Below are 115,911 nucleotides of genomic sequence, written 5' to 3'. Positions count from 1 at the left end.
AGAGAGTAGAGGAGAGCAGAGAAAGGCCACGTGGAGGAGACCAGGAGAAGCAGCCAAGCTGGCGGAGTGCTGAGTGAGATGCCAGTTTGTGTAGAGTTTGTATCTGGGATAAGGAAGGAGATGGGGAACTGAGGAGAATAAGGCTGGTGAGCTAGAAACCTTTGATTCTAGGAAACTCGGATAAGTTAGTAGCTTTGTGAGCACTGAATGTGATTGGGTTTTGGAGCCCAGTGTGTATTTTTACTTGCCCGCCGGGTGCAAGCTAGAATGAAAGAAAATGGCTGTTGGGCGGATAAAATGTATTATGCTCACTTTGTTAAAGATAACACGAGGAGGCAGTCGCCCAGGTGATATTAATGTGTGTTGGAGATCGTTGTAACCTGGGGCTTGGTTTTGGGATTAAGCCTTTCCCACCCTTTTTGCTGTAGGGCAGTACAATCCTATCATGCCTCAGAGAAGTGACTTTGTATTAGAGACTTCCCTATTATGTATATTGGATTAAGGGTTTGGATTTCTACACTATAAAAGGGAGGCAGAATGGGACTCGGCCCTTGGTTCCTGAGGTTAGCATGAGAGAGCGGAGAGAGTAGAGCCAGCAGCTAAAGGAGGCCACGTGGAGGAGGCCAGGAAAAGCAGCCAAGATGGCGGAGTGCTGAGTGAGATGCCAGTCTGTGTAGAGTTTGTATCTGGGATAAGGAAGGAGATGGGGAACTGAGGAGAATAAGGTTGGTGAGCTAGAAACCTTTGATTCTAGGAAACTCGGATAAGTTAGTGGCTTTGTGAGCACTGAGTGTGACTGGGTTTTGGAGCCCAGTGTGTATTTTTACTTGCCCGCCGGGTGCAAGGTAGGATTAAAGGCTATGGCCCATCAGTTTTTGGCTCCACTGTTTCTTTACCGACTGTCCGAATCCAATGTGAACCTGCATGGGCCGGGCTGCTGTGATGGTGGTCCTGGCCGTGGCCGCTGGCTTTACAATGGCCTATCAGTTTTTGGCTCCATTGTTTCTTTACCGACTGTCCGAATCCAATGCGAACCTGCATGGGCCAGGAGGCTGCTGTGATAGTGGCCCTGGCCTTGAATACTGGCTTTACAAAAACCAAAAAACCTTTTGGCAACAAGGGTTGTAGTAAAGTTACTAACATTTTCTAAAAATCCTACTGGTTTTATGACTACCTTATTGGTAGTATCATCAGCTGCTTGGTTTTTCTTGAGTTTCTAGGGCAAGGGTTGGGAACCTATGGCTCATGTAAGGTCGGTGGATAATGGGGGATGGTCACGTGGGGAACTGTTGGGCAGATAAAATGTATTATGCTCACTTTGTTAAAAATAGGCGCTGCCCACGTGAGGCCATTGCCCAGGTGATATTAATGTGTGTTGAGAATTGTTGTAGCCTGAGGCTTGGTTTTGGGATTAAGCCTGTCCCACCCTTTTTGGTGTGAGGTGGTACAATCCTATCATGCCTCAGAAGTGACTTTGTATTAGAGACTTCCCTATTATGTATATTGGATTAAGTGTTTGGATTTCTACACTATAAAAGGGAGGCAGAACGGGACTCGGGCGCTTGGTTCCTGAGGTTAGCATGAGAGAGCGGAGAGAGTAGAGCCAGCAGCTAAAGGAGGCCACGTGGAGGAGGCCAGGAGAAGCAGCCAAGATGGCGGAGTGCTGAGTGAGATGCCAGTTTGTGTAGAGTTTGTATCTGGGATAAGGAAGGAAATGGGGAACTGAGGAGAATAAGGTTGGTGAGCTAGAAACTTTTGATTCTAGGAAACTCGGATAAGTCAGTGGCTTTGTGAGCACTGAGTGTGACTGGGTTTTGGAGCCCAGTGTGTATTTTTACTTGCCCGCCGGGTGCAAGGTAGGATTAAAGGCTATGGCCCACCAGTTTTTGGCTCCATGGTTTCTTTACCGACTGTCTGAATCCAATGCGAACCTGCATGGGCCGGGCTGCTGTAATAGTAGCCCTGGCTACTGGCTTTACAGGAACCCAGGCCCGGGAACTTTGGCTAGGACCGCCCACAATCAAGCCCGCCAAAGGAAGCTTCCCAGGAACCATTTGGAAAAAAGAGATCGTCTGCCAGCCAGTGAAATTTCACCACGTCATAGTAGCTCCACTTCCCTAGAGGGACCCTTTAAATATCTCCCACGTGGTTTAATCCCTGCAACTTCCCTGACCTCCATCTTTCTTTCCTCGAGGCCAGGGAACCTTGCTGGGTGGGATGTGCGCTATGTACTCAATAAAGCCGTTTATTATTCCACACTTTGTGGCTCTGGCCCATTCCTTCCTTCTCGGCGGGGAAAAATACCTTACAGCTCACGAGCCAGATATGGCTCTTTTGATGGCTGCATCTGGCTTGCAGACAAATATTTAATAAAAATAATAATAATGTTAAAAATATAAAACATTCTGCCTGACCAGGCAGTGGCACAGTGGATGGAGCGTCGGACTGGCATGTGGAGAACCCAGGTTTGAGACCCTGAGGTCGCCAGCTTGAGCACGGGCTCATCTAGCTTGAGCAAAAAGCTCACCAGCTTGGACCCAAGGTTGCTGGTTCGAGCAGGGGGTTACTCGGTCTGCTGAAGGCCCATGGTCAAGGCACATATGAGAAAGCAATCAATGAACAACTAAGGTGTCGCAATGAAAAACTGATAATTGATGCTTCTCATCTCTCTCCATTCCTGTCTGTCTGTCCCTATCTATCCCTCTCTCTGACTCTCTGTCCCTGTAAAAAAAAATGGCGCTGGGCAGTCCTGTGTGTGTGCTTGCCCTCAGAGCAGGGCCATTGATTGCTAATTGCAGATTACTTTCCTGCTTGGGAGGGGCCATTGTTTTGCTAATGTTTGCTGGAGGAGGGATCTTTGTGGGTCTAGCCAGTTTTGCAGGGAGAGAGAGAGAACGCAGAGTGCTGAAGTCAGTTTTGCAGAGGAGAAGGAGTGCAGATATGGAACCTGAGTGTCAGGGCTTTGGGAGCCCTGAATGAAAAGGGAAGTGTTTTCCCTGCCTGTTTGCTCATTGGCCGGTTCGAGACTTTAATAAAGGAATGGCCCACCAATTTTTGGTTTCATTGTTTCTTTACCATCTGCCCAAATCCAGTGAGAACCTGCATGGCCACAACAGCAGTGGCCACTGGCCTTACATCACCACAAAACATTTCCTCATACCGCCTATACCCATGCCCACGTAATCCTAATCTAAAGCCCCTTCCACCAGCTGGAGACCTTTCCTTCTCTGCCCAACATAATGAAGGTTTTCATCATGAAATTAGACTAAATGTCCTCAAAAGCTTTCCTGACATTAACAGCTTTTATCCTTCATACTGTTAATACAGTGAATAACACTAATTAACTTATAAATATAGATCCAATTTTTAATTCCTGAGATCAATCTCACTTGGTCTTCCAACTTTATCACCTGTAAATTTTGCTGAATTTAATATATTATTGTTTTGTTAAGAACTTTTATTTATTCATTTTATTTAGACAATTAATTTTAATGGGGTGACATTGGTCAACTAGAGTATGTAGATTTAGAGAAAACATCTCCAGATCATTTTTTTCTTTCTTTTTTTTTTTTAAATTTTATTTATTTATTTATTTTTCTGAAGTTGGAAACGGGGAGGCAGCCAGACAGACTCCTGCATGTGCCCGACCGGGATCCACCTGGCATGCCCACCAGGGGGCGATGCTCTGCCCACCAGGGGGCGTTGCTCTGTTTCTATCAGAGCCATTCCAGCGCCTGAGTCAGAGGCCATGGAGCCATCCTCAGCACCCGGGCCAACTTTGCTCCAATAGAGCCTCGGCTGTCCAGATCATTTTGACATTCAATTATGTTGTATGCCCATCATCCAAAGTCAAATTGTCCTCTGTCACCTTTTATTTGGTTTTCTTTATGCCCTTCCCCTCCCACCACCCCCTCCCTTTTTTTTCTTCCCTTCCCCCTGGTAACCACTGCCCTCTTATTTATGTCCATGAGTCTCAATTTTGTGCCCCACCTATGTATGGAATCATACAGTTCTTAGTTTTTTCTGACTTACCTATTTCACTCATTATAGTGTTATCAAAGTCCATCCACATTGTCGTAAATGATCCTGTCATCATTTCTTATGGCTGAGTAGTATTCCATAGTATATATGTACCACATCTTCTTTATTCAATCTTCAATTGAAGGACTTTTTGGTTGTTTCCATGTCTTGGCCACTGTGAACAATGCTGCAATGAACATGGGGCTGCATGTGTCTTTATGTACCAATGATTTTGAGTTTTGGGGGTATATACCCAGTAGAGGAATTGCTGGGTCATATGGTAGTTCTATTTTTAATTTTTTGAGGAACCACCATACTTTCTTCCATAATGGTTATACTACTTTACAGTCCCACCAACAGTGAATGAGGGTTCCTTTTTCTCCACAGCCTCTCCAACACTTGTTATTACCTGTCTTGTTGATAATAGCTAATATAACAGGCATGAGGTGGTATCTCATTGTAGTTTTGATTTGCATTTCTCTAATATCTAATGAAGATGAGCATCTTTTCATATATCTGTTGGCCATTTGTATTTCTTCCTGGGAGAAGTGTCTGTTCATGTCCTCTTCCCATTTTTTTTATTGAATTGTTTGCTTGTTTGTTGTTGAGTTTTGTGAGGTCTTTGTATATTTTGCATATTAGGCCCTTATCTGAGCTATTGTTTGAAAATATCATCTCTCATTTAGTTGGCTGTCTGTCTGTTTCATTTTCAGTTTTTTTTGCTATGCAAAGCTTCTTAGTCTGATGTAGTCCCATTCGTTTATCATTGCCTTCACTTCCCTTGCCTTTGGAGTCAAATTCATAAAATGATCTTTATGGCCAAGGTCCATGAGTTTAGTACCTATGTTTTCTTCTATGTAATTTATTGTTTCAGGTCTTATATTTAGGTCTTTGATCCATTTTGAATTAATTTTGGTACAAGGAGACAAACTGTAGTTGAGTTTTATTCTTTTGCACCTGTAAATATTGCTGAATTCAATATATTACTGTTTTGTTAAGAATTGTTGCAGCAATCTTTAGGGGGAATATTGATCAGTATTTTTCTTTTTTTGTAATGTTTTTGTCTGGTCTTGATATCAGGGTAATACTGACTGACTAAACCATCAAAACTGTTCCTTCTTCCTTAATTTTCTAAAAGAATTTGTGTAAGATTGGTTTTGTTCATTCTATGATTATTTGTAGAATTCACCAATGAAACCTTTTGGTCTGCAGTTCTTTGTGATAAGGTTTTATATAATGAATTTCAATTCACAAGTAAGAATAGGGTAACTCAGATTATCTACGTTGGAATCCATGGGAGTCTGAAAGACCAGAGTAACAGGCTTTATTGAAAGGAAGAAAGGAACCCTGCCGGGCACTTCTCTGGGGGAGAAGAGCACCAGTTACAGGCTAGGGGCGGGTTATATAGTATTTGGGAGAGCCTGAGGGGATACTGAGGCAAAAGTCCTGGTGTGTCCGGAGCCCCTCCTGGGGCAATTGTCAGCTTTTTGGAATTCCTGTGTCTCAGGGCCATAGTTCAGCAAGGGTGAGGTCTGACAGATAAGCAGACCATCAAGAGGGCAGTTTGGAATACACATATCTATCATTTCTCAACTCTGTGATTACATATAAAAGACAGGCAGTTATTAATTTTATAAAATACGGTGAGGGGTGATGAGGAGAAACAGGAGAAAAAATTGAAAAAAATTTTTTTGCTTCTTCTGGAGAGAACTCAAGAAGGGAACCTTGCCAAGCCAAGTCCCTCATCCAGTTAAGGAGGTCGTCAATTTCTGTGCTGTGAGGTCTGAACCAGGCGATGTTCTTGGAAAACCTGAGAGAGGAAGTAAAAAAAAAAATTTGCGAGGTAATAATTGTTAGTTGCTTGCTGCAAGTGCCAAGTGGACAGAGTGACATGGTGATACATGGTCTTCTGGATGAGCCTCATGAGATGTGCTGGTCTGGTTCCTCTCAAATGGGAGGACATGTGGAGATTTGTAGAGATGGGGAACATGTTGGTGTAAGTTTTAGAAGGACTGAGTATATGTGGTTTAAAAGGAAGGGGGTTTGGAGAACATTCAGGAGGAACTTCTCAGGCTGAGGGGCAGCTTCTTCCTGCTGTCATCCCTACCTATTTGATATTTCCCTCGTGAAGTTCTCCTTGGGGTATTGGGGAATAGGAGTGTAGGAGCATTTGATTGTAGGTAATCCTAGAGATTTCTCTCATCCGGGCCTGTAGAAACTTGATAAAGAAAGAGGCAAGTATTTGGAGATCAGGAATGCAGAGATAAGGAGGGTTGTATAGTGGGGGTGAAAGTTCTTCCATGGTAAAGTTAGAGATATTCTTTCCTGGCAGCCCTGGAGAGAGCAGTTAGCTTGAGTTAAAAGAAATGTTCATGTCCATTTGTAGGCTGTTCTTCAGCCAAGAAGACCCAGCGATCTTGTCCCCTTACTATGTGAAGGGTAAAAAGATTGAGAAGCATTAAGAGGTGAATGTTATTCATTCTTCTAGTCTTCAAGGATATGGGAGAGCTTTAGGGTTAGGGGACCTGTAGGGGTTGAAAGATAGGATTTAGGAGGTTTGCTGATATAAGGTTTCAGATTTTTCTGTTTTGTGAGGGCAAGTTTCAGGGTTGGTGTGTAGAGTTAGGTAGATTTTTCCAATTTTCTGATTGGTGAAGGTCTGCATGCGGTTCTGTAAGAAACTAGTGAACAAACATAAGAGGCAGGGTCCAAAAGTTAGAAAAATAAATAGGAGAGTGAGTGGACTAATGAAAGGCAATAGTCAAGACACCCAGTTCATGTGAAACCAGATCTCATGTTTACGAATTTGCTGGGCTTCAAAGAGAGAGAGAGAATAGGAATAAGACAGGGAAGTGGCCAGTCTCCCTGCCCCTAGACCTACTTTTGTAGAGATTCCTAAAGCAACAAGAAGAGAAATTACCTGTATAGCTCGTTTGGTCCTTAGATTGACAGGTAGTGTACTAGGAATTGAAAAAGGCTCATGAGGTGGAATTAGGTTGATATTTGGGGTGAGAAAGATTAGGGTACAGGTTTTTGTCCAATTAGTAGGGAGACACATATAGGTATTGGTCCCACACGAGTAGAAAGCCCCTGATTGGGTGAGGCAGGCTGAGAGGTGAATAGAGAATAGAAGGACAAGGGGTCGGTTTTGTTTCTCTGTTTCTGAGCTCCAGATGGTCAGGGTAGAGGAAAGAGCTGCCCTTAGCAGCAGTGGGAGTTGTCAGGATCATGGTGTGTGGACCTGTCCCTGTGAAAGTCAGTCCTTGGGTGGTGTACTGCTGGAAGTGCCTCCTGGACAGTCTTTGGACAGCCTGCTGAGTAACCTGTAAATTTTGCAAGTACTTAGGGAAAGGGTGGTTACATTTCTATACTTTGCAGTTAGAGTTTAAGTCCTAGTGACCACTGCTGCTAGCTGGAATTAGCAGCAGGTCCCAGCCTACAATAGGCATGGGCATTGAGATAAGAGGAATAAAGGAGATACTATACATTAAATAAAGTAACAAACTCAGACTGTCAATACCCACAGTAGAGATCTCTGAGGGAAAAATAAAATTCAGATATTCAGGCAAGGCATAGTAGATGGCCCTTGTGTTTACAAGAAATGAGATCAATTTATCTGCTACTTGAAAGAAATACTTTAGGCTCGTGAACGATGTCCTTGGGCCTTCAGTGGCAATTCCCAGCATGCTGGGCAAGGTCAAGTCACAGGTAGCTGGAGCAGGGCTAGAAGAGACTGAACCCTTCCTCCATGGAGCAAGGGAGCAGCTTACCTTCTTGTGTCCCTCTTTCCACAGCACAGACGTGCAAACCAGTGGGGCCGGGAAGCCTGGCAGGCTTCAGTTCAATGACCGTTCTTTCCACTCTTGAGCAGGACCCTGATGGAATTCTATGAAGCCCTTTAGGGCGCTGGAGCCAAAAGCTGGTATTTCCTGACTTCTTTTGAGCCTTATTTGTCCAAAAGGGCAAAATGTTACTTCCTTGGCCATCATAGACCTTAAAAGCCATGCTCAGATCTCACTGAGGGGCTTGACTAAGCAAAATTTGGAATCCAGTGTCTAAAAAAGCCTATTAGACCGAGGAAAGAAAAGATTTGATCTGTGGTGGTAGGTGGTTGGAGACTGTGGAGCGTCTGAGTTAGATTTAGGGTGAGATTTCAGGTGGTGGGGGTTAAGGCGATGCCTAGATAGACTATGGACTGAGAATGAAGTTGAGCCTTAGCAGAGAAGACATGATATCCCTTTACAGCAAGGAAGTTAAGAAGGGTGGTGGTGAGTCTCCTTGAGGCAGGCAGGGAGGGGCTGCAGATGAGTAGATCATCTACATCAGGCGTCCCCAAACTACGGCCCGCGGGCCACATGCGGCCCCCTGAGGCCATTTATCCAGCCCCTGCTGCACTTCCAGAAGGGGCACCTCTTTCACTGGTGGTCAGTGAGAGGAGCACTGTATGTGGCGGCCCTCCAATGGTCTGAGGGACAGTGAATTGGCCCCCTGTGTAAAAAGTTTGGGGACCCCTGATCTACATATTGTAAGAGAGTACTAGTTTTGAGATTGCATGCTGCTAAATCCTGAGCTAGTGCTTACCCAAACAGGTGTGGGCTGGTTTTGATCCCCTGGGGTAAGACAGTCCACGTAAATTGCTGGGCTGCATTAGTGTCTGGATAAAGGTAAACAGAAAGTAAAAGTCAGGGTGTAAAAGAATGGTAAAGAAGGCATTCTTGAGGTTTAGGACCTGTAGAGATTAGGGACTACAGGATAGAGGGGAATTACTGCCTCATTGATTAGGTGTAAGGCTTGTACGAGGAGGTGATAAGCCCCTGAAGGTTTTTGAACAGGAAGGATGGGGGTATTGCAGGAAGAGTCTGTAGGGATGTGTAAGCCTGGTGGTTTAAGAGGCAGGTAATTATTGGTTTAAAGCCTTAGAAACAGACACAGTTACACATTAAACAAAGACTTTACTTAGAAGTTATGAATTAGGCCCTGGCCGGTTAGCTCAGTGGTAGAGCGTTGGCCTGGCGTGCATGAGTCCCAGGTTCGATTCCTGGCCAGGGCACACAGGAGAAGTGCCCATCTGCTTCTCCACCCCTCCCTCTCTCCTTCCTCTCTGTCTCTTCCCTTCCTGCAGCCAAGGCTCCATTGGAGCAAAGTTGGCCCGGGCGCTGAGGATGGCTCCATGGCCTCTGCCTCAGGCGCTAGAATGGCTCTGGATGCAACAGAGTGACACCCAGATGGGCAGAGCATCGCCCCCTGGTGGGCATGCTGGGTGGATCCCGGTTGGGCATATGTGGGAGTCTGTCTGACTGCCTCCCCATTTCCAACTTCAGAAAAATACAAAAAAAAAAAAAAAAGTTATGAACTAAGGAATTTAAATGAGCACACTTTACTTGTTTCAATTCAAATTATACTAGAGATATTTTCTGACAAAGAGACAAGATGGATTACTTACATAGCTTAATATACAATTCTGGTTTTTTTAGTTTTTCAAGATGGCAGGGAGTTGCCAGCATAGAGGGGAGGAAGAGAGAAAGCAGACAGATGGACAGTGTGAGCAGCTGGATGGAAAGAAGGAGGGTCAGAATCTGCAAGAGGTGGAGGAGATTCAAGTGCCACATGGTCAGAGGAGTCAAAAATGATTTAGAGCTCTGAGGAGAGGGGAGGGGGCGAGGAGGAAAGAGGCACAATCACAGTTTGTAAGGAGGGAGGAGGGGTCGGAGAAGAGACTGGCATTGCAGCCGGAGCCACAGCTTCTAAGTAGGGGGGAGGGGATGAAGAACACAGTGGAGAAGGGAGGGGGCTCTTGGAGGGAAGAGACTCGATTTGCAGAGGGACCAGAGAGGGGTCCCAAGAGAGGGGTGCCCTCGGGGGTCAGGCAGGAGGGGGAGAGAGTTAGGAGTCCGCGGAGAAGGAAAGATTAGGAGCAGAGGTTTTAGGTGAGGTTTCTCTGGCCAAAAACGGCCTGCGTGTAGAACGGAAGACACAGAAATTAAGGACAGGAAAGAAAGGAGAAGAAAAGCCGGCACATAAGGAATTTCTTTTCTTTTCTTTTCTTTTCTTTTTTTTTGTATTTTTCTGAAGTTGGAAATGGGGAGGCAGTCAGACAGACTTCCACATGCACCCGACTGGGATCTACCCGGCACACCCACCAGGGGGCGATGCTCTGCCCATCTGGGGTGTCACTCTGTTGCAACCAGAGCCATTCTAGCGCCTGAGGCAGAGGCCACAGAGCCATCCTCAGCGCCCGGGCCAACTTTGCTCCAATGGAGCCTTGGCTGCAGGAGGGGAAGAGAGAGAGAGGAAGTGTCGGGAGCCGATCAACAACTGCTGGCTGACAAGGTCACAGCAGGATAAGACCCACAACTGCTGGCTGACAAGGTCACAGCAGGAGAAGATCAAAAACTGCTGATTGACAGAGTCACAGCAGAGAAGACCAACGGCTGCTGGTTGACAAAGTCACCGCAGTGAAGACCTATGGCTACAGGTTGACAAAGTCACCGCAAAGGAAAGGCACAACGATACTTCCCCCTTTGACTTTTTGAATTAATCTGGCCTTATATCCACCCTTTTCTGGGTGTGTGCTATTATTTATGGCACAGGGATAATAGTACCGTGCTTTCCCTGTAGATTCGTAGTAATTTCTTTGGAAATGAGACAGAGGGTGTGAGTTCCACAGAGAAGCCTGTAAGCCCCTTGAACTGGGCTCATAAACATAAGAGGCTGGCTATGATATCCCTCGTAAAGGGTTAAGTTTGTAGGAGAATTTCTTTTTAATCATGTTAGAAAGAATAGATTGTGACTTGTGTATGGGTAGAAGGCAGTGGCTGTGCACAGAGCACCTTTCGGCCTTCACTTAATTCATCATTTTTCCTCCCTAGCCTTTTCATGTGATAGAGTAGAGAAACTTTCCTTTCTTCTTGCTTACCTGACCTGCAGATGGTGGAACACTCTGAGAAGAATATAGTTAGAACTTAACTAGTGTGTGAATATAGTAAATAAATAAAATTTGACTAGACAATAGAATCTTAGGAAAGGAGTAATGGAATGGCCCGTTGCATGGCCTGGAATGGGAATGCAGTCAGCAAGAAAAGAATGTTTTGCTAAGAGACTTGTTTTATGACTGAAGGCAGTTGCTGGGCTTTCTCAGTGAGACACTCTCATGAGGTTTGTATACTTCCCAAAATTCTTTCTTCAGATAATGAGAGGGAGGTGGGGGAATCCACAGAAGCAATAGCAATAAATGTCTTCTGAAATTATGTTGCTACTAAGCTATCTTGCCAGTGCACTCTATATATCTTTAAGTAAAAGTTACTCTTAATGTTATGTCAATTTCTTAATGGGCAAGCCTTTTGTTATCTTGTGAGAAAAGTCAGGACACTGCATAAACTCAAGGCCATTTGCCTGAGCAAGCGGTGGTCCTTTGCTAATCCCTAATGATTTTGTCTGTTAATCTCTCTCTGCCCCTTGACTCACAACAACAGTAAAGTTGAGTTATTAGTTAGTACTAATCCTTTAAAAGCTTTTACCGATGTTGTTATTGCTATTCAAGTTATTTTTTAGTTGTACTTTGAGTGAATTGCCACCTGATTTGTAGTTTATAGATGTAAATTAACTGTTATCTGGAAACATGTAAACCTAGTGAAACAGAAGCAATGATTAATACCATGTAATTGTAACTTGGTGTGTGTGTATAAAAAAGGAGCTGTACTAGCATTTGGGAGAGATGCCTGGCAGTAAATGCTAACTAGAGAATAAAGAGAAAGAAAAGAATTCGGCTCTCTCACTCAATTTCGCCGACGCCGTTTCCTCCTGTGGGACCCCTGGATCCCCCCCGGGGCTGGACCCCGGCAAGGAAGGAGAGGGAAAGGGGTGGAGAAGCAGATGGGCGCTTCTCCTGTGTGCCCTGGCCGGGAATCGAACCTGGGACTCCTGCACACCAGGACAACGCTCTACCACTGAGCCAACCGGCCAGGGCTGTAAGGAATTTCTGATGCCCTCCCCGTCCGGTGGCAAAAGTTGTCAAGATCTCTTAGGATATTGTAATGGTAGTAGAAAGCAACCTGGCTAGGTGCCTAGACTTTTAAGGAAATCCGTAGAAACTAGCCGCTCGGAGTAGAAATCTCCCAAACTGTGAACCTCAGAGAGTAGGGTGAGTCCCGAAGGAGTAGAGGAATAGTCTCTGAGGCCTGAGATTGGGAGGAGCCCATGTTCCGAGGGGAGCCTGGCTGGACGGTTTGGACTGAGAGGAGCCCACAGTAGAGGAGACTGATGAGAGAAGGGGGTGTCCCTGCCTTCAGTCACAGTTCTGAGAGGAGAAAATCTCCGTAGAAAGAGAGTCTCAGACAAGAGGTTGTCACCCCAAGGCTGAGATCCCGGGATGTAGGAGAGTGGCCTGGCTAGGTGCACCTAGACTTTCATCGAAGTCCATAAAGGAGTAGAGGCAGACCACCCATAGATATGGGGTCCGAAGTCAAAACCGTCCGACCGGCCCTGGCTGGTTGGCTCAGTGGTAGAGCGTCGGCCTGGCGTGCAGGAGTCCCGGGTTCGATTCCCGGCCAGGGCACACAGGAGAGGCACCCATCTGCTTCTCCACCCCTCCCTCTCTCCTTCCTCTCTGTCTCTCTCTTCCCCTCCCGCAGCCAAGGCTCCATTGGAGCAAATTTGGCCCGGGCGCTGAGGATAGCTCCATGGCCTCTGCCTCAGGCGCTAGAATGGCCCTGGTTGCAATAGAGCAATGCCCAGATGGGCAGAGCCTTGCCCCCTGGTGGGCATGCCGGGTGGATCCCGGTTGGGCGCATGCAGGAGTCTATCTGACTGCCTCCCCATTTCCAACTTCAGAAAAATACAAAAACAAAAACAAAAAACAAAAAAAACCCTGTCTGACCAGGTAGGGGTGTTTTTAGAGAGAAATTTGAAGGCCAACTGGGGAAGAGGGAGGGAGAAACTCCTTACCTTTCTGGTCCAGCAGGGGTTCAGGACAGGGTTAAAGTGCCAGCCAATCAACCTACAATTACAGGTCCAAACAGAATCAGGGAGTAAGACCGGGATGAGCTGCCGCTGCCCATTGCTTCCCTGGTTGTAAGTTTGGACGGCAAAGAGGGATCGTCCAGGCAGTTAGTACCCTGTCCCGGGTTTTGGCACCAAATGTTGGAATCCATGGGAGTCCGAAAGACCAGAGTAACAGGCTTTATTAAAAGGAAGAAAGGAACCCTGCCGGGCACTTCTCTGGGGGAAAAGAGCACTGGTTACAGGCTAGGGGCGAGTTATATAATGTTTGGGAGAGCCTTAGGGGATACTGAGGCAAAAGTCCTGGTATGTCCGGAGCCCCTCCTTGGGGCAGCTTGTCAGCTTCTTGGAATTTTTCTGTCTCAGGGGCGATAGTCCAATAAGGGTGAGGTCTGACAGATAAGCAGAACATCAAGAGGGCAGTTTGGAATACACATATCTATCAATCTGTTCCTCCTGTATCCATTTTTCTAATTAGTATTTTTTTAGCATTTGTCCATTTCATCCACATTATCATTTTCTTTGGCACAAAGTGTTTCATAAGATTTCATTCATGTCCTTTTTATGGTTGCAGAGTTTGCAATGATATATCACAGCATTAATGCCTGATACTCGTATTTTGTGTTCTCTTTCTCTCTCTGTCTCTTGTAGGTCTGCCTGGGGATTTATAAATTCAGCTGATCCCTTCAGAGATCATAAACTTTTATTTAGCTCAGCTATTTTTATTATATTTTATTGGTTTCTATTTCTCTTTGTTACTTTATTTGCTTTAAATTTACAGTTATTTTTAAATAAATGTAATGGGCTGATTGATGTGGATCTTTGGGTCATGGATTTTATATCTCCATTTTTTTAAATACTTAACAGCATTGGTAAGATATAATTTACATATTTGATAAATAATTATTTATATATCACCCATTTAAGGTGTATATGTCAATTCTTTTTAACATATTCATTGTTATAACACCATCTTTAAACATTTAGAACATTTTTATCATCCCAACATATAACTACACACCATTAGCAGTAGCTCTTCATTTTCTTCATCTCTTCTGTTCTTTATTTTTTTGAAACCATTTTCTATTTTTTTCTTTTATTTTAAAGAGAGAATGAGAGAGAATGAAAGAGAGAGAGAAAGAGAGAGAGAGAGAGAGAGAGAGAGAGAGAAAGAAAGGGGGGAGGAGCAGGAAGCATCAACTTTCATATGTGCCTTGACCAGACAAATGCAGGGTTTCAAACCACTGACCTCAGTGTTACAGGTCGACACTTTATCCACTGCGCCACCACAGGTCAGGCCCATTTTCTATTTTTTAATTAAAGTTATCATACAATACTATATTAGTTTCAGGTGTACACCTCAGTGATTAGACATTGTATGACTAACAAAGTAATCATCCTGATAAATCTCATACTTATCTGATATCATATATAGTTATTAGAATATTATTGACTATATTCCCTAAGCTGTACTGTACATCCCTGTAAAGCTAGTAGCCAGGGCCACCATCACAGCAGCCTGACCCATGCAGGTTTGCATTGGATTCGCACAGTTGGTAAAGAAACAGCAGAGCCAAAAGCTGATGGGCCATCATCTTTAATCCTAGCTTGCACTCAGCGGGCAAGTAAAAACACACACTGGGCTCCAAAACCCACTCATTCAGTGCTCACAAAGCCACTGACTTATCCGAGTTTCCTAGAATCAAAGGATTCTAGCTCACCAGACTTATTCACCTCTGTTCCCCATCTCCTTCTTTCTCTGCACAAACTGGCTTTTCCTTCAGCACTTGGCCATCTTGGCTGCTTCTCCTGGCCTCCTCCACGTACGTGGCTTTTCTCTGCTCTCCTCTCTAATGTTAATCTCAGGAACCGAGAGAGCAAGCTTCCAGTCTGCTCCCATTTTATAGTGCAGAAATCAAAACCTTTAATCCAATATACAAAATAGAGAAGTCTCTGATACAAAGTCCATCCCACATCAAAGAGGGTGGGAAAGGCTTAGTCCTAAAACCAAGCCCCAGGCGATCCTGCCTGCCCACAGCCCGCCCTCAACACACATTAATACAATCACGCCCATCCCAAGCAATCACCTGGGTGACAGGCTTCTATGTGGGCAGTGCCATCTTTAACAAAGTGAGCATAATATATTTTATCTGCCCAACAATCCCCATGTCTATTCTGTTACTACCAATTTGTACTTCTTAATACCTTCACTTTTTTCACCCAAATCCCCAACCCCCTCCCATCTGGCAATCATCAAAATGTTCTCTGTCTCTATGAGTCTTTTTCTGTTCTGCTTGTTCATTTATTTTATTTTATAGATTCATTGTTGATAGAGATGTATTTATTGCCACTTTATTTTTCATATTTTTTATCTTCTTCTTCTCCTCTTTCTTCTTCTTTTTCAAGAAGACCTTTCAACTTTTCATATAGTACTGGTTTGGTAGTGGTGAACTCCTTTAGCTTTTTCTTGTCTGGTAAGCTCTTTATCTCACATTCAAATCTAAATGATAGCTTTTCTGGGTAGAGTAATCTTGTTTGTAGGTCCTTGCTTTTCATCACTTTGAATATTTCTTGCTAATCCCCTCTGGACTGTAAAGTTTCTGTTCAGAAATCAGTTGAAAGTCTAATGGGAGCTCCCTTGTAGGTAACTAACTGCTTTTCTCTTGTTGCTTTTAAGAATATGTCTTTGTCTTTAACATCTTGGTGTGGGCTTCTTTGGGTTCATCTTGTGCTTACTGAACTTGTATGTCATTTTCCTCTACCAAGTTAGGAAAGTTTTCTGTATTTATTTATTTATTTATTTATTTATTTATTTATTTATTTAATTTTTTTGTGACAGAGACAGAGTCAGAGGGACAGACAGGCAGGAAGGGAGAGAGATGAGAAGCATCAATTCTTTGTTGCGGCATCTTACTTATTCATTGATTGCTTTCTCATATATGCCTTGACCCGGGGGCTACAGCAGGCTGGGTGACCCCTTGCTTGAGCCAGTGACCTTGGGCTCAAGCTGGTGAGCCTTGCTCAAACCAGATGAGCTGGCGACCTTGGGGTCTTGAACCTGGGTCTCTGCGTTCCACTCAGATGCTCTATTCACTGTGCCACATCCCAGTCAGGCCTGTCTTTATTTTTTCACATATACTTTCAATTCCTTGATTTCTCTCTTCTTCCTGCATCTCTATGATGAAAATGTTGGTATGTTTGAAGTTGTCCCAGACTCCTTACATTATCCTTATTTTGGGGGGATTCCTTTCTCTTTTTGCTGTTCTGATTGGGTGTTTTTTGCTTTCTTATATGACAAATTGCCATTTTGATTCTCAGTTTCTTCTACTCAACTGTTGATTCTCTGTAAATATTTCTTCATTTCAGTTAGTGTATCTTTCATTTCTGACTGTTTTTTTTGTTTGTTTGTTTCCATGTCCCTTTTTATGGGGAGGACAGTCTACAGTTCTGTCCTATTTTTTCATCTACGAGCATCATTTTTTTATATTTATGGTACAAGCGTGAGGCCTCTGAGTGTCCAAGAATTATGCTTTTTAGGAAAATGTGTTGGTACTTGCGTACTAGGCTTTCTTGCACTTTGCCCCCCTGAAAAACGGGCATCTGTGATTGGGCGATGGCAGTCAGGCCAACTGCAGGTGTGCAGGTGCAGCTTCGCCGGGCACCGTGGTGCAGGTACGTGAAACTAGCCTTTGAGGACGGCAGTTCCTTGCAGTCTGGATGCCCCCTGAGCCTAGTGTGTGGGTACTAAGACCCATTTTCTTACAAATTGGTGTTGGTTTGCTTTAAAGATGAAATCCAGTAAAAAAATGACTGGATTTCCCATTAGTCCACAGCAGGGGGCATTCCAAATTGGGATGCCCCCATGTACACTGGTCCTCTGTACCACTGGAAACGGGGCTGCTGATACTTACCACTTTGCTATTTGTGCCCTATATGCCCGCAAGCAGTATATTGTGCTCACTGTATAGCTGTGCATGTTACTGCACACCGTGCAAGCCTGATGGGCTGCTCTGTGGCTGCTATAGACCACTTCTAAAAGAAGTACTGTAAGTATCAGCAGTTCCTGGTAGTACGGAGGACCAATGCCACAGGGGGCGACTTAAAGTGGACCAAAATACGGGGTTTTGGTCCATTTCCTTGGAGCATCCCGATTTGGGATGCCCGCCATATGAAACCCCCTGAATTGCTCATAAAACGTACCTTTGCCATGTTCCGAGGGCACATTTGCAGGCTCTGGTCCAATCAGCACTTTATGCCATGGCATAAGGCCCTGTATCAGACAGAGCTCCAGTATTTGGAGGGAACCGCTGCATCCCCGCTACCACTGCAGTCTGTGGCATGCTCAGGCATCCAGCCTATCTGAATGGCTGGGCTCCGGAGCATGATTTAACTGTTAAGATGCAGCGTGAAACCCCTGGAAAAGATGAGTTTATGGGCAATCTAAGGAATAGTAAATCTGCGGGACTTAGAGTCTTTTAGACTCCAGGATTTGTCATTCAGGTTGTTGTTCTTTAATTCAGGATACCCCTCTGCTGCTGCACTAGGCAAAGCCTAGTTATTTTTTACTCTAATGCCACTACATAGGTAAACTACCTGGATTACGGCAGGAATAAACTGGTGGATATGAGCAGCACAGACTGCTCTGTCTGCCACTGCTTTGCCTGTACTCGCACTGGCTTCCCAGCTCACTGCACGTGCCTCGCATCCTTGGCCCCTCTCCTATCTGCAGGCCAGCCAATGAGATGCTATTAGGCTGGCAACGAGTGACTTCAGCACTTCACACAGAGCTCCGCAGCTGCAGCACAACCCTCCACCGCTGCAGCGTGCCTCTCACGTCTGCCCTGGATGAATGCACCCAAACAACGTCACTCGCCTTCCCTCGGCTGCATGCAACTGTGGAAACTGGAACCAGGAGATCACTCGGCAGATGTGGGGGTGGGGTGGGGGATATGATTACGCTCCCACTGGTGCTCATTCTACATATGTTTACCAGTGCAGCACCCCGCAACAGCTAAAAAAAAAAATGAACATTCACTCCATAAGATGCATGGGCATTTCCCCCTTCACTTTTGGGGGGGAAAAAGTGCATCTTATGGAGTGAAAAATACAGTATCTTCACCCTGATTGGATAGCTCAGTTGGTTAGAACATTGTCCTAAAGCACAGAGGTTGCAGGTTCAATTCCCTGTCTGGGCACATACAAGAACAGACTGATGTTTCTCTCTCTCTCTCTCTCTCTCTCTCTCCCTCTCCCTTATTCTCTCTCTCTCTCTCTCTCTCTCCCTCTCCCTTATTCTCTCTCTCTCTCTAATCAGTAAAATAAACATTTGAAAAAATGAAATTTAGCCTGACCAGGCGGTGGCGCAGTGGATAGAGCGTTGGACTGGGATACCGAGGACCCAGGTTCGAGACCCCGAGGTCGCCAGCTTGAGTGCGGGCTCATCTGGCTTGAGAAAAAAAAAATGCTCACCAGCTTAGACCCAAGGTCACTGGCTCAAGCAAGGGGTCACTAGGTCTGCTGAAGGCCCGTGGTCAAGGCACATATGAGAAAGCAATCAATGAACAACTAGTGTCGCATCGAAAAACTGATGATTGATGCTTCTCATCTCTCTCCGTTCCTGTCTATCTGTCCCTATCTCTTTCTCTCTCTCTTTCTCTCTGTCCCTGTAAAGAAAAAATAAAAAATAATTTAAAAAAAACTTTAAAAAATGAAATTTAATTTAAAAAATCATCTTAATCTACTGTTAAGATAGTCACAGTAGATTGTTTACTTTTACTATTTTAATGTTGTATATTTTATTATTACTATTTATTTTAGAGAGAGAGAGAAAAAAAAAGAGGGCAGGAGAGCAGGAGGCACCAACTTGTAGTAGTTGCTTCTCATATGTGCCTTGCCCGGGGTTTCAAACCAGCGACCTCAGAATTCTAGGCCAATATTTTACCCACTGTGCCACCACAGGTCAGGCATGTTACATATTTTTCTATTCATTTACTTTCAATATATCTCTGTCTTGCTTTTTTTTTTTAAGGTTTTTTTGTTGTTTTTTTATTACAGAGACAGAGAGAGAGTCAGAGAGAGGGATAGATAGGGACAGACAGACAGGAACAAAGAGAGATGAGAAGCATCAATCATCAGTTTTTCGTTGCGACACCTTAGTTGTTCATTGATTGCTTTCCTCATATATGCCTTGACCGCGGGACTTCAACAGACCGAGTAACCCCTTGCTCAAGCCAGTGACCTTGGGTCCAAGCTGGTGAGTTTTGCTTAAACCAGATGAGCCCGTGCTCAAGTTGGCAACCTTGGGGTCTCGAACCTGGGTCCTCCGCATCCCAGTCAGACGCTGTATCCACTGCACCACCGCCTGGTCAGGCTCTCTGTCTTGCTTTTAAATTGCATCTGAAATAGATAGTGTATACTTGTGTTTTTTGTTCTCATTCTTCTAACCTATTCTGATTGTGAACTATAATGCTTAGTGGATTTACAGATAATGTAATAACTGATATGGTTAAAATTTATTTTATTTTATGTTCATCCAGTCTATTATTTTACCAGTTCCTCTTTCCCCCCACACTTTAATATTAATTAAGTACTTTCTAGAATTTCAGTTTCATTCTTATTTTATTTTATTTTTTACAGAGACAGAGAGAGAGTCAGAGAGAGGGATAGATAGGGACAGACAGAAACAGAGATGAGAAGCATCAATCATTAGTTTTTCTTTGCGACACCTTAGTTGTTCATTGATTGCTTTCTCATATGCGCCTTGACCACGGGCCTTCAGCAGACTGAGTAACCCCTTGCTCTAGCCAAAGACCTTGGGTTGAAGCTGGTGAGCTTTTGCTCAAGCCAGATGAGCCCGCGCTCAAGCTGGTGACCTTGGGGTCTCGAACCTGGGTCCTCCGCATCCCAGACGCTCTATCCACTGCGCCACTGCCTGGTCAGGCTCCAGTTTCATTCTTTACTGGCTTTTTATCTATAAACAGTTCAACTATTTATGCAGTTTCTATAGGGTTTACAATATATACTCAGTATAGTTACAGTGTATTTAAAGTTTTTTTAAAAATAGATTTATTGATATATAATAAAGTGCAAATCAAGCATACAGTTTGATATGGCATATGTATACATCTGTAAAATCACCATCATAATCAAGAAAATGACCTTGCCTGCCCTGCAATGCTGAGGTCACTGGTTCAAAACCCCTGGTTTGCCCAGTCAAGGCACATACGAGAAGCAGCTATGAGTTGATGCTTCCCACCCCTCCCTTGCTTCCTTTTTTTTTTCTCTCTCTCTCTCCTCTCTATAAAATCAATAAATAAAATCTTTAAAGAAAAAGCAAAGATAATGAACAGGTCATCATCCCACAAAGACTCCTCACAGGCAGCTGTTGAAGTCTAAGTATTGAGGAGGGTGTAAAACCAGTTGGGGTACAGAACGGGCTCTGTAGTTGATATTCCTCTCTGCTGGAGGGTAGCTGAGGATGAGCCAGAGACAAAGGGAGAGAAGGGAAATGAGAAAGGAGGAGATGGTGGTGTGTCTGGTTCCTGTCCTCCATAGACTCCGTGGACCCTGCCTCCTCCCAAAGATGAGTCATTAGCTGAGATTGCCAGTGACAGTGGGAGTGATTTCTGTCTTGTCCTTCTTTACCAGGGATGCAAGAGGTAGACACTTCCACAGACAAGTTCGACCCTCACATTCTCAGAGGTCTATGACCTAAGCATCACCCTAGTTCTTAGGTTTCCTGTGGCCAGAGACCTGCTTCTGAGGTCTATGTGTTGGTGTTGGTGTTTAACTGTAGTAAAAAAAATGAATTGAGCTTTGGCCAGACAGCTCAGGTGGTTAGAACATTAACCCAAAGCAAAGAGGCTGCTGGTTAGATCACTGGTCAAGGCACATACAGGAGCAGATTGATATTCCTGTCTCTCTCTCCTTCTCTCCCTTCCTCTCTCTCTCCCTCTAAAATCAATATAATAAACATTGGGGGAAAAAAAACTGAATTGTAAGTCAGGTCATCTGCTTCCAGTCCAGGGCCAACCACTAAATAACTGGTCCTGGGGAAGTAACTTCCCTTCCTATCTAAATTTCATGTTAACTCTCTTGAAATAAGGGTTTGCACTAAGGGACCTCTCAACCACCCTCAAACAGTGGCCCTGAGGCCTGACTGCAGGCCTTGTGGATGATCACCCAATGCTCACCTGGGGAGTGGTCAGCAGGGGACCCAGTGATCCATTCCTTGGGCTGCTGCCCCTGAGACTGCTCCTCAGCCCCTCCACTGAATACTTAGGTAACCTTCAGCAAATCACCACATTTATTTGTGTTTCATATTGCTCAGCAGAGAACAAGGATTATCACAGTTCCTACATATTAGGGTTGTTGTGACAATTAAATGAATTACTATTTATAGACAGTGTTGAGAACAGAGCCTGGTACAAGGTAGGTGTGGTATTTCAGCACAGCTGAGGTTAGTTTAATCATTACTCACAAATATGATTTAATCAAAACTGCATCCTCCAGGCCAACAATAATGTAACTTGAGGTCTTGCAACTCCGTGGCCTCACCTTTGCCAGACAAGATATGCATGAACATTTACAGCTGCCCTCACAGTGTCTCTGGAGGTGGGGTGAGGTGAGGGTGTTGAGATCTCACAGTGCTTTCTTTTAATTATTTGGATCCCTGGTTTCACATCCTCCACCAGACGGTGAGCTCCCAGGAGCAGAATAAACACAGGGTCATTTGTTTCCCTGTCCCAGGGCCCAGACTTTCCCTAGTGAAGGGCTCATCCACTACTGCCTGGTTGAATAACAGCTCCCTCCTGCAGGATGGAAAGAAGGGAAGCCTAGGGTGGACTCCGTGCACTGACCGAGGACAGCTTTCAGGCCACATCTCAGAGAGAGGCCCCAAAGGGGGCCCTGTGGCCTGTGTTGAGGAGACAGGAGTTACCAGAGGCTTGAATGCAGGAAAGAGACCTGGATCTAGAGATGTGCCCTGGGCCCATATAGTTCTGGGTGAGTGGTGACCTGTGAATACATGAGAGGGACTAGCCCAGGCTAAAAAGAGCACATGGGAAACCAGCAGGCTAGACATGGACAGAGGCCCATCCAGGGCATGTTCCTCTTCACCAGAGCAGACAGACCCCATCAAAGGTGCTGGCTAGTTATCAGAAGTTAGTTATTACATACTTAGTCATTAATGAATTTAGCCCTCAAGACACATGTAAATAAGACACAAAATGAAAAGTTAGCTTCAGAAGAACAAACTGATTTATTTCCTTAAATATGAGCAGAAGAATACTTAATGCATTTTTAAAAAACCATAACAAAAACCACGACTAGTGAAAGTACAGTGTGGATGTATATCATCCAATTATAAATGACTTGTCATAAAAAAGAATCCTCATAACCAGGAGGAAATCCAACCAAAAGAAGCAGGTCTGGAAGTGACTAATAAAGGAATTAATAAACAAAGACCTTAAACAACTGCTACAAATCTTATAAAAATTCTCAAACACGTAAAAAGAAAACATGAACATGATGAGTAGCAAGATGAGATACTAGAGACCCCAAAGAGCTTCTAGAAATTAAAAACAAAACAAAACAGTACAACAGCTGAAATGAAAACTACTCTGAACAGGATTAACAGCAGGTTAGATACCACAGAAGAATAGGGACTGAGGCCTTCTTAGCAGGGGCTGGGGTGACCAGCCATCTACAGCCACATGATCGACTTCCTGCTCGCTCTCCGAAAGCAGCTGTGTGAGGTGCTCTCCAGAGTGACGACTGAAAGCATTTGGCCAGGCCAGGCCTGTGGCCCTGCCATGCCACCACTTGGTGCGTGGGCTCCTCAGCACTCCTCCACGACCCCTGCAGCCCAGCTCCCCACTCTGCTTCATAAACTCCTGCCTATTCTAGAAAAAAACAAACACAAAGAACAGGAAACATAATTATTATTATCAATTTAAAACATGTATAGGTCACTGTTTATTTTTTTAATTTAATTTAATTTTAAGACTTTTATTTATTGCCTGACCAGGCGGTGGCGCAGTGGGTAAAGCGTCGAACTGGGATGCGGAAGACCCAGGTTCGAGACCCCGAAGTCGCCAGCTTGAGCGCAGGCTCATCTGGTTTGAGCAAAAGCTCACCAGCGTGAACCCAAGGTTTCTGGCTCCAGCAAGGGTTACTCAGTCTGCTGAAGGCTCGCAGTCAAGGCACATATGAGAAAGCAATCAATGAACAACTAAGGTGTTGCAACGCGCAACGAAAAACTAATGATTGATGCTTCTCATCTCTTCGTTCCTGTCTGTCCCTGTCTATCCCTCTCTCTGACTCTCTCTCTCTGTAAAAGAAAAAAAAAAGATTTTTATTTATTAATTTTAGAGAGAGGAGAGAAAGAGAGACAGGAGGTGGGGTGAGCGGGAAGCAACAACTCATAGTAGTTGCTTTCCATATGTGCCTTGACCTGGCAAGCCTAAATTTCTAACCGGTCACCTCAGCGTTCCAGGTCGACACTTTATCCACTGTGCCACCACAGGTCAGGCATAAAGTGAAGGAGTAAGAGTAAAAACCATCAAATTGGAATTCATTGTACAGTTGAGGAAATTGATTTGGTATTTGAAAGATTTCTTATTTATAGTGGTAGTTAGAATACTTTTTCTTTTGTTTCATTTAAGAAAGTTAGTTTCCTGACATTTAATTTTTTTGTATTTGTTTTTTGTTTTGTTTATTCTCATTGATTTTAGTGAGAGAGGGAGAGAGAGAGGAACATCAATCTGTTCCTGTATGTGCCATGCCCGGGGATAGAACTGGCAACCTCTGCACTTCGGGATAATGCTCAAACCGACTGAGTTATCCGGCCAGGGCCTGACCTTTAGTTTTCTTGATTAACCAAACTCTACATCAGGATAGAAAAAGAATTTTTGTAAAAAAAAGAAAAAGATATTAAAACTTACTAAATTTTATCTGGCATGCAGATAGGTTTATATTCAAAGTATATTTATTGTATAGTAAAGTAGAATCACTAAATTGTTTTCACTAAGTTTCCAATATGAGTACAGCTGAGTATCAAACAAGATGAATGCTGTTTAAGGAAAAAAGCAGTTGACAAGCTTAAGGTTAAATAAAAATAAAATTACAGGCAGTCCTCACATTACAAATGGGAGTGGTTTGGTAGGTTTATTCTTAAGTTGAATCTGTATGTAAGCTAGAACAGGTACGTTTACCTATTAAATGCACCTTAGACAGATGTTTGTCTTAACATAGCACGTATTTATTTTTACCTTTCTCTGCATATAAATACTTAAACATTTTCAAATCTATAAAACCTATCTCGTTTGTACCTGGGGACTTCCTGTCCTTTTTATGTGTCCTCCTCACCTTTTCTTCCTAGCCCTCTATCATATCTTTATTTATTTTTTTGACAGAGAGAGAGAGAGTCAGAGAGAGGGACAGCCGCAGGGACAGACAGACAGGAAGGAAGAAATGAGAGGCATCAATTCTTCATTGCAGCTCCTTAGTTGTTCAGTGATAGGTTTCTCATATGTGCCTTGACAAGGGGGGTGGGGGCTACAGCTGAGCAAGTGACCCCTTGCTCAAGCCAGCAACCTTGGGCTTCAAGCCAGCGACCTTTGGGTGCAAGCCAGTGACCATGGGGGTCATGTCTATGATCCCACGCTCAAGCCAGTGACCTCACACTCAAGCTGGTGAGCCTCTGCTCAAGCTGGATGAGCCTGCACTCAAGCCAGTGATCTTGGATTTTCAAACCTGGGTCCTTCGCGTCCCAGTCCAATGTCCTATCCACTGCGCCATCACCTGGTCAGGCCCTCTATCATATCTTTCTTTCATTTTTTTATTCATTGATTTTGGGAGGGGTTAAGGGAGAGAGAGATAAAAAATAAAATCCCTTTGCTGTTCTGCTTGTTTATGCATTCATTGAGGATCAAACCTACAACAACTTTAGCCTATCAGGATGACACGCTAAACAACTGAGCTACCCAGCGACGGCACCCCCTATCATTTCTAAAAGCTCTGTTAAATGTGGTATTTAAGGAAACATTTTTTAAAGATTTCATTTATTGACTTTTATTTCTATTTATTTATTTATTTTTAGCAAGAGGAAACAGAGAGAAGGACGTGGAAGAGGAATGGGAAGAATCAACTTGCAGAAGTCGCTTCTTGTACGTGCCTTGACTGAGCAAGCTCAAGGTTTCAAACCTATGACCTCAGCATTCTAGATCAATGCTCTATCCACTGTGCCACCACAGGTTGGGCTAAATTTGGCATTTCTTATCTTCATAGATAGTACTTTTGGTGTGTGTGTGTGTTCATGTAAGTGTGTATTTTGCTATCTCTTCTGAGAGAAAAATTGTATTTTTTCAATGTTTCTCCTTTTACATAGCTGCAAATTAAATGCTAAATTAGTATATTAAAAGGGGGAAAAGCCATGAAGTTGTCTTTTGTTAATAAATTTTAGAAAGCTCCTGTGTCACCCAAGGATGGGGAACTGTTTGCCAGTGGAACCAATTTTGTTATTAGAGGGTTGGAAATTTTCATTGCCTCTCTCCACTCCACTCTCCAAAACACAAACAAATAAATGAACAAAAAATGAAAGGAGACTGACCAGGCGGTGGCACAGTGGACAGAGTGTCAGACTGGGATGTGGAAGACTCAGGTTTGAGACCCCGGGGTCACCAGCTTGAGTGTGGGCTCATCTGGTTTGAGCAAGTCTCACCAGCTTGAGCCCAAGGTCTCTGGCTTGAGCAAAGGGTCACTCGGTTGCCCCTGGTCAAGGCACATATAAGAAATCAATCAATGAACAACTAAGGAAGCACAATGAAGAAATGATGTTTCTCATCTCTCTCCCTTCCTGTCTGTCTGTCCCTATCTGTCCCTCTCTCTGACTCTCTCTGTCTCTGACAAAAAACCCCAAAAAAAAACAAAAACGAAAGGAGAGGTCTCAGAGAGCTTCTGGGATGGCGGTGCTGGGAGCGTGGTGCATAAAAAGGGCATGGGAAGCCTTTTCTCCATACCTTGCCCTCTGCATCTTTTTCATCTGGCTATTCTATCTTTTTATGATAAATCAGTGAAATAGTAAGAAACATGTTTCTCTAAGTTCTGTGAGCTGCTCTAGCAAATTAATAGAACCCAAGGAAGAGGTCATGGGAACCTCCCATTTATAGCTGGTGGGTCAGAAGCACCTGGACTTGTAATTAGCATCTGAATCAGAGGCAACCTTGTGGGCTGAGCCCTTCACCCGGGGGATCTGATACTCTCTCCCAATAGGTAGGATTATCATTGAGTTGAATTGGTAGAATACCCAACTAATGTCACAGAATCGGTTGCTGATGTGGGGGAAAACCTCCCCCTTGACATTGTAATTGGGTTCCAGACCCCTTTAGAGAGGATGTCATGTGCCCACAGAGATGGAGAATAAAGAGTTGGGTATGATGCAGGCATTTCAGGAGTCTAGGGACTCAAAAGTCTGACCCACTGTGCGTTCTTGGCTTCACACAGGAAAGAATTCAAAGGCAAGCCAGCATAGAGTTTGAAGTGAAAGTGAGTTCATTAGTGAAGCAGTGAGACAGAGTGGCTACCCGACGCGCAGAGCAGTCCCTCCCAAGTGGCACTGAGTTCTTTTTATTGAGGTTGATTTAATCAATGAGTAGGGCATTCAATAATGGGGAGGAATATTCAAGATTTTTCCAAGAAAAGGGTGGAGACTTCTTGTTCTTGGAAGAGCTCTAGTGGCCTTTTTTTTTTTTTTTTTTTTTTTTTAAGAGAAGCAGGAATGGAGAGACAGGAAAATGGAGCTGCTCCTGTATGTGCCCTGACCAGGAAATTGAACTGTCAACCTCTGCACTCTGGAATGATGCTCCAACCAAACAAGCTACCTGGCCAGGGCTTAATTTTTTTTATTTATTGATAAAGACAGAGAGAGGAAGGGAGAAAGAGGAGGGGAGAAGGGAGGCATTCATTGGTTGTTCCACTCAGTTGCCCTTTCACTGTCTGCTTCCTATGTGTGCCCTGACTGGGGATCTAACCTGCAACCTTGTCATATCGAGACAATGCTCTTAGCCAACTGAGCTAACCAGCCAGGGCCCATTCTGTGTCTTTATATGGGATTTCTGTTTCAGATCATGTAAGCTCCAAGCCGTGTCATTTAGTTTCTTAATGGATTACAATTAGCAAATAAGGCTAGGTAAGGCAAAATTAGTTGACATGTTGGATCGAGCTGGTCTCTACCAGTTTTAGGCCATTAATCTGTGTGTGGGTGGCATCTTCCTTATTCTTGACAGCTCCTGTAGCTTTTCTCAACTTGCAGCTGTCCTGCCAAATACCCTATCTCAAAAGGACCAAAAGCACACCAGAGTGGCATAAAAGTTACCTTAAACTGAAAACAAGTTGCTGCAGAAAGATCTTTTTTTTTTTTTCTGAAGCTAGAAACGGGGAGAGACAGACTCCCGCATGCGCCTGACCGGGATCCACCCGGCACGCCCACCAGGGGGCGACGCTCTGCCCACCAGGGGGCGATGCTGTGTCGTGACCAGAGCCACTCTAGCGCCTGGGGCAGAGGCCAAGTAGCCATCCCCAGCACCCGGGCCATCTTTGCTCCAATGGAGCCTCGCTGCGGGAGGGGGAGAAAGAGACAGAGAGGAAGGAGAGGGGGAGGGGTGGAGAAGCAGATGGGCGCTTCTCCTGTGTGCCCTGGCCGGGAATCGAACCTGGGACCTCCGCACGCCAGGCCGATGCTCTACCGCTGAGCCAACCGGCCAGGGCCGAAAGATCTTTATCTGAACTTTCTTATCTAACTAAAGCAGAGCTCCCAGGTGCGACAGTACAGGAACTTGGGCCCAGAATTCCAAGAACAATGGAGAATAAACAGAGCTGTCAACATCCTGCTGCCCCTGGCTGGGATCCTAAGGATGCCAGATAGCCAGCATAACACAGGACAAGCCCATCATAAGAATGCAATCACCCCCCACTTCCTACAGACAATGTCTTATCTCTCTTCTGAACCTTTGTTTCTCATACCCTGATATGAAAAATTCCCCAAGCCCAATTTTTCCCCCCAAAAGCTTGCCTATTCCATAAGCCCACTCTGTTCCCTACTTATAAAAAACAGCCAAGCAGAGCCAGCCCTGAAGCCAGTTCAAAGGACCTTCCTTTCTTCTGTGCTGACTCCCTTGTGCTACAGTGTAAGCTTAATAAAGTCTATCTGGAAATTTCTCCAGAGTTTCCTCTTGATTTCTTTCTGTCTTGGGGAACCCAAGAACCCTAATGCTGGTAACACAAGTGTGTTCTGTTTAGGAGAAGACCATTAGGCTTAGTATTTGTTACATATATTAAGCCACATGCCATAAAGAGAACCTGCACCATGTTAAAAACAAAATTTAACAGGGTAAAACTGACGATCTAACTAGCTTTATTAGGTGAATTGGGCAGCATCCCATTGAAAGGAACCACATTTCTGCCACCCTGAAGCTGCCCCTTTGGATATTGATTGCAAGCTGTTTATTAAGAAACAAGAGCCAGAGGAAGCACCCTTTTCCAGCCCAAGAGATTCAGACAGAAACACCTGCTTTGGCAAGGGAGCCTTAGCTTAATTACCTTAAGAATTGTTATTCTAGGAGGCGGAGTTCCGCTACGGAGCTGAGCTTGGGCACGCAGCCCTGCTCGGCGGTAGAGCCAAGGCTAGCAGCTGTTCCTTGAGTGGGATCCTCCTGCAAGGGCAGGGCGAAAGCTCGGAAACAGGTAGAGACTCACAGCTGAGCAAAGGTGCTCGCCAGTGCCCTCAGGTCCGAGCATAACATCACACACAGGGGCGGGACAAAGGCCAAGGCCACCAACCCTTGTGCACCCGAGCACGTGATCACAGCCACTCCCGTGAAGAGAAAATGTGGAGGCAGAGAAATACAACACAAATAAACCAAGAGAAATCCCCAGAAAAGGACCTAAGTGAATCAGATATAACCAAATTACCAGATGCAGAGTTTAAAATAACGATTGTTAGGATGCTCAAAGATATTAGAACAACCATAGATGGCCATTACGAAAACCTAAATAAAGAGATAACAAATATAAAAAAGGACATTGAAATAATAAAAAAGAATCAGTCAGAAATGACAAATACAATATCTGAAATAAAGAATACAATGGAAGGAATTAAAAGCAGGATGGATGAAGCAGAGAATCAAATCAGTGAGTTAGAGGACACAATAAATAAAGGCACGGAAGCAGAGCAGAAAAAAGAAAAGAGACTCAAAAAGTCTGAGGAAACTCTAAGAGAGCTCTGTGACAACATGAAGAGAAATAACATCCGTATCATAGGGGTTCCTGAAGAAGAAAAGAAAGAACAAGGGATAGAGACTTTGTTCAAACATATTATAGCGGAAAACTTCCCCCAATTAAGGCAGGAAAACATTTCACATGTTCAGGAAGCACAGAGAACTCCATTAAGGAGAAACCCAAAGAAACCAACACCAAGACACATCATAATTAAAATACCAAAGCTAAATGATAAAGAGAAAATATTAAAAGCTGCTAGAGAAAAAAAGACTATCACCTACAAAGGAGCCCCCATAAGGATGACTTCTGACTTCTCAACAGAAACACTTGAGGGGAATGGCAAGAAATATTCAAAGTAATGCAGAACAAGCACCTACAACCAAGACTACTTTATCCAGCAAGGCTATCATTTAAAATTGAATGAGAAATAAAAAGCTTTACAGACAAAAAAAACCCCTCAAGGATTTCACTGCAACCAAACCAAGGCTGCAAGAAATGCTAAGGGACCTGTTGTAAACAGAGCAAAGGAAAAAAAGAATATAGCAAAAGAGAAATACAGTTTTAAAGAAAAAAAATGGCAATAAACAATTACATATCAGTAATAACCTTAAATGTTAATGGATTAAATGATCCGATTAAGAGACATAGGGTAGCTGCGTGGATAAGAAAACAGGACCCATACATATGCTGTCTATAAGAGACACACCTTAAATCAAAAGATGCACACAGACTGAAGATAAAAGGATGGAAAAAAATATTTCACGCAAATGGAAATGAAAAAAAAGCTGGGGTAGCAATACTTATATCAGACAAAATGGACTTTAAAACAAAGACCATAGTTAGAGATAAAGAAGGTCACTACATAATGATAAAGGGAGCAATCTAAAAGGAAGATATAACCATTATAAATATCTACGCACCTAATATAGGAGCACCTAAATATATAAAGCAGACTTTGATGGATATAAAGGGTGAGATCAACAGCAATACTATAATATTAGGGGATTTCAATACCCCATTAACATCATTAGATAGATCCTCAAGAAAGAAAATTAACAAAGAAACAGCAGACTTAAAGGACATATTAGATCAACTCGATTTAATAGATATCTTCAGAACCTTTCACCCTAAAACAGCAGAATATACATTCTTTTCAAGCGCTCATGGTACATTCTCTAGAATAGACCACATGTTAGGGCACAAAAACGGGCTCAACAAATTTAAGAAGATTGAAATCATATCGAGTACTTTCTCTGATCACAATGGCATTAAACTAGAAATCAACCATAATAGAAAAATTGAAAAACATTCAAACACTTGGAAACTAAATAGCACGTTATTAAACAATGAATGGCTTAACATTGAGATCAAAGAAGAAATTAAAAAATTCCTAGAAACAAATGATAATGAGCATACATCAACTTAAAATTTATGGGACACAGCAAAAGCAGTCTTGAGAGGGAAGTTTATAGCATTACAGGCATACCTCAAGAAGCTAGAAAACGCTCAAATAAACAACTTAACCCTGCATCTAAAAGAACTAGAAAAAGAACAGCAAGTAAAGCCCAGAGGTAGTAGAAGGAAGGAAATAATAAAGATCAGAGCAGAAATAAATGACATAGAGCCTAAAGAAACAATACAGAGGATCAATGAAACCAGGAGCTGGTTCTTTGAAAAGGTAAACAAGATCGATGAACCTTTAACGAGACTCACCAAGAAAAAAAGAGAGAGGACTCAAATAAAGAAAATTAGAAACAAGAGTGGAGAAATAACAACTGACACAACAGAAATACAAAATATTGTAAGAAAATACTATGAAGAACTGTACGCCAAAAGACTAGACAACCTAGATGAAATGGACAAATTCCTTGAATCATATAATCTTCCAAAAATCAATCTGGAAGAATCAGAAAACCTAAACAGACCAATTACAACAAATGAGATTGAAACAGCTATAAAAAAACTCCCAAAAAAGAAAAGTCCTGGGCCTGATGGCTTCACAAGTGAATTCTACCAAATATTCAAAGAAGAACTAACTCCTATCCTTCTCAAGCTATTTCAAAAAATTCAAGAGGAAGGAAGACGTCCAAACTCTTTTTATGAGGTGAGCATAATTCTGATTCCAAAACCAGGCAAAGACAACAACAAAAAAAGAAAATTATAGGCCAATATCCCTGATGAACTTAGATGCAAAAATCCTCAACAAAATATTAGCAAACCGGATCCAGCAATATATGGAAAAAATCATACACCACGATCAAGTAGGATTTATTCTTGGGAGGCAAGGCTGGTACAATATTCGCAAATCAATCAATGTGATTCATCACATAAATAAAAGAAAGGAGAAAAACCACATGATAATTTCAATAGATGCAGAAAAAGCATTTGATAAAGTCCAGCACCTATTCATGATCAAAACTCTAAGCAAAGTGGGAATACAGGGAACATACCTCAACATGATAAAGGCCATCTATGACAAACCCACAGCCAACATCATACTCAATGGGCAAAAATTAAAAGCAATCCCCTTAAGATCAGGAACAAGGCAGGGGTGCCCCCTTTCACCATTCTTATTCAACATAGTTCTGGAAGTCCTAGCCACAGCAGTCAGACAAGAAGAAGAAATAAAAGGCATCCAAATTGGAAAAGAAGAAGTAAAACTATCATTATTTGCAGATGACATGATATTGTATATAGAAAACCCTAAAGTCTCAGTCAAAAAACTACTAGACCTGATAAATGAATTTGGCAAGGTGGCAGGATATAAAATCAATACTCAGAAATCAGAGGCATTTTTATACACTAATAATGAACTGTCAGAAAGAGAAATCAAGGAATCAATCCCCTTCACCATTGCAACCAAAAAATAAAGTACCTAGGAATAAATCTAACCAAAGAGATTAAAGACTTGTACTCGGAAAATTATAAAACATTGATAAAAGAAATCAGGGAAGATACGAATAAGTGGAGGCATATACCGTGCTCATGGGTAGGAAGAATAAACATCATTAAAATGTCTATATTACCCAAAGCAATTTATAAATTCAATGCAATACCGATAAAAATACCAATGACTTACTTCAAAGACATAGAACACATATTCCAAAAATTTATATGGAACCAAAAAAGAACACAAATAGCCTCAGCAATCTTGAAAAGGAAGAAAAAAGCGGGAGGTATCGCACTTCCAGATATCAAGTTATATTATAAGGCCATTGTACTCAAAACAGCATGGTACTGGCATAAGAACAGGCACATAGATCAATGGAACAGAACAGAGAACTCAGAAATAAACCCACAGCTCTATGGACAACTGATATTTGACAAAGGAGGTAAGACAATACAATGGAGTAAAGACAGCCTCTTCAACAAATGGTGTTGGGAAAACTGGACAGCTACCTGCAAAAAAATGAAACTTAGACCACCAACTTACACCACTCACAAAAATAAACTCAAAATGGATAAAAGACTTGAATGTAAGCCGTGAAACCATAAGCATCTTAGAAGAAAACATAGGCAGTAAGCTCTCTGACATCTCTCGCAGCAATATATTTGCTGATTTGTCTCCACAGGCAAGTGAAATAAAAGACAGGATAAACAAATGGGACTTTATCAAACTAAAAAGCTTCTGCACAGCTAAAGACAATAAGAACAGAATAAAAAGACAAACTACACAATGGGAGAATATATTTGACATTGCGTCTGATAAGGGGTTAATAACCAAAATTTATAAAGAACTTGTAAAACTTAATACCAGGAAGACAATTCAATCCAAAAATGGGCAAAAGAAATGAATAGACACTTCTCCAAAGAGGACACACAGATGGCCAACAGGCATATAAAAAAATGTTCAATATCACTAATGATTAGAGAAATGCAAATTAAAACCACAATGAGATATCACCTCACACCAGTCAGAATGGCGCTCATCAATAAAACAACACAGAATAAGTACTGGCAAGGATGTGGAGAAAAGGGAACCCTCCTGCACTGCTGGTGGGAATGCAGACTGCTGCAGCCACTGTGGAAAACAGTATAGAGATTCCTCAAGAAATTAAAAATAGAACTGCCTTTTGACCCAGCTATACCACTGTTAGGAATTTACCCCAAGAACACCATAGCACTGTTTGAAAAGAAGAAATGCACCCCCATGTTTATGGCAGCATTGTTCACAATAGCAAAGATTTGGAAACAGCCCAAGTGTCCATCAGAGGACGAGTGGATTAAAAAGCTTTGGTATATATATACTATGGAATACTACTCAGCCATAAGAAATGATGACATAGGATCTTTTACAACAACATGGATGGGCCTTGATAACATTATACTGAGTGAAAGAAGTAAATCAGAAAAAACTAAGAACTATATGATTCCATACATAGGTGGGACATAAAGATGAGACTCAGAGACATGAACAACAGTGTTGGGGTTACAGGGTGGGGGGAGGAGAGGGAGGGGGTTGGGGGAGGGGAGGGACACAAAGATCATGGCTTTTCAGCATTTGCCATATTCCCCCCTTAATCTATAGACAGACAGCAAATATTTACGTATGGTGTTCCCACTATAAAGACTGCTGTCTTAGGGACAAATGCTGATAAACTATTTCAGCAGTTCCTCCTTCTTCAAAGACTTATATGTCAACATAGAGCTCCATTTTTCATAGGACATTCTCAAGCTCACTCCATGCTCCCTGGAGCTTTAGCACAAGGGAATGCCCCCCCCCCCCTTTTTTTGTAGTATTTTTTCTTTGATTTATTTATTTTTTGTGTTTTTCTGAGGATGGAGATGGGGAGGCAGTCAGACAGACTCCTGTATGCACCTGACTGGGATCCACCTGGCATGCCTACCAGGGGGGAATGCTCTGCCCATCTGGGGTGTTGCTCTGTTACAACCAGAGCCATTCTAGCGACTGGGGCGGAGGCCATGGGGCCATCCTTAGTGCCCGGGGTGGTTTTGCTCCAGTGGAGCCTTGGCTGCAGGCGGGAGGAGAGAGACGAAGAGGAAGGAGAGGGGGAGGGGTGGAGAGGTAGATGGGCGCTTCTCCTGTATGCTCTGGCCAGGAATCGAACCCTGGAATCCTGCACACCAGGCCAGTGACTCCGACGGGTCTACCATATCGTGCTTTTTACTTAAAAAAAAATTTACATTTCTTTTGAATGCTGATGAACAGGAGACACCAAATCTTTTTCGCCTGCAAACTACTACCTTCTTTTATTAGATCTAGCTAATAACACTGTTTTGTCTTTTTCCAAATAGCTCCAGATATATGGAAAAGATTTATATAGGCGGATGGGGATCCTCAAACCCCTCAGCGAGATCTTCTGAGAATGGCTTTTAAGATACCTAGAGGCAGAAAAAGCCCAATGGAGATCAGGGGAACTGCCAGCTTTTAGGATACACCCTTAAAGGCTCCAATGCCCCAAAGAGGTCTCATAGGATGCCATCTGGGTCCTGCTTCAATAGTGGAAAGGAAGGTCATTGAGCTAAAGCCTGCCAGGCTTACACGCCTCTGCTGTGAGGAAACAGGGACACTGGAAGGTGGGCTTCTCCCTCGCTCCTCTAAGGGAGGGTTCAGTCTCTTCCAGCCCTGCTCCAGCCACCTATGACCTAACCTTGCCCAGAAAGCTGGGGTTTGCCACTGAAGGCTGAAGGTGCCCAGGGCCGTCGGCCCCATCTACGACACTGTGGACGAGCCTAGGGTATTTCTTCCAAGAAGCAGGTAAACTGATCTCCTTGGCACAATGGCCACTTAACTATGTCTTGCCTGAATAGTCAGGTTTTTTATTCTTCCCTCGAAGATCTCTGTTGTGGGTGTTGATAGTCCTATTTTCTGCTGCTTTGCTTAATATATAGTGTTTCCTTTATCCCTCCTACCTCAATGCCCCACTCATATTTCAGGCTGGGTCCTACTCCTAATTTAGAGCTCTCTTTCCTCCTTTTGCCAACTTGTATTATGAATTTACCTTTGCCACCCAGCTTAGTGTATCCCAAGGTTCTCTTTACCATGCCACAGTCACAGAGCTCCAGGGAAAAGCAACCTGGTCTCAACTCTCCAGGCAGAGGAGAACAGAAGCTCCATATCCACGCATGCTGCAAATGGCTTTTTCCAGTCTACCTGAATCATTACCAGCTAGAAGCAGCGGTCATTGGGACTTGGACATGAGCTACAAAGTATAGAATGGTGACAACAATTCCAGTGCCATGCGGACTTTTCCTGTGGGGAACTTTCCTGGACTCCTGCTCCCTGTGACAGCTCCTAACAGACTGAACTGTGGTTGGGTTGCATTTTTCAGGGATTTGGCATGGTGATGGGGCCAACTTGGACTTGGTGAACATGTTAAGGACACTACTCTTTTATGGATTCTTGCTGTATTGGCCAAGAGTTTGCTTAAAGGCTTTTAATCACTGTAAAAAAAAATAGAGGACTGGATGAAGAAGATGGGGCACATATACACCATGGTATACTATTCAGCTAGGAGAAATGATGACATCGGATCACTTACCGCGGAATGGTGGAGTCTTGGTAGCACTGTGCGGGGTGAAATAAGCGAATCAGAAAAAAACCGGAACTGCAGGATCCCATACATTGGTGGGACATAAAAGCGAGACTAAGAGGCATGGACAGGAGTGTGGTGGTTACGGGGGGTGGGGGGAGGGAAGGAGGGAGAGGGGGAGGGGGAGGGGTACAGAGAGAACTGGAGGGAGGGTGGCGGAGGACGATCTCTCTTCAGGTGATGGGTATGCAACAGAACTAAATGACAAGATAACCTGGAAATGTTTTCTTTGAATGTATGTACCCTGATTTATTGATGTCACCCCATAAAAAAAAAAGAATTGTTATTCTAGCATTAGTTAGGGAGACTCCAAGCCTGTCGTCTCCACTCTATCCCATTGTTTCTGAGTTGCCTAGCAAAGTTTTCCTGTCACATATGTCCTGCTCTTCCTCAACCACCTATAATTTGCTCATTCTCACTTCTGAAATCTAATACCCCATTGTCCCCTCCCTGACCTTTCTCCTTTGACCAAAAATATTTTATATACCCAGTGTTGCCTCACTGTCTTTGGAATTTTTATGTTTATGTGAATTTCCCATGTGTATATATTAAAACTTTAAGTTTTCTCCTATTAATCTGTCTCTGTTAGTTTGATGATTAGCCCAGCCAGAAGAACTTAGAAGGCAAGAGAAAAAGTATTAATTTTTTAGCCCCCGCAATGTGGCAAGCCAACCAGGAGAGTTCCCTGACTGGGCAATATTGCTCAGTCCCTGGACTGCTGCAGCTGAGCAATCCTGAATGTCTGACCACAGCTAGCAAAGAGGCTAACTAAGCATTTTACACCATCAATCTCACTGACCTCGTGTCCATGGGTTTCAGTGGAAGTTGGAAATAGTGCATTGTTTTCTCTCTTCTAAATTTAGATTGGCAAAAAAGTATATATTTTTGTGAAACTAGTTTTTTCAGCAAAAGCAACTCTGGTGAAAATTTGTTTTGAGTACTCTTGTTTTCTATTGATCCTGTTTCTTCCAGAGAAGGTCTGTTAAATCTGCCGGCTGGATGATGTGTATGTGGCTGGGGGAAGGGGGAAAGACTGTGGATCCAAGCTTAGGGAGTCTCAGATCTCATTCTGTTAAAGCGGGAAGCACATGATTGCCTGTGTTTTGGAATAGCTATTGAAAGACAGGGCTCCCCACCTTTCTTAGGCTGTCTCTGGGAATGAACTGTTGGTTCTGTGAAGGTTGCATTCTCTGCACTCTTTACGGAAGCCTTTTGCTTCCCTAATTAGGCCATAAAAGGCTTATTAGGATAAGTCTCTAAAGAAATCCTACAGTCGCTGGCCAGACAATGAATGTTTTAAATTGGAAAATCTTTCAAATGTTAGAGAGGTCTTATATTGTTATAATAAGTAGCCATTAAGATTCTCTTAATAAAATGAAAGAACGATAATCAGAACCAAAACCAAAGTCCACTCAGACCCCTTTTATTTACTTTCAGATATTTACAGATTTTTGTAAAAAGCAAAACGAAACACAAGTGTTCTCCCTCCTGGGAGCATGCCTATGCCTTTCTTTTCAGTTTCCTCCTCTTCTTCCCTCGCAGGCATGTATCTCCTCATCTTTAAGAGACCCACAAAGCTTGCAACGAGGGGAGCAGTGGTCAGCAGCAGCTCATCCCATGATAACCCCTTGAACCTGTCCCCAAGGCCCCCTTTCCTCTGACTTCCCAGTGAGCCAGAGCAGCCGCACCTTGGCTCATTTCTTTCCTATAACATTTCTAAAGAGTCAAAGCAGCCCCACCTGGGTTCCCTCTCTCTCTCAATAACTAACTAACTAACTAAATAAATAAATACATAAATAAATACATACATACATAAATAAGACATTGGAAGTACAATTGCCCAGCATGAAGGAAAAAATAGAACCCTGGCCAGATAGCTCAGTTGGGTAGACTCTAAGAGCATTGTCTTGAAGCATGGAGGTTGCTGGTTCAATCCCCAGTCTGGGCACCTACAGGAACAGATTGATGTTCCCATCTCTCTCTCCCTTCCTCTCTCTAAAATCAATAAAATAAACATTTAAATAAAGAAGAAAAAAATAGATACACAGAAATATAACTTGTCTTAAGTTTGATTTTGCTCTTTTAGCTTGTTGAGTCTTACAGATGCTAATTCAAACATTACATTAATTAACAGGAGACTTAAGAAAAAAGAAGGGTAAGTTAGATAGTTCCCAAAAAGGTGGAAATGTTTAAAGCGTTATTGCAATAGAAGGTTATGAGAATTGATATATTTGAACAGGTTTTAAAGTATTTAATAAGTGATCGGAAATTTGACAAAATTAGAAGATGATTTTTCAAAGCCTGATAGTAATTTTTAAGAAATAAATTGAAACAGTGGCACCTTTAAAACAAGCAGCTGAGGCCCTGGCTGTGTGGCTCAGTGAATAAAGTGTTGTCCTGGCGTGCCAAGATCCGTTCCCTGGTCAATCAGTGAGTGCACAGCTGAATGAAACAACTAAGTGGAAGAACCAGTTGATGCTTCTGTCTCTCTCTTTCACTCTCCCTTTCTCTCCCTCTCCTTCTCAAATCAACGAGGAAAACACCAGGCAGCTGAGACCTTGTGAGTCTAGCACACTTGCCCAGGGCAAATGCAAAGTCTTGGATCTTCTCTCCAATTATTAGTAATTCTGTTATGGTATGATCTGTTTGTGATATCTGTGTGTGTTTATATCTAATATGATGTTTTATGTCTCTAGATTGTACTACTACATTGTAATATTTGATTGACTCAAAATAATTAAATACTTATATAAATTAAGAAATAGAAACTGATACAAATACTTTTCAGGACTATAAGGTCTGAGAATATATTTGATAATAAAGCTAGTTTAGGTTTATTACCAGCATTTGTGTTCCTTGGTTTCTCCAAAATAAAAATAAAGAAAAGCTGCCAAAGAAATTTTTGAACAAATAGACATGTCTTTTAGAATTATTAATATTAAATATGACATCTTTGTTTTACTTGAGTTTACAAAAATAAGTTCATATTTGTAACATAAATGTCAAGAAAACAGCTTGAATAATAACTGACTTTGAAATAATATAAAGGTGTTTTGTTTTGCTTTTTTTGAGTGAGAAGCAGGGAGGCAGAGAGACAGACTCCTGCATTGGCCCCGACCGGTATCCTCCCAGCAAGCCCCCTATGGAGCGATGCTCTGCCCATCTGGGGCTGTTGCTCTGTTGCTCCACAACCAAGCTAATTTAGTGCCTGAGGTGAAGCCATGGAGCCATCCTCAGTGCCTAGGGCCAACTTGCTTGAACTGAGCCATGGGTGCGGGAGGGAGGATAGAAAGAGGAGGGGTGGAGAAGTAGATGGTCACTTCTGCTGTGTGCCCTGACCAGGAATCAAACCCAGGACATCCAGATGCTGGGCTGACACTCTTCTACTGAGCCAACCTGCCAGGGCTGGTTATTTTATTTTATTTATTTTTTTGTGGCAGAGACAGAGAGAGTCAGAGAGAAGGACAGATACGGACAGACAGACAGGAAGGGAGAGAGATGAGAAACATAAATTCTTTCTTGTGGCTCCTTTGTTGTTCATTGATTGATTTCTCATATGTGCCTTGACCGGAGGGCTACAGCAGACCGAGTGACCCCTTGCTCGAGCCAGCGACCTTGGTCTCAAGATGGTGACCTTTGCTCAAACAAGATGAGCCTGTGCTCAAGCTGGTGACCTCGGGGTCTCAAATCTGGGTCCTCCACATCCCTGTCCGATGCTCTATCCTCTGTGCTACCACCTGGTCAGGCTATTTTTTAATTTTTAAAACTTTATTAATTTTTTTTTTTTTAGAGAGAGAAGAAGGGGAGGGAGAGAAAGAGAGAGACAATGATTTGTTGTTCCATTTATTTATGCATTCATTAGTTGATTCTTGTATGTTCCCTGACTGAGGATCAAACCCACAACCTTGGTATATAGGGATGATGCTCTAACCAAGTGAGCTATCTGGCCATGGCTGTGACAATTAATTTTATGTCAGTTTGGCAGGGTTATGCTATCTCAGTGAGATTAAGATTTGAATTGGTAGAGTGAATAAAGCAAATTGACTTTTTTTAAATTTATTTTTATTTTTTTTTATTATTATTTTTTGTATTTTTCTGAAGCTGGAAACGGGGAGGCAGTCAGACTCCCGCATGCACCTGACTGGGATCCACCCGGCATGCCCACCAGGGGGCGATGCTCTGCCCATCTGGAGCGTCGCTCTGCCGCAACCAGAGCCATTCTAGCACCTGAGGCAGAGGACACAGAGCCATCCTCAGCACCCGGGCCAACTTTGCACCAATGGAGCCTTGGTTGCGGGTGGGGAAGAGAGAGACAGAGAGAAAGGAGAGGGGGAGGGGTGGAGAAGCAGATGGGCGCTTCTCCTGTGTGTCCTGGCTGGGAATTGAACCCGGGACTCCTGCATGCCAGGCCGACGCTCTACCACTGAGCCAACCGGCCAGGGCCGCAAATTGACTTTTCTAATGTGGATGGGTCTCATCAAATCAGTTGAAGGGCTACTAAATAGAATTAAAAGGCTGACATTTCCATGAGTAAAAATGAACTCAATTCTCTTCAATGGAGGAGCCACTCAGCAGTGGACCTGAAAGGGCTGTTGGAGCAAGAGCAGCAGCTCCAAAGAAAAGAAGAGACTCCAAAAACTACTCCAGGATTTGGCCCTGTCTGGTTGGCTCAGTGGTAGAGTGTTGGCCGGGAGTGTGGATGTCCCAGATTCAGTTCCTGGTCAGGGCACACAGGAGAAGTGCCCATCTACTTCTCCACCCCTCCCCCTCTCACTTCTCTCTCTCTTTCCCTCTCTCCCTCTTTTCCTCTCTCTCTCCTCCTCTGCTCCTGCAGCCAAGACTCAATTAGAACAAGTTGGCCCCAGACGCTAAGGATGGCTCCATGGCCTCCACTTTAGGCACTAGAACAGGGGTCCCCAAACTGTGGCCCCCTGAGGCCATTTATCTGGCCCCCACCGCACTTCTGGAAGGGGCACCTCTTTCATTGGTGGTCAGAGGACAGTATGTGGCGGCGCCACAAAGCGCGTCATCACTCACATACAGTACTACTTCCGGTGACGCGGGATGCATGTGTCATTAGCCAAAAGCAGGCTCATAGTTCCTATTAAAATACTGGTCAGTTTGTTGATTAAAATTTACTTATTCTGGCCTGACCTGGAAATGCTGAAGTCGCCGGTTCGAAACCCTGGATTTGCCTGGTCAAGGCATATATGGGAGTTGATGTTTCCAGCTCCTCCCCCCTGTCTCTCTCTTCTCTCTCTCTCTCTCTCTCTCTCCTCTCTAAAAAAATGAATAAAAAAAATAAAATTAAAAAAAAATTTACTTGTTTTTTATTTTAAATACTGTATTTGTTCCCGTTTTGTTTTTTTAACTTTAAAATAAGATATGTGCAGTGTGCATAGGGATTTGTTCATAGTTTTTTTTATAGTCTGGCCCTCCAACGGTCTGAGGGACAGTGAACTGGCCCCCTGTGTAAAAAGTTTGGGGACCCCTGTGCTAGAATGGCTCTGGTTGCAATGGAGAAAGGGCCCCAGATGGGCAGAGCATACCCCTTAGTGGGCTTGCTGGGTGGATCCTGGTCAAGGTTCATGCAGGAGTCTCTCTCTGCCTCCCCTCTTCTCACTAAAAGAAACAAAACAAAACAAAACAAAATACATTCCAGGATTAGAATGGATAGGACCTGTTGTGGAATAACCACCCAGTGACCCTCCCCTGCATCCCAATAAAGACAAATTCACAAGAGGGGAAAAAAAAGAACTCTAGTCTGAAAGCCCTTGAACTAAGACATCAGTTTTTTTTCTTGCCTTCAAACTTGAACTGAAACTTCATCTCTTACTATGTCTCAACCCTGCCAACCTTCAGCCTGAAACTATATAATCAGATTTCCTGGTTCTTAGGCATTTGGACTTGGACTCAAATTATGTCATTGGCTCACCTGCCTTCCCAGCTCACTGGCTGCAGATCTTGGAACTAATCATGTGATCAATTTCTTATTATCACTCTATCTCTCACTCATTTGGTTCTTTCTTTTTTAATTTTATTTATTTTTTTATTTTTAGTGAGAGGAGGGGAGGCAGAGAGACAGACTCCTGCATGTGCCCTGACCAAGATCCACCTGGCAGGCCCACTACCGTGCGATGCTCTGCCTATTCGGGACATTGTTCTGTTGCTTAAGAACCGAGCTCTTCTTAGCACCTGAGGCAGAGGCCATGGAGCCATCCTCAGTACCCAGGGCCAACTCACTCCAGTTGAGCCATGGCTGCAGAAGGGGAAGAGATAGAGAGAGAGCAGGAGAGAGAGAGATAGAGGGGGAGGGGTAGAGAAGCAGATGGGCGCTTCTCCTGTGTGCCCTGACTGGGAAGCGAACCTGAGACATCTACCACTGAACGAATCAGCAAGGGCCAGTTCTCTTTCTCTAAAGTACTCTGACTCTTACAGTGTCTTAGATCTAAAGTGAATCAGTTGTAGATGACATAGAGTTGGATAGTTTTTTAATCTAGTCTGCCAATCTGTTATTAGTGGAAATGGAGTTTGTTATCTTTTGAGAGAGAGAGAGAGAGAGAGAGAGAAAGAGAGAGAGAGAGAGACAGAGAGAAAAGGAGATTGATGAGAAGCGTCAACTCAGTTGCGGCACTTTAGTTGTTCATTGATTGCTTCTCATACGTGCCTTGACCAGGAGGCTCCAGCAGAGCTAGTGACCTCTTGCTCAAGCCAGCAACCTTGGGCTCAAGCCAGCAACCTTGAGCTCAAGCCAGTGACCATGCGGTCATGTTGATGGTTCCACACTCAAGCCTACGACCCTGCATTCAAGCTGGTGAGCCCACACTGAAGCCAGCGACCTTGGGGTTTTGAACCTGGGACCTCAGTGTCACAGGTTAATGCTGTATCCACTGTGCCACCACCAGCAGCCAGAAATGGGGTTCTTTTTACGGAGTCACAGATAAAGCATTTTATACACCTGGAAAAGATTAGGCTTTTGCAGTAAGATTCATTCAGTGTTGAAATAGGAGGCTGCCCAGGATTTCCAGTGACTCATTTCCATCCGCCCTGTTATGGGAAAAGTCCAATCTTGTCTTTATTAAGACCAGTATAAAGATATTCCAGATATTCTGCATCATAGTTTAGCCCATATCAAAGCTTAGCCCAGTCCAGGCACTGCTCCAAGTCTGTACTTGGAAGATCATGTGTCTCCTGGCCTGCAGATGGCTGCCAGCTCATGCAGCATGGCTGTGAGCAAGCAAACGGGGTGAGCATGCATTCCCAAGTGAGAGAAGGCAGAGAGAGAAGGGCTGGATCTTTGTTAGTCCCATGTTCATATTTTCTGGTGGGAAGGACTAGCTTCTCTTTAAGCCAACCATTTAGTTTCTATTTATTTTTTGATTTTTAAAAATTTCTTTTAAGTGAGAAGCAGGAGGCAGAGAGACAGACTCCTGCATGCACCCCGACCAGGATCCATCCAGCAAACCCCCTATGGGGCAATGCTCTGTCCATTTGGGGCCATTGCTCTGTTGCTTGGTAACCAAGCTATTTTAGTGCCTGAGGTGAGGCCATGGAGCCATCCTCAGCCCCAGGGCCAACTTGCTCCAACTGAGGCATGGCTGTGGGAGAGTAAGAGAGAGCTAGACAGAGAGAAGGGAGAGGGGAAGGTGTGGAGAAGCAGATAGTTGCTTCTCCTGTGTGACCTGACTGGGAATCAAACCCAGGACTTCTACATGCTGGCCAATGCTCTACCACTGAGCCAACCGGCCAGGGCAGTTAGTTTCTTTCTTTTATTATTATTATTATTATTATTATTATTATTATTATTATTTTGTGACAAGGACAGAGAGAGAGAGAGAAAGAGAGAGAGAGACAGAGAAAAGGACAGATAGGGACAGACAGGAAGGGAGAGAGATGAGAAGCATCGTTTTCGTTGTGGCACCTTAGTTGTTCATTGATTGCATTCTCATATATGCCTTGATGGGGGGGGGGCGCTACATCAGAGAGACTGACCCCTTGTTCAAGCCAGTGACCTTGGGCTTCAAGCCAGCGACCTCTGGGCTCAAGCCAGCAACCATGAGGTCATGTCTGTGATCACACGCTCAAGCCAGATGAGACCGCACTCAAGTCAGCAACTTCAGGGTTTCAAACCGGGGTCCTCTGCATCCCAGTCCGACACTCTATTCACTGCACCACCGCCTGTTCAGGTGCAGTTAGTTTCTTTAAATTGTGGGTTTCTGCCCTGGGCAGGTAGCTCGGTTGGTTAGAACATCATCCCAAAGTGCAGAGGTTGCCAGGTCGATCCCTGGTCAGGGGACATACATAAACAGATCGATGTTCCTTTCTCTCTCTCCCTTCTTTTCTCACTAACATCAATCAATAAAAATATTTTTAAAAAATTAAATTGTGGGCCTGACCTGGTGGTGGCACAGTGGATAAAGCATCAGACTGGGATGCGGAGGACCCAGGTTCAACGAGACCCCGAGGTCGCCACCTTGAGCACAGGCTCATCAGGTTTGAGCAAAGCTCAACAGCTTGGACCCAAGGTCGCTGGCTCGAGCAAGGGGTTACTCAGTCTGCTGTAGCCCCACGGTCAAGGCACATATGAGAATGCAATCAATGAACAACTAAGGCGTTGCAACAAAAAACTAATGATTGATGCTTCTCATTTCTCTCCGTTTCTGTCTGTCTGTCCCTATCTATCCCTCTCTCTGACTCTCTCTCTGTCTCTGAAAAAAAAAAAATTAAATTGTGGGTTTCTATGGTCCCTCCCACTAGCCAATCAGATCCTTCTCCCAGGCTAGACTGAAAGGCCTCTATGACCTTTCTTAAATTGGAAGTGCAGAAGCACCTCTCTCCATGGTCTGGGGTTGGATCAGTGTTACCCTGACAAGACTGGGAGGGAGGGTTAACTTCTTTATCTGGGCAATTTCCCGGGTTGTCTAAAATTGTAAATGCCATAGCTTCCTAGTAAATGAAATGCTGTAGCTTCTTACTAAAGAAGGCTTTCCAAGTTTTATTAAATGTAATGTCTGATTCCCTTTTTCCCTAATGTGTTGGAGAGATTAATCATTTACATATAAAATAGTCTTAGAGGATGTAAGTCATTTTGCTATTTGTTTTCTGTATGTATGCCTTATAGCTTTTTTGTCTGTTATTTTTCCATCACTTCTTCCTTCTCATTCATTTTTTTTACAATGAAATGTTTGATTCCTGTGATATTATAATATAATGATAAATATGTGTGTGGTCTTCATCCCCAGTTTCTAAATTACTCTTGCAGCTTTCTCAGTGATTGTAGTGACAAGAGTATCTTTTGTTCTTCATTAATCCCTTCAAACATACTTGAGTTTATGCTAATTAGATGATACTTGGTGTGTCCCTATATAGTTTCAAGATGTGGCTGATTGCCTGACCAGGTGGTGGCGCAGTGGATAGAGCGTCGGACTGGGATGCAGAAGGACCCAGGTTCGAGACCCCGAGGTCACCAGTTTGAGCGCGGGCTCATCTGGCTTGAGCAAAAAGAAAAAAAAAAAAAAAAGCTCACCAGCTTGGACCCAAGGTTGCTGGCTCCAGCAAGGGGTTACTCGGTCTGCTGAAGGCCGGCGGTCAAAGCACATATGAGAAAGCAATCAATGAACAACTAAGAAGTCGCAACGTGCAACGAAAAACTAATGATTGATGCTTCTCATCTCTCTCTCTGTCCCTGTCTATCTCTGCCTATGTAGTAAAAAAAAAAAAAAAAAAGATGTGGCTGATTAACAGAAGAACCAATCATGTTATTTGTCTTACTTTATTCAGGCTACTTTAACAAAAATACCATAAAGTAGGTGGTTTATAAACAACAAACACTTATCTCTCATGGTTCTGGAGACTGTAAAGCCAAAGTCCATAGCACTGGCAGACCCAGTGTCTAGTGGGAGCCGACTTCCTCACTGACAGCACCTTCTCGCAGTGTCCTCATTGTGTGGGAAGGTGAGGGAGCTCTCTGATGCCTCTTTTATAAGGACACTAATTCCACTTAGGATGGCTTTGCCTTCATGACGTAATCACTTCCCAAAGGCCCTACTTCCTAATACCATCACGTTGGGGGTTAGGATTTTAACACATGAGTTTGGGGGAGAGCATAAATGTTCATTCCATTGCGTGATTAAAAAGTTGGAACTTTTAGCCGCACACAGAGACCTCCAGGGAGGAGAAAGGGGTGAGACTGAGTTGAGTTACCAATGGCCAATGATTTAATCAATTATGCCCATTATCCTTATGAGTGAGTTCCAGGACTTAAAGGGCAAATGGTTGGAAAGTAATCAAAAACTGCCTCAGGTCTAGATGGGGAAAAGCTGAAGAGACAGGTGAGATGGGACATCCTGCTGAAAGGGCAGAAGATCTATCAGGCCTAGAGCCCAGGGTCGGGTCTAATGAGCGTCCCCTGCTGGTGACCTACTGCTCCGTGTGCCTTACCTTCTTATCAGCAGAGAATCAGGCCAGGCAGCCTGGGCCTCAGCTGTGCCCATGGCACTGCAGGGAGTCAAATCAACAGGGTATCCTGCCCCACTAGTGGGCTGATAGCCCACCTGGGAGGGGAGATGGATGTCATGGAGAGAGAGAGCAGAGTGTGGTGGGATACAGAGGGTAAAACAGACTGTGGTGCAATAGACCCTCAGAGGAGGGAACTGAATTTATCTTGAGAGTTAAGATCCCAGGGTTGCCACATCCATACTTGTGCAGAGCAAGCCTCTTGTCAGCATAAGAAAAGTCCAAACCCGTAGAGAATTTTTATGAATTTATTTGAGCCAAACTGACGAAAATTGCCAGGAAGCAAAAATCTCAATGGACTGAGAACACACTCCAGAGAATGGCAGTTTTGCCCCTTATTTTATACATTACAATCAAAGGAAGAGGCATAAGGAGTTACATGAAATCCACTGGTGACAGGTTAAAGAGGCAGGAGAAAGCAAAGTGGGGGCATCTTTGGGATGGGATAAAAAGTAAAACAAAGAGACACATACTTCTTTTACACAGGTGAGTATAAGATAGTTGAGTCAGCAATTAACACATTAATAATAATAACAATGAAGGGATTTGTGGTCTGTGGTCTCTGTGCTTTTAGGGGTCCAGAATTAAAAAAGAAAATTACCCTGACATAGCAAAGGTGTGGTATGCAAAAAGGTGTGGCAAATGCAAAAAGACAACAGGCTTAGCTTAGGTAAAGACTGATCTTTGTCAGGGAAGATACTGACTTAGGACATAACTACCCACCATGATTTACTTTTAATTAGACAGTTCTAATTTCAGATGATCCTGTGTGGTTACTTTGGATCTCTGAGTTCGTATGGGCCACCATGCAGGCCTCCCCTGAGTTCGTCAGGTTTAGTATATGGCTCCTTTTTTTGTCCACAACCTGGAAGTAGGAAGATCTCTGGTTGCTTACCTGGGTTGTCCTAACTCACCAAACTATGGCAGAGTGAGATGAGGACAAACAGACTCTGAGCAAGAATTTAACCCAGTGGTTCTCAAAGTGTGCACCAGGGCGCACTGGTGCGCCCTAGAAGATTTCCAGGTGTGACCTATGGTATTCCAGAGAAATATGTGCCTGTTGGGGACCAAAAAACCAACAGGGTTTTTGGAGTTTAGATTTTTGGGGACAGAGGTATGGGGAATTGGCTGTAAGCTGACAGTCTGCTCAACCCCCACCTCACTTGCCTGATTAGGTTGCAAAAGGCTGTTAAGCTGTGGTGCTGGATTGTTTACACCAGGGGTCTCAAACTCGCGGCCCACGGGCCGCATGTGGCCCGCTGAACAATTTTGTGCGGCCCGCAGACTAATCCACGAAGTTCAAAATATTTTGGATAAAATTAAGTAAGCCTAGGGGCCTACTTGTATTTTTCATTTCTCTAGCATCCTAGCTAGATATTAGCTTAGTTAACAGCAGTTGTGATGCGAACTACAGTTTCTGGTCGTTTTGTGACACTGAGTAAACTGCATGTACGATTGTGCTTGTTGTATTGATTTTTTTTTTGTTTTCAACTGCAGTGAGAAAAGTGTTGCGTAACAGTTGCCTTTTGTAGACCTAGTGCGGCCCGCCGAACAGCTGTGATCTTGCTCTGCGGCCCACATGCTGAGTTGAGTTTGAGACCCCTGGTTTACACTACCCCGGGTGTTCCCTGGAAAGACTGGAGGCAAGTTTCTTCTATCCTTTATTTGGTATAAAGTTAAGATGATATGTATGGTGGGGGTTTTCTGCACTCAACACAATTAAGAGTAAAGAGAGAGGAATTCTTCAAAGTATTGATGAGGAAATGAGAGTTTGCCTTTCAAATATATGCCCAAACATTGAAGAAATCGCTAGGACACATCAGGCTCATGTTTTTCATAAACACAAGAATGAAAAAACACATTCGTGCTGGTGAGGAGCCCTGAGGAGCCACTGCGCCACCTCACCCGCAGGTGTAAAGTACCAAAAGCTACAGAATCGATATTAATATTTTAAGAGGCTTATTAATTTGGGTTAAGGTGTGCAGAGAAATTTTGTGAATAATCTCTGTACTGTGTGATTGGCATAAAACCAGGATTGGCATTGTATTGTAAATGCAAAGGGGAGGAAAACATGGATTCCCAGACATTCCACCAAACCTGTGGGGAAAGGGGTGAATGGCTAGCCAGGTGCAGGGAGAGAAAAGCCAAAATAAACCTTTTCTTATAGTAATGAGTCATTTGCAGGCATTTGTCCCCATGGAAACTACTTCTCCCATATGGATGCATATAGTTAATGTGTGTGACTCTGGACAAAGAGATGGCGGATAAACATTAGAAAATATAGGAATGTCTCCTAATATGTAAAGAGACATCTTTCTATCATTGTGTTGACTTGTAAATTTTGTTTTCTCCAAAATGATGTATGGCTTGCAAATTGAACATGGTCCTATCATGTTAAAGGGCATATGACTATAACCAATAGTAGTAAAGGGCACCTAATTGCAATTTTTGCTTCTATATTTCCTGCTTGCAAAACTATAAAATCTAGGTAAAACAAAGGGCCAGCACGCTCTTCCTCATATTTCTGTCGGAGTTGCCGCCTCTTGGCCAAGCTAGACAATAAAGCTTTGGTGTGTAATCGACGGATTTTGTTCGTATCTTCAATGTTTCGAGTCCCTCCAGATTAGGCTTAACACTGGGACATGCCAAATTTACTAAATTTTACTAAGAATGTGTGTGTGTGTGTGTATAACTTTTTTGTCTTTTTATTTTTTAACCCCTCTTTTTTACGAATTCTAAAAAGCATAACTCAAAAAATGTAACATAAAAATGTTTTTAATGTCAAAATAAATTTAATTTTGTCGTATTTATTTCATTTAATTTGGACTTTTTATTTCTTTAATATTTGACTTAATTACTATAACATATTTCTCAGAAATTTGTATATAGTGTGCCTACAATTATTTGTAGGATTTTAAATGTGCCCCGACTTCAAAAAGTTTGAGAACCACTGATTTAACCTATAAAACAGAGTAAACCATACCCATCTCTTGGGACTGTACTGGGAATTAAATGAGGCATGTGTGGAATGTACTGCATACCACTATTCATAGAAATATAAGGTGAGCCAGGAATGCAAGGTCATATTTTCTAAAGGCTTTATTATTTCTAAAAAGTAAGAAGAGGCCAGTGACGATTTTAATTTATTCAGTTTTCTTTTCTGAAACCATTCAGCTTTTTCCTGTTCAGGTAAAATATAGTAGAGAAGGTCCTTGAATGCAAATCAGTAGTCCTGGATTCCAGTGTAGTTAAAAATCAGCCAGCTGTGTGAACCAGGGCTGCCACTTCCCCTCTTGAGTTTCTATGGAAAAGGTCAAAAACTCAGACTGAAGCTCAACATCTCTGTGTCACTGTTGACTCATACATGCAGTAAACTGCCCACTTCTTGAGGATTCTACTTCAGCTTTGACAACTGTATACTCTTGTGTAATCATCCCCCAATCAGGACAGTGAGTTTCTACCACCCTCAAAAGTCTATTTTGCCTCTTTAGTCGATTTCTATCCATCTCTATATGAGAAAGTCACTTCCTCACAGGCTTTTAATAAAATTCAGCTGAAGAATATATATACATGGGTACTTTGGAAAATCTAAATTAAGGGTTTATCCAAGAATGTGAAGGTGCTCTGATTAAAGATAATATTCCATATCGGTAGTCTAAATAACACATCATATAGTCTCAATGAACTCTAAAAAGGCATTTGGCAAAATTAAATACTCGTTCTCATTCTTTTTATTTTCTTTCATTTGAAACAAGAAGTTTTTTAAACAAGACGAGTTGAAGGGAAGACTGTCTAGGTTTTATTTCTTTTAGATTAATTTATCCTTAAAAGGCAGATTGCCCTATTATAACAGCTACACACAAAATGTTGTAAAATTATCCCCGTTACATGATAAATGAAAACAAGGTGTGCAAGGATTTTTATGTTGTTTCTGTTAACAATGAGAGTAAAATAATTTACTGGAACCAGTATTTTCCCCCATTCCTTCTCTACTTGATGTTGATCAAAACATACCATTGACCATTTAGTTTAAAAATGCAAATGTCCTCTGACCTGTGGTGCAGTGGATAAGGTGTTGACCTGGGATGCTGAGGTCCCAGGTTCAAAATTCAAGGTCACTGACTTGAACGCCTGCTCACCAGCTTGAGCGCAGGGTCACTGGCTTGAGTGTAGGATCATAGACATGACCCCATGGTCGCTGGCCTGAGCCCAAGGTTACTAGCTTGAGCAAGGGGTCACTGGCTCAACTAGAGGCCCCCTTATCCCCGTCAAGGCACGGATGAGAAAGCAATCAATGAACAACTAAGGTGCTGCAACTGCGAGTTGACGCTTCTCATCTCTCATCTCTCTCAACTTCCTGTCTGTCCCCCCCACCAACTTGTACTTTAGAGTAGGCCAGTCTTTTTAACTAGTCTTCCTAAAGATGTAACATATTTGCAAATATATAAGAGTTAAACAATGGCTGTCTATAAATGACAAAACTTAAAATGACCTGATTATTCTTAGGTTTCATTTTTTTAACCCTGCCAGTAAGTCAGTTTCAGGGCTTGCAACAAATGACTAATCACAGAGGAATGTCTAATGTCACAAACTGAAAAGTCCTGGCAAACTTCCATAAAAGACCCTCCTTGGTCCAGCAGCCAATGGGCTAATGCCCCACGACCCATCTCACTCCCCCTCCCAAAATCCCTTAAAACCCAGTCCCAGGCTGTGCCTGGCACAGGACTCTCCCATGCGAGTCAGCCCAGTCAGCCGGGCAGGGTTTCTTTCCTCCTTTCTATAAAGCCTGCTACTCTGGTCTTTTCCGACTCCCATGGATTCCAACAATTATAATACGATTGACAAAGGACTTTGCTCTTTGAACCTGACATTCAGGTTCACATTCAGGGGATGGCTAGCATGATGGCCTTGCAAACTCAGAGACCTAAAGTAACTACACAGGATAGTCTGAAATGAAAATTTTCTGCCTGACCTGTGGTGGTGCAGTGGATAAAGTGTCAACCTGGAATGCTGAGGCAGTGAGTTCCAAACCCCGAGCTTGCCTTGTTAAGGCATAAGAAGCAACTACTACAAGTTGATGCTCCTTGATCTTTCTTCCCTGACCCCCTTCCCTCCCCCCCACCTCTCTCCTCTTTCTAAGAAAAAACAACTTTCTAACCAAAAGCAGTTCATGGTAGGAAGTCATGTCGTAGGGTGGTATTTTTCTTTAACAAAGAACCATGCTTACCTTAATTGAGCCTGTGGTCTTTTTGCATCTACAGTAACAGATGTAAGAGTAACCTTCCCCAGCCCCCTCAGAGCACAACCACCTGACCAGAGCAGAAACCACAAATCCCCTCATTGTTATTATTACCGTGTTAATTGTTAACTTTTAACTATCCTATGTATGCCTATTCCTTTTACATTTACCCAATCCCAGAGATTTTCCTACTTGCATTTTCCTGTCTCCCTAATCTACCACCCATGGATTTCTTTTTTAAAGATTTTATTTATTCATTATAGAGAGGGGAAAGAGAGAGAGAGAGAGAGAGAGAGAGAGAGAGAGAAGAGGGAGGAGCAGGAAGCATCAACTCCCATATGTGCCTTGTCCAGGCATGCCCAGGGTTTTGAACCAACAACCTCAGCATTTCCAGGTTGACGCTTTAGCCACTGCATCACCACAGGTCAGGCCACCCATGGATTTCTTGTAACCCCCTTACTCTTCCCCTTTGATTCTGATGTATACAATGAGTGGTGAAACCTCCACTTTCCTGGAGTATTTTCTCAATCCGTTGAGATTTTGCTTCCAGGCAATTGTCCACATTTTGGCTCAAATAAACTAAAAAATTCTTACAGATTTGGATGTTTCCTTTGTTGACAAAAATAAACAGGCAAAAACTAACAAATAACTGACAATAAGGGCTGACAAGACTGTGGATCACTGAATCTTTCATACGTTGCTGGTGGAAAATTAAAATGGTATAGCTTCTTTGAAAAACACTTTTTGCAACATTTTATAAAGGTAAATATATAGTTACTATATATTTTAGTTATTCTATTATTAGTTATTATAAAACTGGAATATTGTGTTCATGCTGCCTGTCACTACAAATCCAATACACAGAGACAGGAATTGAATCTTTATGGGTGCTTTATTTGGATGGCCAGAGATCTGAGAAGGTAGTAGTTTTTCCCAACAGAAACCATCTTGATATTTTTGTCTGGCCGGCCTTTTTATAAGGTGAAGTAAGTAAGGAATGGGTAAGGGGTTTGAAACACAGGGAAAGGTTTGCTAATTTAAATTTACTTGTTCTTTATTTTAAATATTGTATTTGTTCCCATTTTGTTTTTTTTTTACTTTAAAATAAGATGTGTGCAGTGTGCATAGGGATTTGTTCATAGTTTTTTTTCATAGTGTACATGACACTTATTATGTAGTAGCCCATTTTCACTACGTCTTATCCATAGGAGCAGTATTTGCCATTATGGGTGAATTTGTCCACTGATTTCCCCTTTTCTCCGGCTGGCTACACCCTACACCCCGCCTGAACTAAAGCTCACTTTTTAGTAATATTTGTAAGTGTTAATATAACCTTTCTAGGCATCCTGAAGGCAGCTGGGGCAATTCAGACACAACTTTGATCTTTGCAGTCCTCTCTGACAATGAATGGTTAACTGCTATCCGCCGGGCATCCTCTAGCAATTGGTAGCTGTTTGCTGCCTGCCCTTCTCCAGACAAATGCTTGACTGCCTAGAATAAGGGTCCCCAAACTTTTTTCACAGGGGGCCAGTTCACTGTGCCTCAGACCGTTGGAGGGCCGGACTATAAAAAAAACTATGAACAAATCCCTATGCACACTGCACATATCTTATTTTAAAGTAAAAAAACAAAATGGGAACAAATACAATATTTAAAATAAAGAACAAGTAAATTTAAATCAACAAACTGACCAGTATTTTTTTTTCTTTTCTTTTTTTCTGAAGCTGGAAATGGGGAGAGACAGTCAGACAGACTCCCGCATGCGCCAGACCGGGATCCACCCGGCACGCCCACCAGGGGGCGATGCTCTGCCCCTCCGGGGCGTCGCTCTGCCGCGACCAGAGCCACTCTAGCGCCTGGGGTAGAGGCCAAGGAGCCATACCCAGCGCCCGGGCCATCTTTGCTCCAATGGAGCCTCCGCTGCGGGAGGGGAAGAGAGAGACAGAGAGGAAGGAGGGAGGGGGTGGAGAAGCAAATGGGCGCGTCTCCTATGTGCCTTGGCCGGGAATTGAACCCGGGTCCCCCGCACGCCAGGCCGACGCTGTTAGATTCAGGGAGTACTGACATGCTGGGGCTGCCAAGAGTGTACAAGGTCCCTGTGACGCTGAGAACAAAGAGTTCAGCAACATCCTGCATTGAGTCAGAGACCCTTAGCAGAAGTTTATGTTTGAAATTCTCCACTGAGTAATACCCCCCCTGTAACTGCGCACAACCTCCCTAGCCAATGACTAACAGCCACATCAGCTTCTGTATGATGCTTGCTCATCCTAGATAGCCACCCTATAAAAAGGAGCCATTTTAGAAGCTCGGGGCTGCAGTCCCTGTGCAGGTTTGGGGGGCTGCAGTCCCTGCGCAGTTTGTTGGCTGCGCAGGTTTGGGGGGCTGCAGTGCTCCAGTCTCTTCGGAGGCGTGGGTTGCCTGCAGTCCCTGCGCAGGTTTGGGGGGCTGCAGTGCTCCAGTCTCTTCGGAGGCGTGGGTTGCCTGCAGTCCCTGCGCAGGTTTGGGGGGCTGCAGTGCTCCAGTCTCTTCGGAGGCGTGGGTTGCCTGCAGTCCCTGCGCAGGTTTGGGGGGCTGCAGTGCTCCAGTCTCTTCGGAGGCGTGGGTTGCCTGCAGTCCCTGTGCAGGTTTGGGGGGCTGCAGTGCTCCCTTGCATGGGTTGCCTGCAGTCCCTGTGCAGGTCTGCAATAAAACTTGTAAAATTTATTTTGTATCTGCTGTGGCCTGTCTCCTAGGATGTAACAACGCTCTGGCCAGGGCCCTGACCAGTATTTTAATGGGAACTATGGGCCTGCTTTTGGCTAATGAGATGGTCAAAGTCCGGTTCCATATTTGTCACTGCTAGCCATAACAAGTTATATGACGGGCTTCCTGAGCCATGGCACGTGCATCCCGCGTCACCGGAAGTAGTACTGTACCTGAGCTACGCCGTGCTTTGCAGCGCCACCACATACAGTACTCCAGGAGCACAGGATGAGAATGCATCCTGTGCTCCTCTCACTGACCACCAATGAAAGAGGTGCCCCTTCTGGAAGTGCAGCGGGGGCTGGATAAATGGCCTCAGGGGGCCGCATGTGGCCTGCAGGCCGTAGTTTGGGGACCCCTGGCCTAGAACAACAACTGTTTACATGCGTTCATCTTTAAGCCCATCAGTTAGGACTAAAAACTTAAGTATTAAACATCAAATCTATCGGCTACAACTAAGGCTAAAAATTTAAACTGAAGAGCTTTCCTATGCATTTATTCAGGAGAAATGAAAATATGTTCATAATGTGTATCCCAGAAGAAAAAGAGAGGAAACCTGGAGCCTATTTTTATTTATTTATTTATTTATTTATTTATTTATTTATTTATTTTATTTTTCTGAAGCTGGAAATGGGGAGAGATAGTCAGACAGACTCCCGCATGTGCCCGACCGGGATCCACCCGGCACGACGCTCTGCCCACCAGGGGGCGATGCTCTGCCCCTCCGGGGCGTCGCTCTGCCGCTACCAGAGCCACTCTAGCTCCTGGGGCAGAGGCCAAGGAGCCATCCCCAGTGCCCGGGCCATCTTTGCTCCAATGGAGCCTTGGCTGCGGGTGGGGAAGAGAGAGACAGAGAGGAAGGAGGGGGGGGGGCTGGAGAAGCAAATGGGCGCTTCTCCTATGTGCCCTGGCCGGGAATCAAACCCGGGTCCCCCACACGCCAGGCTGACGCTCTACCGCTGAGCCAACCGGCCAGGGCCCTGGAGCCTATTTTTAAAAAGAAGCAGTTGAAATAAGTTAAACTGATCTGCTTAGATATGGCTAAAGTTTTCCCTTTTGATAAGAATCACCTTCTAGAAATTTGTATTTTATTTTATTTTTTTAGCATGTACGCACAAGAGAGAGAAATGGAGAGTGATGAGAGATGAGAAGCATAAACTTTCAATTGCAGCACTGTAGTTGTTCGTTAATTGTTTCTCATACATGCTCTGACGGAGGGAGGGGGGCTCCAGCCAAGCTAGCGACCCCTTGCTCAAGCTGAAATATAGAAAAGGCTCTTAGCATGAGTAATTTTTGGCAGAACTTACTTTCTCTAAAACAAAGAGACTTTCAGCAGAACTTACTTTTTCTAAAAAGACTCCCTACCCTTGGCCTTGAGGTTGGTTTCCCAGGCTGTGTGTGGCCTTGGATGGTTTTGCATGGTTGCATATGTTCTGGAATGTTTCTCCCTGAATTAATCTTATAGATAAACATTGTAAGAAAGCTTGTTTCACTGCTTTGTTTTACTACTTCCTTCTCCTTCTCTCCATCCCCCAATCAGTATGTAATTTTTGTCTTTAAAAGCTAGCCCCAAACTGTGTTCGGGGATGCTTGATTTGAAGACTTATGTCTCTGTGCAGTTGCCGGCTTTAAAATAAAGACTCCTTAGTTTAGTTATTGAATTGTGTGGCAAGGCGTCTGTTTCTCGGTGTTCTGATACAACAAAGCCAGTGACCTTGGGTTTAAGCCAGCGACTTTGGGCTTCAAGCCAGTGACATTTGGGCTCTAGTCAGCGACCAGGGGGTCATGTTGATAATTCCATGCTCAAACTGGCGAGCCTGTGCTCAAGCCGGTGACCTCAGGGTATTAAGCCCGGGACCTCAGTATCCCAGGTTGAAGCTCTATCCATTGTGCCACCGCTAGTCAGGCATAGAAATTTGAATTTTAAAAGATGGCCCAGATAAGAGTTTCTGAAGAACAAGCATTTGTATTTCAAAGTATAGAGAAAGAAAATGAGTATCTCCCAGAAAAACTTTGGTTTCATAAAGTCAACCATCCACAGCCTCTTAAAATGAATAGTAAGATTTGGGGAAGGTAAAAAGATCTGGTGGACTTTGATGTTCTGGAGCCATACCTCTGGTTCTCTAAAGACTTCATCTGTAGGACAGGACAGTTGTGTTCTTTCTTTCTTTTTCTTTCTTTCTTTCTTCTTTCTCTCTCTCTCTCTCTCTCTCTCTCTTTCTTTATTTCTTTTTAATTTATTGATTTTAGTGAGAGAGGTGAGAGACATAGGAATATGAATCTGTTCCTGTATGTGCCCTGACTGGCTATCAAACTGACAACCTTGGAGTTTCAATGGTGCTCTAGCTAATTGAGCTATCTGGTCAGGGCAGGACAGTCATTTTCAATACCTTAACAGTCGGGTTGCCATTCAAAAGTTGGCAAAGAGTTCAGAAATTCATTTACCCACTTTTGAAGTGTTTTTTTTTGTGTGTGTTTTGTTTTGTTTTTTCCTAATATGGGTACATAATCCTAAGTACATTTCACCTTTCTGGGAAAAAGCATATGTGGGTGTCACTGACTTCAAGAAAATCTCATCCTACAACATTCCCTAGTTCGAAAGGCACAGGTTCTGATTTAAAAACAGACATGGATTAGATACCCTTGCCATTTGTGCAGAAGTTTCACTCAGAGGCAGGAGGCAACTCAGTGGGGTGTGGTTAAAATAGATGAAATTGGAGATACCAACATGGCAGCAGAGTAGGCAGATGCACAGATTCCCAGCTCATACCACCAAACTGGATTACAAATTAATTTACGAACAATCAGCATGAAAAACCAACTTTGGACTAAAAGAACAGGTCTCAAAAACCAAGGCGCAGCCTGACCAGGCGGTGGCGCAGTGGATAGAGCATCAGACTGGGATACCGAGGACCCAGGTTCAAGACCCCGAGGTCGCCAACTTGAGCATGGGTTCATCTGGTTTGAGCAAAGCTCACCAGCTTGGACCCAAGGTCACTGGCTTGAGCAAGGGGTTACTTGGTCTGCTGAAGACCCGTGGTCAAGGCACATATGAGAAAGCAATCAATGAACAACTAAGGTGTCGCTATGCGCAATGAAAAACTAATGATTGATGCTTCTCATCTCTCTGTTCCTGTCTGTCTGTCCCTGTTTATCCCTCTCTCTGACTCTCTCTGTGTCTCTGTAAAAAAAAACCCCAAAACAAAAAAACCAAGGAGCAAAGAAGCCACACCGAGCCTGGTGGGGAGTACAGGGGTGCGGTGGGGGCTCCCCTGCTTCCAGGAGCAAAGAAGGGGTTGAGGCTGAGAGCCCAGAAGGGCTCTCTTATTACAAAGAGCAGAAAATATTGCTCACAGCAACTTGCCTGGGGACTTGGGTACAAAGTGGGCTGAGAGGTCTGGCTTGTCTTCCAAAAGGAAAGGGGGGGGGGAGAGAGACAGACTGTGATGGGTAGAGGAATGCGCGGGATGAACTGAGAAGCTGACTCATACAGTGCAGAGGTGGCCATAGCTGGGGGAGGGGTTTATCCCTCCACACAGCACAAGCCAAAAGTAGTTCCAGGTGATCCACCTCCAGAAAGCTCTCCAGCTCCAATCAGCGCAAAAAGACACAGCTGAAAACAGGAAGTGGGGCAGTAACTCAGGTCTCCATGGAGATCTGAGATATACCTCCCCCTACCGAAACTGAGAAAGCACCTGTCCCAGGAGAGTAGCGAGTTAAGAAAACTGAGAAGAGCCTGACCAGGTGGTGGTGCAGTGGATAGAGTGTCGGACTGGGATGCAGAGGGCCCAGGTTCGAAACCCTGAGGTTGCCAGCTTGAGCGCAGGCTCATCTGGCTTGAGCAAAAAGCTCACCAGCTTGGACCCAAGGTCACTGGCTCGAGCAAGGGGTTACTCAGTCTACTGAAGGCCCACGGTCAAGGCACATATTAGAAAGCAATCAATGAACAACTAAGGTGTTGCAAAAAAAACCTGATTATTGATGCTTCTCATTTCTCTTCATTCCTATCTGTCTATCCCTCTCTCTCTGTCCCTATAAAAAATAAAAAAATAAAATAAAATAAAATATTTAAAAAAGAAAACTGAGAAGAAAACAAACAAGTCAAGACTTCAAAGTGGCTCTACTAGGTAAGGAGACTACAACTGGAAGAATCCAAGTCATACATAATGGGAAGGCAGAGAAGCATAAGTCATATGCTTCAACAAGATAAAGCCTCAGAAAAAGTCCTGGATGAATTGGAAATAATCAAATGACCAGATGCAGAGTATAAAATGATTGTTAGGATGCTTAAGGATCTCAAAGCTACAATGAATTGACTTAATGAATGTAAGGACCAAGAAAAGATCAAAATGTTAGATTCAGGAAAGTGTGCTGGGATTGTCAGAGTGTAGGAGCAGAGACAGGAAGGTAATGATAGGGACCCTGTAAGGCTAAGAACAAAGGAAGACAAACGTTTGCATTCCATTGGTCAGAGACCCTTATCAGAAGTTTATGTTTGAAATTCGCCAGTGAGCTAGACCCAGCCCCTGTTGCTATGCTGTGTGCAACCCCTTTAGCAAATAGGTAACTGCCACATCTGCTTCTGTATAATACTTGCTTACTTAGGATATATAAGGACCTAGCTGTAAGCACCAGGCGCAATTCCCGTTTGTAGCTCCTTGTGGGTACGGTGTCTCCGGACACCTGGGAATTCGCCCCTGCACAGGTTAAACTGGCCAATAAAGAAACATCTATACTCCTGAAAGTCTCCGACGTCTGTTCTCGTACCCGGTGCATGCTACAATGAACAGCCCAATAAAGAAATTGTAAGCATCAAAAAGGACACAGAAATCATAAAGAAGAACCAGACAGAAATGACAAACACAATATCAGATGTCACAACACGTGACGAAAAACTGATTGATGCTTCTCATCTCTCTGTTCCTGTCTGTCTGTCCCTGTCTATCCTTCTCTCTGACTGTCTCTGTCTCTGAAAAAAAAAATGATTGAAACAATGCCAAATGCAGTGCTTATCCCTACAATAGCCACTCAAACTGTCAGCAAAATTTTAAGCGTCCTATCAGTCCCAATGAATTTTCCCTTCTTCTAGACAATTTCATGAATAAGAAGACATCAGACTGAAATGAGTTCTTTGTGTCAATCTTTCAATTTAATGCTTAAATCCCAACTGAGATTCAAAAAGAACGTATCCCTGAAAAAGATTCAGGGGTAAAAGACAAAGCTCTAAGACAGGGGTCGGAAACATTTTTGGCTGAGAGAGCCATGAACGCTACATATTTTAAAAATGTAATTCCATGAGAGCCATACAACAACCCATGTACTTTACGCATTATCCAATAAAAATTTGGTGTTGTCCCTTAGGACAGCTGTGATTGGCTCCAGCCACCCACAACCATGAACATTAGAGGTAGGAAATGAATGGATTGTAATACATGAGAATGTTTTATATGTTTAACGTTATTATTTTTTTAATTAAAGATTTGACTGCAAGCCAGATGCAGCCATCAGAAGAGCCAGATCTGGCTCGTGAGCCATAGGTTCCCGACTCCTGCAGTAGATCAACTGGATTTAATAGATATATTCAGAACCTTTCACCGTAAAGCAGCAGAATATACATTCTTTTCAAGTGCACATGGTACATTCTCTAGGATAGACCACATATTAGGGCATAAAACGAGTCTCAATAATAAATTTAAGAAGATTGAAACCATATCAAGCATCTTCTCTGACCACAATGGCATGAAACTAGAAATCAACTACAATAGAAAAACTGAAAAACACTCAAATACTTGGAAACTAAACAGCATATTATTAAATAATGAATGGATCAACAATGAGATTAAGGAAGAAATAAAAAATTTCCTTGATACAAATGAAAATGACAACAACTCAAAATCTGTGGGACACAGCAAAAGCAGTACTGAGAAGCAGTACAGAGAGGGAAGTTCATAGCATTAAAGGCAAACCTTAAAAAGCTAGAAAAAGTTCAAATAAACAACTTAATCCTGCAACTAAAAGAACTAGAAAAAGAACAGCAAGTAAAGCCTTGAGGAAGTAGAAGGAAGGAAATAATAAAGATTAGAGCGGAAATCAATGACATAGAGACTAAAAAAAAAAACAATACAGAGGATCAATGAAACCAAGAGCTGGTTCTTTGAAAAAGTAAACAAGATCGATGAACCTTTAACCAGACTCACCAAGAAAAAAGAGAGGACTCAAATAAATAAAATTAGAAATGTGGGCAGAGAAGTAACAATAGACACAACAGAAATACAAAGGATTGTAAGAAAACACTATGAAAAACTGTATGCCAAAAAATTAGACAACCTAGGTGAAATGGACAAATTCCTTGAAAAATATAATCTTTCAAAAATCAATCTGGAAGAATCAGAAAACCTAAACAGGCAGATTACAACAAATGAGATTGAAACAGTTACTAAAAACTCCCAACAAACAAAAGCCCTGGGCCAGATGGCTTCACCAGCAAATTCTACCAAACATTCAAAGAACTAACTCCTATCCTTCTCAAGCTATTTCAAAAAATTCAAGAGGAGGGAAAACTTTCAAGCTCCTTTTATGAGGCAAGCATAATACTGATTCCAAAACCAGGCAAAGACACTACAAAGAAAGAAAACTAGAGACCAATATCCCTGATGAATTTAGATGCTAAAATTCTCCACAAAATATTAGCAAACCAGATCCAGCAATACATGAAAAAAAATCATACACCATGATCAAGTGGGATTTATTCTTGGGAGGCAAGGCTGGTACAATATTTGCAAATCAATCAATGTGATTCATCACATAAACAAAAGAAAGGACAAAAACCACATGATAATATTAATAGATGCAGATAAAGCATTTAATAAAATCGAGCACCCATTTATGATCAAAACTCTCAGCAAAGTGGGAATACAGGGAACATACCTCAACATGATAAAGGTCATCTATGACAAACCCACAGCCAACATCATACTCAATGGGCAAAAATTAAAAACAATCCCCTTAAGATCAGGAGCAAGGCAGGGGTGTCCCCTTTCACCTCTCTTATTCAACATAGTTCTGGAAGTCCTAGCCACAGCAATCAGACAAGAAGAAGAAATAAAAGGCATCCAAATTGCAAAAGAAGAAGTAAAACTATCATTATTTGCAGATGATATGATACTGTATATAGAAAACCCGAAAGTCGCAGTCAAAAAACTACTGGATCTGATAAATGAATTCAGCAAGGTGTCAGGATATAAAGTCAATATTCAGAAATCAGAGGCATTTTTATACACCAATGATGAACTGACAGAAAGATAAATTAAGGAAACAATCCCCTTCACTATTGCAACAACAACAACAAAATACCTAGGAGTAAACTTAACCAATGAGGTTAAAGACTTATACTTGGAAAATTATAAAACATTGATAAAAGAAATCAAGGAAGATACAAACAAGTGGAAGCATATACCGTGTTCATGGCTAGAAAGAATAAACATCACTAAAATGTCCATATTACCCAAAGCAATTTATAAATTCTATGTAATTTCTATGAAAATACCAAGGACATACTTCAAAGATATATCAATACATTCTTAGTAAGATTTAGTAAATTCAGCAGGTCTCAGTGCAAATGTGTTAAGTTTTTTTATTCTTTTGTTTATGAGAAACATGAGCTGGATGTGTCCTAGAGATTTCTTCAATGTTTGGGCATATATTTGAAAGGCAAACTCTCATTTCCTTGTCAACACATTGAAGAATTCCTCTCTCTTTACTCTTAATTGTGTTGAGTGCAGAAACCCCCCACCATACACATCATCTTAACTTTATACTAAACAAAGGATAGAAGAAACTTGCCTCCAGTCTTTCCGGGGAACATGGAGGGTAGTGTAAACAATCCAGCACCACAGCTTAATAGCCTTTTGCAACCTAATCAGGCAATTGAGGTGGGGGTTGGGCAGACTGTCAGCTTACAGCCAATTCCCCATACCTCTGTCACCCAAATACCTAAACTCCAAAAACCCTGTTGGTTTTTTGGTCCCCAACAGGCACATATTTCTCTGGAATACCATAGGACGCACCTGGAAATCTTCTAGGGCGCACCCTTTGAGAACCACTGGGTTAATGCTTGAGCACTATTCTCCAGCTTTCTTGGTTTGTTCCTCCTTTAAGGGGGTCTAAAACCACATGACTTGTGATATGCCAGGGGAGGGTTTGAATTCCATGACCAGCGATATGAAATCAGAGGTCTAAACTGCATGACCAGCTAAGGTAGGAATGGTCACCCTGGGAGGATGATGTCTTTGTTTTCCCAGTTTTGCCCACTGCTAGGCACCTGGAGGTTTTTTTTTGCCCTAGTGGCCAACTGTGCCTGGCCTATTGTCCGTGCTCTGCTTGTCTGCCTAACTGCCTACCACAATTTTAGGAGTCAGTTCACAGATAGATACATGAATAAATTTCTTATAAAACTCCTCAAGCCTGTGCGTCCCTCTTTTGGCGACTTAAGTTATGTTGGGACAGTTGGAAGGGCCTGCCTCATGTGGAAACCCTGCCTAGATTCATCACGCTTCATATGCCAAGTAATCTCTCCAGATTCTGCTTCTCACAGGCTTTAAAGAATCTAAAAGGAAAGAAAATCCAGAAGAGAGGCTGACTTGGGTTCCACCATGTTATCTGTCAGTAGGGGTGAGATGAAATAGCATGAAAACTGGGCCTGCAAGACACAGGGTAGAGCTGGAGTTACTGAGACACCAAAGGTTATGATGGGGGAGGTGTAGAAGCCAAATAGTGACCTGAATGCAGAGCCTCTGGTCATGGCCTCTGTGTCCTTCATTCTGTCCACCTTTTCATTCACTGAAGATTTTCTCTGAGCCAGACACCTGATTAAGAAGATGCTAAGGTGAAGCCCCGGACCCAGAAGCCTCCTGCTGGGACTGAGCTGCAAAGTAACTGACATTCATGCACCTGGTCAGAGACCCTTGGGAGGAGGTGGGAGCAGACTCCGAGAGTGGCAGAAGGCCATAGTCAGGAAGTGGGAGGTCAGAGTTATGAATGTGAGTGGCATGGCCCCTGCGCAGGGAGTGGGATCAGGAAAGAGCCTGATTGTACTTGAAAGGAAAATCAGTACCTTGGTCACAACAAAGGACACCACACTTGGAAGGTGTTGACTTCCTCATCTCCTTCCTGAGCCTGACTAAGCGCGGAAGTGACGTGCAAGCAAAAACACAGGCCTTTACTTGCCCCTGCCAAAGGACGTCACGTGCAAGCACAACACACGCCCCCATATTAGTCAGAAGTGTCCCCGAGGGCTGCTGGAGTCACCCCACTTGGAGGTGTGGCGTGCTGAGGGTATATAAGCTGAACACCGCCCATTCCCGGGCTTCGTGTACTTTAGCACCCCACTGCTGACAACTCCTTCCCTTGTCGCTGCCTGGTGCAGCCGGGACCCAGCGCACTGGCCGCCTCCCACGCCCGGGTCCGGCGCTCCCGGGCCCTCAGCTCGCACCCGGGAGCTGGGCCTCGGCTCTGGGGCCCCAACACCCTTCTCTTTGTCCTCTTTGTTGTCCTGTTATCGGTGAGTACCCGCCGCTCTTCCTGGCGGCTGGGAGGGGGCAAGGGATACCGCCGGGGTACTTGCGCGGTGGGCATGTCTGTGCTGGACAAGCTGCCGCTGAGCGGGGGAGGAGTGGCGGCCGGGTCGAGGCTGAGGGGACCCCGCGCTGCGCCGGTTCCAGGCAGCACAGGCAAGCTGGAAACTCCCTGGCACACTCTCTCCCTGTCCCTTTCGCGCGCTGCGGGCAAGCGCACGCCTTCACCTGCAGGCCGGGCTGGGAACCGCCTCCCACGGGAAACCGTAGTGCCGCGCTTCACGATTAGCTACACGCGAGGCTCCACCCCACGGCACTTTTCAGGTTCCTTATGTAAAACAAACAAACAAACAAACAAATAGCCCGGGCTGGGTAGCCAGTGGTTGGAGCATCGTTCTGCAATGCAGCGGCGGCTGGTTGGATCCTTGGTAGGGGCACACACAGAAACAGATTGATGTTTCTGTCTCCCTCTTTCCCCCTTCTCTCTCTGAAATAAAAAAATAATTTTCAAAAGTTAAATTACATGCCAAACCAACATTACAGGTATCACGAAATTTTAATTTTATTTATTTATTTATTTATTTATTTATTTATTTATTTATTTTTACAGAGACAGAGAGAGAGATAGACAGAAAGGAACGGAGAGAGATGAAAAGCATCAATTACTAGTTTTTAGTTGTGACACTTTAGTTGTTCAACTGATTGCTTTCTCATATATGCTTTGACCGCAGGCCTTCAGCAGACTGAGTAACCCCTTACTCAAGCCAGCGACCTTGGGTCCAAGCTGGTGAGCTTTGCCCAAACCAGATGAGCCTGTGCTCAAGCTGGCGAGCTCGGGGTCTTGAACCTGGGTCCTCCGCATCCCAGTCTGACGCTCTATCCACTGTGCCACCTCCTGGTCAGGCAAATTTTAAATGTTTTTGCTTAACATGTTAATTCAAAGTTCAGAGAAGCAATATTTATTTTTTTTAAAGGTTTTATTTATTCATTTTAGAGAAGGTGGAGGGAGGGAGGAGCAGGAAGCATCAACTCCCATATGTGCCTTGACTGGGCAAGCCCAGGGTTTCTAACCTGCGACCTCAGTGGTCCAGGTCGACGCTTTATCCACTGCGCCACCACAGGTCAGGCGCAATATTTATTTTTTTAAAAAGATTTTATTCATTTTAGAGAAGAAGAAGAAGAAAGAGAGAGAGAGAGAGAGAAAGGGGAGGAGCAGGAAGTATCAACTCCCATATGTGCCTTGGGGTTTTGAACCTGCTGAAAGGCAGCCATGCAGGGAAAGGGAATGTCCCTTCAGGGTGGGTTTAGGAAGCATGGCCAGAGGTTGGGAGGAACTCGTCCCTCAATTCCAGGGGCAATAGAGGCAGGATCCAGGGGTAAGCCTGAGGCGAGCTGATGCCACTTCCGGGTGGGAAACCCCACCTCTCCCCGGGTGGGGTTAGACCCTCCACTTGTCTCCAGCACACACCTTCCTGGATTCGGCACCAGAATGAAAGACAGAAACGGCTGGAGGAACTGAAAACACAAGGCCAGTGTGTTCCAAAAGGAAACTTTATTTAAAAAGTGCCTGGAGGAAAGGTTTTAATTGTCTTGCCTGGTATTTTAGTTTCTCATATCTTGGGGTTGACTTGGACAAAGACAGACTTTGGAATATTATTAATTTCTGGTTCAGGATGAGAAGTTAAACTGGCCATTAGACATAGCAACAAGGGTTCATTAGCTTCTATGGCTAATGTTCCTAGGGTTAAGGTTATGGTAGTTCCTAGACTAGATAGACTATCTAGCCTAGTAAGGGGTGGGGCATACTGGAACTAGAAGTAAAGCATGACTGAAAGTGAGATTCCCGAGCTGCAGCCCAGGGGTTGAGTGAAATGGTAATGTTGAGGATGTGCATTTAATCCAGTGATCAAATATGTTTTGGAAGAAGGAGGCCCTGGTGAGTCAGTCAGAGCAGAATAAGTAGCCCAAGTGTCTAATAAAAATGTAGTGGTCACCTGACCTGTGATGGCGCAGTGGATAAAGTGTCGACCTGGAAATGCTGAGGTCCCCGGTTCGAAACCCTGGGCTTGCCTGGTCAAGGCACATATGGGAGTTGATGCTTCCAGTTTCTCCTCTCTCTGTCTCTCCTCTCTCTCTCTCTGTCTCTCCCTCTCCTCTCTAAAATGAATAAATAAATAAATAATTTTAAAAAAATTAAAAAAAAATGTAGTGGGCTTACCTGCTGTGTCAAGGGTTACCCGAGGCTTGTCTGGCTGATGGTCACGGTGGGGGAGGTAGAAGGCATCAGGCACCTTCAATTCTCCAGGTGTTTTGATTATCATTGGCTTGGAGGCACTAGGTTCTATTTTGTCTTTTCCAATGGCCTTCCGTTTTGTAGAGGGGGCATGGTCCTGGAGGCAGTCCAGCCCCAGTCAGTTGTGGGCATTCCCTCTTTATATGTCTTACTCATCCCCAGTAACAGCATTGCCCTTTTGATATCTCTTGTAGCCCAGGGGGTGGCACAGAACTTAAAAATGCACGGCTAAGGTGTAAGCCTTCTGTTTCCATTGGATGGCGTTTTGCTTTTCCTCTGCCCTGTCTTGTTCGAGGCTAGTCTGCCCTGGGGACAGTCTGGAATGTGTAAACCATTGGCTCCTAAGTGCCCTTGGCTAGGGAAGAGAAAGCCTTGTGATTCATTAGCTGGCTGTAAATTTCTCTAATTGTCCATGTTTAATTATTTTGTCTCCATTTCCCTCATTCCATTTGTCAAAGAATTTCTCTAACTTCTTACTGTCCTGTCTCATTGAGGTCCTGAATTATGTAATTTCCTATTATGGTTTTATACCTTGAAGGGCCTCTTAGAGGATATTGATTAATTCTGGGAAGAGATTTTTTTTTTTTTTAGATTTTATTTATTCATTATAGAGAGGAGAGAGAGAGAGAAAGAAGGGGGAAGGAGCAGAAGCACTAAGGAGAAACAATGTGTATCTCTTAAAAGGCCTAAGCAAAAAGGAGCAGGTTCAGAGATATGAACTGGTTTTGAGGTTTAGTTGAAATCGCCACCCTTCGTTTTATTACTCCAAGGTATGTGCTGTTTTATGACAGTGTGGTTAAGCAACAAGAGTTTAGCACCAGGGTCAATAAAAATAGAACTAATTTTTTTACCAATTTAAAAAGAATTTTCTCCAAGCCAATTAGGAGGAAGGATTGGGAAAAGTCCCTGTAGTCTGATGGAGCCCCATCATTGGGGATTAGAAGGATCTTGAAAAAGCTGATTATGTTACTGGACTAATGGGGTCTGTTTGCCTGCATGCAGCAAAACCCAGTAAGATATGAACAGAAGTTTTCAGCAAAGACAATGAGGATTTATTTTTAGGAAGTGGCCCATGCTTGGAGACATAGGTGAGCTCAAAGACCTGGCTCCCTGATGGCTTTCAGGCAATAGATTACATAGGAGGAAATCATTAATCATGGTGACTAAGGAAGTTAGGGTTGTGGTCAGGGTTGTGGTCTCTACTGATTGTTCAGTGCATCTGGTCCTGATGTCAGCCATGGCTTTGCTTCACCGGGTTTCCCCCCATCTCTGGGTCTGGAGCTGAAACACAGTCGAAGTTTGACCAAAATTCTGTCTTTGGAGTCAACACACCCAAGGCATCTCTGGAGTTAATAGACCTGAGGTTTGTTAGACTTGAGGCTTTGTTTCTTGGATTGTTTTTTATTTTATTTTATTTTACTTATTTATTTTTTGTATTTTTCTTAAGTGAGAAGTGGGGAGGCAGGGAGACAGACTCCTGCATGTGCCCAACCAGGATCCACCAGGCAAGCCCACTAGGGAGTGATGCTCTGACCATCTGGGGCTGTTGCTCGGTCACAACCAGAGCCATTTTAGCGCCTTAGGCGAGGCCATGGCACCATCCTCAGCGCCCGGGCCAACTTGCTCTAATGGAGCCATGGCTGCGGGAGGGGAAGAAAGAGGTAGAGAGAAAGGAGAGGGGTAAGGGTGAAGAAACAGATGGGCACTTCTCCTGTGTGCCCTGACTGGGAATCGAACCCAGGATATCCACATGCTGGGCTGACACTCTACCACTGAGCCAACTAGCCAAGGCCTGTTTCTAAGATTATTATTATTTTTTTGGTTTGTTATATGTTTGTTTTTTGGTTTTTGGGTTTTTTTTATTTGTATTTTTCTGAAGTTGGAAACGGGGAGGCAGCCAGACAGACTCCTGCATGCGCCTGACTGGGATCCACCCGGCACGCCCACCAGGGGGCGATGCTCTGCCCATCTGGGGCATCACTCTGTTGCAACCAGGGCCATTCTAGCGCCTGAGGCAGAGGTCACAGAGCCATCCTCAGCGCCCAGGCCAACTTTGCTCCAATGGAGCCTTGGCTGCGGGAGGGGAAGAGAGAGATAGAGAGGAAGGAGAGGGGGAGGGGTGGAGAAGCAGATGGGTGCTTCTCCTGTGTGCCCTGGCCTGGAATCAAACCCGGGACTCCTGCACACCAGGCCGACGCTCTACCACTGAGCCAACTGGCCAGGGCTGTTTCTAAGATTATTTGATGTTGATCAGAACCTCAGCGTCCTGAGGGCTTAATGATTAGGGAATGGACATGCAAGGGAAAAAGAGGCAGGTGAGCCAGGGTGCTGGGTGAGGCTAGTGTGAATCAAAAGGAAAAAAAAGAGAAAAGGTCATATTAGAGAAACAAATTTTCTATGTGGTTACAATTAGAAGGCTGAGAGCATCTGAAATACTTAAACTTAGGGCAACCCCTCTTCCAGTGTCCTGGCTCTTTGCAATAAAAGCAGAAGTTGGAGTCTTTCAGTTTGCATAGGGCCCCTTATTTGCTGAGGCTGAATATTAAAAATTCTGGCAATCTTACTTCCTTTTTTTTTTTTTTTTTTTGACAGAGACAGAGAGAGAGGGACGACAGATAGGGACAGACAGACAGGAAGGGAAAGAGATGGGAAGCATCAGTTCTTCATTGTAGCTTCTTAGTTGTTCAGTGATTGCTTTCTCATATGTGTCTTGACTGGGGGGCTACAGCAGCCAGTGACCATGGGGTCATGTCTATGATCCCACGCTTAAGCCAGCGACACCTCACTCAAACTGGTGAGCCTCCTCTCAAGTTGGATGAGCCCACGCTCAAGCCGGCAACCTCGGGGTTTTGAATCTGGATCCTTTGCATCCCAGTCCAATGCTCCATTCACTGCGTCACCACCTGGTCAGGCCTGGCATTCTTACTTCTAAGGGACTCATCTAGAGTATCAGCAACCTGATTGGTCAATTTAACCAAATCATGATCTCCCATTTCATCCTGATTCTCCTAACTGGGAGGAAAAGATCTCTATTCAACCCGTTAAAAACAAAGAATTAAAAGTTACCCAAATACAGACACATCTGAAGGAAGATCAGGATTTTCCCTAAAAATGACCCAAAGTCACCTGATCTGTGGTGGCACACTGGATAGGGCCTTGATCTGGAATGCTGAGCTTACTGGTTTCCTGCCTTACCTGATCAAAACAAACGGAAAAAACAAAAAACAAAAAAACAAAAAAAACACACATACAAAAAAAACAAAACAAAAAAAACACAAACGAGAAGCAACTACTATGAGTTGATGTTTCTCACTCCCCCACCCCAAATCAATAAGTAAAATCTTTATATTAAAAAAATGATCCAAATTCTATTGGGTCATAAACAGATTCATCAGACTTTTATGAGCAAACCTGAATTTTGTTACAATCAAAATGATGCTGGGGTGCGGGGCATCCAGGGAGGTTAAGGGGGCCCCCAACTTGATATTGAGGTCCAGGTTCTTGGCACTGCCCAATAAAGAATTTGAGAGTGAGACAAAGATTTAGCAAAGCACAGTAAATTTATTAAAGTGAAGATACAGGCAGCTGCGGAGCAGGAGACATCCGATGGGATCTGGGTGGAGTGTTTTTATTAAACACAGGTCAGGGGGTGACAGGATGATCTTCAGCTTCTGAAGCCAGTGGAGTGACTGCCAGTGTGGTTGTCCTTGACCCTTTTCTCCAGAGAGCAATTTCTGTTTGTTCCTCCTGTCATGGCTACTGGGGGGTAGGGCATGTGGGCAGAGTGGTCCTGAAACCGCAAGGCAAATGGCCCTGTTGGTGACTTTTAGGTCAATATATCTGCCAGATCTGGTTGAGAACAGTTCTGGTTTCCCTCACTACAGGAAATTGGGGAGGAAGCAGTAAGTCACACCTGCGCTACCCAGGGAAGACAACGGGAGGAGTAGAGCTTGAGGCCTTTGTTTCCTAGTTTAACTTTCCTGACTCAGACAGGCTTTGGGAAACTTTAGGAATTGCACTGTGTAGTTTTTGAGCAAGTTCTTTAGCTTTAAATGTTTTATTTATTTATTTACTTATATATTTATTTTTAGAGAGAGAAGAAGAAGGAGAGAAACATCTGTTTATTTATTGCACATTATTTATTTATGCACTCATTGGTTAACACTTGTATGTGCCCTGCCCGGTGACTGAACTCGTAGCCTTGGTGTATCAGAATGACACTCTAACCAACTGACCTACCCTGCCAGGGCTGCAAGTACTCCAGCTTTTTCCCCAGAATTGGAGGTTTGTTTTTCTAAGTATCTTTCAAAATGTCTCCATCTGGCAATTCTGACCCAATGCTGAGGCTGGCCTTTACCAGCTAACACATGCATGGATTAGCTGATAATATCAGAAAACCCAGGCTGAGCCTGACCTGTGGTGGCGCAGTGGATAAAGTGTCGACCTGGAAGGCTGAGGTCGCGGGTTCTAAACCCTGGGCTTGCCTGGTCAAGGCATGTACAGGAAGCAACTGCTACCGGTTGATACTTCTGGCTCCCCTACCCCTTCTCTCTCTCTCCTCTTTCTAAAATCAATAAAATAAAATCTTAAAAAAGAAAACACAGGCTTATAGACCTGAATAATATGAAATTCCTCAGCAAAGTTCTGAGGATCCTCAGTTCCTTAGGGAATTCCTTTACAATGGCTGTTAACTCAACTTTAGTTCAGGGGACATAGGAAAGGATGCAAGGGAAAATGGCACCAGAAATAGGACCGAAGATATGGAAGGTGGTAGTGGATGGGGAGGGGGCATCAGATGTGGAGCTTGATGCAAAGCAAAGGTGGAGGTACTCGAGTAAGCAAGCACGAGCTGGGGAGAAGCCTGAGGCAGCATCTCCCTAGGAGGACAGGGTGGACCGGAAGAGAAATCCTGAGGCAGGCTAAGAGGGAAGGGCAAGACGCCACCGCAGAGGAAGAACACATGCCTTCAGACTTCTGTTTCTCTCTCTTTAAATTTGCAGTAGTCTATTAATTTTAAGACTTTATTTAGCAAAGAGGCAACTTCAAATTCTTGGTCTCATTTGGCAGCCTCACAGTACCATTCCTGTACTGTTCCTATCAGGCATTCCGGCCCTGGCTGGTTGGCTCAGCGGTGGAGTGTCGGCCTGGCGTGTGGAGGTCCCAGGTTCGATTCCCGGCCAGGGCACACAGGAGAAGCGCCCATCTGCTTCTCCACATAAAAATAAAATAAAATAGTCATTCCACTGAGACTTACCAATTTTAGCACTATTACTGTCTGCTTCAGTTTTAAGAAAATTGTTTGCCCAGAGTAGCCACTGATTTTCTGAACTGCTTTTAGTCAGATCTGACCATTTGGTTAAATTTGTCCATGAAATTTGGTGATGGCGTTTAACCATATACTTGCCAGAGTCCGTGGCAGAGAGGAGGGATTATCTTTTTTTTTTTTTTTTTTAAAGAGACAATGAGAGAGTCAGAGAGAGGGATAGACAGGGACAGACAGACAGGAACGGAGAGATGAGAAGCATCAATCATTAGTTTTTCGTTGTGCATTGCGACACCTTAGTTGTTCATTGATTGATTTCTTATATGTGCCTTGACCGCGGGCCTTCAGCAGACCGAGTAACCCCTTGCTCGAGCCAGCAACCTTGGGTCCAAGCTGGTGAGCTTTTGCTCAAACCAGATGAGCCTTCGCTTAAGCTGGCGACCTCGGGGTCTCAAACCTGGGTCCTTGGCACCCCAGTCTGATGCTCTAGCCACTGTGCCACAGCCTGGTCAGGCGAGGATGATCTTAAAATAATGTAGGTAGGTGAAATCCCATTTTTTCAGAGACTTCTCTAGAGCAAAGACCAAAGACAATTTACAACACCTCGAGCAACTTACGGGTCAGACACCAGCCAGCCTCACTTGAGAATAGTCTGATCACAGGGGACCAGGCCGAAGCCGGTTCTGGAAAATTACTGACCCTTGGATAGTCCTGTTATTGGCTGAGTTGAGTGCTAAGTGGCACTGTTACTGGCGTTGGGTTTCTTGGATTTTAAGATAGAAATTGAGGGAAAACCCCAGAGAAATTTTCAGACAGATTTTATTAAGGTTATGCTCAAGGGCAAGGCGGGGTTGGTGGGACAGCACAGAGGAAAGAGATTTTCTGTGAAATGGCTTGGGGTGGGGGGCTGGGCTGGCTCTGCTTGGCTGCTTTTATAAGCTGGGGCCAAAACAGCCTTCAATTTGAAAAGAAAAAGACCTACACAAAAATGTGGGCTTGTGGAATTTTCCACTTCAGGGTGGGGTTACTTTCGCCTTCTGCGGTGTTGCTTGGCAGTTACCTCCGCACAGGTGTGCTGAGGAAGAAAGATGATGGTGTTGCTCATTACCCCAGGAAGGTCATATAGCGGCCCAACTTTGATCAACTGTGTATGCAGAACAGTCATTTTGACATCTTCTGGCCACCAGGTCTTACTTGGCTCGTTGGCCACCTGGTATTTTTCCATTCCTGGGTTCAAGCCCTCTACTGTCTCATTTCACTCTGGGGGATTTTATTATTTTTATTCTTAAGGAATTGGGGTCAGAAGTCTCTTCTGTAACTACTTCCTGCTGAACATGGGTGTTGTTCTTACACTTGGTAGGAATGAAATTCTCTCACTCTCTGATCTAAAGAGTGGTAAGGGCCTGTGTCTTCCTTGTCTAGGATGAGCTGACTTGCACGTTAGCTTAACATGGAAATATTCTTGTCTGAAAGAGACAAACTTGACAAGAAAGTTAAAATGGCAAGGTCCAAAAATAGTAGGAGTAGAAGGGCCACCAGTGGCCCCGGAAGGGGAAGGTACTAGGTAAGCAGGGCAGAGAACCTTCAGTGTTTCCTGAGCTTTGATTTGGATTCCAGGCTGTACACCTGTTAACCAAGTAGCCTGTTGTGATGATATCTCTAAAGTTTACATTATGTTATCTAGCTGTGGTTTGAAATTGCAAGGCTCAGAGAAGGACAGTTGTAGTTCTCAATAATTCTAAGGCAAAGGATGGGAGAAGAATTGGAAATAAGTTTGGAGAGTTGTAGGCAGATACTGGAGGTAACTAGGACAGAATCTAGTCTAGTTTACCAGTAGAAAATAAAACCAAACCCAGAAGACAATGAACAGCACTAGAATCTAATATCCACAATGGTGTATTATAGTTTTTACGGAAATGTATTTTTTCTCTCTGAAATCACCCTCATCTTATCAAATATAGCCAAGTTAAGGTTAATTTATTGTATAAGCCCAATTTCAATAAATTTGGCCTGATTATTTGCATTAGTACAATAAGAATAACAGTTGATCACATAAATTCTTCTAAATCTGCTTTGCTGGAATTTCATAAGGAATGTTTAGATTGAAATTAACTAGCCTCTCAGGGCTAAGAAACCAAGCCACATAGATTCCACCAACATTTGCCTGCTGTACCTATCAATTTGGGTGAATTTCTCAGGTTCTTGAGGTTCCCCAAGTATCTTGAGGTTTTTCCTTTGCCATCTCTCAGGAAAGCAACCTTTGTTCCTTTCTGTGAACCATGTGACCAGAGTTCCAGGCTGTTCTTACATCGTGCTTTTATTGTCCTCCAAAGTCAATCTTAATTTCTTGGAGCATTCTTGTGACATCCAGAGTCTCTGCATGTCTCTTTCAAACATGACATTCCAGTCAAAACCCTACCAAGAGTTTCCAATTATGTACTATTATAAAGAGCACAGATTCCTAACAAATATTTGCAAACAACCATATTGCCATGAATATAATAATACTCATTCAGATTCTCCAAATCTCTGGAGGGATCAGGTAGGGAGAAAAATATAAATGTTTCACTGTTGCTTACAATTTACTAAATTGCTATAAATCATAAGTAGTTGAAAAGAAAACAAGTTTTCCTACCTGACCAGGTGGTAGTGCAGTGAATGGAGTGTTGACCTGGGACACAGAGGATCCAAGTTTGAAACCCTGAGGTCACCTGCTTCAGTGCAGGATCATATGGCTTGAGCATAGGATTGCTGGCTTGAGTGTAGGACCATAGACATGACCCCATAGTCACTGGCTTGAGCCCAAAGGTTGCTGACTTGGAGCTCAAGGTCGCTGGCTTGAGCCCAAAGTCCCTGGCTAGAGCAAGGGGTCACTGGCTCGGCTGGAGTCCTCCACCCAGTCAAGGCACATATGAAAAGGCAATCAATGAACAACTAAAGTGCTGCAACAAAGAATTGATGCTTCTCATCTTTCTCCCTTCCTATCTGTTTGTCCCTGCCTGGCCCTCTTTCTGTCTCTCTCTATCCCTCTCACTAAAAAACAAAAAGAAAAAGAAAACAAGTTTTCTTATATCTGAAAAACAAAATGACTTTAAAAATCAGTGCTATTTTAAAGAAAGAGAAATTATAGGCCCTGGCCGGTATGCTCAGCAGTAGAGTGCCAGCCTGGTGTGTGTAAGTCCCGGGTTCGATTCCTGGTAAGGGCACACAGGAGAAGTGCCCATCTGCTTCTCCATCCTTCCCCCTCTCCTTTCTATTTCTCTCTTCCCCTCCCACAGCCACGGCTCCATGGGAGCAAAGTTGGCCCAGGCGCTGAAGATGGTTCCATGGCTTCTACCTCAGGTGCTAGAATGGCTCTAGTTGCAATGGAGCAACGCTCCAGATGGGCATAGCATTGCCCCCTGGTGGGCATGCCTGGTGGATCCTGGTTGGGTGGGAGTCTGTCTGACTGCCTCCCCGCTTCTAACTTTGGAAAAATACACACACACAAAAAAAAGAGAGAGAGAAATTATAATTCTCATTTCATTCAGTGCCATAGAATAAATTCTTATTTATTCTGATCATCTGCTAGCATTTTATGCCTCCCGTTATTTTTTGTTTTATAGACCTTCCTCCAGTTTATATATATTTTATTTATTTATTTATTTATTTATTTTTTCATTTTTCATTTTTCTGAAGCTGGAAACAGGGAGAGACAGTCAGACAGACTCCCGCATGTGCCTGACCGGGATCCACCCGGCACGCCCACCAGGGGGCGACGCTCTGCCCACCAGGGGGCGATGCTCTGCCCATCCTGGGTATCGCCATGTTGCGACCAGAGCCACTCTAGCGCCTGAGGCAGAGGCCACAGAGCCATCCCCAGCGCCCGGGCCATCTTTGCTCCAATGGAGCCTTGGCTGCGGGAGGGGAAGAGAGAGACAGAGAGGAAAGCGCGGCGGAGGGGTGGAGAAGCAAATGGGCGCTTCTCCTGTGTGCCCTGGCCGAGAATGGAACCCCGGTCCTCCGCACGCTAGGCTGACGCTCTACCGCTGAGCCAACCGGCCAGGGCCTATATATTTTATTTATTGATTTTCAGAGAGAGAGGAGTGAGAGAGATAGAGAAGGGGGAGGAGCAGGAAGCATCAACTTCCATATGTGCCTTGACCAGGCAAGCCCAAGGTTTCGAACCGGCAACCTCAGTGTTGCAGGTCAACGCTTTATCCCACTGCACCACCACAGGTTAGGCCGACCTTCTTCCAGTTTAAAGGTACGATCTGAAAGTTTATTCTCAGAAAATGTCAGAGTCTGTTCCCTGAATCTTTCTGAAAATGAAACATTTGCAAAAGTGTCAGGGTCAAACAATGACTATCTGTAAATGACAAAACTAAAAATGACACAATTATAGATCTGATTAGAATGCATTTGACAAAGAACTTTGCTTTTCTGTAACATTATATTTTAAGATAACAAAAATTACAAATAGACTCCTAGAGATTTTTATATAATCTCCAATATATAATATCCATTTAATAATAAGAACATATACACACAAATATGACACTATTTCCTTAGTTGACAAAGCTTCCTGTGCAATTCAAGCATATCAAATAGGCCTAATTGGTTCAGGACCTTTCCCTGTGAGGTGTTCCAAAGGGCCATCAGAACAACTTCAAGCCATTTCCAGGTTAAGAAAAAGTTCTCCTGTTAAAACTTGAACCCTGAGGTATTTGTGAACACACCTGACCAAAAAAGATCATCTATCACTATTAAACAATATTAAATTATTCATTTATTCAAAGTAATAAAAAGGTATTAAATAAATATGCAGGTTAGCAAAAATTTTGTTTAGTTCTTGGTATTGAGAAATTGTTTTAAGTAATCAAGCACCTGATTAGGACAGAAAAACTATTTTAATAAAACATAGAATCTCTGCTTTCTATGTAGAAAATTTTTTAGACTATCTTAATCAGGAGTAGAATAAATACAGGATAAAAGGCATTTTCTATATAACAGAGTGAAAAGTAATAAAATTTTCTTTGTCAGGATTCCTTTTCCACAAACCCTCTACAACTTTCTTAGTCCCTCTTAGTTTATCTTTTAGTCAGAAATAAGCAACCTCATTTAGGACAAACCTTATCTTTTTAATTACTTCAAAAATGTATTTGCATACCTTATACCTTCTATTACTCAAAACATAGTTTCTTCCCATCTTAATTAGAAATCTTAACTCTTGCCTGACCAGGTGGTGGTACAGTGGATAGAGCGTCGGACTGGGATGCCGAGGACCCAGGTTCAAGACCCCGAGGTTGCCAGCTTGAGCGCAGGCTCATCTGGTTTGAGCCAAAGCTCACCAGCTGGGACCCAAGGTTGCTGGCTCGAGCAAGGGGTTACTCAGTCTGCTGAAGGCCCGTGGTCAAGGCACATATGAGAAAGCAATCAATGAACAACTAAGGTGTTGCAATGCGCAACGAAAAACTAATGATTGATGCTTCTCATCTCTCCATTCCTGTCTGTCTGTCCCTGTCTATCCCTCTCTCTGACTCTCTCTCTGTCTCTGTAAAAAAAAAAAAAAAAAAAGAAATCTTAACTCTTAAGAACCTCTATTTTTAGTGACAATGAAAAAGTAAGCACTTAATATTCTTTAGATTGATAACATTTAATAATTTCCAAAAATATATTTCCTCATACCACTTTTTTTTTTTGTTAGAGAGAGAGAGAGGCATCGAGAGAGAGAAATTGATTTGTTGTTTCATTTATTTATGCATTTACTGGTTGAGTCTTATATGTACCCTGATCTGGGATTGAACCTGCAATGATGATGCTCTGACCAACTGAATTACAGGCCAGGGCAATAAATCAGTTTCTTAAAAATTTATTTATTGATTTTAGAGGAAGAGGAAGATAGAGATAGAGGGAGACAGAAACATGGATCTGTTCTTGTGTGTGCCCTGACCGGGAATTGACACAGCAACCTCTGTGCAGCTGGATGTCTCTAACCAACTGAGCTATACCTCAAGTGCAATAAATCAATTTTTAAAAATGTTAACTAGGCCCTGGCAGATTGGCTGAGTGGTAGAGCATCAGCCTGAGTTTGATTCCTGGTCAGGGCACACAGAAGAAGCGACCATCTGCTTCTCCACTCCTCCTCTTTTTCTCTCCCTCTCCCTCTCTCTTCCTCTCTTCCTCTCCCACAGCCATGGCTCATATAGTTTGAGTGAGTTGACCCTGGGCACTGAGGCTCCAAGGCCTCACTTCAGGTGCTAAAATAACTTGGTTGCAGAGCAACAGAGCAGCAGCCCCAGATGGGCAGAACATCCCCTAGTCGGGGGTTTGCTGGGTAGATCCTGGTTGGGGCACATGCTAGAGTCTGCCTCTCTGTCTCCCCACCTCTCACCTAATAAAAAAAAAAAAAGTTAATTAGACTGTAAACAATTGAAAGTATATTATTCACTTCCTATAAGAACTGCTAAAAAATAGTGCAAACATGTATAGACAAAAAGGCAACACACAATTAAAATGGAATTCTAAAAATATTTTGTTAATGATAACGTCTGCAGAGAAGGAGCAATAAGAAAAAAATAGAGTGGAGAAACAGAAAATACATGGTAAAATTTATTTCTAGATCTACTTCAACCTTATCAGTAATCACATTAACTCCCAATCAGTGTAATTCAAGAATGGAAATGGTTAGAATGAATGAAGAAAGAAGAGCCAACTATATTGTGTCTCTTAGAGATGCAGTTTAAAAGCCAGACAGTTATATTGAAAGTAACTGGATGGAAAAAGATATAACACCCAAATAGTAAGCCTAAAAAAACTTCTGCAGCTATCGTAGTATCAAATGAAGTTGATTTAGGACAAAGAATATTGCCAGAGAGAGACCTTTTGTAGTGTTAAAGGATTAATTTATCAGGAAGTCAAAATAGTTATCAGTGCCTGTATATGCCTAATAATAGAACTTCAAAGTACATGAAGCAAAAATCTACAGGATTAAATGAAGAGTATAACAAACCTCCTCAGCAACTGATGAAAATGATTAGATGAATACAACTCAGTAAAGTTATGAACTGAACACTGTAAACCATCTGACTTTTTTGTCATTCATAGAGCAGACTCAACATCTAGTGAAAACTTGCTCCATATTGGGAAAAATAAACACCATTTGGGATGGTGTGGCAGATTAGGACTACCTAAGGAAGGGTGCAAGGGACTGTTTTATGATCTAAATGGAGGATTTGGGTTACATATGTGTATTAATTAATAAATTCATTGAATGGTACACTTAAGAAATACTGTATGCCTTTCACTATGGATGTTTATTGTACAAGTCTGTAAATTTTACTGAGTGTGTAAAAATGTTCACAATGAAATAATGAGAGAAAGAATTGATGAGAGATAGAGCTCATGAACACAAGAGGGAATAGCACTGTGAGAGCAGAGAAGGGAGATTACATCTGAGAAGGCCCCGCCGGGGAAGGGAGGACTGAGGGACACAGGAGAGTTTAGCTGTCCTGGACAGGCTTTTATGTGGAGGAGGGCTGCATTTTCTGTTGGTTAGATACAGTTGGTTGAACTGAGCTCAACACTTATAATACTGAATTTTTAAAAAAATAATACACTTTATTTATTTATATTTTTAATTTTTATTTATTTATTTTTTTACAGGGACAGAGAGAGAGTCAGAGAGAGGGACAGACAGACAGGAACGGAGAGAGATGAGAAGCATCAATCATCAGTTTTTCGTTGCGACACCTTAGTTGTTCATTGATTGCTTTCTCATATGTGCCTTGACCGCGGGCCTTCAGCAGACCGAGTAACCCCTTGCTCGAGCCAGTGACCTTGGGTCCAAGCTGGTGAGCTTTGCTCAAGCCAGATGAGCCCGTGCTCAAACTGGTGACCTCGGCGTCTCGAACCTGGGTCCTCGGCATCCCAGTCCGACGCTCTATCCACTGCGCCACCGCCTGGTCAGGCCATGTCTCACTTTTAAATGGCATTTCTAATAGACAGACTGTGGTTGAGTCTTGTTCTTCATCCATACTAACCATTTCTACCATTGAATTGAGGTGTTTAGGAGATTTACAGATATGGTTGAAATGATTCTTACAATTTTATGATTAATTTTGTTTGCCCATGTAGAATAAATAGATTTATTTAGCATAAGAGAAGAGAATACCAGGAACTTTTTCAAATGTAAAGTCCCAAAGGCTAAGGGACAAACATGAAACAGAAGAATGAGAGGTTTAGAGCTAGAAAAAAGGCCCTAGTTCTTTTTGCTTTTGGCAGCTGGGATGAAGAGAATGTGCGAGGGGCCCTAGGACAGAGGAGTCTGGAAGTTACTCATGCCTGTCCCTGCTTTGTCTCCACAGGTCTCTGCTGCCTCACCCACAGCCAGAGAGCCAGACAGAGTTCACCAGCAGCCAGCTGCCCTCCAGAGACAGAATGCTGACCTCTTGGAGCAGTGTTCACCAGGTACATTCTAAAACTGATCTCCAGCCCTTACCCCCCTCGTCTCCAGGAGCTGCCAGCCCTCTCATTTCTGAAGTTCCTGGTTATTTATCCACAGGTACTTATTTATTTGATGCCTTCTGTGTGACAGGCAGTGTGCTAGTGGAGGGCACAAGGTCTCTGCCCTGCTGCAGCTCTCCTTCTGAGATGGTGTCCAGACAGACAGATGAACGTGACAGAGAGACAAGACAAGAACCATGAGGATAATTGAGTCATGGTTGGGACAGAGACTGGGTTAGTGAGGCATCCCAGGGATGGTGACTTTGATTCTTGGTGCAGACAGCCAGGCGCAGTGGTCCTGAGAGGGCCCCCAGGAACCACAGCCTCAGGAGGTGGAGTGAGCCTGTTTGAGCAAAGCTAGGGGTCACCTGGGGTGAATAGAAGAAGTGGTCACAAGGACAGGTGAAAGCAAATCACGAACACTGGATACTATGGAAGGAGCATAGGTTTTACTTTTTTTTTTTTTGTATTTTTCTGAAGCTGGAAACGGGGAGAGACAGTCAGACAGACTCCCGCATGCACCCGACCGGGATCCACCCGGCACGCCCACCAGGGGGCGATGCTCTGCCCACCAGGGGGTGATGCTCTGCCCCTCCGGGGCGTCACTCTGTTGCGACCAGAGCCACTCTAGCGCCTAGGGCAGAGGCCAAGGAGCCATCCCCATCGCCCAGGCCATCTTTGCTCCAATGGAGCCTCGGCTGCGGGAGGGGAAGAGAGAAACAGAGAGGAAGGAGAGGGGGAAGGGTGGAGAAGCAGATGGGCGCCTCTCCTGTGTGCCCTGGCCAGGAATCGAACCCAGGACTTCTGCACGCCAGGCTGACGCTCTACCACTGAGCCAACCGGCCAGGGCAGGTTTTACTTTTTGAGTGAGGTATTCAACAAAGTCAAATATCTCAATGTTTATATTGATTACCTGATGAAGTGATACTGTGTTGGATATTTTAGGTTAAAAAATACATAGTTAAAATTAATTGGACCTCTTTCTTTTTACTCTTTTAACGTGGCAACTATGACTTCGAATTTCATGTGTGGCTTCTAATAAATTTCTGTTGGCAGTGCTGGTCTAAGGTACAGAAATGGAGAAAAGACTAAGACCGATGGAGTGCATTTCCCTGTTTGGATTCCACAGATGGCCAAAAGAGGCGTCCATTGGCCACCACTGCTAGCCTCTGGGAGTCCTGTGGGGATTCACTCACTGGCTCTCCCTTCATTCTCAGGCTTCTATCAATCAGAGCTCAGTGGAGACTGTACACCATGCATCGATGGGAAGGATTTCACCAGTCATCCAAACACTCTCTCGTCTTGCCAGCCCTGCTCTAAGTGCCGCTCAGGTAAGGATATGTGGGCCCAGGCTATAGTCAAGGTGCTGGGCAGTGAGATGAGAACTGTATAGGTCCGGGGGTCGGAAACGGATTTCCAGCCCGGCTTGGTCTTTGTCCTACCCTTTTTCGTGGTATGACTTAGGTCAATAAAATAAAATGAAAACATTATTTTTATAATGCATGCCACATGCAGGGACATCTGTTAAACTCAGATGAAAGTGGTGGCAAAATAACCTGTCCCTTGATGAGGGGACTCTAGTGATAGCACTGATGGAGTGGCTGAATGGGAGAATGCTGGTTTGGAGCTGGGGTGTGGGTCTCTCCTGGGCCAGGCCTCCCAGACCTCTACCTCCCTCAGCCTTCATGGCTGAGGGCCCTCACCAGGTTAGGTTTGCAGAATCACCCACCCAAAGGTTCCTCTCCATCCAGGGTCTCTGATTGTGCCCTGCCCTTCTTAATCATCCTGCAAGCCAATAGATAGTTCTCCCCAGTCTTGATGTGAGCAATAGTGAATGGTGGTTTTTTTTTTATACTGGAGACAGATGAGCAGTGGTTGTGCTTTTTTTTATTTTTTTAAAGGAAGGGAGGAGAGAGATGAGAAACGTGAACTTGTAGTTGCTTCACATTCGTTGTTTATTGATTGCCTCTCATTATGCCCGACCAGGGTAGGGGTGGGACTCGAGCCAGCGCCCTTTGGGTCTCGTTGTAGATCCCATGTTCAAATTGGTGAGTCTGAGCTCAAGCTGACAACCCTGCACTCTAGATGGCGACCTTGGGGTTTTGAACAGGGGTCCTCAGCGTCCCTGGCTGATGCTCAATCCACTGGACCAGCTCTGGTCAGACAGTGGTTGTGCTTTTTGTCCTCACACATGTTGCTGTAGAAATTGACCCTCAAATCTATGGCGAAGTAAGCGGAGGCTGAGTGGGAGGGGTTTGGGTGGTGAAAAGTGTTGAGGGACATATGAGGGAAACACCCCAAAACCTTATCCTTTGTCTTCAGATAAAGAAGAAGTAGCTCCATGCAACAGGACTCAGGACGCGGAGTGTCGGTGCAAACCTGGCACTTTCCAGGATGAAGAGTCCCCTGAGTTTTGCCAGAAGTGCAGCCCTGAGTAAGACACGGGAACCTGGGGGCTCCCACCCAGAAAAGACCCCAGACTCCTGTATCGCTTTCTCTCTCCCGCGTCCACACAGCTGGCCACGCCCTCAGGGCTTCCTGGGGCCTGTAGGGTGGTCTCTGAGCCCCCAGTGACCCCTCCGTGTCCGCTGCGTGCCTCCACACTGCCCGCTGCAGCAGTCTCTTCCCACGCCGCCTCCGTGCCGCTTCCTGGGACCTGTCGGGTGGTCTCAGAGCCCCCAGTGGCCCCTCCGCGTCCGCTGCGTGCCTCCACACTGCCCGCTGCAGCAGTCTCTTCCCACGCCGCCTCTGTGCCGCTTTCCTGGTGCCGGGGTGACTTTCCATTGGGCACAGCAGGCCAGTAATTAAGGCCTGTGATTCTATCAGTGGCCCATGCAAAGCTTCAGTTTTTTTTTCATGTTAGAAGAATTGAGTAGAATGTGGCCATGCTTATATAAATGTTCTTTTTAACATATTTTTGTGCAGGGATGGGCCCATGAACATGAAAATGTCCACAGCCAAGTCATAAAAAGACCAAGCCTACAGCTTCTTTAACCTTCCCCTAAAACAGGGGTCGGGAATCCATGGTTGGTGAGCCAGATGTGGCTCTTTTGATGGCTGCATCTGGCTCGCAGACAAATCTTTAATGAAAAAAATAATAACATTAAAAATATAAAACATTCTCATGTACTACAATCCATTCATTTCCTACTGCTCATGTTCATGGTTGCGGGTGGCTGGAGTCAATCACAGCTGTCCTCTGGGACAACACCAAATTTTTATTGGATAATGTGTAATGTACACGGGTTGTTGTATGGCTCTCATGGAATTACATTTTAAAATATGTGGCGTTTATGGCTCTCTCAGCCAAAAAGTTTCCCGATCCCTGCCCTAAACCCTGAGCCAGCTTAGCCTGCCTTTCCTCAGGGCCCTGTTCCCCCAATGAAACTGTGTTTGCCCTGTTATTGGAATTTAGGGGGCAAGAGTAATTTTCTCTAACTTCTAGTGTGGCTGTGACTAGTAGGAATAGTCAACAAGTGGAAGACTAGAGGTTTCTTGTATTAAAAGGTTGACTAGAGAATGAGGCTTACCTTGTGCCCAAAGGGCTCCGGACCCTTGAGCTGGAGTGAGACACTCCGTCACTTGTCCCCCACCCCCAGCTTGGGGAAGCTCGGTGCAGGCCTGCAGAGAAGCCTAGTCCCTGGGGGTGCACCTCTGAACACTTAGCAGGAGCCCTCAGGGCTGGAGCGCCAGCTCAGCTCCTCACCGAAGGGACGCAGTAAGAAGGTGAGGGGACCCGTCACGCAGATAGGAGAAGCCTGTTCTTTTTCCACTTTGCAGTCAGGGGCCACTGGGTGGGGGTTGCTCCTTCCTTTCCCTCTTACCTCACTTCCACATCCTCCCTGTGTTTGAACCCAGTTGCCCTGACGGTAAGGTCGAGGCCAGGACCTGCACCCCCTGGAACGACCGTGTGTGTGTGGACCAAGAATCAGGTACCCAGTCCAGTGGGAAGGCTCCGGCCCCTGGAAAGCCAATGACCACCAGTCTGGGGCCGCCCACTGCTTGCTCTCCCTCCTCAGGCAGTCCATGGAAGAGGAATAGAATTGCAGCCATTGCTGCAGTAGTCGGGCTGTTGGTGCTGCTGGTACCGTGCATATGTTGTTGCATCTACAGGAGCCCTACCATTCAAGGTGAGGTGAGTGGGAGCGATGGGCAGGTGCTGGCACTCGCTGTTGCCCCCTCACTTCCTGCTTCTTTGTTCAAACAGAAAGGTCCTCACCTCCATCGCCCAAATCTCCTGGGTCTTTCTGACCTGTCTCTGATCTTGTTCTCTGGGATCACCCTTCCATCTCCCACCTTACTTGCACCTCTGGAGGGCCAGGGACTCTTAGTCCCCCTGTCTTGGGGCTGATGACTGCCTCCTCTCCCTGCCAAGTGTAGGCGGCCAGGCCAGTCCTTCACATCCCTAGGGCCCCTAGCCAGCAGAGGGCTGGGCAGTGCCTCAGCTGGGTAACAGGAGGCAGGAGGAGTGGGTCAGAGGCATAGCCTCTGGTCACTTTTGCAGCTTTGGTCAGAGCAGAGCCCAACAGAGATTTGATGTGTGTGTAGTTTTACTTCTTCTTCTTCTTTTTTTTTTTTTTTTTTTACAGAGACAGAGAGAGAGATAGACAGGGACAGACAGACAGGAACAGAGAGATGAGAAGCATCAGTCATTAGTTTTTCGTTGCGTGTTGCAACACCGTAGTTGTCCATTGATTGCTTTCTCATATGTGCCTTGACCGTGGGCCTTCAGCAGACCGAGTGACCCCTAACTCAAGCCAGTGACCTTGGGTCCAAGCTGGTGAGTTTTGCTCAAACCAGATGAGGCCACGCTCAAGCTGGCGACCTCAGGGTCTTGAACCTGGGTCCTCAGCATCTCAGTCCGGCGCTCTATCCACTGCGCCACCGCCTGGACAGGCTAGGTTTACTTCTTTACCTCTTTTCTTCCCCTTCCTGAGGGTGTCCCAGAGTTGGATTGCCCTTCCCTGTCGCCAGGCCCAAGCACCTTGCTCAGTGTCTGAGCCCCAGCCCGTACTGCCCCAAGACTGTCCTTGTGGAGGCCGCCCCCCAGTGCTAAGGCAGACACTCCTTCTCTTCTAGGCTCTGGAGCAGACCCCGGGAATAAGAACAGAGTGAGTTGGTTTCTCCAGAACCTGGTGGCACCAGGCTTCCTATCCAAAATAAGGCCTTGGATGGCATGGTCCGCATTTGTCCTGAGCTGCTGTCCCTGGATCTCTAAAGTGGCCTGGGGGCCTGGGCTAACTTAGAGGACAATTGGTCTGCTGGAAGCAGCCCAAAGGCCAGATAGCAGTACTGAGCCCTGTCCTTCCTGCTATTTGTAACACCCACACCCACAGCCCTGTACCCTGGGGGTGGCAGTCAACCCCTTAGCATAGTACCAGGGTCCCGGGGCCAGTAGAAATGTCCTGGATGTGCTGAGCCTGTGCCAGTCTGAGGGGAGGGACAGCCTTGGAAAGGGGTGGGAAACAGACCTACTGTGTTCTGAGACCCTTTAGGAAGCCTGGGGGCGGACTTCTGAGTCAGCTCTTTGCCTTCCCAAGGTCCCTTTTTGTAGCTCATGTGTCCCAAGAGGGCCTGAGGCAATGGACAATGCCCGAAACCTGATCATGAGTGACGGGGACTCGTCTTCCACGCTGGCCTCTGAGCAGGAACTGGAACGCCAGGAGCACGCAGAGGTGGCAGGTGTCATGGTGCCGTCCCCAGGAGAAGCAGAGCAACTGCTGGTGAGTGGGTGATAGCCAGCCGGGCCCTGGCCTTTCTGCTTGCCCAGGACTGTGCTCAGGTCTGCTGTCCCCTAGGGGAGGGGTGATGACAGTAGAGCAAGACCTTAGTGGAGCTCGCCACCCTGCTGTGCGGACTGTCAGCTCTGTGGATGGTCTGGGTCTTCTTATCTGTTCCTTGTCTCATAGCCCCAGAGTCTGGAGCAGGCAGGCACGAATGGGTGCTCCCATCTTTGTTGACTGACTGTGTACTTGTAAAATCATTTAGTAAGCCGGTCCTCATAACAATAGGAATATCAGCTTTATTACAAAAATTATTATTACATCAAACCTATATGGAAATAAGTCTTAGTCTAGATATCTAATTGTACTTGTGTGGTGGCTTTTAGAAGTAGAATTTCTGGACAAATGTGTAGAAATGTTTTTTAACTGTAGTCACACACACATGCAGTTTTGGTTCATATCAATTCATCGGTTTTAATATGACATTGAGTGATAGATCTGTAGAAGCATTTAATTCTTTTATTCCTCATAATCTTAGAAAATCATTCCCCTTAACATAAGATGAAATTCTCTAATTTATTAGTTGTTTTATTTATGCTGATTTTTAGCATGTAGCAATATTCTTTAACTGGAATTGATTTTGTGACGTGATGCGGCATGAGGGTCTGAATTGTTCTGAGGAACTATCTTTGTCCTCCAACCCCATGTGCAACCACTTCTCTCATTTCCCTCTGCGTTCAGCTCCTCCTTTATCAAGTGTGAAATGTTTACAAGGATAGGGTCTCCTTCCACCTGGATGGTCCTTTTCTGTCTCTTTCCCACACCTAGTAGTGTTTTTTTGTTTTTTTTTAAATAAAGAGAAAGTAAAAGGAAACAAGCAACCTAAAAATGCCAATAATCCCTTGATCCTGAGTAATCACTTTTCACTTTTTGTGTGTGTGTGTGTGACAGAGAGGGGAACAGATAGGGACAGACAGGAAAGGAGAGAGATGAGAAGCATCAATTCTTCATTGCAGCACCTTAGTTGTTCATTGTTTACTTTCTCATGTGTGCCTTGACCAGGAGGCTACAGCAGAGAGAGTGACCCCTTGCTCAAGCCAGCGACCTTAGACTGAAGCCAGCAACCTTGAGCTTCAAGCCAGCTACCTTTGGGCTCAAGCCAGCAACCATGGGGTCATGTCTATGATCCCATGCTTAAGCCAGTGAGCCTGTGCTCAACCGGATGAGCCTACGCTCAAGCCGAAGACTTAGGGGTTTTGAACCTGGGTCCTCTGCGTCCCAGTCCGATGCTCTGAACACTGCACCACTGCCTGATCAGGCCACTTTCACAGTTTTAAAAGTAGTAGCTATCTACACTGAGAAAAAGTAACTCATACGAAAGTTTCTCAGTGAGTGGTGGAAGCCTCCTGCAGTCCCTCTAGCCCCTCATTCTTTTATTTCGGGTAACTCTGTCCTGAGGAGGTGGGTGGGAATGGACTAGAAGGGGCAAGAAGGAGCTGTGCGAGGTGGTGGGAATGTTCCATGTCTCGACTGGGTGATGGTTACTCAGGTGTATATAGTCGTTAAAGCTGGAATAGACAGAGCAGGAGTGAGTGGTAGGCAGGGAACCGGGGCCTCTGTGGGCACACAAGCACACAGCCTGTGAGAGGCACAGCAGGGAGCTTCCTCTCTGTCTCTATAGAGACCAGGAAGGGAGGTGGCACCCCTAGATCACATAGCTTCCTGGTTGTCAGGCTCACTTCTAGAATCCGGGACTCCTGACATGAACCAAGGGGCTTTTCCACTCTTATTTTACAGGGAGCAGCAGACACTGTTGGGTCTCAGATGAGGAGGGGGCGCCTTGTTCCAGCAAATGATGGAGACCCCATAAAAAGTGAGTGATTTGTTGGGGGCGGTAGAGCAGTGTCCTACCCACTGTCCTTATAGCTGTTAGGGCAGAACAGAACCAGAGATGCTGGAAACGGGGTCCTGTGCTGATTGTCACTAGACCATCAAGACCCTAAATCCCTCCTCCTCCCCTCCTCCTTCCACCTCCTCCCCGCTGCACACCATCCCATCTCATCACAACAGTGTTCTGTGCCCCCTTCCTTTCTTCTGTCACCCTTCCAAGGTCACCACACTGAAGGCACCGAAGGGGATGTGCTCTCCCAGCCCCAGAATGCTGCTGAGCACATGGCTCTGTCTGAGCCAAATTTGAAGAGCTGTAATGATAAATCAGATTTCAAATATTAGTACAAAAAAGTAATATATCCTATTGATAATTTTTTGTTTATTGATTGCATGTAATTACAGTATTTTGTATACTATGTATTAAGTTAGTACCAGGCAGTATAAAAATTAGTATCACCTGGCCCTGGCCAGTTGGCTCTGTGGTAGAGTGTCGGCCCAGCATGTGGATGTCCCAGGTTTGATTCCTGGTCAGGGCACACAGGAGAAGTGACCACCTGCTTCTCCACCCCTCCCCCTTCTCTTCTCTCTATCTCTCTCTTACCCTCCCACAGCCATGGCTCAGTTGGAGCAAGTTGGCCCTGGTGCTGAGGATGGCTCCATGGCCCCACCTCACCTCAGGTGCTGAACAACAGAGCAAGGGCCCCAGATGGCCAGAGCATCACCCCATAAGGGGCTTGCCAGGTAGATCACAGTCAGGGCGCATGTGGGAGTCTGTCTCTCTACTTCCCCACCTCTCACTTAAGAAAAATTTAAAAAAAACTAATATCACCTGTTCCTTTCTGTTTCTTAAGTTCAGCTCTTAGAAAAATATAAATAAGTATTCTTGGCTAACCTATATTTCTATGGGTCAGTACTGTGCACCGTATTCCACGCATGCCTCATTTAATCCTCAGTACAGTTCTATGAGTCGGGTGTGGTTTGCTCTGTCTTGCAGGTTAAATTCTTGCTCAGAGTCTGTCCCTATCTCACTCTGCCACAGTTTGCTGGGTGAGACGGAGCTGGGTTTGAAGCCAGCGATCTTCCCAGCTCCAGGCCTTTGCTCTGTGTATAGGTGCACAGGTGGCAGCCCTGGGACCTTACTTTTAGGATAAGTGCAGGCTTCCTCCTCTGAAGGCCTGTTGGACCACAGTCTGTCCTACCCTCTGTCTCCTCCCATACACTGTTCTCTCTTTCTCCATGACATCCATCTCCCCTCCCAGGTGGGCTATCAGCCTCCCCTTAGGGCAGGATTCTCTGTTGACCTCGACACCTCATAGGGCCACGGGCTTAGCTGAGGCCCAGTTTGTCCTGGAAGCTGGTAGGGGATGCAGAGCAGCAGGTTACCAGCAGGGGGAGCTCCGGTCTAGGCCTGTCCCTTCTGAAGGGTGTCCCACTTCACCTGACTGTGGTTTCTCCCCACCTAGCCCTGAAGCAGTTCTTCGATTACTTCCCAGTCGTCGTGCCCTTTAATTCCTGGAGACCTCTTATGAGGTTGATGGGCCTCAAGGCCAATGACATCGAGGTGGCCAGAGCACGGACCACCTTGAACCCAGGGGAAGCCTTGTATGAAATGCTGATGATTTGGCTCAACAACACGGGGCAGGCTGCCTCAGTCAACATCCTGCTGGATGCCTTGGAAAAACTTGGGGAAAGAAATGCAAAAGAGGAGATTCAGGACCACCTTGTGAGGTCCGGAGAATATGTCTATGAAGAAGGAAAAGACTCTTGAGGAGACCAGAGCTTTCCCAGTTTACCTTTTCCCTGGAAAGGAGAGCAAGACCAAACACTAGAATAGAAGACACAGCCACTACTTGACCAGCACTGGAAGAAGTTTTATCGTCCAAAAGCCTGCAGCTCTTGAAATGTTCTAGAACTTTTTCAGTGTACTTCAAGTAATTTCTATGAAATGTTTGCTGTTTTAAACTCAGAAATGTGTATAAGATTCTAAAGAGTGTATGTTCATATGTGCACTGAAAGCTGTTGTAGTTCATATACTTTTTCATTCTAACGGACTTGTACTTTTTACTTATTATTTTGTGCATTGTAAGATTCATCCATGTTGCTTGACTAGGCGGTGGCACACTGGATAGAGTGTCTGACTGGGATGCGGAAGACCCAGGTTCAAGACCCTGAGGTCTCCAGCTTGAGCGCAGGCTCATCTGGTTTAAGCAAAGCTCACCAGGTTGGACCCAAGGTCGCTGGCTTGAGCAAGGGGTTACTCGGTCTGCTGAAGGCCCATGGTCAAGGCACATATGAGACAGCGATCAATAAACAACTAAGATGTTGCAACGAGAAGCTAATGATTGATGCTTCTCATCTCTCTCCATTCCTGTCTGTCCCTATCTATCTCTCTGTCTCTGTAAAAAAAAAAAAAAAAGTTATGAAGATTCATCCATGTTGCTATGTGTTCTTTTTTTCTTCTTCAGATTTTATTTATTCATTTTAGAGAGAGAGAGAGAGAGACCAGGCAAGCCCAGGGTTTCGAACTGGCAACCTCAGTGTTCCAGGTCAACGCTTTATCCACTGCGCCACCACAGGTTGGGTGCTATATGTCTTTATGTCTAATGGGTATGCATGTTTTTATATTTTTATAGGGTGTGGCAAAATTGTGAATATGTGAAAGTTTATTCTTGTATTATTTATTAGTTATTGTATTATTTCCCATACAAACAACTGTAACCCTACTTTTGTCCAGCCCTGTATTTATTTGTGTATTTATATGCATGGAAGACTTTTTGGAAATGTATTTACTTGACTGATCACATGTGTTACCTGAATGGGAGATGGTAACCCTAAAATGAGAAGTACAGAGCAGAAGGAGAAAAACCCATTATTGGGGATGGTGTTGGTGGGTCCCAGTTTTCCCTCATGTGCAGTTTTGACCTTTGACATGTGATAATTATATAGGCATTTGAATATTTATAGGTAGATGTTTACAAGTGATCAGAGAAGTGGTAGCCCTATGTCTGGGTGTCCCTGAACTGAGCATTCATGAGTGGGCTTCCTTCTCTTTATCTAGGGATGTGGGTGGGGAGGGTGAGCGATGGGTTAGATATGAGGTGAGGTACATTCTAAGTCTTGTGCCATTTCTGGTCACATTAGTGAACCTTCAGCCCCATCTGGGCTTCAGGAAGAGGGAACGGGACAGGGATCTGTTCCTGCTGTCCACCTTGGTCTTAGAGGGAAAGAGTGGATGGTGCTCATGAATTGTGTTACATCTTTAATGTAGCACTAATATTTTCTTTCCATTTTTTTCTTCCATTTACTTTTCTTTTTTAAAAATGTTTATTGTATTGATTTTAAAGAGAGGCAGGGGGAAGAGAGAGAGAGAGACAGGAACATCAATCTGCTCCTGTATATGTCCTGACCGGGGATTGAACCGGCAACCTCTGTGCTTTGGGACGATGCTCTAACCAACTGAGCTATCTGGCCAGGACTCCATTTACTTTTTTCTTTTTTTTTTTTTTACAGAGACAGAGAGAGAGAAAGAGGAATAGACAGGAACGAAGAGAGATGAGAAGCATCAATTATTAGTTTTTCATTGTGACACCTTAGTTGTTCACCGACTGCTTTCTCATATGTGCCTTGACTGCGGGCCTTCAGCAGACCATGTAACCCCTTGCTTGAGCCAGCGACCTTGGGTCCAAGCTGGTGAGCTTTGCTCAAACCAGATGAGCCCGCGATTAAGCCGGTGACCTCGGGGTCTAGAACCTGGGTCCTCTGCATCCCAGTCCAATACTCTATTCATCGCTCCACCACCCAGTCAGGCTCCATTTACTTTTTATTCAAGACTTGATTAGTCTGTAAACATGAATTGCAGCAGTGAGTTAGTCTTTGATGCTATTAGATAAGTCGCGTTCCCTACAGCCAGGAGAGAAAGTGAGAACTCATGAGAACCCGTGACACAGACCAGTGTCTCCACATGTCTGCCTAGCCCAGGGAGGAAGATGGGGACTATGTTCACAAAGTGGGTCTGCCCATCTTCCCAGTAGCAGTGCAGTATTTTCTCTTTTGTCCCTGCAGCCCACGCCAACCCACATGAGTCTCCAGCTCCTATTCTCAACCCCTGTCAGGTGACTGGTGTCACTTAACCATGTGTCTGCATGAAATACAAATAAATATTCTTAAATACTGTGAGAATTGGGCCTAGAATGGCTAATACTTAAGTTTTGTTCTTGCATCGCTCTAACATACTTTGTAAGCATATTGGCCCTCCTCTCACCACACCTCTCTCTCAGTATTCCAGCCACATCAGGAGAGTATTATGGACGTAGTTCTCAGTGTGTATGGTCTTTTCAATCTCAAAGGTTTGTGTCTTATTCCAAAACTGGTGTAGCTGCGCCCAAACTTAGATTGCCTGGACATTTTCAACATGTTCGGGGTGTCAGTGTCTGGTCAAGTTTGGTGGGGTCACAACCTCCATGGCCTTGGTGCTTACAACCCTCTCCTCCCCCCTTTTGAGGTCCACCCCGATGCCTCCTCCCTTTCCTAAAACATACAGTTCCTGCCCTTGCTGTTCCTTCTGAGCAGGACACTCTGGCTTCAAATGAAGATGTGAATGACTTTTTGTCAATCAGGTTTCAGCTTAGTTCTCTCTTCCTCAGAGAACTTGAGTGCCTGTCTCAATTATTGGCCTTATTATCAGTGTTTGGCCATGTTTATTCCTGTAAAAGGCCAGCTTCAAGAAAGCATGAAGTTGTCTGTTGTTTTCTGTCCAGTCCAAGTAGCACTCGGCACATAGTGAGCCCTTAGGGGTTTCATTAGTGGTTGGTGTCTTTTCATGCTTTTCTCCAGTGGGAGGCACCACCTTTGAAGAATTTGTTGGAAATGTCAAACAATGCAAGGAAAGCTAATAGGTACAAAATACTCATGTATTTATGAATTCATGACCAAGTTAAATATGAAACCTTATATAAAAAGAGGTGTTATTTTTCGCCTCCCCATCCTCTGGAACAGCTCTGAGTGACATGAGTACAGGGCTGTGTCTTCTTTCTGTGGGACTCACTCCTTTATTCCTCCTGCAATGCCATCAGGCTAGCCCCACACGGGTGGGTTTCCTACTCAGACTCCGAACTGTGTCAGGTTCATGGGGGACTGGAATTACAGCCCCTCTTCCCTCATCCTCCATGCCCTTCCCACTGGAGGAGGGACCCCAGCCCTGGCCTGGCTCCTCCACTGTCTCCCCAGCTGGTCTCTGCGTTATATTTTACTGGGCTCCCGCAGGGCGCAGACCAGCTCTGAGAGCCGATGGAAAGGGGTGGTGGATCCCTGAGGGGTGAGCTGGCCCTGGTTGCTGGGGTGGATCTGTGGGCTCTCTCCTGTGGCTTCCTGCACCTCCGGGGTCACCTTCACTTTCTCTCCCCAATGGCCTTTCTCCATCCGCCTTTTCAGTGGGCCGGAGGGCTCAGCCCTGCAAACTCATGGACACCCATTTCCCCTCCCCTTGGGGTTTAGGCCTTGTCTCTCCCTTCCACTTAGAGTTCCTGGGAGACCCTGTGGCTCCTCTATTTCTCCAGAGCAAAGGTGCTGGATGTAAAGCTGTTCCCACCCTTCTACAACCCCTCTTCTTCCCAGAGGCCGTGGACTGCAGGCTCGGCGAAGGCAGGCCGGCCATCCAGTAGAGGGCAGCGCAGGTCTGGCATGCCTGGCAGCCACCCTGGAGGAGGGCTTGGAGCAGAGGCAAACACGGCCTTAAAGAACTCTGGGGTTCAGACGTGGCTCACAGCTGCTCTAGGCCTGCTTGACCTGCCACCTCTGGCTGCTTCTTCTGACGAGGATTTAACCTCAGATCCCTGGGTCTTGGCACCCAGAGATCTCCTTTGTTTCTGTGTTGGCTCTCGCCCACACAGAAAGCCTGACTCCTGAGGGTGGAACCCACCCCAGGGACCGAGGCCTAAAACCAGTCCCTCCTTCTCAGGCCAGGTGACTCCCCAGCTCTGAGCCCAGGAGCTCAGTGTCTCTCTCGCCCCTCCCCCCGTCAGAGGGATTCTGTCTTTTAAGTCTAAAAAGGATGTGGTGTTAAAATATGGTCAGGGTTAGATAGGAGGGCCTCTGCGGCCCCGCTTTCCCCTGTGGGGCTGCGGGCGGCTGCCCGCATCCTCATCTCATCCCGCCTCTTTTCTGGACTCCCTTTGGAGCGGCACCGGCTCAATTCTCCCTTTTCTCCTTCCCATTTATCCCAAAACATCACTAAGTAAAGTCCTGTCCTGTGATCCTTCATTCCTATTCCCAAGTCAGTGACCTTTTTCCTGACCCTTGATCCCTATCCCAACCCTCCCTTCACATTCACATCTTGTGGGGTCACCTCTGAAATGAGGATAACCTGATTCTCATGATGGGCAAGAAAACCACCTAATGTCATGTCCGAACCCTGAAGCCACCCCGTCCCTTCCACCCCAGGCATGAGACTTGTGCTGCCCCCCAAAGTCTGCCAGCAGGCCAGGCAGGGCACCCTTAGTCACAGCAGGTGACAAAGTCCTTTCCTGGTAGGCACTGGAATCCACTCTATAATCTAAACCTTTGTCTCATCGGCATGGCGGCTCCTGTTTAGTTTTATAAAAATGTATAAGCCAAGGGTCCTTTTCCTGTTCTTTCTTTAAGGAGACAGAGGCTAGATTGTTTTTGTTGGTGGTGATTTTGTTGCCTTTTTTTTTTTTTTGCTAATTTTGTCTTACCCCATGAGAAGCTGTGCTAACCAGAGGGGCACAGGGTTACTGTGTCTAGGCTCCCATCGTCCCCTTCCTCCTTTCCCCCTGTTCCCTTCAGTTCTGTCTCAGAGTGGTGAAGAACAGGAGAGGGAGAAGTTCTGATGAACCAAGAGGCCCTGCTTCTAGCCTGGAGCGCTAAGCAAACTCCACCACCCTCTACCAGCTCCAGAGGCCAACAGCCCCAGGAGGCATGCTAGCGGAGCAAAGCCTTCCCGTGAGGGTCTCTGGCAGCGGCACTCAGGAAGTGGGAGCCTTGAGCCGGGCTCTGAAGGCTGAATGTCTACCCTGACTTACCCAGTGAGGATCTGAGCAGGCTCCCTGTGGAAATGTCCTCAAAACATGTGTAACCTTCAAGTCCATTGGTGGAAAAACATGGCCAATAGAGGCAGGACCCCCTCTGCGCACTGCCGCACACCGCAACTCTCACGGCTGGAAGAATTTCCCCTTGGACTCTAGGGTTCTACACTTGGTTGCCAGCACTTGGCTCTTCCCTGTTCCCACCTCCTCAGGGCTGTTCCCTGCCCTGCTTCAGTACTGAGGACCTCTTCAGGGGTCCCTGTTCTGACCCACAAGGCGCAGCTCCTCTCTTGCTGAGCTATGTTGGCTGGTGAGAACAGCTGAACCCTTAGGGTCCTGGTTACATGGGTCCCCTTGTCCCTGGAAGGTGGAGGGGGTGATGCAGAGAGCACAGGGGCAAGGGCAGGTGGGCACAACAGCAGCAGGGTCAGAAGAGGGTGGCAGCATCTCAGACCACAGCCGAGGAGGAGGACGGGGACGAGGCCGAGGCCGCGGAGGAGGACGACGAGGCGGGACTGTTCCAGAAGAGCCAGCGCCGCTTGGGCTGCCGTTTCAGGTGGAGGTAGTCCTCTTTCTCACGCTCCTTCCGGGCACGCTGGTAGTGATCTTCCTCCTTCAGGTACCATACAGGCGGCCACCGGTGCTTCTCAAAATACTCCTGGTTTTCTGGAACAGAACCCAGTAGGGCTTGGTTAGAAGGCAGGCAGGACAAGGGGCGCGAGGAGAGCTGGGATGTGGAGGGTGTCCAGGGACACCCACCCCCGCGCTGATGCCTTGGGAACCTGCAGCAGGCTTTGTCGGCAAGGAACACATCCATCCCAGTCCTTGGGGCCGTAAGCCAAGTCCCTGCCCTCACAGAGCCCCCAGTCTGGCTGAAGAACTCCTTAAAGGAAGTCCCACAGGAAGGGTCTCAATGGGAGCTTCATGTGTACTGGGAAGATAGGCTGAGACAAAGAACAAGGGAGGGAGCGGGTGCAGCCGAGCTGGGGTGCCGGTAAAAGCGGCGCCTGGTAGACTTGAGGCTCTGAGCAGAAGGGGGTGTGGGGCTGCAGGAGAGAGGAGTGTCTGACCGGAGAAGGCTGGGCTAAGGGGTCTGAGCCTATTCTGAAAGGCATGGGGGACCACGGGAAGTTTGAAATCAGGAGAATGAAGTGATTGGTGCTGTGATTTAGAAAGAAAACACTATCCCTGCCCAGGTAGCTCAGTTGGTTAGAGCAACATCCTGGTACGTCAAGGTTGTAGATTCAATCCCTGGTCAGGGCACATACCGGAATCAAGCAATGAATGTATAAATAAATGGAACAACAAATAGTTGTTTCTTTCTCTCTCTCTCTCTCCCTTCCTTTTTCTCTAAAAATCATTCAATCAATAAAAATTAAAGAAAGAAAGAGAGAATAGAGGGAGAGAGGAAGGGAGGGAGAGAGGATGGAAGGAAGGAGGGAGGGAGGGAAGGAAGGGTAGATAGAAAGAAGGAAGGAAAATATTCGAAAAAAAGGAGAGAATGGGTGGGGTTCAGAGACAACCAGTAGCAGAGGAGATGGTCTCAGCAGAGTGGAGGGAGCCCAGGGAGACCTTAAGGACACAGAGTGGCAGGAGCTCAGGGAGGCCAGGGACACCTCTCCCTGGTGCCTGTGCAGTTCCCGTTAGGCCCCAGGACCTGATACATTAATTAAGCAGAGGCAGAGCGACAGGGACCTCAGAAGCTATCCGGACCTGTGCTGTCCAAGCCGTGACATGTACCCATTCCTAGGTTTTGAGACTAGCGTAGCAGGTCATGAGCAGGATTAAAAGTAGTTTATGTATTTTTCTATATGGGTACCGGGTCACATATAAAATGTAGTTCTTATTGTGGAGTTCTGCCCAAAAAGCCTGAAAAAATTCCTCCAGTCCAACCCCCTCTTTGCACCTGTGAGGCGGAAGCCCGGAGAGGCACAGTGAGGTGCACGTATTCCCAGCTCCCCTGCCCACCAGGCCAGTGCTTTACTGGGCCCCTCTCTGCTCGGCGGGATGCACCTCTGCAGGCTACTCCCCCTCTGCAAGGTCAAATGAGGCCCAAGGATCTCTGGCAATGGGGGTCGGGTTGGAGATCTGGACCCAAGTTGAGGGTCCTTCAGCGTGAAGGGGGGTGGAAGTCAGCAGGTCCTGCCAGGGATGCTCACCTGGCGACATGGCCTTCATGTCGCGGGGGAACTTGCGGCACACGTTGTTATAGTTGGTGCAGATGTGGTGGAGACACCAGTCGGCCAGCTGGTATGCGCAGTGGAACTGGGGAAACACAGAAGGGCATCTGTGTAGGACCCAGCGGGGGGTCGGCACAGACAGCCACCCTTGCTCTCCAAGCTGAGGCTTCACGGAAGGTGTGCAAAGGACCTGCACACACGGGAAAGCGCCCACCGCGAGGCACCCACACAACACTGTGAGACCACGGCCGGTGGTCCCCTGGCGCCACCGCGACCACCACCTCCTCACTCTGTCCTGTGCCAACATCCACGGAAACCCCAAGCCATGGGTGGCGGCTTCCTACTGTGTCCGCCCTTTTCAGGTCTCACCCCAGGTCGTGTTCTCCTCCCCGTTAGGGGCCAAAGCAGTCTGCACGAAGGTGTTGAGAACAAGGCTTGGAGCCTGGAATCTGCCATGCTTCAACTTCATAAACGAACCTTTAATGGTAGGATTTCCGACACTCTGAAGGCCGAGGTGGGAGGTTTTGCTAGTATGTATAGGAATAGGAGGTGGGCAGTTAATTTTCAAGGGGGAGTACTAAGTGTCCCTTAAATGAACTCAGGCAGGCGGCAGCCACGTCTACACATGAGACTGGTGTTCACTCCCCTGGCACCCACTGGTGCCTAAAATCTCAGTCCCACCACGCACGCAGTGTCTCCTCTTGCCACGTCGGGGTGCGCCTTCTGGCCTGGAGGATGAGAGGGACTCTCTACCTAGTCAGAAAACTGAGTCTGCCAGTGGGCGCCCTTCCTACCTACCAGCTTCCAGCACCTCCCCATCTGCTGCTAACGGGCAGAGCGAGCCCAGAGTTGAGACTGTTGCAGAGATTCCCCACCCCCCGCCATCATACCTGAGCCAGTTCCAGAAACACAAGCACGTCTCCATCAATGTCCACCATCATCTGAGTTGCTTCCATCAGCCCGGTCACTGTGTACTGTTCTGTGACACACATGGCCAGAATCAGCTGAAGAACCACACGAGTGGCCATGTGCTCACTTCCACAGCCCCCCACCCCGAGCAGGGGCCGACTGCGGGGTAAAGAGAGACCAAGGCCTAGGGCAAGTCCCAGCAGGCCCAGAAAAGGCCACAGGCGAGTTAAATATCCCACCATGGTGGAAACTGGGAGTGGAGCAAGACTTCCCCAGTGCAGGAGGGTAGGAAGTGAAGGAGAACGTTAGTGTCAGCCAAGGGGACTTTTTCCAGCTAGATAAGCTGCACCAAACAGTCTGATGCCCACAGGGTGAAACCCCCGACAGAATTAGCCACACACAGACTGACTGGCAGGAGAGGGAATGAGGTCTCAGGTTGGCTGAGAACTATGAATTAGAAAGATGGTTTCAACCTAGTTGTTTGTATTAGTTTAAATTTTATAACAAATTGTATACTAATGTTGCATTTTAAGTTAAAGCTCTTCTATTGAACAAGTAAACACTTTCAAGTCCTGAATTTGAACAGTTATCAGTATAAATTCCTGAGGTGTTTTATATTTAAAAATGTAAATATATTTCCTAGCTCAGCCCCTGGAAAGACAACAACAACAGCCACTGCAGTAGCAAGGAGCATTCCCAGTGCAACATCAGAATGCTATGTGCAGCTATCAAAAACCAGGACGTCACAGAGAAATGACTGATTCTAGGTCTGGGCAGGAAACAAGCAAGATGAACCTGAATATCCTGTCATTTCATAGAGACTCTGGAGCCAACTGGAAGAGATGGCTACTGGTTCAAGGTCCAGTAAAGAATTTGAGCTTCGGTAAGGACCACTGTAAATATTTGAAACTGATGGAATACATTCAGATCATAATAATACTTAAAAATAAAAACAAAAATCTAATTGTTCACCCTCAAAGGATAATAGGGAACAAATTTATCTTGAAATCTGGTAAATAAAAGGAAAGAACCAGGCACTCCCCCACTTTTCATACATGAATTATATCACTGGTTAATCAAACGGTTGGCAGGGGGAAGTTTTTCTTTCTTTTCTTAAATTTTTTTATTGATTGATTTTACAGAGAGAGGAGAGAGAGCGATAGGGAGCAAGAAGTATCAACTCATAGTAGCTCCACTTGTTCAATGATTTATGGATTGTTGTATGTGCCTTGGCTGGGCAAGCCCAGGGTTTTGAACTGGCAACCTCAGCATTTGAGGTTAATGCTCTACCTACTGTGGCACCACAGCCCAGGCAAAGTTTTTCTCTTTTTAGAAGTATTCCAACAGATAAACAAAGAAGGAACAACTGAATTGGAGTATTACCATTTCACAACACCTAATAAGTTAATGGAACCAGACAATGATACTCAATGGCTGATGACATCACAAAAAAGAGAGAAAAGCAGACAATTCAGGCTTCTTGATGAAAATGGAAACAACTTGTAAAGTAGTCTCATCTAAAGAGACTTGGACGTGACTGTGACCGGGAATACGGCACACTATAGAATACAATCAGCCGAAATCTAGATTGCTCGGTCAGTGGGTATTTCCCAACAAATCATTGCAAAGGAAATTGTTTTAATGAACAAGGTACCCTTAGGTTAGAAGAAACTTAAAAGATATATATAAAAATAAAACCATGCTATAGTGTTTATGGATATACATTTTGATGATAAAACTATGAAGAAGAGCAAGGAAGTGAGGTCATAAGAAGTACCCCCCAAAGAGTAATAGGCAGAGTGGTAACTTCTGAAGAGGAGGGAAGGACTGTGATTGGGAGAGAAAAGCAGGGGGCTTCTGGTGTGGCTGGAAGGTCCTAGTTCCTGATGTGGGTCATTGTGCTTTATAATAATTCATTAAGTTGAACATATGTGTATTTGTGTTATATTTAACAAAAAAGTTTTAAGCTTAAATTTATAACTTCGGAGAAAGCCTATCTCACAAACCCTAAAGCATCACCAACCAAACCATACCTGGAATTTTCTGCTAATCATCGAAAGGTGTATACAACAAACACATCTTTCTTTGTACATGTTTTCTGGCATGCAGAGGCCATTTCATGGAAAAAGTCATCCAACATTCTTTTCTATGAGCCTTCTCATGCATCTGTGCTGTTTAACATTTTTAATGGCTACCTTGTGAAAATTACCCATGATGGCTTACCCAAGAGTGCCTGTTTGACTTGTCTGTGATTCCTGCCACAGTGAAACAAATTTATAGAAGTATCTTTATACACTTTTTCCTTTTGAGTCACTTCTTTGGAGATAGTCTTTCTAAAGCTGAATACTTGGTCCAAGAGTTTGGACAGCTTTATCTGCTATGGGAAGACCCCATTACTTGTCATGGACAGTGTGGATGACAGACATACTGTTTTAGCTGTGATCTATGGAAGCTTCTCTTGTTTCCTGCCCTAACACCCTCTGTGTCCCCACCTGGGGCACCTGGGACTTGCTCTGTAGGCTCTGCCTTTAACCTTCCTGTTCTGATCAATGATTTCTGCTTTTGTACTATGACCAAGCCCTCCACCCCCACCATAGCCATTTCTCAGCGTAAGATTGATGTTTCCCACATATCTGAATCCCAAACTTGATGATCTGCCTAAGGGGCCCAGCAGCTCTGACACTAGGGCCTTCCCTGAACCTCAACTCCACATCAGATGCCCTGCTCTCTGCCCACCCACTGACATGCCCAGATCTCAACCCTGATAGCAGCATCAGCGTTGGTACCAACACTGACACCAATACCACGCAAATCCCAATTCCAGCAGCATCAGGAGCTGCCTGCCTGCCACGCTGGCCCCAGACTCTCATGGTTCGGACGGCACAGTTTCCCTCTCCCGCCCCTGGGACCCGACTGCCTGCCACTCGGCTTCCCTCTTGCCTCAGTCCCCGCTCCACCTGAGGGCATCTGAGGCCGGTCCCCTCTAAAAGCGGAGCTCCGGCTCTCACAATCTTTACACGGAATTGGGAGTAGAGGTCAGTGCTCATTGTGTCTGTTTCTGGAAGAAGCAAGAGAAAATGAAGGCAGAGGAGGAGAAGGAGGAAGAGAAACGAATGAAAGAGAAGAAAAAGGAAATGAATACAGAAGAACACATCCAGCATATTCATGTGACAAAACAAGGAAGGAGAGGAAGAGGAGGAGCAGGAGGAGGACCACAGGGAAGACGTGTGGAACTGCGTTCTACCCCTTCTGACTTCTTAGCCTCGCCTGGGTGAAGCCCAGCTGCCCGGAGCACCAGCACTATCATCCACGGGACACGCTTGGATGGGCCAGAATCACCCCCGGAGACGGCCTAGCAGTGACCCCAATGAGCATCTTTGTCACACACTCTTCCTTGTACCCGTGTCCTCACCCAATCCCCAGTGTGCATCAATATGCTTCACTTTATGTGAACGGGTCCCTTGGTGCTACTGGCCTATCCCCAAAGAGGAGACAGGTGAGAAGTCAGCACTCCTGGGGCCCCCTGGCGCCTCCCCAGGGAGGTCTCAGCACCCTGCTTAGGTACCTGTGAGGGCAACCAGGTGCGGCAGGCAGAGGCGGTTAGCCAGGATGATGAGCTTCATGTCGTCCAGGTCGGGGCTGGAGGTGAAGGTGCCCGTGTACAGGTACTCCAGCACGGCCCGCATGCAGCTCTTGCTCGTGTGAGGGAACACCACCTGTGGGGGCGGAACGCAGTAGCCCGCAGCGAGGGCTGGCGTTAGGGGGACACTCAGTTCCGAGAAACTCAGACGGCCCTGGCCCCCACAGCCGTCTCTCCCTAACAGGCAGCCACCCCTGTGCTGCTCTAGAACCCGCTCAGGAGCCCCGAAAAGGCCTGCATCCCAGACAACAGCCTGAGCTAAGCCCATTCATTAGCAGCACCAGTGAGCAGGAAGGACTCTAATGGCTTTCAAAAGCGCCTGGGTTTGCCTGGCATCTTCCAAAGCCGTGCTGGCTGGAGGATGCTTGAAGGAGCCCTTCTGGTCACCTACACCAACACCCTGGCCACTCCCAGCCCTGTGGGGAGCAGTACAAGTGGGACACAGAGTGAGTAAGCCAACATCAGCTGGCTTCTCAAAGCTGCTACTTGGGGTCTCTGGGATCTCCTTGGAGCAGCACTGCTACAAAAACTGCTTTCTCGTTAGACACCAGTCTCTCGGGCTGTGCTGGGAATCGGCCTCACAGCTGCCTCTGTGGTACTGAGAAGTGCTCAGGGCTGGCCAGCCCCTGGGGCTCCGGAGAGGTCCTAGTCTCTCACTTAACACACCCCAATCTCCCTCCCGCTCCAGAGTCAGAGACCGACTCAAATCTCAAGCCTCCACTTAGCCTTTCTTCCATAAGGACTTCCTTTCCAGAAATCCTGGGCAACATCTATCCTGTGTCACAGGGACTCGGCTGCATTGTTCTTGGTCTAGTTTTTCGTTCAGGCACTTGGTGAGCACTTATGAAGGAGCCAGCGCTGGGTGAGAGGGTATCGGCAGAAGTAAAGACCTAGTCCCCATGCTCAAGACATCACAGACCAGCCAGGGAAACTGTGTGGACACTCCGCACTTTGAGCAGTTGCACAAAGTAGTACCTTGTTAACTGCAAAGCCAAGTGATAGATAATTAATGTTCCAGGAGTGCAGAGGCATGGCTTAGGCTACTCTGCTTAGCTGGGAGAATGCAAAGGAGACAAAAGACTTCAGAGAGTATTTCTAAGGACACACCGATAGGCCCCTTTGCCACTCTCTCTGCCTAAGGTGAGTAGACTGTCCGTAATTAAAGGGAAAAGTGACTATATGAAACACTTTATTTTCTGTATTTTGATTTTTTGATATCTGGAGCCTTATTGACCCTCAAGGGACTATCCTTACCTGGGCTAGGCAACTCTTAGAGACAGTAAATGAGTGGTTTGCAAGCATGCCTTTTGTATGCAAACCAATCAATCCAGAATCCATATCCCCACTGCTCCCTTATTAGCTCTCACTCCTAGCTGCCCTAATCACCCGCCCTAATCATCCTTGTGCAAGTACCAGGTGACTAAGGACAGTCCCAATGCCCCAGAGCCTGCTGAAAGGATCAAACCAGCCAATCTAAAAACTTGCCCTGCCTGGCCCTCCTGTCTTCCCCTGGAACCACAATGAAGGCTGTGGGCCACAGTGCCCCTTGCTGCCATCTCCTGACCAACCCTGGCGCCTCCACACGTGCCACCCCTCTGCTACACACACCTCTCTTATCAGATGGATGAGTATTACAACCTATCATTTCAATGGCAATTTCCTCCGGATCTGTTGTCAAGTTCACCATGCCTCAATAATAAAACTGACATTTAAAAACAGTGATGGGGGCCCTGGCCGGTTGGCTCAGTGGTAGAGCGTCGGCCTGGCGTGCGGAAGTCCCGGGTTCGATTCCCGGCCGGGGCACACAGGAGAGGCGCCCACCTGCTTCTCCACCCCTCCCCCTCTCCTTCCTTTCTGTCTCTCTCTTCCCCTCCCGCAGTGAGGCTCCACTGGAGCAAAGTTGGCCCGGGCGCTGGGATGGCTCTGTGGCCTCTGCCTCAGGCGCTAGAATGGCCCTGGTTGCAGCAGAGCAACGCCCCAGATGGGCAGAGCATCGCCCCCTGGTGGGCATGCTGGCTGGATCCCGGTCGGGCGCATGCAGGAGTCTGTCTGACTGCCTCCCCGTTTCCAACCTCAAAAAATACAAAAAATAAAAATAAAAATAATAAAAATAAAAACAGTGATGGGCCTGACCTGTTGTGGCACAGTGGATAAAATGTCAACCTGGAATGCTGAGGTCACTGGTTCATGATCCCAGGCCAGTCAAGGCACATATAAGAAGCAACTAACTGCAAGTTGATGCGTCCTGCTCCCCACCCCATCCCTGTCTTTCTCTCTCCCCTTAAAAAAATGAAACTAGACCACCAACTTACACCACTCACAAAAATAAACTCAAAATGGATAAAAGACTTAAATGTAAGCCGTGAAACCATAAGCATCTTAGAAGAAAACATAGGCAGTAAGCTCTCTGACATCTCTTGCAGCAATATAGTTGCCGATTTGTCTCCACAGGCAAGTGAAATAAAAGAAAGGATAAATAAATGGGACTATATCAAACTAAAAAGCTTTTGCACAGCTAAAGACAATTAAGAACAGAATAAAAAGACAAACTACACAATGGGAGAACATATTTGACAGTATGTCTGATAAGGGGTTAATAGCCAAAATTTATAAAAAACTTGTAAAACTTGCCTGGCCTGTGGTGGCGCAGTGGATAAACCTTTGGCCTGGAATGCCAAGGTTGCTAGTTTGAAACCCTGGGCTTCCTTGGTCAAAGCACATACAGCAAGCAAGCAATGAACAACTAACTTGAAGCAACTATGAGTTGTTACTTCCCATTCCATGCTCCCATTTCTCTCCTGTCTCTGTAAAATCAATAAAGTATTAAAAAAAAAAAGAACTTGTAAAACTCAATACCAGAAATACAAACAATCCAATCAAAAAATAGGCGAAAGAAATAGACACTTCTCCAAAGAGGACATACAGATGGCCAATAGGCATATGACAAAATGCTCAACATCACTAATCATTAGAGAAATGCAAATTAAAACCACAATGAGATATCATCTCACACCAGTCAGAATGGCGCTCATCAACAAAACAACACAGAATAAGTGCTGGCGAGGATGTGGAGAAAAGGGAACCCTCCTGCACTGCTGGTGGGAATGCAGACTGGTGCAGCCACTGTGGAAAACAGTATGGAGATTCCTCAAAAAACTGAAAATCGAACTGCCTTTTGACCCAGCTATCCCACTGTTAGGAATATACCCCAAGAACACCATAGTACTGTTTGAAAAGAAGAAATGCACCCCCATGTTTATGGCAGCATTGTTCACAATAGCGAAGATCTGGAAACAGCCCAAGTGTCTGTCAGAGGACGAGTGGATTAAAAAGCTTTGGTATATATATACTATGGAATACTACTCAGCCATAAGAAATGATGACATTGGATCATTTACAACAACATGGATGGACCTTGATAACATTATACTGAGCGAAATAAGTAAATCAGAAAAAACTAAGAACTATCTGATTCCATACATAGGTGGGACATAAAAATGAGACTCAGAGACATGGACAAGAGTGTGGGGGTTACGGGGTGGGGGGGAGGAGAGGGAGGGGGTTGGGGGAGGGGAGGGGCACAAAGAAAACCAGTTGGAAGGTGACGGAAGACAATTGGACTTTGGGTGATGGGAATGCAGCATAATCAAATGTCAAAATAACCTAGAGATGTTTTCTCTGGACATATGTACCCTGATTTATCCATGTCACCCCATTAAAATTAATTTTAAATAATCAGGGTTCTTGCCTGACCTGTGGTGGCGCAGTGGATAAAACGTCGACCTGGAAATGCTGAGGTCGCCGGTTCGAAAACCTGGGCTTGCCTGGTCAAGGCACATATGGGAGTTGATGCTTCCAGCTCCTCCCCCTTCTCTCTCTCTCTCTCTCTCTCCCTCTCTGTCTCTCTCTCTCCCTCTCTCCTCTCTAAAAAATGAATAATAAAAAAAAAAAAATCAGGGTTCTCTCCAAGGTTGGCGCCTGGGCAGCCGCTCAATGTGGAAATCACAAATTTACATTTCTTACTCTTTTTGAATGTTCATCTGTGCAACAGCGCATTCTAAGCACCCGTAGTCATGTTCATTCCTTCCATTAGGTGCAGAAAATTGCAAGTGAGGACAACAATCAAGAAGCAATAGGGAAATATCCTAAATAATAGTTTGGTTTTTTGTCAGGTATTATTTAATATTTTCAATTTATATTTTAAAAATCTTTCTTATAACATAATCTAGTTTTATGTACCTTTTTTATTGTTCTTATATAAGTATTAAATGCATGAAATGATAAAAAAAAAGAATTTGAAGCATCCTCTTTCCTTCAATCTGTCCTTGTGTTTCAAATGAGATGACAAAGAAAAAGAATTCTAGAGAATGAAAGGTCAGTTCCCAATTGTCTCCATGTGAATCACTCTCAGCCCTTCCGAGCAGTAACATTAAAGCTTTCCCTGAACATCCAAGTGTCAAGATTCCCAAACTCATTCTCCCTTCTTCTGTCACGTGGTGTCATATATGGTGTCACCAACAGGGGTTTCATAGGTCATCTCCATTGAGCACTTGGGATCTGAGGACACGTGTTCCCAAAGCCTGGCGCGAGGCCAGCCTCTGCCAGTGCGGAACTGAGTGATCCTTCTGTAAAACCTGAGGTATCTGTTCTGCCATCTTGGTCAAAGTCCAAAGGCATAATTGCACTCTGCCTACTTGTGAGCTCGCCTAGAGTCCTAATTAGCTATTGTTTATTTTCTATCCAAAGAAGATTATGCCCAACACTACTCTGCACATTAAAACAGCAAGGAACCTAACCCGACTGATGAAGGAGCATCTAGCTGTGACACAAAGCAATCACGAGGTGGGGAAGAGGCTTTACCTGGCTCTAGGCTGAGCCAGCTGGATGGCGGCTTGCAGCTCAGAAGCTGAGTGTACCAGAGGGGTTCAACTTGTGGTTTTGTGCAGCTAAAGGGAAATAATACACCTTATATCCACTTGCTTTAAATGACTTCTAAGGCGCGATCGATGTCAGATGAAAAGAGGATTGAACTCCAGCCCCCTCTCCACAGCTTCCTACCAAAATGTAACCCACAAGGAACACAAACTTAAATTCCTTCTCACATAAAGTACACTGTCTTAATATCTCATGGTGCCTGACCTGTGGTGGCACAGTGAATAAAGCGTCGACCTGGAAATGCTGAGGTCACCGGTTCAAAGCCCTGGGCTTGCCTGGTCAAGGCACATATGGGAGTTGATGCTTCCTGCTCCTCCCCCCTTCTCTCTCTCTCTCTCTCTCTCTCTCCTCTCTAAAATGAATAAATAAAGAAAATATATATTAAAAAAACAATTTAAATTAAAAATAAAAACAGTGATGGGTTCAATCTGGAACACACTGAACTTTTTTTTAGTTGTTTCTTATGTGTCAGCGACAAAGCACAGTACAATGTAGAGAGCAAAAAATCAGACGTCTTAAATTCAAGTCCTGGCCTCTCCTTTCTACTTATATAACTTTGCACAAGTCATTCATTTTTCAGGGCCCTACTTCCCTTACGTATAAAGTGGGAATGCTAAGCCACAGACAAGAATATGCGTGAGACGATCTAAGATAATGTATTAAAAGTGCTTCTCCCAGGCCCATCCCAGGCACACAGCGAACGCTGAAGACAGTACCATCAAATGACAGATGCCTGAGAGGCCAAGAGTATAGGTCTTGCTCTCCCCACCCAGCCCGGCTTACCTCCCTGGTGGAGCTCTCCACAAATGGCCCCCCAAACATGGCTGCCATCCAGTCACAGCTAGAAATCAGCAGGGGCTTGTGGGCGCTGATGGTGCCGTCATCCAGAATGAAGGTCACATCTGTCCAGGCAGAGACAAGGCATCACGTGAGGATGTGGTGAAAGAATGTGGGACAACCACCGCCAAGGGTCAACACTGGACTCAGACAACATGCTTCCTGCTGTAGCCACAAGCTGGGAAGTGCTCTGTGACCACAGTCTAGGCTCTAGGACATGAGCAGCCGAGTGCTAACCAGACCCACCTGCACTCACAGAAGGCGGGAAGGAGGACTCTCCCCTGCCTTCCAGCTCTGAGTTCCTAAGCACATTCCCTACCTGAGAAGGTGCCCTTTGCCAAGCACTCTTTAACCCGGTTGGTCCGGCGGACGTGGAAGGCCTTGGTGATCTCCTGGTTCATGAAGGCCTCGTTGTTGAGGATGTTGGCCACCATCATGCGCAGATCAAAAACCTCGAGCAGCTCAGCGATGTGGGCGATATGCATGAGGTCCCGCTCGTTCTCGTCCAGCTCCCCCGTGTACAGGTACTTGAGAACAGCCCGGAAGGGCCCCGGCTGGATGGAACCGTCCATTTTTACCACCACCATCAGCCTGGATTTGTAGGTCAGTGGGTCTTCTGCCATCTCCTCCTGGATACTTACAAAAGCTCGGCTCCAGGAAGACAGCACACGACCCCTCCCCGGCAGGTACCCTGTTCCGTTGCCCCGTAAGATCCCATCACTGGTTGAGGCCCGGAGCCCAGTGGGACTGGAGCCCGCACCGTCCTCCACGCTCTCACACACATCAAAGCTGGCCGCCCGAAGCAGGAAGTCCCGGCCATGGTGGTGGTGGTGGTGGTGGTGGTGGTGGTGGTGGTCAGGGTGAGCCTGGCGGTCCTCTGGGTGGGGGCCCCCTGACTCCGAGGGGCCCCCCAGCTCCCCCTCACTCAGGTCCATGAGGAACAGGTCGTAGAACTTGGAGGAGGAGGTGGAGAGGTAGATCTTATGGGCAAAGATGCGCACCCGTTCCTGCAGCACCAGGATCACATCTGCGCACAGCGGGTCCTCCAGGAGGTGGGCAGGGCACTCCTCGCTGCTGGAGGGGGGGTCGGGCACCACTATGATGGGGGGAGGGGGCTTTGGGGGCAGGAAGGGGGCCTGCAGCAGGGGCCGCTGCACGTTGCGGAGGTGGGACTTCCAGAACTGCAGGTGTCGCCGGGAGATGAGCGCTGCGCGGATGGCGTTGTCGAAGACGTCCTTGATGCCGAACTGGGCCACCACGCTGGTCTCGTAGTAGGGGATGCCCAGCTCCTTGGCCACCTCCCGACCCTTCTCTGGGGGAAGGATCTCATTGGGCTTGATGGGTCTGGTATGTTCAAGAAGGCAAAGCAAAATGTTGGTGGTGGAGGATGGGGGACAGGGAGAGGCAACTCCCTAGGGCCCGCCTGTTCTTCCCCGGGCTGAGGGTGGGGATGGGGGGGTCCCTGCTCAGGATCTGTATCACTGGCCCCACTCCTGCCCTGTTCAATTCCCATGAGTCTCTGCCCTTTCTCCTCTGTCTAACCAAACCCACTCAGTCCTTCAAGGCCTACCTCCAATCCCCTCTTCTTCCCAGATGCCTCTCGTGTCTATCAGGCCCTGCTGATTTCCCAGCTCAAAGTAGTGCTGTCACTCACCACCACTCTGGCAGACAGTATGCAATTTTCTACATTGTTTTTTTTAACATGTTCTCATATTAAGTTCATCTTCCAGCAAGATTCTAAGCCCTTTTCATGCAAACTGTCTCTTTCTCGACTCATGCTGCTTAGTCCAGCACTGTCTACACCGTGGTGTGATAGGTGAATGAATGGAGGAATGGATGGACAGACAAAGAACTGAATAAAAGACGAAGCACTGCTGTTGGCTCCCTTGCTTCAAACAGAGGACAGACATAAGGCTGAGTGGACTCCCTCAGGGCTGAGCAGGGAGCCGTGGGGACACGCACCCCCTCCCTCTGTCCTCTTCCTCGCCCCTTCCTAGGCACCGCATCCCTACCTAGCCAAGGGCCGCCTGGCCCTGTTGACAGCCTCCAGGTCAGCGTAGCGCAAGTCCAGCTGGCAGCCCACTAGGATGACAGGTGCTCGGGGGCAGAAGTGCTTGATCTCTGGGTACCACATGGTCTTAACATGGTGGAGGGAGTTAGGGTTGGCAATGGAGAAGCACAGAACCACAACGTCGGACCTGGAGGTGGGAGAGTGAGGTTGGGGCAGAGAAAGCTAGCAGTAGGTTATTTGCCCCTGAAACAAGGGAGAACAGCACACTACCACAGCCCTATGTGACCGGCCCGCATCTGTACTGTGATGCACTCACATGATCTCACCCAAAATGCATAAAAGTATCTAATATATGTGTCTCTAATTTAGCAATTTATAGCTTTCAAAGACTCTCATTTTGACATGATGGCTATCTTGTTGGAAATGATCATTTTTACCATCTTGAGGCTGAGAAAAGTCACCTCAGAACAATTTCCCTATTTGCTCAAAGTCTAGTGGGCAGCGGGCCTAGGGCTGAGAGCAACCTTCCTGACTCCAGACCTGTTCCTCTCACCTCCGCTGCCTGCCTGCAAGGACCCGCCCGCCCCGCCCCGCCCCGCCCACTCCTTCCTCCCAGTGGAAATGCACCAGAGCTGCTCCGTTCCTTGGAAAGCAGAGACAACCCACCCTCAGCTCCCTCAGACAGCAGGGCTTCCTACCTCCCATAAGCAAAGCGACGGTCTTTGTGGTGGTCTCCAAAGGTGTCCCAGAGGCGCAGGGAGACGCTAACATCGTCCACCACATCTCGGGACCGCTCCAGAACCTATTGGGGCAGGGAGAGTGTGACTGGACTGGAAGGCAGTTCTTGGGGCCCAGGCAGGTCAGCTCAGGGTGGTACCAGCTCCCCCTCCAGGGTCCCAGCCAGTACAGGGTGTGGCAGGGTACAGTTAGCACCTCCCCATGCACCCTACACAGCCCTTCTACCAGGGGCCTTCTCCAGAGACCCAGTAGCAAAGGCATCCTCCAAGCTGGCCAGGAGGAAAGGAAAGAGACTCTAAGACTCGAAGAGAGCGAACAGTCGTGGGTGTAGAAAGTCTCCCTCAGGGAGCCTGCCCTTGTGTCCAGCTTTACCTGCCCATCACCTGTTTATGAGCCTCTGACCTTTCGGTATCATCAGCAGGCAGCTTCTCTCCTTCTCTCAGCTCTCATCTCCCCCAAATCCCCACCCCATCCCCTAGGGCTCCCCATTACTTGGGTTGTGACTGCACAAGACACTGTGCCCTGGCGTCTGGTCAGCCATGCAAACACAAATGGTGGAGGACCCCCCCCCCAACCTACTGGGGCGGGCTCCTTCCTCTCAGCTGCCCTACCCTACCCCCAGGGGGCTTCTGTGACCTCAGCACAGGCCAGGGTTGGGGACACCAAGCAAGGACTTGAAAAGAAGCCCAGAGGCACAGTGTGGATCCCTGTCCGGCAGCCTTGCAGCCTCACCTCCTGGCACACCCGATACTGGTCAATGGCCCAAACTGTGGGCACATGGGTGGCAAGCAGCTGGTACTGGGTGAGGGTGGCATTGCAGGCCCGGGCACAGATGAGCCTGGTCTTGCCCACGGCGTTGTCCCCCACCACAACACACTTGATGGTCTCTACGTTTGGTCTTTCATAATCCATGTCAGAATCCATTAATTGGGACCTGAGGGAGAGAGAGTGGTCAAGATGATGGCTCTGCACACCACCTCCCAGAGGGCCAGGGCCAGCAGCTCTCCTAGGCCGGGGCTACCCCCTCTGCCAGAATTTGAGCAGAAAGGAGGAGAAAGGAGTGGGCAGGTCTCTGGGCAGCAGCTCGGCAGGAGTCTGAGGAGTGGGGCACCCCTTCAAGCTGAGAGGAGCCCTCTCACCAGATGAACTACTTGTCTTCCGCTGGCTGCCACCACCCTCCAACTGGGCTTCTGGATGGAGGAGGCCCATGGGAGAACCCCACGTAGAGCCTGCCCGGGGCCTGTCCCCTCTCTCCCAGAAAGAGGAGCATCTTCTTGGGAAGCTCACTCGTCATCCCTGCTCCTCCTGCCAGCAGGGTTGTGACAAACAGCTGAGAGAAGCAGAGTCAGGGCCAGGTCCCCACCCCTTCCCAGCATGCCCGAGGGCAGGGCCACTTTAAAATTTAATGGGCTTGTCAAGAGCTGGGAGGCAGCTCTCCTGGCCTCCACCTTTGCCTCTCTTCTTCTCTGGTTGTGGATTTCCAAGCCCCCAGACCCCTTGATGGAGATGCCAGGGTTTTTCCTCCCAACCCTCCTGGTGGAGAGGCTCTGGATGCACCCGACAGCCACAGGCCGACCCTCTCTTCCTCCTCTGGGTCTGTCACATGGCCTGTGTGGCTGGCTCAGTCTTAAGATGTAGAGGGAGGTAACCATGGGCCTGTGACAGCACACGCCATGGTCAGTGGGCCTTGCCATCCCCTACCCAGGCCTGTCGTCCAAGCCCTGCAGCCAGCCTCAGGGAGAGTGAGCTACACCCCCTGTGCACCTCCCATTCCTAGGGAGGAGGACTCAGGCTGGAAGCCCCCAGACAGGTGACACTCCTAGCACACTCCCTAAATTGGCTGCAAGGGGAGAAGGAGCACAGGGTCAGAATTTCTGACAATGCGTGAATTTCTGGGCAAGTGCTTGTCTTAGTCTCCTGTGTTGGGCAGAGAGGAAGTGGTTTGTCCTCCCTTAGAGAGGGATGGCTCAAATTAACAAATAGAAGGACCTTCTGTAATCAAAATGTCATGTCAGTGTTTAAAAACTGTCACCAGGAGGGGCCCTTGGTTTGAAGGGGCTTTCGCTGGCAGCCTCCCTGCTGGCACCCACCCTCTCAGGAGGTGGGGCAAGGCAGGCATTATTCGGAAGCATTATTAAGCCTTTGTTTGGCCAGGGTTATTGGCCTGCCCCTGCTCACATACCCTGTGTGCATGAAGTCCACAGGGGGCTAAAGCAACCTGGAGAAATCCATCCTAGGCCAAGGAAGGCTGAACTCAAAGGAGTCCTGGAGACTGCCCAGGTGTCCTCACTGCTGAGCCATCTAGCCCAAGAGCCTGGCCACCAGCAGCTCCGCTGCTGCCTGGTGTAACTGGCTGCCAGCATGCAGGAATGCAGACCCGAAACATCGAAATATCAAATATCGGTGGCAACTGGAATTTGTGCAAGTGGATACATCTCAGCAACCTAAGCAAAAAGTGCAGCAAGGACTTCTCAATGAGACAACGCCTCCTCCTTCTCGGAATTTTACAGGCTCTGGATCCTGAACAACAAGGGTCTCCATGCAGGTCCCTCCCCAGTTTCCAGGGTAACTGTCTGCATCATTCCTCTCCCTCCTCCATCCCTCCTCACCTTCCTCAGCGGATAACCTTTATTCTAACCACATGCTGCCTCTTCCCGGATCTCTTTCTCCTGAGCTGAACACCAGGAACCCTACTTTGACAGCTCCTAGACTCAAGCAGGCAGCCTAGAGGATGTGTTGGCGCCGGGAGGAATAAGATGGGTTTCAGTTTCTGTTTTATTGATTGAAGAACAAAACAGATAGAACCCCAAATACAAATATATACAGCTGTAGGAGAAAAAGGAAAACCCACTATCAATAGAACTTCTTTCTAGAATTTAGATTCTAGAGGCAGGCAGAGGTGGGGGGTGTGAGTAGGCACGGAGGAGCTTTAGTTCTTAAGTCCAGGAGCATCTTGATGGCAGGGAGGATGCCAGAACAGCAGAGCGATGCTGGTCCAGTATCAGCAAGTTTACGATTAAAATGCACACACGAGTACATAAGCAAGGTGATGCGGTTTCATAAGGAGGTGGTCTGGTGCTGTGGTTACCAGCATGCCTCCCAGCAGGTCATCTCCTGGCTCTCTGTCCAGAGTTTGTATCGATCCCCTCAAGACTTGGTTTCCCTTTTCAGACCACCATGACCATAACGATCTTCACCATTTGCAGTGGAAAGATAGTGTACTCTTTTCAGAATACGAAATTGAGAATCAGAAGCACTTCGAGTTTAAATTGCCTTATGCATCTCTAGGGTTAAGTAGGGACAGCCACCCAAGTAGGAGAGTGACACACTCTGTGCTGTGAGTTTGGACACCAGACCTACTGGTTGCTGCTTAGACTAGATGGCCCCTCTCTACCCTTCCCCTGCTCATCCTTCCACTTTCTCCCTCTTTTCATCATTCTCACCCCCTCTACCCCTGTCCCAGCTGCCTGACTGGTAAACTTCATTGTCATATCTAGGAAAGGGCAAATCACTTCACTAGTCTGAGTGTCAGTCTGCCCTTCTGGAAAATGGGTACGAGGGCTTTGGAAGAAAGTCTCCTGAATCTTGGTGAATTCATGCCAAGAGAGGCTGGACTGAAAGGAGGTCCTTGCCTTCTTACATAATGTGGAATTATATAATTCTAGATTACATATCAATATGTGTAATTATATCACTCTTCAAGATAGAGCCTGGCCCAATTGAGCCAGCAGAACTTTTAAGTCTTATCAGGCCTGTCTTAAACAAAGATCTTGTACTGGAGATAGCATGCCAATCCAACAATAATGTTATTTTTCTCTAAAATATTGCTACCTTACTGTATCACGGATGATGTATAATAATATAACCCACTCAACTTCCCTTTTCCTTTGGGCACTCTCCTTCAATGACGACTTTTCTGCACAGTTGCCTCATCCCCATGCCTTCTGAGACTCCTGAGTAGCCTCCATACACTAGAGCTTCCTTGCCACCCTGCTCTGGGCACCACAACCCACAATTCACTCTTCTCTCTCAGTGATCTGAGTCACCAAGGTGCTCCCTCCCCACCCTGTCCCATTATCCCTGTTCTCTTTTTGAAAACAGCCTCTTGCCCACTGCTCTCCCAGCTCTTTGTACTCAAGGCAGACCAAAGGGCAGGTGTGCTCAGATTAGCTACAACCCTTACCAGCTCCCAGTCCCACCCCCACACCCTTACACACACTCTTTGCAGAGCCCAGAAAAAGCCCCGCTTTCTCTTCCACAGCTGATAGCAGGCTTGTTCATCTGTGGCTGCCCTAAGTCTGGTTGTCAAGGAAACAATCTCCCTGGGAGCCTGGCTTGTCTCCTAGCAACCAATATCCCACACACCCTGCATCTTACAAAATGCAAAAGGGAGGAATACCCTAAAACTGAAGGTACAAATAAAGGAGGATGGATGGGGAGAATGGATAGGGAAGAGATGAGCAGAGAAGGTGGCCTTTGAATTAAAGGAAACTCCCATAGAAGTCACTGACATTGTAATATGGAGGAAGATGGAAAGATGAATGCATCCGAAGATCCAGTGGACAGCAAGGCCCAAAGGGATCTTAAATGCTCACATTAACAAAAATGCAAGCCTAACACAGGCTAAGCCTTCTCAAATACCAACAATCAATCCTAAGGATTTCTGCCAGTAGTTTGCCAGAACTCAGATGCACAGACTGCAATGGAGTTGGGCTAAAAGTGATCTCTGGAACAACGAGCAAAGGACCCAAATCCCGCTGGTTTTTAACGGAAACATTTCCACCACTCTGGACCTTTTTTTTCGTGACACGCTGCTCTGCACGCACACACAAAATAAAACAATTTTAAAGAGGGAAGGGGGGGAAGGCCTCGACACGAGAAGGCAATCAAGTCATCTTCCTTTCCCTAAAAAAACAAAACAAAAACAAACAAACAAAAAAACCCCATTAAATATTAGCCGCCCTCCCACCCCCATTTGAGACCCCAGCAGCCGAAACTATAGCCCAGGGAAGAGTGGGAGCCGAGAGGGCGCAGGAGGGCGAAGCCGCACGTTCCCAGAGGCTGCTTGTAACCCGGCCATAATAGAAATTAATCATTTACTTACACCACTACATGTGACGGGGTGATTTCTAGCGTAAGGAACAAATCTCTTCCTGCTAAGCACGCTCATTTTAGTGAAATGTCTCGGGTCACTCCGCGCGTGCAAGTTAGGACGATGCCGGCGCCGCAGAGCTACTGCTGCTACTGCTGCTGCTACAGGCTCCGGGCCCGGGTGCGTTAGATCAGAAACTCGGACAGAGCTGCCCAGGCAGAACGGCGGGCCCGGAGCGGCCGCGCGCGCGCCACTGCAACCATCGCCTCTTCCGGATCAGCATCTCCCCGCGCCCCGGGCGCCCAATGTCATGGAGGCGCGCCGGCGCCGAGCTGTGCGCTGCCGCCCCGATTTCGGGCGGCCGGGCCGCGCCGCGCCGCCGCGGGTCCTCTGGCTGCGCAGGCTGGAGGCGGCGCGCAGGAGCGGAGACCCGGGCAAGGCGCGCTGCTACGCCCGGCCAGCTCCGAAGGCGCGGCCGCCTAGACCCCTAGCGTTGCAGTCTCCGGGACCGCTCGCGACCTTCTTTCATTCACAAAAAATGGAAAGGCGATAAAAAGAGAGAGAAAGAGAGAAAGGGAGAAAAAAGGAGGGGTGGATTGATGATGAATCGCTCCAGACTGTTGCAGGACAAGAACCGCCCATCATGGCGCGCGGTTGGTGGAAAGGCGTCGGGGGCGGGGAAGGTGGAGGGAAAAGAAGGGGATTGGGAGCCCCAGCGTCCCGCCCCCGGTCCCGCCCCATGGCGCAGCTCCCTCCCTCCCTCCTTTCGTTTCCCCTCGGGAAGGGACACGGCAGGAGTAGTTTGCGCTCGCTCTACCTAGCGAGGCACAAGACCTCGCTAGATTCCCGCGGGGTTTGTCCCTTTCCTCCGGGAAGCTGAGAAAGAACTTAAGGAGGTACCCTATTCAGCCCTAGAATGGATGCGAGTTATGGGAAGGGAATTCGACATATTTTACTTG

At 45.7% G+C, this 115,911-nt stretch overlaps 2 protein-coding genes and 1 long non-coding RNA gene across 3 annotated transcripts; 1 reads left to right on the top strand and 2 right to left on the bottom strand.

Annotated features, from left to right (window-relative positions):
• Positions 1-3,959: 3,959 nt before the first annotated feature.
• On the bottom strand, positions 3,960-28,790 carry LOC136389284 (uncharacterized). The gene is made up of 3 exons (XR_010748290.1): positions 28,615-28,790; positions 12,964-13,015; positions 3,960-5,830 (listed from the first exon to the last, which is right to left on the bottom strand). It is a non-coding gene; the product is annotated as an uncharacterized lncRNA (long non-coding RNA).
• A 34,584-nt stretch (positions 28,791-63,374) lies between these two features.
• Positions 63,375-90,073, top strand: LOC136388321 (tumor necrosis factor receptor superfamily member 10A-like). Its single transcript, XM_066360231.1, has 11 exons — positions 63,375-63,380; positions 63,722-63,901; positions 79,816-79,918; positions 81,172-81,285; positions 82,277-82,388; positions 83,813-83,886; positions 83,974-84,084; positions 85,034-85,065; positions 85,495-85,677; positions 87,475-87,550; positions 89,031-90,073. Exons 1-11 carry the CDS (start codon positions 63,375-63,377, stop codon positions 89,333-89,335), a joined length of 1,296 nt encoding a protein of 431 aa, XP_066216328.1. The 3' UTR covers positions 89,336-90,073.
• Positions 90,074-92,456: 2,383 nt separating this feature from the next.
• On the bottom strand, positions 92,457-115,515 carry RHOBTB2 (Rho related BTB domain containing 2). Its single transcript, XM_066351658.1, has 10 exons — positions 114,965-115,515; positions 110,593-110,794; positions 109,821-109,924; positions 109,124-109,309; positions 107,431-108,455; positions 107,058-107,176; positions 101,265-101,415; positions 97,681-97,769; positions 96,770-96,875; positions 92,457-95,276 (listed from the first exon to the last, which is right to left on the bottom strand). The coding sequence occupies exons 2-10, from the start codon at positions 110,782-110,784 to the stop codon at positions 95,059-95,061; spliced, it is 2,190 nt and encodes a 729-aa protein (XP_066207755.1). The 5' UTR covers positions 110,785-110,794; positions 114,965-115,515; the 3' UTR covers positions 92,457-95,058.
• Positions 115,516-115,911: the final 396 nt, after the last annotated feature.

The sequence above is a fragment of the Saccopteryx leptura genome, chromosome 1 (genome assembly GCF_036850995.1).
Source record: "Saccopteryx leptura isolate mSacLep1 chromosome 1, mSacLep1_pri_phased_curated, whole genome shotgun sequence".
Classification (NCBI taxonomy): domain Eukaryota; kingdom Metazoa; phylum Chordata; class Mammalia; order Chiroptera; family Emballonuridae; genus Saccopteryx; species Saccopteryx leptura.
Note: the sequence above shows the minus strand (reverse complement) of the source record. Positions and strands in the feature narration are given on the sequence as shown.

What these genes read in the sequence shown, in the direction of transcription:
- LOC136388321 (XM_066360231.1), top strand. An exon ending in CTTGGAGCAGTGTTCACCAG is followed by an intron (nt 79,919 to 81,171) that starts GTACATTCTAAA and finishes CTTCATTCTCAG; the next exon opens with GCTTCTATCAATCAGAGCTC. An exon ending in ACCCCGGGAATAAGAACAGA is followed by an intron (nt 85,066 to 85,494) that starts GTGAGTTGGTTT and finishes TGCCTTCCCAAG; the next exon opens with GTCCCTTTTTGTAGCTCATG.
- RHOBTB2 (XM_066351658.1), bottom strand. Translation starts at nt 110,784, where the DNA reads ATGGATTCTGACATGGATTATGAAAGACCAAACGTAGAGACCATCAAG. An exon ending in GGCAAAGGGCACCTTCTCAG is followed by an intron (nt 107,177 to 107,430) that starts GTAGGGAATGTG and finishes CTGCCTGGACAG; the next exon opens with ATGTGACCTTCATTCTGGAT. An exon ending in CATGAAGGCCATGTCGCCAG is followed by an intron (nt 95,277 to 96,769) that starts GTGAGCATCCCT and finishes GTTCTGTTCCAG; the next exon opens with AAAACCAGGAGTATTTTGAG.